This window comes from Natrix helvetica (assembly GCF_964273705.1).
Source record: "Natrix helvetica genome assembly, chromosome: 6".
Lineage (NCBI taxonomy): Eukaryota > Metazoa > Chordata > Lepidosauria > Squamata > Natricidae > Natrix > Natrix helvetica.
The window spans coordinates 248,941-388,092 of NC_138553.1; the positions used below are offsets into that span (position 1 = coordinate 248,941).

The following is a 139,152-nucleotide window of genomic DNA, read 5'->3' on the forward strand; positions in this document are numbered from 1 at the left end:
GTCCTGCCTCCTCCGCCGCGATGCTTCGATTTGAACACGCTCCGTTCCCTCGCTGGCCGCCTCCCGGCGTGGCGATTGGTTGGCCGGGCGCCCGTAGGGTGGGGCGCCGGATCGCGCCCGCCGATTGGCTTTCCCGCGAAAGGGGGCGGGCCCACTGGGTGTGCTGCGCGTGCGCCGGGGGGCGGGCCCGGCTAAATACCCAGCTGCCGCCCCGCCCCCTTCCTCCCTCCGCTCCTCGGACGCCGCCGCCTCACCTCCCGCTTCCTCCCGCGGAGACCTCCAGCGTGACCCCCGGCGCCATGGCTTCCTCCGCCGGACCCGCCGCCGCCTCCTCGGCAGCCGGCTCCGCCCAGGCGCCAGCCCTCCAGCGCGGCATCGTCAAGATGGTAAAGGCGGCTCCTGAGCGCGTGCAGAGCGCCGGCGGGGAAAGCAGCAGGAAGCTCTCTCGCCGGACGCTTCGCTCTCGGTGCTGCCGGGGGGACGTGGCCGCGGCTGGCCAGGGAGGAGGGGGCTCCCCCTGGCAAAGGCTGCGCGGCAGGCAGGGGTCGTGAGTGTGGGCGGGAGGGGAGAGCGCGGAGGAGGGGGACGGAGACCCTGCACTGCGCCCCCCGGAGCCCCTTCCCCGCCCAGGGACCGTTCCCCCATGGAGCGTCTCTGCTTCGGCGCTTCACGTCCTGCTGGAGCAGGGGCCGCCGCCCGGCTGGCTGCTCCGGGGTCTCCGGGACAGGTTTCAGCCAGGTGGGCTGGCCGTGGGCTGGGGCGTTGGCTAGTCAGCTGGTGCCAGGATTGTCAAGTGGCAAGTAGCAGGGCTGGTAGCCGACGGGTGCTCTTGCAAGGTGGTGGGGGTGGTGGGGCAGGTGGCCTCGAACCCATGGCAGAAGGGAGGTTGTGCCAGATGGCTCCGCCTGAAGGTGGAAGGCTCTGACCCGAAGCAGCCTTTTGCAGAGCCGGCTCCTTTCTGAAAGGCAGCTTTCCTGGAGGGCTGGGGGCAGCAGTGACTTTTGGGAGAGATCTCTCTGGGAGCTTCCTGTGTGAGTGGGGCCTGTGCGGTGGGGGTCTTGGCTGCCCCTCCTAATGCCTGCCTGCCTGCCTTCCTTCCTCGCCAGGTCCTTTCGGGCTGCGCCATCATCGTCCGGGGACAGCCCCGGGGAGGCCCGCCTCCTGAGAGACAGATCAATCTCAGCAACATCCGTGCCGGGACTCTGGCACGCCGAGCAGCTGCTGGGCAACCCGATGGCAAGGACACCCCTGATGAGGTAGGGTCCCCACCCCTGGACTTCAGATGCCAGCACCTATGTTTCTGTGTCTCCCCCCCTCCCCAGCTAGTCCTTGGTAGCTTCCAGTGTGGGTCTCCATCAGCCATGGTCACAGGGTGTTTCTCCCCACTTGGAACTGAGGGGCTCAGAAAGCATGCCAGGTCCTCCCCTGGGTGGGTGCCGTTCAGGGGTTGCTGGCCCTGTGGCTGCCACCACCACCACCACAGCCACTTTGGCTGGCCGGCCGGCCTCTGTGCCTTGGGCTCCTTTTGCCCAGGTGCCAGAGAGGTTTATTCTCTGCCGCTGGGTGAGTTTTCCCTTCAAAAACATCTGGAACACCGGGGTTGAGGTTAGAATGGGCCAGGGGGTGGATCCACTTATGGGCTTTTGTAGTAGGGATGATCTAGGAATGCTGGTCCTGAGAAGGGTAGAAAATCAGTCTTGTTAGGGAATGAGCGTGGTCTTCTCGGTTTCCTGGACTGAGCAGAAGCCCTGGAGGGGGAATCTGGAGATTTATGTGATGGGCCAGCGAGTGCCCAGAACAACCCGTGGGTGCTGGGAATGTGCCTCCCCCCCAGAGGACAGGCGCTTGGACCATCTGCTGCCTCTAGGAACCTCCAGGCTTCCCCCCATAGTCCCCTAACAGCCGGGCAGTCCCCTCACAAACAGAGGCCTGGGTTGGGTGTGGAGCCCCTTCCCGCATTACACTGGGGGTGGGACCCAGGCCCTGTGAAGGGGACAGGTCTCTGAGAGGGTGAACCTTGCCACCCTCACCCAGCCAGCCTCGCCTGCTCTTATGCTCTCGGGTTGGGGCTGAGGGGGGCTTTCTGAGGAGGAGGCCCTTGCATGGGCAGTGAGGCCAGAGGAGGGGGATCTGGGAGTGGGAGATCGCCCACTGGGGGTGGGGGGACTGGGAGGGAGTGTCTGCTTTTCCTGGACCACCCTGGCTAACGTCTTGCTTTGCCAGCCGTGGGCGTTTCCAGCTCGTGAGTTTCTGAGGAAGAAGCTGATTGGCAAAGACGTTTGCTTCTCCGTGGAGTACAAGACCTCTCCCCGGCGGGAGTATGGCATGGTCTACCTGGGCAAAGGTGAGAGGCCTCCTCTGCTTGGGCTAGCCCTTCTGTGGCTTTCAGCCCCATGGATTGGACTGCTTGTCAGGGTTTGGGGTGGCTCCTGGAGACTGGGCAGGTCTAGCCACTAATCCTGGAGCAGCAGTTATTGAGTCTGTGGTCAGCATTCGGGGGGGGGGGGGGGGCTCTCCCACATGACCCCTAGGAAACCATTGGGTGAGGTCATCCTCCAGTCGGGGGCCGTCCCGGTCTGATGGCGGCCCTGCCTTGGGCTGAGCCAGGGGCTGGAGGTTCTTGCGGCCTGCACAGGGGAAAGCCACCTAAAGCAGCTCCTCTCTATGGGTAAACCCCACAGCAACCGGTGGCCCCGGCCCCAGCATTTGCTCTGGGCAGGAAGGGGCAGCTCTGCCCAGGGGTAGTTTGGCCTGCCACTCCCGCTATCCTGGCTCCTGCTAAGAAGAAGGGGGGCACCTGGGGGCCCTTGGCCAGCCTCTCCTCAAGCGGATGGGTGTGTGGTTGGCCTGTTCTGTGGGAGGGAGGCAGCCCGGAGGCTCCAGTGAGCATCCAGGAGGCTGCTCTGGCCTCACCCGCGCTGGATCCCTCCTGTGGTTGCTGTGTTTAGGGCCCAATGTGCAGGGTGGGCTGTTTCTCGTGGAGCCCATCGGGCACCGTCTTCTCCCAGCCAGTCCTGCCTACTTGTTCTGGGTATCCTCGCAGACCCTATCAGGACATTGGGGGCCTCCTCTAGGTCACGAATACGATGTTCCCCTCCTCCTCCTCTGTCCCGAGGAACACGGATGCCTCTTTTTTTATTTCTGAAAGGGCTTTTAAAAGTTATTAATTTTAGTTTGTTTGATTTCTGGTTAAGCCTTGTGCTTCCCCCAGAGCCCTAGATCAGTCCACTGATGCAGCCCATCCTTCAAGCGCAAGGCGTGGAGAGTCTGGGGGCAGCCAAGCTGAGCTCCACATGAATCAGCCTGAGATGTGCTGGGGAGGCTGAAAGGGAGGGGGCACCGCCTGCCAAGCTCTAGTGGCTGATGGGGTGGGGGTGAGTGGGGGGGCGGGAGGGAGGGCTGTGGCTTCAGCCTCTCCGGAGGGCTCAGCAAAGGAAGCTCTCCCACCCACCCACCTACCCACCCAGCCACCCACTGCCTGCAGCAAGCGGGGCCCGAGGTGACTCGGGCACCGGTTTCCCTTAGGCAAGGTATCCTCTGTGCCACCTGGTGATGGGTGGTGGGCTAGCTTTGGTGGTGCTGGTGGGACCCTCTGACGTGACTTGCCCCCTGCTCCCCTCCGTTTCCTTACGGCCGCTCTCTTGATTGCAGACACAGCTGGGGAGAACATTGCGGAGTCCCTGGTGGCCGAGGGGCTGGCCTGTCGCCGGGAAGGGGTCCGAGCCAATAAGTGAGTCTGCGCAAGGTCTCCGGTGCTGTGGGGCAGGGCCTTGCTCCTTCGCCTGCCCAGTAAAGGAAGGACCTGGCCCTGGGTGGGGGTGTAAGGAGGCCTCTAGGGTGGCTGCCCCACACAGGCTCCCCTAAGAGAAGGGGCCTCCCGTCAGGCTGGGTGCCGGGAGTGCCGGAGCCAGCCGAGGGGTGCCGGGTGAATCAGAGCTCTGGGCAAATGGACTGCCAGTGCTGCCTACCCTCCTCCGTTGGGTGACTGATCTCCAAAAGGGTCAGAGGAAGAACCCAAAGCCTGGAAGGCCAGGAGGCAGGCTGGAGTAGGAGCAGCTGTGCTTCTACAAGGGAATGACAGACCTCTGCACATGCACAGGAGTCAGTGGCACAATTGGATGGGGGACAACAGACTTAAACTCAACCCCTCCAAGACCGAGTGGCTGTGGCTACCGGCACCTCGGTTCAGCCAGTTGATTCCATCGCTGGCCATAGGGGGCGAACAATTGCTCCCTGTGGAACTTTGGGCGTCCTCCTTGATGCCCGGCTGTCAATGGATGACCATGTGGCAGCCGTGGCGAGGGGGACGTTCCACCAGGTTCGCCTGGTGCGCCAATTGCGCCCCCTACTGGACCGGGATGCCCTACGCACGGTCACTCATGCGCTGGTGACGTCCCGCCTGGATTACTGCAACGCTCTCTACATGGGGCTGCCCTTGGGACGCGCCCAGAGACTGCAGTTAGTTCAGAACGCAGCCGCGCGGGTAGTCATGGGGAGTACGAGGTACTCCCACGTAACACCTCTCCTGCGTGAGCTGCACTGGCTGCCTGTGGTTTTTCGGGTGCGTTTCAAGGTGCTGATTACCATCTTTAAAGCGCTCCATGGCACGGGACCTAGTTACTTGCGGGATCGCATCCTCCCACATACATCCCTGCGGCCAATTCGCTCACACAGGGAGGGACTTCTCCTGGTGCCGTCCACTAGGCAATGCCAACGGGCGACACCAAGGAGTAGGGCCTTCTCTGTGATGGGCCCAACCCTCTGGAATGACCTCCCCCCCGACATTAGAACCACTTCTGACCTCCCCTCCTTCCGACAGAAACTGAAGACACACCTGTTCCGATTAGCAGGCCTGGCATAATTACAATCTGTCCTTCCTGGCAAATGTATTATTATCTGGCTATCTTAGGGGTTTTTTAATTTGTTGTGTCTGTTTTAGGATTTAAAACTTATATTTATATTAGCTTTGTACAGTTCTTTTAATTGCATTTTAACCTCCTCCAAACTGTACATATTTCACTTTTTTATTGTATTTTGTGATATTCTCTATGGACTGTACACCGCCCCGAGTCTCTTCTGGGAGAGGGGGCGGTCTAGAAGCACCAAATATAAATAAATAAATAAATAAATAAATAAACAGCTGGCTTGCTGCTTCTGCACCCCCCCCCCCCCCGTTGAGGGAGTCGGGGTCCCTGGTGGGCTGGCAGGCTACAGGGCTTTGGGGGTGCTGGGGTGGCGGGAGCAGCCGCTGCTTTTGAGGAGGAGAGCCACAATCCAGGGAGGGTCTTCCCAGTGGCTGGAAGGGAATGGGGCTTCTGGTGGGGAAGGTCTCCACCCCAAGGAGGCGGCTGGTGAGCCTCTGAGCTTCCCGGGTGCAAATCCCGCCAGGAGCTCCCAGGATGCTCCAGACTGTCTCCGGGGTCCCTCCCGACATCTGATCTAGGCATAAAGTCTGCCTGGCCCTTCAGTCACGAGGACCCTTCCTAGCTTCATGTGTGTCTTTGTGTGTGGAAGACAAGGTGGAACCCCAGGCCTCGTTCCACAGCATCTCCCTCCCCTTGGGACTGCAGGCCCCAAAGCCCCTGGGGCAGGAGAAGCAGAAGAGGTGGGGGGCACCAGGGACTTCAGCGTAGCTGCTGCGTATAGGAAGGGAGGACCGCCAGGCCAGTGCACCCGTACCAGACTCCAGGGAGGCTCCTTGGGAACGTGGGGAGGGGAGGGGGCGGGGGCTGCCCGGGCCACCCTGGGTGTTATCTTCTGCTCCTCCCTCACGGAGGACTCTCCTCCTCCTCCTCCTAGTCCTGAGCAGAGCAGACTGGCTGAGCTGGAGGAGCAGGCCAAGACCGCCAAGAAGGGGATGTGGAGCGAAGGGACAGGCTCACACACGCTCCGAGACCTCAAGTACACCATCGAGAACCCCCGGCACTTTGTGGACTCCATGCACCAGAAGCCAGTGAACGGTGAGTCCTCTTTTGCAGGTGGGGTGGGTGGGTGGGGCTGGCATAGGGGGGGAGGGGTGTTCCTCTTGGGGGCAGGGAGGGGCCAGACCAGGCGCTGAGTGGTCTTTCTCTGCAGCCATCATCGAACATGTCCGAGATGGGAGCGTTGTCCGGGCCCTGCTCCTGCCAGAATACTACCTGGTCACTGTCATGTTGTCCGGGATCAAGGTCAGCCACTCCCAGGGGTCGATGGAAGAAGAGAGAGTCGCGCCCCCCTCGAGTCCAGCCTCTGGGGGGGGGGTCTGACAGGAGGAGGGCTCCCTCTCCCCCCCCTTCCCCAGTCAGGAGAGAAGAGAGCTGGTCCTCCTGTAAAATCCTCCCCGTTGCTGGCCACTAGCACATCTGGAAGGAATCCCAGCCCAGAGCTTCCTGTGGGCCCCTTCTGAGCCTCCCTCCAGACCCTTTCCCATCCCACCCCGCCCCCGATTGGTCCCGGAGCCCCGAGAGAGCGGCCTCCTCCTCTGCACTCTGGCTTGCCAGGTTCTGTGTCCTGCAAGGAGAGCATCCGAGCAGGTGTTAAACGTGTGTGCCCATCTCACCAGAGGTGAAGCTAGGCGGCTTACAGACATTCAATTGAAATGTGCTATAACACACAGCACAATAAATAAGGATGTTAAATTTTACAATTCCATTAAGCCAAGCAGGATGGAGAGGCAGGGAGCCAAGCGCGCCCAAGGAGGAGGTGAGGCTACTCCTCCATAGGGTGGCACTGCCATTGGGGTGCCAGGCTGGTTGGCACAGCCAGACCTCCAAGGCCTGTCAGAAGGCCAAAAGGGCAGGGGGCCATAGCAGGGAAGGTGGGGTTCCTTGGCCCTTTCGGCTGGAACCGGATGGGCAGGCCAACCCTGTTCTGCCCCGGTGGACCTTCGGATGCTCTCCAAGGATGCTCTCCCCCTGTTGAGAGCCTGGGAGCAAGCCGAGCGTGACGGGGGCCTGGGCTGGATGAGTGCAGGGACTCCCGATCCGGGAAAGGTCCCGCTTGTGCAAAGACCCTCCCGGCCCCCCCGATTGTGCCCCGGGTCTGTCTGGGGCAGTGCCACTCCTGTCCAGGAAAGGGTAACCAACCCACCCTGAGGCCCCTTGCAACCCACTCAGTCCTCCTAAGGTTCAGCCGCAGTCTGTTCTCCCAATCCAGGCCCCCTTCCCGGGCTCTGGGGGAGGGTGGGGAGAGACAGCATCGCGGGGGACGGGGCGGGGGGGGGGCAGAGTGGAAATGTCAGCTTGAGGCTCAGGGCTCCCTGATGGCCACTCATCCCGTCAGGGCTTCATGTGGATGTTGAAAAGGAGCCCGGAGAACCACAAAAGAGCAGCTGAGGGGTGGGCTTCTCATTCCCCGCCCACACTGGTTGGTCCTACCGGAGAACCTCTGGCCAAAGCGGTGCAGGAGTGCCCAGCCCCGATCCCCACAGCTGATCTGAGAGGGCCCGTGGCCGATGGTATCAGGGGCCGCTGAGAGGCTGATGCCTCACAGGCAGCTCCCCTCTGGACTGAACTGCCCCCCAAGACTTGCTCCAGCTTGCTATAGGCAGCTGCTGCTGCTGCCGCCTTCCTTCTGGGTGTGGAGGACCCCCGTGGACTGGAGCTCTCCCTGGGGTGGAGATGGGGGATGGACTCCTTATCCCCACTTGGGCTCCCAGTAGCCTTCTGTGCGTGTGCGTGTGCGTGCGCGTGTGATCAGCCTTGTGGCATAGGCTGTTGTGGGTGCCCTGCCCTGACTGGCTCTCTTCTTCCAGTGCCCCACGTTCAAGCGGGAAGCCGACGGCACGGAGACCCCCGAGCCCTTTGCAGCAGAAGCCAAGTTTTTCACAGAGTCGCGGCTGCTGCAGAGAGACGTCCAGATCGTCCTTGAGAGCTGCCACAACCAGAACGTCCTGGGCACCATCCTGCATCCGGCAAGTGGGGGGTGGGCGGGCGTGGGGGGCGGGCGTGTGCCCCAAGACCTTCAGGGGGGAGAGGAAGGGGCAAAGACCTGCAGCCACAGGGGTGAACCTTGAGGGGCTCAAAGATGCCGTGCTGAGGAAAGGGACCGGCGTGAGGAGGGAATGGCTCGGGTGGCCTACAGGCAGGTGCAGAGCGGGGTAAAAGAAGAAGACTGGCTCGGCAGCGCTGCTCCCACGGCTGGAGGGTCGGGCACAGCGCAGGTGCCATGTTGGGAGAAAGCAGGGTGTCCTCAAAGGGCACCACTTGACGGATGGCATCTGGAGTTCCCTTGGGTCCTTGGGATAAGAACGGGAGGGGGGGTGGCTCTGATGGGCAGCCCCTCTGCCATGAAGGGTTGCAGAGGGACCGGCTAGGCCTCGACTCCCGCCCGGAAGCCCACTCAGCTACAGGCTGCCTTTGGGCCCGGAACCAGCCAGAGCAGGTCCACCCCTGGTCCCCACCTCAGCCTGCCCTCCTCATTGCCCCTTTCCCTCCCTTGGACCGGCCCGGCCCTATTCTGTGGGGGGGTGGGGGTGGCCAGAGAGGGGCTTCCTCCTTGAAGAGGGGTGAGGGAGGCTGTCCCAGCTGGAGCTGCCTGGGGAATGGGGGAGAGCCGGTGGTTGCCGGGGGTCTCTGACGGCTGTCTTCTCTCCCACCCAGAACGGAAACATCACGGAGCTGCTGCTGAAGGAAGGCTTTGCACGCTGCGTTGACTGGTCCATGGCCGTCTACACCCGAGGGGCAGAGAAGCTGCGAGCCGCAGAACGGTAATGCAGGCCGTCCTGCCTGGGGTCCTTCCGGATGGGTGGCTGCGCTCAGCTCCTCCTCCTCCTCGGAGGCCTCTGAGCAGGCTGGAGATTGGGAGGCAGGGAGGGTCCGCAGGGTCCCCCCCTCCCCCTGAGGCTGCCTGCCCAGGCACATGGGTGGAGACCAGGCCCTGCCTTAAGCTGCCGTTTGCCTGAGGCGGCTTCCCTTCCACATCCCTTCCGCCTCCCCGGCTCTTCCAGCGGGAAGCTGTTAAGTGCATAGAACCTGCCGCTGTGGTTATGCGCTTTGGTTGGGGTCTCTCATGGATGGACGCAAAATTGTTTCGGTTGGAAACGCTTTTGAGTCTGGTGCTACACCTTCAGCCAGTGGTAGCGGAGGCTTTGCACCTTGGGGGTGACCGTGTGGCGCCTCGTCTGGACTCCAGGCGCTGCTGGGGGATTCAGACAGCACCTCCAGGGGGGACATGGGGAGGACGGGTACTTTGGCTCAGGGATTCTTTGGCCTCTTGTCAGCCCTGCGGAGGATGCGTAACTGGCACCCCCTGGGGAGGGTGAAGGGGTGAGTGTGTGATGCGCTGCTGCGGGTGATGCCCAGGGGGCTTCCAGGGGGGGGACGTTCGGCCGTGTGCCAAATGTGGATAGAGCCCGCCTGCATAAATGCTCCGCTCTTCCTCTGCCAGTCGGGGTCGCTGGGTGGGCCCTGGGGCCGGGCAGCGGCTCCTCACTCAGGCCTCCTGCCCTCTCGGCCCAGGTACGCCAAGGAACATAGGCTGAGGATCTGGAGGGACTACGTGGCTCCCACAGCCAACCTGGACCAGAAGGAGAAGCAATTTCAGGCCAAGGTGGGTGAGGCCTTCCTGACGGGCTCTGCAGTCGCCTGGGCTGCCTGGGGCCCTCCTCTGGCAGGCTGGGCTGGGACGCAGGGGGCTTGGGGAGGGGGGGGCTTTTGGGACGGTCCAGTAGCAGGGCCGATCAGGTCCGTAGCTTCCTGCCTGCTGGAAACAGGCAGAGGCAGCAAGCAGGAGGTCAGGTGCTCCCTGCCCTCGCCCCTGAGGCTGCCCGGCCCCCCTGCTTCATCAGGTGGCCTTGGGTGCCCTCCCTGGGAGCCTAGGCTGCCTGAGGAAGCAGCAGGGCAGGCAACCCAGGAGGACGGCCTCAGGCAGGAGAATTGCTGCTTCTGTGGGAAGCCTCCCCTGGCTTGCAGGTCCCTGTTAGAAGATAAACGCATGGGCAGCTTGGCTTGTGCAGAAGATCTGGTACTGTGGAGCTTGGAAACGGCCACCAGGTGGCGCTATTGGTGTGTCTGTAAGGGCATAAGAGGCAGTGACGTGCGGTCAGTAGAGGCAGGGGAGGCAGGGCCTCACCTCTCTTCATGGAATAATAGTATATAATATTATATACTATATATAATATTATATACATCCGTCCGGCCGCGCCCGGGAGACGCGGAGGGAGCAATGTTGTCGGCGCCTCCGGATGACGAACCAGTCGCTTGCTTTCGTCATCGGGAGGCCGACAACATTTCTGCCTCCACGTCTCCCGGGCGCCGAAGCAGTCCGGCGAGCGAGCGAGCGAGGCAGCGAGATCTTCGGTCACTCGTCCACCGGACTGCTTCCGCATCTCCCGGGCGCGGATGGACGAAGGTAGCCAGAATGGCGCCGAAGCAGTCCGGCGAGCGAGCGAGCGAGCGAGGCAGCGAGATCTTCGGTCACTCGTCCACCGGACTGTCTTGGCGCCATTCTGGCTACCTTCGTCCATCCGCGCCCGGGAGATGCGGAAGCAACCGGGGAGGAAGCCAAGGGAGGGAATGGAGGCCTTGGGGAAGGGGGAGGGGGGTGCTACCCTACCAAGCATTGGAAGGACCCTGATGAATCAAGAGGTAAAAGTGGGGGAGGGCAGTTTGGGTCACAGTGAATTTGGCTGGCCGACTTCCTGCCTGGGTTACCGTGAAGGGGGCCAGGAGCCCCCCCCTCCCCGAAAGAGAGCCGGTCCCTCCTCTGGCCTAAGGCCTTCACTTTGCGTGCGGCTTTCAAAGAAGGCTGCATTCTCCTTCTACCCCTCCCCCCACCTCCCATAACCTTTCTGGAAAAGTGGGGGAGCCCCATGGCTGCCGGCAGCCGTGGGGATGGTGGGGCGGCTTCCACCTTTGCTTGCCTTGTGTGCTCCTCGGTTGGGCCAATTATGTCTGGAGGGTTGCCAGGGGGTCCCTGGGGACTTTTGGAAGTAGAGCAGAGATCTTCAGCCCAAAAAGGTCGAAAGTGAGAGTTAAATATATTCCATGGGGGGGGGGGGAGCGTATCTTTAGTCGGGCCCACGGTGTCGCCCAGAGTCACAAACAGATGATGAACCGTATACGGATTGATTGATTGATTCAATAGAGGAATAAGTGGAATCTTTTTGGCTTCTGTAGGGAGACAGGGGTGGGTTGTGGCGTTTTCTAATGGTTGCGTCCACCTGGGGGGCCTCCTGCCAGTCAGCTGCAACCCAAAAGCCCAGCAATGGGCATTTAGGCCAAACAATGGCAGGGCACGGGGACTCTTCGGCTCTGAGGCATCTTGGGGTGGTGAGGGAGGGGGCTGTAGCCAGAGCTCCTGGGAGTGGCTGGCGATGGGACTGCCGAGCACGGCTGCTCCTTTTGCCTGATGGGGGGCTCTCAAGGGAAGGGGGCGCTCTGGGCTCCAGCTTTCTCAGCTGCGGTGAGGCTGACCCCCCCTCCCCCTATCGGGTCTCTTCTTGGCAGTGCTGGTTAAGTGCTGGCGGGAGGGGGGGGGGCTTTGGTGCCCCAGGATGCCCTTGCTCAGTCCCTGCTCCCTTCCTCTCCCAGGTGGTGCAGGTGCTCAACGCAGACGCCATGGTGGTGAAGCTGAATTCTGGGGACTACAAGACCATCCACCTCTCCAGTATCCGGCCTCCCAGACTGGAAGGGGAAGGCCCTCAGGTAGGGCAAGGCTTTCGGGGAGGCGGAGGGGGCATCGGCTGATTCAGAAGGACCCTGTCAAAGATCCTAATACCGGTCTTGCCGCACAGAGACCAGCCTGGCATGTGCAGCTCAATGGGGGATTCTGTCTCTATTGGGGTCTCCCTATAGGCCCCCTTTCTGGCATTCCTGCTCTTGGCTGAAAGCGGAGGCTCCTCTCCCTCTGTCCGAGTAGGAGGGGGATGCTGTTGGGTGGCTGTTTGGGGCCAGGCAGGCCTTAGAGGTGAGAGGGAGCAAGGACGCCAGAGAAAGGGCGCATTTCTGGGCCTGCTCCTTTTCTTGCCTATAGCGCTGGCATCGTGAGCTGCTCTGAAGTCCCAGGCAGCCTCCTGACTGGCAAAGGGACGACAGGAGCCATTGGTCGGAGTCTGGAGACCTGGCTTGTCACTGGTTCAGTTATAGAAAGGCTGGATGTGGCGGTGCTTTCCTGGACCGCTTCCCCCGTCTTGGCAGGGTCGTGGGGAAGAGCCTCGATGGCCGGCACCTGGGAAGGGAGCAGACGGCCGAAGGAGGTCCTTATAGGCGGCTTCAGGAGAGCTGTGCGTGTGATCTCCTTGGGGGGCGGGGGGGGATTAAGCCTAGTCAGTTGGAGGGACTCAAGCCCAGACCCCTCCAGGAATTGCCCCGTTTCACAGAGAGCCCTGGGGGTATCCAGTGGCCTCTTGGCTCCGCGAGTGGCACAGCCTTGGCAGCCTCCGATTCTCTTCCAGCTGTTGGGCAATTAAGCCCCCTGTGGGGCTCCCTCCTTAAGGTTCACGGAGTCTCCTGGACGATTGGGACTCCCCCAGGGCTGTGCTGACCCAGCTGAGGAGGCTCCCGGATCTGCTCTGTTGCCTGGGGAGGCTGGCAGGCTTTATGAAGATGGGCAGCCAGTCCCTCAAGGCGGAGAGCAGCAGGAGGGGGGAGGCTGGGCTGAGGGTGAAGTGGAGGTGGCTGCCTGGGTGGGAAGGCCCCAGGGAATGATGGTAGGAAGGACTGAGGAGGGTTTTTTTATTTAAAATATTTATCTAGCGGCCTCTCTTCTAACCAACTCCAGTTGTCTCCCAGTCAAAAGTTAGAACAGCAGAAAAACGGCAGCACCTGGTGCCAGATCAGCTCTCATAGGTTACTATCTAACCATCTCCCAGTGCTGGGGGAAAGGCAGAGCCCCACAGGAGGCAAGGAGGTTGGGGACCTACCAAACTTAAGGCGGGGTGGTGGCAGGGCTTCTACGGAAAAGGCCCAGGCGCCCATCAGGTGGTTCTTTTTGGGGGACCAGCAGCATGCCCATGGGTTGGCTGTGGGGCACGCAGGGCTTTAAAAGTGAGCACCTGGAATCTCTCCCCCCCCCCCAAAAAAAAAAGAAACTGGAGGCAGAACCTCTCTCTGGCCTGGCATCCTCCTAGCTCACCTGTGCCTGGCCTTGGCTGGGGGAGTGGGGTAGGGGTGCCTGCAGCAAAAGCTTTTCTTACCTGGTGAGAAGGAAATTGAAGATGGTTGTAGACAGATGCAGGTGGACTTGGGAGGTGGGGGGTGGGCATGTATCCAGTGGGGTCTATTTGCCCCAAAATTTTGCTCCTTTTGTAAGGCAAGAGAAGGAATTGTATTTAGGTCCAAAGGTTCTGCTGATGTTTCTCGGCACAATGAAACTGTGTTTAAAAAATGGTTGATATTTTGATGCCTGGAAGCAAAGACTGGAAACTGAGAGACCCCTCCCCTCTCTCCCTCCCTCCCTCCCCCTCCCTGGCTGTATTCTTGGTTATGCTTTCCCTTTTTTGATTTGGGAAATTGGGATCCGGAGGCGTCTTTCTGTTATAACTGCCGTTGGCCCATTTGCACCTGAGAGGATGCAAATTGTGGAGGAAGGGTTCTGCCCAGCTGGGGGCACCAGCCCTAATCTCCCCTCCTGCTCTCCAGGAGGCTCTCTCTCTCTCGCTCCTCTCCAGGAGTTCTGCTTGGCCTCCGTGGCCGATCTTTCCACCTTTGCGGGCGGGGGTGTGTGTGGAGAGAGCTGGGCTGTGACCTCTGCTTTGCTCGGAAGCCCCTTAGGGTGAGAGGCCAGCAAAGGGCGTGTTTAGCCTCTGGGACTTTCTCGCTTCTTCACTTCATTTATTTAAGCCGCAAAGAAGATCATCGCGGGGGAAGGCTCACTTTCCCAAAGGCAGCAATCAAAATAAGGGAGGGGTGGCAGAGGATGATGGGAGGAGGCCTGGATTCCCCCCAGTGCTGCAGCTGCCTCCGGGAAGGGGCCAAGAGGCAGCTGGGGCAAGAGAAAGGGGGCAGCCCAGCCCCCTTCAGAGGATGGTTGCTTCCAAGGTTTCGCGCTCCCCCTTCCGCCCCCCCCCCCCCGCTTGGCTCATCACGGGCCCTGGTGCCTCGGATTGGCCTGGCGTCTGGGAGCCTTTGTGGTGTTGCCCCCAGGATCTGGCCTCCGCTCCCGTCTTTCTCCATCAGCTCCCAGCTCCGGAGATACTGCCGCTGCCGCTGCGGCCATGTACTTGTGCCCCAAGCAAGGCGCAAAGCTACAACCGCGTTGTAAACAAGGCCACGGGAACAGCGACACACGTTCGTTTCCTGTAGTAGAGCAGGGAACATGAAAATTTAAAGCTGAGCATCTCGGTTTAATGATCCAAAGAAATTGTTCCTGTTACCTTGTTTGAGCACGAGGAGAGCACTTCAGGTCATTCCTCCGCCTCTCTCAGAAAGGCAACTTCCCAGCCAGCGCTCCCGCTTCGGAACAGCCCGGCCTGCTGGGCCGCCTGCTGGCAGCTGGGGCTTCCCCCCGCCCCCGGTGTGTCTGAGGCAGAGCCTGAAACGGCTGCCCCCCCTCCCCCCCTGCCAATGACATCTCTGGAGAGGTGGGGCCATTGGGGGTGGGTGGGCTTTCTCCTGGGGCGAGCCAGGGTCAGAAGAGCCGACATCTGCTCAGTCTGCTTCTGGCTGGGCTTCTCTCGGCAGCCGATCTTGTGACTTCCTGGGCCGTGGAACCTCCGGGATTCGGTTCGTTCCTCTGCAAGATGCGATGGGTGTTAAGAACTTTCAGAGTCAAACCCTCCTGCCGGTCCCTTTGTTCAGCTCCGCCCATCGTGCCCCTCGTCCTTATGGCCCAAGGGGTTCCCTGCAGGATGGAAGGAGGCGGCCATCATCTGCTCCCGGCTGCAGGGCAGGGTGGCGAATGGAGGCTTGTGGCTCCCCGGCTGAGAGGGAGGGGCTGCCCCCTCCCCACTGACACACCCAGGCCTAGTCTGGCACCTTTCTGCCAGCCTGGCTCGGTGTGTACTTGCATGCATTTTTTCCTGGGCAGGCACAAATATGCAGTAAGAGCTACAATTTCTGAAGGGAGCAATTATTTTCCTGAAAGGTCCTAGCAAAGACTCCCAAACAGCCGCTCCTCCCTGCCCCCCCCACCCCCCGCCAATGATCCAGGCAAGGGGGACTCCTTTCTCAGTGGAGTGGGACTGTTGGAGCCCAAGGGTCTGAGGCCAGCTGGTTGAGACTCTGCAGCAGAGCCATGGCAGGTGAAGGCCTCCCTCTAGGGCAGTGGTTCTCAAATAGTGGGGCGCGAGGCTCCGTAAAGGGGGGCGCGAAGGCTCCCTTTCCATCTGGGTGCAACGGCGGCGACGAAGGCAACGGCGGCGGTGAAGGCGGCGGACTGGAGTTTCCCGCCAAGGTTGCCTGTCTGACCAGCCCCCGCTGGCTCCTGGCTGAGGGAGGAGCTGCGTTCCGAAGGCTTCAGGGACCGTCCGAGGCTTCCCTGATGCCTTCGGAGCGCTTAAAACGACCGCGCCGCTGGAGCAACCCTGGCGCCTCGGGGACGAGCCCCATTGAGCCGGACCCAGACAGATCTCGATAGCCTGCAAGAAGAGGTAGAGGCAGCGTGGCTCCTGCCTGCTCAGCCTCTGTGCCCAGTTTGGCTTCTGCCTGGCCCGACCCTCACTTTTCCTCTGGCCGAAGGCACATCCTCTCTTCCAGGAGGGCCATGCCTGGGTGGTTGCCTCTCGCTCAGAGGAAGGTTTTGCTTCTGGGAAACAGAAATACGAGGCAGCTTTTTCACTGGGGTCTTGATTTTTAAAAAGTGATTGAGGACACCAAAAAGCTTTGATGTGTGTGGGTTATATCACTGATGTGTAGTATGTTAGAATTTAAAACCGAGAAATGTTAAAAATATTTATTTATAAAATACTCCGCCATCCCCCTGAAAGAGTACGGTAAACCATACTTTGAGAATCACCGCTCTAGATAAACCTTGAATTTCATTCTGTAGGGCCCTTGTTACCAATTTAAAAATAAGATATTTACTGCATTTCTCATCATTTTCTCACAGAATTGCGATGAATTACTTATGGATAAATGTTTATTGTATAAAATAAGAGGTGTTTAATAAGGATACAGTGTTATGCAGAGGTGTACTTATAACAATTTTATATAGACAAATGATACTATTTACAGTCGCGCGGGGGGCGCGAAATGTTTTCTTCTTCCTAGGGGGGGCATGACAGAAAATAATTGAGAAGCACTGCTCTAGGGCCAGCTCCGGCAGCCATTTTGAGTTGGGCGGGGGGGGGGGGGGATTGGCCAGCAAGGATCCCTCCGGCTGACCCCCACCTCTTCCTTGAGGGCTGATGCACAGACACACAATGTGACTGAAAAGTGCTGGCTTGATGGGCTCTTTCTGGTGATGCCACTTGAGGGTGGGGGTACGCAGGCCCCCCTCCTTAGCTAGACTGACTCCTCTAGAAAGGAGGACGCGGCTGACAAGGCCTAGTTATGCCGGATTTCTGGATGGTTTGCGAGAGAGGTGAGGAGCCTGCGATTTGTCTCTTCCTCCTCCTCCTCCTCTCTGGCAGCCCCTTTTCAGTGGGTCCTTGGATGCCACGTTTTGTGGCCAGTGCTGAGCTGAGCCTTGCCTTCTGGAGGCCCCGCAGGCTCAGCTGAGACGGAGGTTCCTCCGTTGTCCCTTTGCAAAAAATGGGGACTTGTTCCTTCGGGCGAGGGGAGGGCTGGGGCTGATGGTCTTCCTGCTGCCTTGCTAAGGAGCCCGTCCTTGCCGCCTCCCTGGCCCCAGGGCCCTCCTGGCGTTCCAGAGAGAGGACGAAAGAGGCTCCGTTCCGGATGGAGAAAGGGCACCGTGGCTTAGCGAGGCCTTTCTGGATTGTTTCCCCTGTTAAATAACCGGGAGAGCCGAGGAGGTGTTCCATTTCGCCTTGGTTGTGGCAAGCTGCCTAGGGCGCTAGGTAAGATGGAGAGCCCCGGCAGGGTTTTTTTTTAAAATCGACAGAACGTGCAAGCAAGAGAGGCTGCTGCTTACGGCTGGGAACTGGAGTGTCAAATTTGGAAATATTAAGGAAGAAAATATAGTGGGCTGTACGGCCTAGGAGGCAGAGGAAGTAAAGCAGAAGGAAGCTTTGTAGTTCAGGCCAGTCCGGTGGCTCTTGGTTGCCAGCACAGTCTCCCAACAGCCCGATGGCCTCTGCTGCCTCCTGCCTGGGCCTCTTCAGGTGGATTCCTTGGAAATCGGATTGACAGCCTCGTCGGCTGAAGGAGGCGTAAGAGCTGAGCTCTCACGGGGGAAGACGTGGCCAGAGGCCCCAAACTTGCTCACCTGTGGGTTGCATCCAAGCCAAGTCCAGGTGGGAGAGCAGGAAGCCTGTCTGTGGAACAAGCTGTGGAAATTGGGCTGAGAAAGGAGGGCGAAGCCAGGAAAGAAAGTCTCAGGATTGATGACAGTCGTTAAGCTCCAGTGGGCTCTCAGCGGTGAGGATCTGGTCCCAACCGGCTCCCTCAGGACTCTCGGTGGTGCATCTACAGCTGGGCCCACTTCGCTGGCTGGCTGCCTAACCCCACCCTTCCCTTCCCTCTTTCCTGGCACACGGGAGAGCTCCCCACAGAGAGCTGGCTCTCCCAAACCTGTGTCTGAAGAAGGAGGGTTTGTGCCTCGAGTGAGAAGTCCGGGTTCATCCATTCAAGGATCCACTGGTTGATCTTCTTGGCTGTCTACGACCTGGGCTCTTCACCACCACCAAGTTCAGAACTTCTTCATCAACTCCATCAACACTTCTTCAGAGCGCAACATTTACTTCCATAGCGACTTCCATAACAAGGCTTGCAAAACTCTGGTCTTTGTAGGCGAAGACACATCCATGGCGCTTGGAGGTCTTTTCCAAGGCCTTGGTGGCTGCTCTGTGAAGCATTTCTTGGCTGCCGGTTATTTTTAAGGATTAATCCTAGAAGGCAGAGACCCTTGGATGATCTGTGCTGTCCGCTCTAAGGCTGATTGCTGTGCTGTTGTCATTACTTTGGTCTTCCTTTTATTTTAATCCCATTTTTCTCATTGTGCCCCTTGAGTTTTATTTCTGGAACTGGCAGATCCTTTGCCTGTCTGGCCATCAGGGTGGCAGGACTCTCCTCCTCCAGTGCTCACCTTCTTTTAATCCTGCTTCCCTTAGTGTTTATATTCTGCATATGGGTTGAATAAACAAGGAGGGGAGACCGCGTTATTGTGTCTCACTGCTTTATCAACCTGGAGTCAGGCTGTTTCATCCCTATTCTTTTTAGTTGGTTAATTTTTGTATTCTTACAATGTCGTCTTATGTTTGTGTTATCCACCCAGAGTTATTACTGTTCTGACCTAGGCTTCCTGAGAAAGCATAAATCACAATCTTAGTCCCAAAAACCCTCTTTTATTTAGTGGATATGAGTTATGGCCATTCACAGCCCATAATGTTTCACAAACAGTCTGTAAAGAGTCCGACAGATGTCTGCTTGAGTTGCCGCAGCCTTTCAGGGTAATGTTGATAAGCACCCACCAATTAGTTGCCAATTAGTTTTGCAAGGCCAAATGTAGCACAGAGTCAAACAGGACTTCTCAGAGCTTGAACCGACTAGATGAACTAATTGCTTCCTGCAAAGGCTCCCCTCCCTTTGCTCCTCTTTTATGTCTTATGGGAGGGGCCAATCATCTCCAAGCTTTACTCCCGAGTCGCCCCTTTTTGTCTTTACGTGCCTTCTGGCAGTTCTGCGCATGCACACACTGGGCACAGGCTCACCCTGTTCTTCTGCCTCACTGATGTCAGGCTCCGGAGGCAGCTGATAACTGGCATGCGGCACTGGTCCCCTCTCTGCCTCCGACACAGAGCCCTCATCCAAGCCTTCTCCAGACTCCAGGACTGGCCCAGGTTCCTCCCCAAACTCCTCACTGTCCGACTCTGCTGCCAGCTTTGTTGGGGGGGGGGGGCTTCAAGATACCCTTGACAGAAAAGCTGGGCAGCTACATTTCTCTCTACTGCTGCTGGGGAAGGGCCCCTTGCCCCTGCTGCCTTGGCGGGTACTATGAGTGGTTGGAGGCAGCGGCCTCTCTTCTGCGACGGGGAGGGCAGAAGCAGCCTTTGCTGAGCCCTCTAACAACCCTGGATGGCCACTCCGGGACCACCACCACCACCTTCTGCACTCTGTCTGTCTTCCTTCAGTTGCTCTGGATTGCTGGAGGCCTCCTTCGTCTGCCAGGCCTCTCAAAGCTGCCACCATTTAGGCTTGGGAACTCTGTGAGGACTTGTGGGTTACTTGGACGTTTACAGAGCAGAGGAGAAGATGCGCTGGCCGAAGGGGACTGCCAAGGGCTGGTGGGCTCAGGTCCATCTTGCTCCCAATTGGGCCCTCCCGGAGTACGGTTTTCATGCTGGCCGTTCTGTGTGTCCATTCCATTGTCCTGCACCCGGTCCTTGCCCAGATAGACTGCTAATGAGTTTGTCAAATGCCTTGCTGAAATTAAGGTACATCCCCAGCATTCCCCCCTCCCCCATCCACTATGGGAATTGCCTGATCCAGAGGTGAGATAAAGTGAGTGTGGGGCAGACTGGATGGTGGCCAAAGCCTGCTGAGCCATTGCTGCCCTGTTTCCAAGGTGCCCACCACCCGTCAGCCTCTTCAATTCCTGCTTGGAATCTTTCCGGTATCCTCTTTTCCTCTCCTGTGATGAAGGAAGGTGGAGCGCTTCTTCCTGGAGTCTGGCATTTTGCCTGGGCTTCTGCAGTTCCCATCGGTGAAACCCGCAGGCTCAGCTGGCTTCTTTGGGACCCTGGGATGCTGGTCACCCAGGCTTGGACAGGAAGGCAAATCCCACATAAGTAGGTCTTGCATAGCGTCCCCTTCTGTCCGCTTCGGAATATCAAGTGTGCCGTTGTGGGAAGCTGAGGCAGGAGCTGAGTGACACCCCTTCTCTTGATCACAGGTGGCCATTTTGCCTATAGATGGTGGTCCACTTTATCAAATGCCTTGCTTGAAGCAGTAACTACAGTATGTCCACAGCATTCCGCTGGTCTACTAATTTAATCATTTTGTCAAAGAATGAAAAAAGATTTTGTTTTTAACAAGCCCGTGTTGGCTTCTAGTTATAACTTTATTTGTTTCTAGATATTTGCAGATTTTTAAATTTTTTTTTCCAAAGTATCTTCCCAAGTATTGATGTTATGTTGATTAGTCTGTAGTTTCCTGGGTCTTTTTCTTTCCCCTTTTTTGAAGTTGGAAACCACATCAGTTCTTTTCCAATCCTCTGGTACTCCAGGATTTTTGAAAGACGGTACAATGGTTCTGAGATGACATCTGTCAGCTCCTTCAGAATTCTGGGATGTAATCCATCAAGTCCTGGTGATTTATATTCGTCAAGTTTAGGCATGTGTTCTCTTGCCATTTCTGTGCCTATTTTAATTTTTATTAGTAGTCTGCCATTGATGGTCATGTTTTTGGTAGGTTTGTTTGTTTTTTGCGTGAAAATTGATGCAAAAATGATTTCAGAAGTTCTGCTTTCTCTCTGTGGCCTATTACTTCCTTGCCATCTTCTCTCTCTAGTGGACCTACTGTTTCCTTGACATTTGTCTGGTTATTTATATGTTGAAACAAACTCTTTTTTTACTACCTTGACTTTGGTTGCAAGTCTTTGTTCATTCTGGGCCTTTGCTTCCCTAACTTCATCTTTACAGATTCGAGTTGTCTGCTGACAATTCTGCCTTAGTTATGTATCCCTATTTCCATTTTTTGTACTTATCCTTTTTTGTCTTTCAGCTGATCAGAGAGGTCTTTGTGTAACCATGCGGATTTCTTCTTGGATTACTTGTTTTTCTTTTCAGTGGGCTTTTATGATCATATTTTTCAGTTTCCCATTCTTCTTGAGTTGTTTTCCCCTTTAGGATTTTCATCCAGGGAATTTTTCTTAGGCTCTCTCTCAGAGTTTGTTAAAATCAGCTCTTTTAACCAGTTTAAGACACTGGTTAGATAATTTCCTACTGCTTGTGTCTGCATTGAATTCCAATATGACTGGTCGCTCTCGCCCAAGGTTCTGGTGACTTCAACTCCCTCTATCCCTTCTCTATTAGTAAGGCTGGATTCTAGATCTCTATTATTCTCTTCTTCTCTATTATACCTCTATCGTTCATTTAAAGCTCCTGTACTTTACATAACTAAGCCCCCTTATAGTTGTCTCCACCAAGGTGGGCATTGCAGCCTGGTCTTCGCTCCGTTGGACGAATGGTCATAAGTTGAGGACTACAGTATCTGTACATCTCTTGTTTCTGGTTGCTGCCCTGTCTGCTGATTCTCGGCCAACAGCTTTAATCGGCTGTGTCTCTATCCCCTCTTCTCCTCAGCTGCAGGATGGCCACTCCCAGGAGCTTCTTCCCTCCTGTTCTTCCCTCCAAAGGCCGGCCAGAAAGAAACCTTCAGAGTCACCCAGGGTCCCGAAGCTGCCCCCCACTCCCCGGCTGATAACGCAATCCAAGGATCATTTAAGGCCTATTAATAGATGATGTGCCATGCCATATATTTATTGAAGACATTAGGCCAGCGTTGGCTGCCTTCATTGGAAAAGGACGCAGAGCCCTGGGATAATCCTTTCTCTTAACTGGGTCAGTCAATGAGGGGCTGGTCAGGTTTCATGGTTGAATCTCTCCCCGTATAAAAAGCCACGTGCCTCGCTTGCCACCTAGAGTCGGCTGTTGGGGAGCCAAATTGGTGTTCGGCATGCTGAGGTCAGGGCTGGGGCCCCCAGCGATCCACAGGTGGGCAAGTGCAGAGGGAGAAAATGCCACCCCGACTTCGTGTCCCCAGCAGCACATCACCCCATACAGACCCACCTGGATAGTGGGAAGCAGGGCCTGGAGGAAGGCACGGAAGGAGTGGGGTCTGTGGGGGGGGGGGGCAAGGGCAAGGAAGAGAGTGCTGCTATCCGGAGAGGCCATTGCCAAAGTCGTAGACTTTCTCGGGAGCATCAGGCCAGCCCGGAGGAGAGCAGAGCTTCATGGGTTTCACGAGAAAGGGAAGAAAACGCAAGGCGGCCTTGCAGCAGGAGAGTCTCATCCCAGCTGGGAAAAGTGAGGAGAGTCACTCGACTTGGGTCCGCTTTGCAGCCCCAGGACCTGGCAGGTTGCAGACGTCAGCGGAGCAACGGCTTCTCGATTGTAGAAGGAAATTGTGCGGAAGAATGTCAGGGTATCCATCCAAGAGCAGAAGCTTGAAGGAATATAGGTCACTCAATCCCAGACTGGCTGAAGCAGAAGGAATTTGCCACCAGATCCCTTTCTCCAGAGGCCTCCAGCGGAACTCAGCTTTCATATCTGTCTCGGGACTGAGAGGGCGTGGGGAAGCTCACACGGGGACCAGGTCAGCATTGACCTGCGGATTGTCTTGAAGGGATCCCCTCACCTTCTCCGGATCCCTTGCCCGAAAGGCTGGGGTGGTTCTGGAAGGACCGTCCTGGGGAGAAGAACCCAGTTGGTTGCCACACATCAGGGCTGGATTGCTGGGAGACCCGGCAGGAGCGGCTGCCCCCTCTGGCCCTTTGTGGTGCTTCCCCCGGCCTCCTCTGGACTGGGAAAGGGGCCTTGCAGGGCGCCTGTGGAGGCAGCACCCCTCATTTGGGCGGCCTTCCTGCCAGAGGGAAAACTGCTGCACTCCCTCCAGGCATCGACATGGAAAAAAGCCTCCTTGGAACTATAATCCGAGATGTATATTTTTGCAATTCTCTTACTTTATTAAAAATCCATTTTACAGCAGCTTCAGAACCAATAAAATAATCAGTTTGTATTCTGAGGACTTTAATCCCTTTCCTCCAGGAAGCTAGAACTGCAGAGAGGGGCCACAAGAGGAGAGCCTGACCAGGGAGTCTGATTGTGGTGCGCCTCCTCCCCTCCTGATGCCCCCCCCCCACCCCCCCACCCCCCACCCACCCCCGTTTCTCTGGGCTTCAGAGGTATTTGGACCCTTTTGGCCCAGCTGGCCCTTCTTGCCGGCTTCATGTCTTTGCTTCAGGATTATCTAGACCCAGGATTGGGGTGGGGTGGGGGGTGTAGCAGGGTGTATGCCCCCCCCCTGGAAGTCTTGGCCCATCCGGTGAGGTCAGGGAGAGTCTGGGTCTCTCTGGGTCCAGTCAATTAGGCAATGTCAGCCGGGACCTCCTGGGGGTGGCTCCTGCCCCATGGAATAAGGAGGGTCCTGCCCCTCACGTCCTCCTGCCTCTGGTGGGCTGCGGGAGACCTGGTGGCTCTGCCAGGCCTGGTCTCGGAGGGGCCCTTGGTGCTGGAGGGCCACTTCCGATCAGCTGCCTCCTTTAATTTGCATACCTTAAGTCTCCCAGAGTCATTACGGAGCTGGAGGGTCTCATAATTGAACAAATAATATATAAAAGCCCCCAGAGATGACAAACTGCTCCCAAAGGAGGGAAGCCTCTCTGAAAATAACTGGCTGTTTCCGGAAAACAAGCCAAGCCCCCAAACCCGCATCCAGAAGAGGGGGCAGCTACTGGCAGTCCCCAAGTTACGAGGGCAATTGGGGTGGGAGTTTCTGTTGCTGAGGGAGCGGCCATCACCCACAACGTCGCATGACTGCATCGCTCAGCAGTGACAATCCTGGCAGTCCCGTTGCCGTCTTTTAGGTGTGTCCCCCGTGGGTCATAAGCATGAACGCAACATGGGGAAAGTGTTGAAACTGCAACCCGGCCCATGGGTGGGCTGGTGCTGCAGGGGCCAGGCTGCCCAGGGGAGTGGGCAGGGGCTGTGGGCGGGCACTCCAGCGTACCAGGTCCCCATGCTGCCTGGGGGCTCCTTGGGAGCCTCCCCGTTGGCTTTGCTTGTGGGAAACCGGCTGGGGAGGTTGCAGACGCTGCAGCTGTGGCCATTGTGAGCCCATTGCCAAGCGTCCGGATCGTGGTCACAGGACCTCGGTGGTCGCAGTGATGGCCGCAGCCCCGCAGTCACGTGGCTGCCTGGTTGAGGGACTTTGTAAACGTGAAAGTCCTCTCCCTGCCTTGTGCGGTGATTGGTCCTGGTCCTCAGGACAGTGCAAAAAGCAGCTTGGTGATGGAGCCTCCCATTTGTAACCCTTGCGGCACCTCACTTGTCACGTGAGTGCAATTAGCACGCTTGAGACAGGCAGAGGTAATGCAAGGAGCGGAATAAAAGTGCAATTGGCTGGCAGGCGCTGGAAGTCCTTGGTGCTGGTGATTTTCCATTTGCCGATTGGGGAGTTTCCAGCCAATTGAGGTTACTAAGTGAGGACTGCCCGTGCAGCGTGTCCTTTTTAGGCACAGGGAGCTGACGTGTGGCTCCCTCTGAGCATCCTTGAGTGAGTCTGGCTTCCCTGACACCTTCCTCAGCTTCAGGCTCCCTGGGGTGCTCCACAGATCTCTGGATCCCCCAGGCTGGGTCCTCTGTCCTGGTCTCTCCTGGAGGAGAGGGTTGCCCGAAGGTTGCTCATTTTTGCCAGCCCCAAATTAGATGGGATTTGCCGCCTTCTCAGCCGAGACCTTTCACTCGGAGGCTTCCGTGGGCTGCTCTCTTCCGCAGATCAACCTGGAATTTAAATTGGGGGGGGGAGGAGGCTTGGAGGGGGTGGGGAAGAGAAGGTGGCTGTGTAGGCGCAGGGGACGTGTGTGTGTCTCTGTGTGTGTGTGTGTGTGTGTGTGAGTGAATGAATCGACAGCCATGATGTGGCCTGAAACCCCTGGGTGGGTGCAAGCTCAGCCTCCTCCCCCCCGGAGGGTCCACTTAAAAGGCCCTGTTTTCCCAAGGGAGGCCTTTTGGAGCATCTCTAAAGGGTCCAGAGGCAGAAATGCTCTGACAGCGCAACCGTGTCCTTGTTCTGAGCCTGGATGCCCAGCCTGCTCCGTGCCCGCACAGGTGCCCCGTTTGTCCTGTGTGAGGGTCACACCGCAGGAGCAGCCTGCCAGGACACCTCCCGGTGTGGGTGTGGGTGTGAAGCTGCTGCTGAGGCGGACATGGGGGCAAAGGAGACAAACTGGCTTTCCAGCAGGTTCTGCTTCCACTCTGGCCGGGTTGTCCTTGTGTTGCTTGGGAGGATCTGCTCCAGTTGTGTGGCTGCCTGAATGCAAGACACACACACACACACACACACACACTGTGCAGGGTGGCTGCCCAGAATGGGCTGAGTCTCATTAGCAGCGCAGTAGAGTGGTTTGAGCTGTAAGTGACACACGGTGGTGTCTGCCCCGTTCTGAGGTCGGCCTTCAGCAGGTCATCTCCGTCCATTGATCCGTCCCTCTCGGTTTGTCCATCGGTCACGCTGGGCGGGCAGTTCAGCCGCTGCCTGTCTGCCCTAATTCCATCAACCCGGCCTCTCGGTCAAGTGGGTCAGAATCACAAGAGGGGCAGCCCGGGGCCTGACAGTAGGTAATAGATGGGGGGTGGGGGCGGGGGTGGGGGCGTCCTGGAAGTCGGTCCGGCCTGCAGGGTGGATGGAAGCTTTCCTGCTGGTTGGGTTGGGTTGGGTTTATTATTTTTGCCAGTACAGCTGACGGTCTGGGGAGGGGGGGAATGGTGCTGGGCTCCAACTAGGCTGCTGCAGCGCTGCAGGGGTTCTGCTGCAGGGGTTGCCCGTCGTGGCCTGGCTTCCGGTGGTGGCTAATTGGAGGGACCCTCCAGGCTCATGCTGGAGCTTCTCTGCTGGGCGAGGAGAGGCGGCAGCAGACTCCTTGCACTGTCCTTAGTGGGCTCCTCTGCTGCAAGGGGACAGGACCCCCTCTTCTGGGTGGCAGGCTGGCATCTCTGCCTTCTGGAGGGGGTGTCCGTGGCGCAGAGGGGCTCTGGACGGGCTCTCCTGGTTGAGGCCTGGAGAGGGGGCTGCTGTCCTCTTCATCGTTCTGCTGCTCCAGGGCAGCAGCTGCTTTGCAGCGCCCCCCCCCCCCGAAGGACGGTTACTTCTGGCTGCTCCCCCCCCCACTCTGCCTCCCAGCAAGGCTGCCCCCACGTCCTTCCGGGGCCGCTGAGACCACGGGTGGGGTGTTTGTGTGTGTGTGTCAGGCTGGCAAGAGGGGGAGCCTCCTAGTAGGAAGGGGAGCAAGGAAGAAATGACCCGGCTCTCTTCCCCCCCCCTCCTCCTCCCCGAGTTGTGGGGCTCCATCTTTTGAGGGTGTCAAGCAAAGTCGGTCAGCCGCCTGTCTGGGGGGATCTGAGGAGGGGGGGGGGTTCGCTGGCAAGGTCAGAGCTCATGGGGTGGAGGCAGGTCTTGGGCTGAGGGGGGGTGTCACAGGCGGTGCTCTGCTCTTCAAGGAGAAAGCTCTGGCAGATCACGGCTGCCTCCTCCTCCTCCTCCTCCATTCACTTTGCCTGAATCTCAAGTGAGCATGGGGGATGGGGGGGGGGCTTGTGAGGCTGGGCAGGAGAAAGAGATCATAGGGGAAGCATCCCCTCAGCATCACTGAGTGATGCAGGCGTAAAGTGAGGCACAGAGTGGTGGGGGCAATTGGTCGGTCGAAGCCCTTTTACCTTCCATGCCTTGCCAGGGTTGCCCCACAGCAGGACCCCTGACTGCTCTGCAATGGGGGGCAGAAGATCTGCAGTGGGGGGGCCGCCACGGCCTCACCTGCTGCTCCTCACTTTTAGGAAGAATGTGCCCTCCCTTTGCCCAGGAAGCTCTTGTCCATCTGGGACTTAAGGTCCCACGGCAGCGGTGCCCATCCTGGTGCCCTCCGTGGTGCCCCTGTACCCAGCAGTGTCTGGGGGGGGGATTTGTGGGGACTCATTGCTGCCTTAAATCGGCCTGAAATTCCTCTTGGTTCACCCCAGAATCAAACGTCGCCCTTCCTCAAGGTTTCATGGAGGTTTCCGAATTGGGCTGGGAGAATTTCCGGTCTGTGCTTGCCGCTGCTTGGCTTAGCTTGATTGGTTAAAAGGCCTTGGCTGAAAAGGAGGGGATAATTGATGGCGCAGGAGTTTTAACTGGGTTTATTTGTGTGCTGATTGATGCGGAAGGCAGGAAGAGCTTCCGGTCATGGTTTCCCTCAGCCGAGCCCTCCTGAACGGAGGGAGGCCAAAATTAGGACTCTGCCCAGGACTTGGGGCCAAAGAGCCTGGGCAAACTCCCTGTGGAAAATGCCCCTCACACACACACACACACACAGAGTGGCATTGGAGGCCTGCGTGGCTTGCTGTGTGATCCTGCCAAGGCTGAAGGGGGCGGATTGCACTGCCCAGGGGATTGGGAAGGGCCATTGATTGGACGAGCTGCCTCCTGGTCCGGTGAGGTCCTCCGGATGTCACGAGGGGGTCCCGGGGCAGGGCTGTAAAGCCAGCAGGGGCATGAAAGGGCCAAGAGGCTGATAGAGCTCCACCCCACCCCCTGGCTTCATGGGGGCGGGGCAGGCTTGGGGCTCTTGGGGAGCCTTCGAGGGGGAGAGGCTGGAGGAAGGGGGCAGGGAAGAGGGTGGTCCAGGGGTCGGTGGTCCTGTTGTTTTCCAGCCTTTGGGGCTGCAGCCTCTGCTCTGCCTGGCCGGGGGGGGGGGCGGAGGCGGCTGCTTGCTAGTCTGGCCCGCCCCCCTCTTGGTCTGGGGGTCAGCCTGGACAGCGGTTGGCAGGCCCAGGGGATGCGCTGGAGGGGAAGGCCCCAGGCCCTGCAGCAGCGCATAACTCGGAGTGGCTGGCAAAGCTGGATTGATGGCTTCCCTTGACAGGCGCTCAGAGGCCCAGCATGAATCCTTCCAGCGGCAGGCAGCTCGAGTGGAGGAAGAGGGCTGCTGCCTCCCTCCTGTTCCTGGCTGGGTCGGAGGGGGTCATGGCCGCTGTCACCCCCACCCCTGCGTCCCTCTCCCCTCTTCCAGGCCAGGAGGAGCCCCAGGAGCTGTGGGTCTCTGTCCCCCAAAGAGAATGGTGGTGGGGGAGGAGGAGGTGTCCCCTGCAGCCCCTGGCCCCTTCCCCCACTCACCTGCCTTGGATCAGGGCGGAAGCCTTTGGGCCTCCCAGGAGGGAGGGCCCTTCTGCTGCCCACGGAGGAGGGGGGGATTGTGGGCCCCCCCACTGCTGCTGCTGCTGCTGCTGCAACTCAGCTGAGTTTCCCCACCGGCAGGTTCTGCTCCCTGCGGGAAGCTCATGTTCCACCCATCCACCCCTCCCCCTCGGATCCAGGCCCCAGACGCCCCCCCCCCCAGGAGTTGCAGAAGAGATCCAAGAGCCCCCCCCCCCCCCCCCCCGTGGCTGATGGGCTTGGGATGCTCCTCCTCCTTGGACTGGCTGCTTCAGGGCAGGGGCCCTTTGATCTGGCCCCTGCGGCAACTTCCTCCGGGAGTCCCCCTCCTCCCTGTGGCTTCAAAAGAGAAAGGGGGAGGGGCTGACCAACCTAGGGGAGGCATGCGGGGAGAACATCCCATCCCCACCCCCCACCCCGTATTCCACAGCTCCGTGGGATTTGGGGAGAAGAGGCTCTTCCTCCCCCCATTCAGCTGGCAGAGTGGGGAGACCAGTGGCCGTGGCCCCGAGTGAGGGCACCCAGGGCATTGCAGCAGCCCCCGTCCCCTGAGGGTTGATCCCCCAGTCACCCACACGGCCGGCTTCCCACCATTAACGGATTCCCCCCCCCCACACACACACACTTTTCTCTTTTCAGTTGCAGGGATTTTACCTCACCAGGCCTCTTGAGGCATGGAGGGTTGGGCTCTTTGTGGGCCCCCCCCCGTCCCCCCTGTTTCCATCCATCCCAATGGATCTGGTCTCCTCAGCTGGAGAAGGGCATCTAAAGGTGCCCTTCTCTCTTGGGGAACCAGGGATACCCCCTCCCCCCCCCCAGGGGCCTGGCCCCGACCCTGCCAGCCTCTTGGTATGCCCCAGGGGGTCGGGAGGGAGGCTGGGTGACCCACTGAAGGCGTTTCTTGTTCCCTCTGGGTAGGCATCCCCCTTTCCCCCTTTTGTTCACCTGGGATATAATTATTTTTCATCTCTTGTTAGCCACCCAGGATCATATTTCCAAGATGGATGGCCGTATAAATCTGCTTAATAAATAAATAAAATACATTAATGAATGAATCAATGAAATAGAGCAAGATTTGTTCAGAAATTAATCTGGGGTGAGCCCAATATTTATTTTAATTATGTGTTTGCTGGATTTATACCCAGCCTTTCCCAAGGTGGCTCCTTTGGGATTTACATCCTGTCAGATTCCACAACTCCCTCCTGGTGCACAACTTGCTGTGTGTGTGTGTGTGTGTGTGGAGTGTGGAGAAGTGTTCTTTTCTACGTTTTGTCACTTTAGCAGAGCCAATCCCCTTGGTTAATTGTAATTGAAGAGCAGTGTGGGATAAAGCGGGAACAAGATGCAAATTAATTGATTTTATTTGGTGTGACTTGGCTGGGAGATTAATTGAGTGGCTTTATCGTCTGTGAAATTATTTATCAATTTGCATGCAGAGATATGAATTGGTGCGTGAGTCTCCATCCACACAGACTTAAGGGACAGCTTCTTCCTTACCTGCCCGGCCCCATCGATCACTCTCTGCGGGTAGCCCCTCTCCCCAAAGGAAGCCCTCCCTCTGGGGGGCAGGAGGCCTTGCGGGAGGGCAGCCGGATGCTGTGGAAGGGGCCCCCTGAGAACTCTGCTACTTCCTCCCCCTCGCTTCCTTGCAGTGCACTTTTGCTAAGACAGCTGCCCACAAGCCTTTGGGCTCTGGATGCTTCTGCAGCAAAGTGGGAAGGGGCCCCTCAGCAGGACCCTCTCACTCTCCAGTGGAGGAGGAGGAGCTGCTGCCACCGACCCAGGAGCAGCCCCCCCCCCCACTACGACGGTGGGGTGGGCGGTGACCGGAGAGGGAGCCGCAGAGGGCCCAGCTGAGCCACCCGAACGAAGGCTCCGTCCCTCTGCCCCTGTCCGAGAGACCCCCGGGCTCCCTTCCCTCTGCCCGAAGACCTTTCAGTGGGCTTCCCTGAGTGTTTGGTTGGTTGCAAGAGGGTCCTTCAAAGCCCCCCCCCTCCCTCCCTCCCTCCCTCCCGGGCAACACCGCTGGTTGGTGTGCCTTCCTCCAAAGAGGCTTCCGGTGCCCTTCGGTCGTCCGCTTAACCCTGCCAAGGGCTTCCTCGTCCCCTGGACGTCTCATCGCCTCCTGGGTGGTTTTCCCTCCTGGTGGTTTTCACTACACCTGCTCCTCACTTAGTGACCATTTACAATTACAACAGTGATGAAAAATTAACCTTGTGACCCATCCTCCCAGTCATAATAATCTTTGCAGCTCTGCAAAGCAGAGAAGAGCTGGAATAAGATCCTAGGTGTGTAGTTGGCTTTCAGTTAGCAACTCCTTTGCTTAGCAACTGAGTTGCTGTCGCTAAACGAGGATGGCCCATAATCCCCAGCCATCGTGAGGAAAGGTGACCTGCTGTCTCAATCCTCTCATTTAAAAAAACACATTTTTATGGCATAGAATTGTTGCTGCCTAGAAGAAAATCCAGGCTTTGGGGGCTGCAGAGGGTTGTGGGGAGGATGGGTTTTTTTTTTCCCCCAGAATTGCCCCCTCCCCTAGGTTGCTTCTGGGGATGGGACTTTGGGAAATACACTGTGCCCCACCTTTGCTCCCCTGGGACTCTGCCCGGGGTCCTCCTTGGGGTTCCCTCTCTCGGGCCTGGGAGCTCAGAGACGGCCAGATGGGTGAAAGGCCATGCCGGCCCCACTGAACACCCCCCCCCCCCGCTTCTCATTCCCCAGGACAAGAACCGGAAGCTCCGTCCCCTCTATGACATCCCCTACATGTTCGAGGCCAGGGAGTTCCTGCGCAAGAAGCTGGTCGGGAAGAAGGTGAGTACAGACGTCAGTTGGGCTTGTCCGGAAATCTCCCTCCTTACGCTGCGGGAAAGACCCCTCCTCCCTCCCGAGCTGGAGCAAGGTGAAGCCACCTGTACTCAAGGCCTGGGCTCTGTTGCTTGGAGGGGGGGCGGGGGCGGGGAGGAATGGCCTTCCTTGGGGCCCCTCCCTTCCAAGCGTCCTGCAGAAGCCGCTTAGTGCTGAGAACCTGGGCAGGTTGGAGGGCAGCCCTTCTGGGGCAACGGCTGTTCCCTGCCTTCTGCCCCCTACCCCAGGTGCTCCCGACTGCCCTACTGGGAGCCCACAGAGCAGCTCCCCAACCAGCTCTGGGGCCCTGCTGCCTCATCTTCCTTGGGTGGGGCTGGGTGGGTGGAGAAGGGCCGTACCCTGGACCGGGGCATGATCCATCGCTGGCGCCCAGGTGCCAGTGCTCCGCCCACAGAAGCGTTTGGTTCAATTGCACCGTTGTGCGTTTTTAGGCCCGTTTCAAAGTGATTCCTTTGAGCCAGCCGCTGGCTTTGCTGCTGCTGCTGCGCCGAGCCACTGTGACGGGGCCTCTCTAAAGAGTCGGGCCCAGCTCGGCCGGCTGATGGGCGGCCTGAGTCCCAAGGATGGATGGGCCAGCCGTGCCCTCCCTTAAACCCTCCCGGTGCCTTTCGCGGCTTCTGTGCTCTGGCGTCTTTGGTGGGTGAAAAGGTGCCCCCCCCCCAGGGGAGCAGCCAAAGGCAGGCAGAGCAGGTCGAGTGAGGGTGTGGGCATGGGAGGGTGACTGAAAGGGTGGCATGTCTCAGAGTACAGACTGAGAGGCTCCAAGGGGGCCAAGAGAAGCGGTGGACGGAGGTGTCCGTGGCTGGCTGAGGGCAAAGGCCTCTTCCCCCGGGGGCCAGCTGGGCAAGGTTGAGCAGGTGGCAAGCCCCTCGCTCAAGCAACTCTGCAGATGCCTCTTCTCGAGATTGTCTGTCCAATCTCTTCTTGAAAACCCACAATTTCTTTTTAAAATATTTTTATTGTACATTTTCCTTCATTTTATATCAAAATTTCAGCTTTGCAACAGCGACATACTGGTTGTATCAGCTCTTTTTAAAATATACATACATACATACATACATACATACATACATACATACATACATACATATATAATATCCTAATAATGTCCATTTTTCTCTTATTCATACAATATTCATAGAAAAGAAAAAAGAAAGAAAAATGGAAGTTGATGTTATATGACATACTTATACCCATTGTTTCCATAGTTTTATACATTTATCATGCCATATATTTTAATCTACACTTTGGTCCATTCCGGTAGTGACGTTGTTTACGTATCCTTCTAACCCCTAACTTTATACCTGGGGTTGTTTCTGCTTTGTTAATCATCTCTCATCATTCGTTTTCTAACCTTTGCATCTATTATCTTACCAATTATAGCACCCTGGCCTTCTAAAGGAGAAGTCCTTCACTGGCCAATAGTCCTCACGGTCAGGAAATTCTTCATTCCAGGCTGCCCCCCCTCTCTCTCTTTAACGACCCCTTCCTTCTTCTCCTGCCTTCTGGGGCTTCTGGGGTCTGTGCTCTTCCATGCAGAAATCTGTCTGGGGAGGGGTTGGGGGTCTCTTGGCAAGACCGTCTACCTGGAAGGGGAGGCCTGTTGCTGGCCGCGCTGCTGCTGCTTTGAGCATGAGGGTCAGCCAAGGCTGATGGTCAGGTGAGGCCAAGGTCGTCCGGGGCTCCTCCTGGCCTCTGCTTTGGGCCCTTCGCCCTGACCCCTTGGTGCCACCGGGCGGCTGTCTGTGCCTGGGCTACGCAGTGCACCCAGTGCCGGCCCAAGGAGAGGCTGCCCTTGCCGGCCGGTGGCTCTCAGGCTCCGGGGGCTGCCGGCCAGCCGCTTGTCTCTGTCTGTGTGGGGGGGAGGGGGGGGCTGGGGGGCTCACCTCGGCCGAGGTGGCTTTCTCCCAATGCCTTTTGTCAGCGCCACGTTCTTCCCTTCAGATTAATTGGATTGAGCCCAGTGATGAAAGCGTCCTCTGTGCTAATGACCGAAAGAGGCCAGGCTGCCTCCTGATCGGAAGGGACAGGCTGAGCCGCCGGCTGCCTCTCCTTGCCGCACAGCGAGATCAAGGGTGCCCTGCAACGGGACCGAGAGAGCGCAGAGGGAGGGAGGGAGGCGGCCTCCCCAGGCTTGGCGGCTGCAGGGTGGCATGTTCCAGCCACAAGCTTGGGGGGGGGGGCTCTTTCTCTCCTTTGGCCAGGTGCCAGAATAGCCTCGCTCGGCCCTGGGCCACCACCGTCCCTCACTTTACGGCTGTCCCCGAGTCCCTACCAAGAAGACCCCCCGCCCCCCCCCCAGTCCAGTCCTGGCCCATCAGCCTTGCAGACCTTGGATTGTCTCCTGCCTTTAGGCTGGGATCCTCCCAGAGGCCCCTCTGGCAGAGGAGCCCCTTCCAGCTTTGGCCTGGGGGGAGAGCGCGGGACCCCCTCTCCATATTGCTTAGCAACTCTGGCCAGGGAGGCTGGGAGATGGGCGGCCTCTAGAGCTGGTGTGGGTATGCGGTTCTTCCCCCTCCCCCTCCCCCCATCTCCCCAAAGCAGCCCTGGCCTGCGAAGGAAGAGTCTGGGCTTCCCATTCTGGAACTCCCAAATGGGGAACCCCTGCTGTGAGACGGCCGCTTGGCTCCATGGGAAGGAGGGAGTCAAGGAAGGGGCAGCTGCTGCCTCCTGGAACAGGTTCTCCTCCCTCCTCCTCCTCCTCCTCTAGCTGCCTGGGCCTGATTTTTGTTTCCGCTGATGGGCCTCCTCTCCTTGCCTTGGACCACCTGCAAACTGACAGCTGCCAAGCCGGGGAGGGGGGGGGAGCAGGGAGGCTGTGTTTGCTGTTTGAGGGACCCCCCCCCCTTCTCCTTTCTTTCTGCAAGCCCCCCCCCCTTGTGCCTCGGTCTCCCTTACCTGCAGAGCGGCCTCCTCTCCGGCTTTTCTGCTGCTGCTGCTGGGAGAACCTTGAATCCGTGCTGGAGGGGGGGGGGGCAGGGTTGCTCAGTTGCGCCTGCCCCAACTTTGAGATTCTATTTATTCAGCAAATTTGGTTTCTACCGAGCTGCTCAGTGACTCTGGGCCACCACAGCCCAAAGAAAACAACATATGTTCAAAAAGTCTGCAACACTGCACCAGAAATCTCACCGAGATCGGGGGGGGGGGGGGGAGAAGGGAGAATAACCCCCGCCCCATCCCAAGCGAGTCCCAGCAGTTTACGGAAAGGGAGGGGAGGGGAGGGGAGTGGGAGGGCAGGGCTCTGGGGAATGTCGGTTCAGAGCATGGGCGCTGCCCTCAAGAAGCCCAGCTGCCCCAAGGCAACCTTGTTGGATTGAGGGGTGCAGAGCCTTCCCACCCACCCTGGTCCTGGCAGAGGGGCAGAGGCGAAAGGAGAGAAGGGGCCCTCATGCAGCCGGATCCTCCGCTGGGCAGGACTTTGAATTGAACCCAGAAGCCAATTTGGGGCCCTGGGACACGTGGGCCTATGTTGCCATCCATCCACCCTGCCTCGTTCTGGGGCTGTTGTAACTTTGGGCTAGTCTTCAAGGGCAGCCCCACACAGAGGGTGTTTCAAGTGTCCGATGGAGGTCATGGCTCGAGTAACTCTCTGGAAAGAGGCACACAGGGCCAGCCTGTGGAAAAGGCCCTCCAGGCCTCTCGGGAGTCCAGCAGGAGCCCAGTCTGCCCACTGGGAGGTGCAACCCAACCCAAACTGAAGAGGGGAGGCCGCCAGATTCGGGGGCCTGAATTTCCACAGCCGTTCAGTTGGGTGGGAGTGTGTAGGTTTCTCCCCATCTGGGCCCACACAGCCTCCAGGCCTGGGGTCAGAGCTGGGGCAGCAGTGGTCACTTGGCCTCGGGTCAAGAAGCAAAGCTGCTCTTCAGCGTTTTGATGACCCAAAACCATCAACAGCAGTGGGGGGGGGGGCGCACAGAAACCCCCTCCTCCCCCAGGGCGGCTAAAGCAGGACTGCCTCTGAAAGAGAGGAGCCTCCAATTCCTGCCATGGAGCCCTCCTGGACCCTCTTCATTTGGGGGGGAGGGGCTCCAAAGGGATGCCGCTCGCTTGCAGTGGGTCTGCTTTGGAGGCTGAGGGGCACTGCTGCTTGTCTCCCAGTTGAGGGCAGGAAGGTCTCGGCAACCTCGGGGGGGGGGGGGGGGGGCTTCACAGGTGGCTATTTTCAGCTTTCCTCCTAACTGCCACAATTCTGGGCAGGCCACATAGAGGGCAAAACCTCCCTCCAGGTGACCCCGGGGATGCCAGGCTCGATCCTAAACCGGCGATCCTAAACACACGGAGGGGGAGGGGATGGCCCAGTGCAGCTGCCACCAGAACAGTTTCCCCCCAGGCGATGCTGAAGAGGGCTGGGCTGGGAAGCAGGGCTGCTGGGGGGGGGGGGGGATCAGCCTGTCCTGCGTAGAATTCTCCTGGGCTGGATGGAGGCATAGGCAGCCTCGCCTGATCAGCCAGAAGTTGCTCCCCTGAGCGAAACCAAATGGCCTCTGCCTTTGCCCTGGGAAGGCATCGCTCTGGGTCTCCCCACTGCAGCCAGGCAGGAGCAGAGCCCCCCCCCCCCCCCCGGTGGGCAAGAGCCTCTTCTCCCCTCTGGATCGGTTAGGCTTTCTCAGCAGGGGCCTTCAAGTGGCAGCTTCAGGGCGGGCATAGGCCCCCTGCTGAGCCCAGCGGCTCTTTGGCTGAGGCCCCTGAGCCTCCCTGTCTTCCCTCTAGGTGAACATCACGGTGGACTACATCCGGCCGGCCAGTGGGGCCACCGACACGGTTCCCGCCTTCTCAGAGCGCACCTGTGCCACAGTCACCATTGGCGGCATGTGAGTGTCGGGGAGGGTGGGAATCGAGGGCAGCCGGTAGGAACAGGGGGGGTGGGTGGCAGCCAGGCAGAAGGTCTGAGCAGACCTGGCTTCCCCCGGGCCTTAGCTTCAGCCACCCCCAGAGCCTCAGGGCAAAGCCCGGCCACCCCCTGAGCTGCTGGCTGCACTGGGCCTCCTTCCGTCCAAACTCCCTGGAGGTGGCTCTCCCCGCCTTCCTCAACTGGTGCGCACTTCCCCTTCCTCTTGCCCCACCCACCGCCTGCGACCCAAGGGCTGGTCAAGGGAGGGCGGGGTATCCGGCTGGTGGGCCGCGCGTTGGCTTCAGCCGAAGGAGGAGGGAGGGACTCTGCTTCCTTCCCGGCTGCCTGGCGCTTTGTACCCTCCCTTGGCAGCCTTGTCGTCGCCTGCCTCCTGCTCATCCCCCCCCCTTTTTTTTTTTGGGAAAAGTTTTTTTTAATTTTTTAAACAAGGACAAACATAAACATAGGCAACATTCTGTCGTTTCATATAGCGTGTGTCGTTTGGTTACAAAATTTTGTGCGTCCTTTCCATAGTCACCACTTAGGATTATATATCAAATCACAAATTGTTCAATAGATAAACATAAGTACATTTTGCTATATATCAGTTCTTCAACTATAATTATCATTCCTCCTGCTCATCCTTGACGTTCCCCCCCGTCCCCCGCCCCCCCCCCGTCTCAGCCCGGCTTCTAACTGGCACCTCCCTTGCTTGGGGGGCCAGAGGAGCTTTTCCCACAGAGCCCAGGATAGGCCCAGCTGAGACAGGGCAAAGGCACCAATGGCCACTGGCCAGAAACTGGGCCCTACCTGCCTCGACTGTGGGTGGCTGAGAGAGGCATAATCCAAAGCCCCCACCCCACCCGGCATGCTGGCTTTGGGCCTGGTTCCCCCCCTCCCCCATTAGGTTTGCCTGAAAAAGGAGGGGAGGGGCTGGTGGGGGACCCTTGGTGGAGCAACCCCTCCTGGCGCTGGTGGGGCCCCTGGCGCCCTGCTCCGTCCCGCAGCCCTGGGGGAGGGGGAGGGGAGCTGGGTCTTTGGAGGCCCTTTGGGGCCCTGCCCTTCCGGTGAAGGGGCAAAGGGGCGACAGGCCTTGGCTTCTCTCTTGGGCTGCGGCCTTGCCCCCCGCCTCTCCCAGCTGACTGCTGATCTCCCTCTCTTGCAGCAACATTGCCGAAGCGCTGGTCAGCAAGGGGCTGGCCACCGTCATCCGCTACCGCCAGGATGATGACCAGCGCTCCTCCCACTATGACGAGCTGCTGGCCGCTGAGGCCCGGTGAGCTGTAGGGCTCGGGGGGGGGGGGCAGGCTGCCACTTTCACCAGGTGCTCATGTCAGAGGGCGGGGGGGGGGCTTCCTTGTGGTCAGGGGCCCAGGCTTACCCAGGACAAGCACGGAGGGGGGAGGAAAGTGGCCAGTGGGGCAGGGTTGGGGGTCAAGGGAAAGGGGAAAAAGGCCCCCCCAGCAGCTTCTTCCCACCCCTCTGCTGGAAATCGGGACTGTCTAGGTGTCTTTAAAGCTTCGATGGTGCCCCCCCCCCAACCTTTGGGAAGAAAGAAGCCAGAAGATGAGCCCCTCCCCTCCCCTGACCCAGGAGCCTCCCTCAGGGCAGCCATTCTTGGGGGCTCCACGGTCCTTGTGCCCCCTCGGCTTGGGAGAGGCCTGAACGGAAGCCTTGCTGGTCTTTCAGCCCCCAAGAGAGCAGAGCAAAGACAGGCCCTTGACGGGGGGGAGGGATCCATTTCTGGGGGGCAGGAGGGGCTGAAGACAGGCAGGCAGCCTTTGCAGGAGCTGGGGGCCCCCAGGGCCTTGGGGAGGGGGCTGCTGGGAGCACGGGGGGGATTGGGGGCCTCCAGAGGGGGTCCTCCCCGTTTCAATGGCAGCCGAAAGCAAGCGGCAAAAGAGAGGCTGACACCTGCCTTACTGGATAGCACCATCCTTGGGTGTCTCCGGCCTTCTCAGAAGCTTCAGCAATGTGCCTAGAGGGGGGGGAGAGTTGCAGGGTTGGGCCAAGCTCTGGGTCCTGGAAACAGGTGGGCTCCTCTTGAACTTGGTGGGTAGGTGGTCTCACAGGGGTCTTCTGCCCCCTGCCCACCCCGCCTGCTCTTGGCAGGACTCTGTCCCTGCCCCCTTCTATAGTTCCTGTCAGGCAGGGGGCCTTCAGCCTGCCCCCCCCCTGAGGTCAGAGCCTTCAGAGGCCCCCCAGCTGATCCTTACTGCCCCTCACAAAACCTGCACCCTTTTGTGCCCCCAGAGGGTGGCGACCCTGGCACCATGGCTCCGTAGGCCCCCAGAGCCCTTCCCCCCACTCAGAGGGAGCAGAGGGGCTGGGAGGTAGGGAGCAGGGCGGTTCCTGGCCGTGGCTGACCCTCCCTTGCCCCCAACAGGGCGGTCAAGAACGGCAAAGGCCTGCATAGCAAGAAGGAGGTGCCAATCCACCGAGTGGCCGACATCTCTGGGGTAAGCAGCCCTCTCTGGGGCCCAGCTGGTTGGTGTGGGATCCGGGCGTGCTCTGGGTCTCCTCTTTTCCCTCCACTGCCTCATCCTGGGAATGGAAGGACTGGCAAGCTTGTGCCAGTTGCCCCCTCGGTGCCCGTGGCTCGGCCCCTTGCCAGAGGGGAGCAACCGACGGCTTGCTGGCCTGGCTGAGTGGCTCAGTGGGGGCAGCAGCCTCTGGGCTCCCTCGTCCCAGGGGCACCTCCCTCCTGCTCTTGGCAGGGCTCTGGCAGTGTGCCTGGGGTGTTGACGGCCGCTTTGCCAGCGCGTGTGGCAGGCCGGTGGTCTCAGGGAGCGGGAGGAGCTCAGCCAGCTCTGGCAGAAGTGGTTTCCCCCCTTTCCCTGCTGGCCCTGGGTGGCTGAAGCAGCTGCCTGGCCAGGCTCCCTTTCCTGCTCTCCCCCAGCACTCCCTCCCTCCCTCCCTGCCTCCCTCCCTGCCTCCCTGCCTCCCTCCCCCATCTCGCTAAGGGAATCTGGTTGGCCACACAGCCCGGCTGCCCTGGGCGTCAAAGGAGGGCAGCTCCCCCTTCCCTGCTTGCCAAGGCCAGAGCGGGTCGAGAGAATGGACCTTCTTGTCGGAGGCCTCAGCCAGAAGGGATGCAGTCGCACAAGGCCTGCTCCCGAGTGGGATCGGCCCCTGACTGGGCCTGGGACTGGCCTGGCAGGTAAGCGGCCGATGCCGAGGTCCTGCTGACCAACCTCCCTCAAGGGAGCCTGGTCTCGGCTGCCACAGGGCCTCTCCCAAGCCCCCCCCCTTCCAGGATGCACGGTTGACAAAACAGCCCCCCCCTCCCCGACCTTCCTTGCCTTGGAGCCCCCCCCCCCGCCCCCATGTGCCAGCTAAGCCATTGGGAGCCACCTCTGCCGGCAGGTGATCTAATTCTGGCCATTAGGGGGGCATCTGATGAGAAGCCCCTGACCTGTCCCTGCAGCTGAGACCCTCCGAGGCTGAGAGGCTGATGGATTCTGTGGGAAAGCGGCTCTCCTGACGCCCCCAACCCACCCACCCACAGGGAGCGCCTTGCCTGCCCTGTGTAGCCCCGACCCCTGTGTAGGGGTGTGATCTTACTCATAGTCTTAAATTGACCATTCAAACCCTAACCCTAACCCTCCCCCCCCCTCACAGCTTTAGAGTGGCACCCCCCACCTCTTGCCCAGACCCCCCACCGTTATGCATAACTGGCAGCCATTCGGTCGATGCGTCATTTCCTTTCTCTTGGCAGATCATTAAGACACGTGTGTGTGTGTGTGTGTGTGTGTGTGTGTGTGTGTGTGTGTAAAAAAGAAGAGCAAACCTTTGTGTCCCACCTGGGCTGGGCTTCCCCACAGAGACGGGGCTGGGTAGGAAGGAAGGGCTGCTCCTGCCCCACAGTCACAGAGCTGGCTGCCAACAGAGGGCTTGTGCCCTGCCCCCCCCCCCTCTGCCAGGCTGCCTCTCTGTGGGTGTGAGAGGGGTTTGTCTGTGGGAAGGTGGCCTCGGGAGAGCCCTGATGTCCAGAGCCCCAAATGGGCACCCAGCCAGAGGCCGGATGGGCTTTCCCCCGGAGAGAAAGGTCTGGCCGTCCCGAGGGGCCTTCAATTGGGACAGCCTTGGCCAGAAGCACAGCTGGGCTGCCGCCCCCTCTCCCCGCCCTGAGGGGCCGGAGGGCCAGGCAAAGGCTGGCCTGCAAAGCTTCCTGCTGCAGGGGGACGGGATCCCTTTCTGACCTCCCTGGCGCAAGCTGCAGGCTGGCCATCCAGGTCAGGCAGGCTTGGCAGGGAAGCTCCGTCCGGCTTCTCCTCAGCCACAGAGTGCCCGGATGCTCCCCTTGGATTGGGGGTGGGGGGCAGAGGCCATGGCCACTAAGCGTGACGACAGGCAGAGTCCCGAGGACAGCCTGCTTCATAGCACTTGCCAGAAGAGGGTCTGGCCTCCTTCAGCTGCGCCAACCTGGCTCACGGATCGGGCAGGCCAGGCAAGAGCAAAGGGGCCAAGTCGAGTGGGTGGCTCCCTGCCCAGCCCCTCCTGGGCCTGGCCGGCATCTTCTGCCAGCTTGGGGCCTGGCCTGTAGCTCTGGGCTGCGCTGGTGGCAGGACAGCTGCTCAGCCATGAAGTGAGCAGGAGCCCAGTTCCCTTGTACTTCAGGCAGCTCTCCTTGGACTCCCTCTGGGCGTGGCAGGGGCCCAGAGCAGGAAGAGGGACCTGGCCGGTGGCAGCAGAGACCCTCCTCCTTTGCTCTCTCGGGCTAGGTGGGAAGCAGAGCCGCTTCCCACCAGGGCAGCCGTGCCAGGGAGCAGCTACTGGCCCCCCCAGAACCCTGGAGTGGGGGGAGCCTCTCCCAAGGCCATTGCCGGGAGGGAAGAAGGGGCACAGCCCCACACCTCTTGCTCTAGGAGGAGGGGGAGCCCATCATCAGCACTCCGAGGGTCAGGCGGTCCCCCTTCACCGGCCTCTCCCCCCCCCCCTCAGGACACCCAGAAGGCCAAGCAGTTCCTGCCCTTCCTGCAGCGGGCCGGCCGCTCGGAAGCCGTGGTGGAATACGTCTTCAGTGGCTCCCGCCTCAAGCTCTACCTGCCCAAGGAGACCTGCCTGATCACCTTCTTGCTGGCAGGTGAGTAAGAGGGGCGGGGTGTTTCAGGGCAGTGGGGTAGCCACAGTGGGGAAGTGCCGAAGAGCAGCCGGGCAGGAGCAGCTGGAGGGCGTCAGGCAAAACTCCCTCAAGGGGGATGTGAATTCTGCTTCAGGGCTCAGGACGATGGGCTGCCGGGTGGGGCCCTCCAAGGGCTCGGGGCACACGCCTGCTCCCCCCAGGAGGGTCCATTGGTTGGGACGTGGGGAAGGGGTGCATGGTGTTCCTGCCCGGCCACCTCCAGCACCAGCCCAGGTCCAGAGAGGATCTCCAAGGAAGACGGGGGTTCTCCTCTCAAAATAGTTGTTGGGGTTTCCTGCCGTTCTGCCTCCTTGGCTTGGAGCCCATGAATGGCCTGTGCCAGACACGGGTCCTCCACTCCCGGCACTGTGATGGGCCGGTGGGAGAAGCCGGCTCTGGCACTTTACCAGGAGGACCAAGGCCTCCCCCCTCAGGGGGCTCTGCACTCAATGGCCGTCAGTTATCGGGAAGGCAAGGAAGGAAGGAGAAAGAGCAGCTCCCGTCGGAGGAAAGTGGGCTCACTCCAGGGAAGGCGGCCTGGGGATGGGCCTGGCCCTGCGGGTTGGACCGGTTGAGAGGCAGCCACACTGCCCGCTTCCTTGGCAGCCTCGCTGAGACCCCTGGAAGGGCCTCTCCCTGCCCGCTCTTGCCCCAGAGAGACTTAAGGTGGGGCTGTTTGGAGCCCACGTCCTGGGACGGGGGTTGCTGCTTCCCCTCCCCCGTGTGGTTTTTTCCCTTCCCGGCCAGAGTTGTTTCTCGGCTGCTCCTGTGCCCTCGAATGCAACCCACTCCCTGCCTGGCAGCATGAACCCCCCGTGCCCCCCAGTGCAGCTCCCTTTGCAAGGCTGGGCGTGGGGGCCCTCAGAGTGGGGACCAGAGGGATGGGGAGTGGGCTTCCTCTCCTCCGGACCCCCAGGTGAGGTGGGGCAGCTCTAAGCGGCCGGATGGCACCAGGAAGGAATTCTGGGCAAAGTGCAGGCATGGCAGGATGGCAGCCTCCATTCCTTGGTTCCCAAGGTCTGCTGGCATCTCCCTGGGGAGGGGGCGGAGTCTGCGTCCAGGACCTTTGGGGAGGGGCCGTTGGGCAGCCCCAGCAACCGGTCAGAAAGCATGAAGCGTTCTCTCTCTCGCTCTGGCCCACGGGGGTCCCTCCACCAGCTGCCATTTTATGCTGCGATGGCTGTCCAGAATCCCCTCCCAGATCTTGGGGCTGCTTCCCTGGATAACCCACCCACTCCCTCCCTCCCTCCCTCCCTCCCTCCCTCCCTGCCTGCCTGCCTTCCTGGGGCTGATGGCTGGGCAAGACCAGGTCGCAGGCAGAAGAGGTGGGTCAGCGCCCGGCCCCAGGCCCCCTTCCACCTGGTTGAAGAACTCAGGATCTGAGCCCCCAGTGGAGGTGAGGAGGGGCATCCAGTTGATTGGAGGGGAGCTCCTGCCAGTCCTCCACACTGGCACACCTGCTACCTCCCCTCCCTTCTGCAGGGCTGCTGGGGCTCAGGGTCTCTGTGGGGGCTCTTGTCCAGGGTGGGGCTGCTCCTGGTCCTTGGATCTGGCCCACCAGCCTCTCCCACACTGGCCCCTCCCCATGCAGGAGCTTTGCCCATGGCTTCCCTCCCCCTCCCCCGGCATAGGGGTGATGCCATCTCCTCCTCTCCTGGTGCCCCCCCCTTCCTCTTGGCAAAGGCAGGGGCCAGATGGAGGCAACGGAGGAGGCGCCTGGGCTGTGCGCAGAGTCGGGGAGCCCACGGGCTCCTTCGTGCCGCCTGTGCGTGTTACGGAGATACCTCGACTTGCATTCTTATTTATAATTAACTAATCCTAAAGTCATCTGCACAAGACAAGAAAATGGGACTGATATTTAAAAATGTTAATGTGCTAAAACTCCCACTCCCCTGGGGGGGGGGAGATGCCACACGGGGGGCAGGTGCCAAACGTGGAGGAAAGGCTCACGTGGGGCCAGGCTGAGTGCAGGAGCCCCGGGGGGTCCGCAGGGGGTCCCGGGATGGGATGGGGAGGCTGCTGGCTCCATGTAATGGGGCTCCTGGCCTACCCAGCCTTTAATTTAATGACACAATTAGAGCGAATGGGGAGAGGTATGAATTGGCTTTAGCTCTGTAATTGGATTCTGCTATTATGGGATTCTGGAGAGGACTGCACCCCCCCCTCCCCGACTTCATCCCGCACCCTTCCCTTCCTGGGGATGGGCTGGGGGCCAGTCATGCTTGGAAGGGAATGGTAGTGCCTGCCCCTGCGAGGCGGCAGAGGTCAGGGCACCAGGGGAGGGGAGGGGGGGCGGTCTTCCCTTGGCCTCCCCCTCGGGGCCCCCAACTCGGCTTCTGCCTCGCCGGCTCAGCTTGCACCCAGGCAGAGCCACCCCAGGGTCCAGCAGCCCACGTCCAGGCTCTGCCCGCAGAGAGACCAGCCAGGCTCCTGGTAGGCCAAGCCTCTCCTGCCTGTTGGGCAGCTGGCTTGGTGGGACAGGGGAGAGCAGGTTGGACTGTTGGGCTTTGTTCGCTGACCCTCCGTTCTGGCGTGTGCCTGCTGGGCACCCTCTGCCCTGGTGGGCTGACTTTGCTTTGGCCCCTCCTTGGCCGCAGACCGGACAGCCGTTGGCCTGAAATGGCCCAGGATTTCCTGCTGGAGCAGCGGCTTGGACTAGAAGACCTTCCAGCTCTTATTCTGATCTTCTGCTCTTGCCCGGCTTTGTCAGTTCCGGCGGGTATCCGGGGGCCCTGATGGAGGCAGGCTGCCTCCTAAGCCCATGGTGGAAGTAGCCTTGGTGCCCCCCCACGCCTCCCCCCCCCCAGGGCTCATTGACTCTCCAAAGTGGTGGTTTAGCAGGGATCAGTGGTTAAATATAACTATCCGTCATCAGGGCAGCGAGGTAGCTGCTGCCACCGCCGTGGCTTTTGTGAAGCAGAGCTAATTTTGGACACGGAGACGTTCTGGAGGGGGCACACCAACCTCGGGGAGGGGGGAGAAGGCCTCCCCAGGCCTGTGGGGAGCTGTATTTAGGTTCTGTTGCTATGGGAACCGGTTGGGGAGAGGGCTGCTCTGCTTCAGGGACCCCAGCCTCCCTCTTTCCTTGGGCTTTTAATCTGCCCCCCCCTTTCCTCAGGGAGGGGAGGCAGGGCGCAGCCTCCCACCCCTGCTTTGGGATGCCGCTGGTTGCTCTGTGGGTTGGCCTGGGGTGCTTTCGTGGGCCCGGCTCCCCTTTTTGATCCAGCATCCCCAGCTGGAAGGAGCCCGCCTCTCTCTCTCTCTCTCTCTCTCTCTCTCTCTCTCTCTCTCTCTCTCTCTCTCTCTCTCTCTCTCTCTCTCTCCCTGGGGTGGGAGGGGGGTTAGCTGAATTGGCGGCTCCAAAGGCTGCTCCAGGCTGTGTAAACTGAAGCCTTGCGCCCCGGGGGAGGGAATCTCTCCTGCCCAGGCTGGACTCCTTCGGACACCACGGGTCCTCCTCCCTCGGAGAGGCTGCAGGTGGGGGGGGGGCTGTAAGGGTGTGGGAAAGGCTCCGCTGTGAAGTCAGGGAGGGCCTCCCTTCACCCGCGGGTGGAAATACTAAAGAAAGCATCAGCAATCACCACGGCCCTTAGGCTTACGTGCTTCCCAGCCCTCTCTAAGCATTTTACCCCCCAACCATCTGGCTCCTCATTTGACCCACCTGGGAAGGACGGAAGGCTGAGTTAACACGGAGCCTGGTGAGATTTGAACTGTTCAATTGTAGGCAGCCGGCAGGCAGCAGAACCAGCCTGCAGTACTGCGCTCTAACCACTGTGCCATCACGGCTCAGGTGGGACGTTGGGAAGAATTTCCTTCTGGTAAGAGTTGTTGAGCAATGCAACCACCTCCTCCCCCTGCTGGGAGCCTGAAGGTTTGTTAGATAACAGGAGTGGGTAGGGGGTTGGACTCGATGCCCTCTAAGATCCCACCCAAGTCATAAGTGGAGGAAGAGAAGAGGAGCCGGCTGCCCCGTCCCTCCCACCTCTCAGGCTGCTCTGCAGGGGCTTCCGAAGGGGACGCCGGTTAATGATGGATGCCCAGCTGATGGCTGGTGCCCAGAGGCGCCCCTATTTCTCAGCTGGCTCTCCCCGCATTATGATGGGGGCATAACATTTGCAGGCAGCGTACGGGAGCCCCTCCCCCCTTTCCCAGTGGGCCCTGGCCCTTGTGCTGCAGAGGGGGCTCTGGAATAGCTTTTGCCAGGAGAGCCCCCCTCCCCCCCGCCCTTGCACAGAGGGAAACCCAACCTAAGGCCTTGGAGCCACAAAGAGGGGATGGCGAGGGGGCCCCCTACTGGATCTAAACCGGGGCTGGGCTTTGTAGGTGCCTGGAGTTGGTGGATGGGTGGGGGTGGGAGCCCTGAATTCAGCCCCTAACTCAGCTGGGCAGCCTGGGAGAAGCGGGCAGGTGCCACATGACCAGTGCAGAAGGGCCACTTTTGCTGTTGCTGGAGCGGGGTGGGGCCTGCTCACCTGAGAACGCTTTGCCCACCTTTTGGGGTGCCTTGGTGCTGGGGCTCTGGGGGGCCTTCTGGAGAGAAGGGCAGAAGGAGGGTTTCGTTCGGTGAGGCCAGGAAGGATCCTGTGTGGCTCGGGGTGTCCCAAGGGACGGCTGAGCCCTGTCTGTCCTTCCCGCCTCCACACGCCCCCCCCCCCCCCGGTCATCTCTGGGGCTGTGTGGGGGGAGGATCAAGGGCAGCTTCCCTCTCGAGGAGGGTCGGAGGGGAATGGGGTGGTCCCCGGAAGCTGCTTCATGCTGCTGCTGCTGCTGCTGCCGGTGCCCTGCGCTTGGGGTCTCCGGGGGGTTTGGCCCCAGGGTCTCCCTCCCCTGGCCCAGGCATTCAGGGCAGCTGTTTGCTCACCTGGGAGTGAAGGGGGAGAGAACGGCTTGCAGGGGCCAAGAGAACACGGAGAGCCAGAAAGGGGGCCTGGCTAGGCAAGGGGGCTGGGGAGGAGATCATCTTGGGGCGATGTGGGTGAGGCAGGTGGGAAAAGGGGAGTCCGCCCCGTGACGCAGCTGCAACAAAGGCCCCTGCAGTTGGGAGCTCTGCCCTCTCCAGCAGTCGTGCTGCTTCCTCCGACTTGCTTCGCTCCGTGTTTGGAGCTCCGGGTCTGGTCCACCTCTAGGAATTTGGAGGAAGTAGAGAAGGCTCCCAGGAGGACACCGTTAAGTCCTCGGATTACGACCTGTCCTTTAATGGCCCCAGGCTGAGGAGGGAGTGCTTTATGGCCTGTGAAGCGCTTTCAGACGCTATAAAATGTCATGTCGTCGTCCCCCCCCCCTTGCCCTTGTCCCCCGTCCCCCACAGTCGCTTGGCAAGCGGCGTAAGCCATGGGTTGCGGTCTCTCGTGACTGCGATTCCCCACTGCTTGGCTCCATTCAGGAGAAGGGAATCACTTAACAACGGCCATAAAACAGTCAAGAGGTCAGGTCCAGTCACTCTAGACCACCCACAAAATCCTGGTGCCAATTGTGGTTGTCAGTGGAGGGTCGCCTGCAGGCAGGCAGGGCAGCAGCAGCAGCAGCAGGGGCCCCCCATGAAGGAGGGAGCTGGGGGGCTTAAGGGGGAAGAGTGGGGCGGAGAGGAGTCCCTGTCATCGCCCCCCCCTCCCGAGGACAAGAGGCAGGCGGATGGAGAAGCTGCAGGGAGGCCGAGTCGCTTGGAGGGAGACCCTGCAGGACCAGAGCAGCTTCACCTGACCCTCTGGGCTGTGGGGCAGACTCCCTCCGGAGAGTCCATCTAAGCTCGTCTTTTGCTTCTCTTCGTGCCCCAAAGATGCTCCATTTTTAGACTTTGATGCTCACAACTAGGGCCGGGGGCTTCCGTGGGTGATGCTGCTGCCCCTCTTAGGGGCGAGAGAGCCTCCCAGGGCCCAACATGCCCTTCCCCCCACCGTCTGACTGTAGGTACCCTCCTTCCCGGGCAAATGGGCCCTCAGCCCGAGGGGGATGCCGTCTGGCCCGTCTTGAGCCCCTTCTGGGGAGGAGGGGGGGGAGTGATACGCGGCAGACAAAGGCGAGCCTGCAGATCTAGCCAGGTTTGCGGTGCAGGTGTGTGCCCTGGGCCTCCCTTTTGGCGCCTCCATTGCTGGGATGGCAGCCTTGGGTCCCGGAGCATCTCCCTGGGTGAGCTGCCATCTGCTTGGGATGCAGCCGCCTGCGGTTTGCCCCAGACCCCCTTCCTTCCTTCCTTCCTTCCTTCCTTCCTTCCTTCCTTCCTTCCTTCCTTCCTTCCTTCCGTTCGGTTCCTCTCCAGGGCTCTGCTGCAGGGCTGGGATTTCTCACGCTCTCCTTCGTTCTGGGGAGAATCGCACATCTGCCTCTCGGGGGCCCCACCCCCAGCATCCCTCACCGCCTTCTAGGACCGAGGTGTGTAGAATGCTCCAAATTGGCTGCACCAAATGAGCAGCAGGACTCTTCAGGCAAGATCCCTTTTTGCTAATGATCCTGGATCATCTGCAATTCCCCCCCACCTCCCACTTTCGGCCTGCCTGTCAGCCGTGGAGGGGAGTGGGGGGCTTCCACGCTCCCTGCCAAGGCTGATCCCTTCGGTTGCCGCCTGCTGCCCTGGCCCTGGGCTGCTTGGCCCACCCGCCTGCCTTCGCTTTCTGTGCTCCTCTCTACTTCCCTCCCTCCCTCCCCGACCCTCCCCAGCCCCCCTCAGAAGCTGGGAGTGAGCGAGTGAGCGCGTCCTCTTTTCACCCAGCGCTGCCCTGTGTTCTTGGTTCTCTGTAGAAGAAAAGGGGCAGGGGGCCTCCCTCCCCACCCCTCTTCTGGCATGGCTGCCCACATCCATGCCCCTCCCCGGGCTCAGTCTGCTGACCCAGAGATTTTGTGTGCCCCCTCCCCCAGCAAGTAGGGAGGCTCGGGGGGGGGGGGAGGACGACATTGGGATCCTTTTCTCGCTCTTCCTGCCTTCTGCATCCCAGCGAGCCGCCCCCCCCCCCGAAAAATCTTGAGGCAGGGGGCAGCGTGCCTGCTGGACCTGGGGGGGATTAGTTTGCCCCACCCCACAGGATCAGTGAGATGGAGCTGCAGAGGATGAAGCTGCGTGCCCCTCCTGGGCTGCTCAACGCTCCCTGGGGCAGAGGGGGGGTGTAGGGAGGGGGCCGTTCCTGTGGCCAGCAGTTTCCTTTCCCGCTGCCGCATCAGCACTTCCTCCTGGCAGGGAGCAGCCAGAGCGAGCGGGCCGTGCGTGCGTGTGGTGCCTGGTGCCAGCTCGCAGGATGCTGAAGAGCCTCGTAGGCAAAAGGCAGCTCTCTCCAGGGGGGAGAATCTGTGGCAGGGCCGGATGCCGTGTTTCTGCCGCACCAAGCGCTTTCCTCTTTCGCTCCAGTTTCTCCTCTGGCCCAGAGAGTGTGGCGGAAGAGGAGCCAGGCTGCCATGGCCGGGACCTTCCCCCTCCCCTCCTCAGAGCCCCCTCTCCCCTGTTCCTTGGGCTCTGGCTGGCTGGCTGCCGAACAGCCCAATGCCATCCTTGGCCGTCCTGGAGGCAGCCTGGGTGACTTCGACCACATCCTGAAAAATGCCCTAAAGTCAGTGGAAATTCCCCCCAAATAAGGTGATAGAAGCTCAGTCGCAAATAACTGCGAGAAGAGGGGGAAATGGAACATAGTGGAGGAAACCAACTGAACATTGCGGACGAGACCAAGCTGGGGGGAATAGCTGACCCTTCAGAAGTCGGGCTCGAGATCCAGAAGGACGCAGGGCACCATCCAGGACAGTGCATTTCAGTGGCAAGAGAAGAACACAGGCTAGAAAAACGAAGCACACGGGTACGGAATAGGTGGCACCTGGCTCAACAGCAGAGTAACCTTGGAGACAGAAGGACCTTGGAGTCCCAGTAGACAGTTGCGTTGAATAGGAGCCAGCCCGTGTGCTGCAGCTGCCAAATAAGCCCACACAGTCCTAGGCAGCCGTAACACGGACAGAATCAATCAGCATCACCTGAAGGGTTAATACCACTTTATAAGGCCTTGGTAAGGCCACGCTTGGAATATTTGCATTCAGATTTGGTCGCCACGGTGTAAAAAAGATGATGAGACTCTAGAAAGAGTGCAGAGAAGAGCAACAAAAGTGATTAGGGGACTGGAAGATAAAACATAGGAAGAACAGTTGCAGGAATTGGGTGTGTCTAGTTTAATGAAGAGAAGGACTAGGGGAGACATGATAGCAGAGTTCCCCTATCTCAGGGGCTGCCGCAAAGAAGAGGGCCTCAACCTATTCTCCAAGGCACCTGAGGGCAGGAGAAGAAGCAATGGGTGGAAACTAACCAAGGAGAGAAGCAACCTGGAACGAAGACATTTTCTGACAGTCAGGACAATCAACCAATGGAATGGAAGTTGCCTCCAGAAGCTCCAACCATGGAGCTTTTTAGAGGCTGGACTGGACAGCCACTTGTGCAGAATGGTGCGGGGACTCCTGCTTGAGTAGGGGTTGGACTAGAAGACCTCCAAGGTCCCTTCCAGCTTTGTTATTCTGTTAACTGGAAGCTGGGTGAGAATAGGTCAAGGTAAACCCACAGACTCCGGTCTATGGAGGTTCTCAGCCATCCAGGTCACGGTTGTCCCAGTTGCTTCAAGAGGCAACTGGACTTTCTGGGATGTTGTTTTTTTGAAAAAGTTTCAAAAAGCTCTGACAGAACTGAAGAAGCTTCTTGGATGTGAAGTGAAACAGTTTCAGTTGCCTCTTGAAAAAAGCCCCTTTGGGCAGACTCAGGCTTTTATCCTCCTTCCCAGCCACTTTGTGTAGCCATCGGAAGTCCTTCCGTTGTCGTCTTTGCAGTGGAGTAGCAGCGTGTTGCCTCCTCTTTGTACACCTGGGGGCTTCTGTGGGGCACTTGACCAGAAGTGGGGGAGGGGGGGGGTGGCTCCCACTCCAAGCTGCTGCCCATCTATGCCGCCAGGTCCCTCTCGGCCACATCCCAGCCAGTGTCTTTATTTTGAGGCCTTTTTCAAAGTTTGGCCCCATTTTGGACGGGGTTATCCGGCCCTCTCGGGGCTCCCGTTTGGTGGAAGAGGATAAAATGGGTCCCCATAGAAAGGACAGGCAAGGAGAGGAACCTGGAGTTTGGGGCTGAAGTTGGCGGGAGGGGCCTCTTCAGACAGCTTCAGATCCCCCCCCCTTTGGGGTTCAGTCCCCCTCTGCTGCCTCCTCCCCAAAGGAAGAAGCTGTCAAGGGGGTTGGGGGGTGGTGGGGGGGGGTGAAGAGAGTCTGGGTGGGCAGAAGGCCTCTTTTCTTCGAATGAGAATCCCGGGGCAAGTGACTTTGTCATCCCTAGGAAGTGCCCTAGGAAGCAGCTGGTGATCTGGCTGAACCCTCCTCTCTTCCACAAGGGAAGAAAAGACGACCTCAAGGCGGTTCTGAAAGATTGTAACCGGCCGGCCGGCGGCGGCGGTGGTGGTGGTGGTGGTGGTGGTGGATATTAAGCAAGGTTTGGGCGAAGAGCCTGTTTTCCTAGACTAAGTTTATGTGGTTTACCTTTCCTAATAGATTGTGGGGATGCTTCTCGTGTGAAAGGTCCTGACTTCAGCCAAGCGTGTGACCCAGTGTCCCGGGGCATCTGTGCCAGCTCTTTAACTCTTCTCTGCCCAGCCTGAGGAGGTTCAGGAGAGTCAAACTGCCTTGCTAAAGCCTGGGGGCGGATGGAGTGGTGTGGGGCTCCTCTACTTCTCAAGGCGTCAATTAATAACTTCATTAAGAGTCATTAAGAGGCAGAGGGAATTCTGATTAGATTTTAGATGACACGGAACTGACAGGCGTCTTTGCTCCCTCGGAGAAGGCGACCGTCACAGCCTTTTAAAAACCGCCTTTCACCGAGTCTAGCCAGCCGGCGTCCTGGGCCTCTTCCTCCCAGTCAGGAGATGGGCTGATTTTCCAGTTACCTGGGATTTTCCTCTTAGCCACGTCCGGGCTCAGTGGAGCCAGAGCTCCTTGCCAGATGACAGGCGCCATGAGCTGCATGTTGAGTTCTTCAATTGCAAGACTGCTTCCCAGAATCGTATCAATACACATCATAATTTGAAACAAAAATGAAGTTATACCAAGGGGAAATCACAGGGGTTTTAAAACTCTTCACGTTTCTTAAGTTGCCAATGTAGGAAATCCTGTGTTCACCGCTTTCCAAGCGTTCTCGGAGGGCCCAGCGCATCCAAAAGAATATTTTCTTTTCAAGGAATGGGAAGTGCGTGTCACTTTTAAAACGAAACCTCCTAGACCCATTGATTTTCCAACATTGGATAGTCCAGTTTTCCTTCTCGAAATCCAATATGGAACTGGCCCACCCTGCACTTTTCAGTCACGTGCAAAACTGACCGGTCGGCTCCTGTTCAGACACAGCCCCTCCCCCCCGCAAAGGAGCTGGAGCTGCAGGTGCCCTTGGGGGCTGCCAGGTGGTTTTGAATCTAGTGAATCTCCCCTTCAGCCCTGGCTGCCGCCTCCTCCTCCTCCTCCTCCTCCTCCTCCTCCTCCTCCGGATGCCTGGCATGGCTTCCTTCCTTCAGGGTTTGAGCCGGCCTCTGCTCCAGCCCTCCAGGGCAACTGCTCCAGGGCAATTGTGGTGTGACCTCCCTTTACAAGGAAGTCTGCTCTCTGGTCACCCAGGGCCGAGGGAGAAGCAGGAGGCACTCACCTCCCCACCCCCACCCACCCCGTGGGGCTTCTGCATCAATGGCGGGAGGATGGGAGCCGAACAAGGAGAGCCAGGAGACGGAAAGAAGGCGGTGTGTCCTGGTGTGTCCTCTGTGATAGCCATGGTGGTGGGCATGTGGCATGGGAAGACTACAGGTTACTCAAGGACATGGAAAGGCTGGGGGTCTTGTGGTAGTGCAGTAAATCAAACCCAAGCAGGTGGACTAGCTGGGCCCAGAGCGCTGCCCCCCCCCCCGGGACTTTTCTGTGCCCTTGTGAGAAAATGGATTCTCTGCCCATCTCCTTCCCTTCCCTCTTGGCCATCTGGTTCCCCCTGGCCTCTCTCTCATAGTTAGCCGCTGGTCGCCCTCGCTGCCCTTCTCTGCCCTAGGAGTCTCTGTCCTCCTTAGTCAAGGGGGGGGGAAGAGTTCCTGCCCTCCATGAAATGGAGTAAACAGTCGCTTTCAAGGATTTAGAAACACCCGTTGCTGCAACCAACTGCCTTCACCTTTGGTGGGTGATCAGTTACTGAGTCGGGATTTCTTTCTATGCACACTAGTGATAAATTTATTATTATTTTTATGTAAAGACCTTTGCATTTTTCTCGCTTGCATTTAGTTCAGTGGTTTTCATCTGACTGTGGAAGCCAGAACTTTTGGCCCTGGTTCTGTGCCCCTCGCTGGCCACTTCTCACCGTGTCGTCTTCTGTGCCCTCCCTTACCCACTGCGTGCTCAGAGGGGATTCTTCAGTGTGGTGGGAGGGCTGAGTGGGCGACCTCCAGTGGGCCAGGATGGCCACAGGCCAGGCCGTCCTCCAGTGGGCCTCAGAGCGACCCTCTCTGGCTGGCCGCCTCTGCCCTTGGGGAGCGCAATGGGCGTGGGGGAGTTGCCACAGCAGCTGGAGGAGCAAAGGAGTCGGGGCTGCTTCTTGTGTTCCTGCAGAATACCGGGGGGGGGGGGGGATTCTCTAGCCTCTAAGCAACTGGGCCCCACGGCCGTGGCCTTTGTGTGACCCATCTGGGGTAAACGCCTCCTGATGTCAGGGGGGGCTGCAAACGGGACGGTTGTGAGTGACCGAGGTCTCGCTCTCCCTCTTAGGCATTGAATGTCCCCGTGGAGCCCGGAACCTGCCAGGCCTGGTCCAGGAAGGGGAGCCCTTCAGCGAAGAAGCTATGCTGTTCACGAAAGAGCTGGTACTGCAACGAGAGGTAGGACAGGCGGCCTTCCTGCGTCTCGGCTTTGCCTCCTGCCCACCTGGCACTTTTCCTGCTCGGTCTTGATGCGTTTGTGAGGCCGGGTGTGTGTGCCTGGCCCAGTGGGGGCCTCCTCCCCTCTGTGATGGAGGTCTTCCCAGCTCTTTCTGCCTCTAGCCTTGGACTGCAGGGGTTTCTGCCCTTGGCTGCCGTCTGCAGAAGGACTGGGCGCAGGTGCCGGGCGTGTGGCATCCCCTGGCTAGTCAGCTGGGGCCTTCATTCTTCCACCATCACGCCCCGTCCCACAAGTGGCCTGCATTGACATTGCAGGAGGCCGGAGGGGCGGCTCGGATCCTGCTGAGGCTCCCTGCTTTGGACAGCAGGTCCAGAGGGGCAGGTCGCTGCCGCTGCCCTGCCTATGGGCCCCAGGGAGCTCCATGAGAGGCCGGGGCTGGGGCTGGGCAGGCACAGCCAAAGACGTCCTCGCAGGCTGCCAGCTGGCCCATGGCTCTTTGGATTGACCCCTTAGGGCCAGTGCCCAGGAGTAGGAAGCAGACATCTGGGGGGGGGGGGTGTCAGTCCTGCGAGAGGGTCCCCTGCGGCTGACCAGAGCACTAACAGCCCAGCAATCCCAAAGGGTGATTGAGTAGGGAGGGGTCTTGCATGCTTTTCAGGCCCACCCAGTCTGGACCCCAAGAACCGGTTTTCTGGTTTAGAAAGGGCAGGGAAGGGGGAGGCCGTCCAGGGGCTGAGTTGCACAGAGTTACACGTGACATTGTGTGTGTGTGGGGGGGGGTTGTATGGACCCGGCCTCTCTCCCTAGAGCTACCCGTGAGAGGATGCAGCCCCCCTGTCACTCCCCCTTCCCTTCTGCACAGCACAGAAAGGAGGGAACCGCCAGGCAGGGACCCTCGCCTAAAGGGAAGGGGGAGAAAGTAGGGCAAGCGGGGCCCTTGCTTGCCCCTCCCCATTTCTTTGGCCCTCCCACTTCATAGGTGGCCTCTTCTCCCAAAGGCCTGGCCCGCTTTGCCCCCCTGCCTCCTGCCCCAGATGCTTCCCGGGCCCTCCCTCGCCCACCCCCCTCGACCCCATCCAGGAGCCACTTCCATATTGACCCCTTGGTTTCTGTCTCCTTTTGGGGGGCTTCCCAAATTCTGCCTGGAGGATCTCCCTATTTGGCTGCCCCCTCCCCATTTCCTTCCCTTTGGGGTTAATTCCCCTCGGGCGTGGCCAGAGGCCCCTCGCGGAGATCCCCCCCCCCTGCCTTCTTCTGCTCTCAGTCTGAGCATTTTGGCAGACAGGGCAAAAAGAGGGTCGTCCCCCACAAACGCTCCTTCCTGTGTCTTTTCCTCTTGGCCCACTTTTTTCTTCCTTCTGTGGCCTTCGGTTCTCCCTGCGTCCTGAGGGGCCGGACTGTCCGTGTCCGCCTGACCTGCTCCGTTTCCTCTGCTGGCAGGTCAAGGCGCCCCCCCTCTTTTTTCTATCCTTTTCTTCTCCCCGCCCCCCACCTGTTGCTCCCCCTGCCCCCCCCCAGACAGCCTCCAATTCCCCCGCCCCCCCATTCTCTCCCCCTTTGCTGAGTTGGACCAGCCGTTTTCCCATTCCTCTGCTCTCTCTCTCTCTTCCTTCTGGGCCGACTGGCTGGCCTGGCGGTTTCCCTGGAAGGTGATGGCAGGAGGGGGCTCAGCTGCTGAAGTGATGGGTTGGCCGTTGGAAACCCTGGTTTACTCCCAGCATCCTGGGTTCTCGTTCGCTGCCCAGCGTCCTCGTTGGCCGAGGGGAGCCATATAAGGAATTGAAAGAAGGTCCGTGTGTGAACAGGGGGGCCTTTGTAAAATGAGTTTGAGGGGGGTCCTTGCCTGCTCTAGTAAGAGGGAGAGGGGCAGTCAGGTCTAGTGGGTAAGGCACCAGGCCACCAATCGGGTGATCGTGAGTTCAGGTTCCGCCGTAGCCATGAGGGCCAGCCGAGTAGCCCCTCCCTCTCCGCCTAGAGGGGGGATGTGGTGGTGGAAATGAGGAGGAGGGAGGGAGGGAGGACGGAGGGTGTTGGCCACATCTTGAGTTATTTGTAAAAAGAATGAAGGCTGGTTAGAAATACATGAAATAAAGCGAAACGCGCCCCCCCCCCCCACTTTCCATTCCTCCTTCAGCCTCCGACAGGCCCCGTCCTCCTCCATCCCCTTGAGCTCCCAATCCGCGGGGGCCCTTTTCTCTCCCTCCCCCCGGGAGCCTTTCACTGAGGAAGGAGACCCCACCAGCCCCCCCCTCCCCCTGCCCCCCATGGCTTTCCCCAGCAAGAGGCGATGATGATGACGATGACAATCTTACCGGCAAGTCTAATTCGGCTCTTAACCTTCAACCGATTCAGAAACCGCGGGTGGGAAACTGAAGCGGAGGATACGTCGGCCTTTTCTCTTTAGCAGCTTGTCCCATTCGAAGTCATTTAAGACTCCTTTATGCTACCAAGGAGGGACTCTCCCTGGAGGGCATCCTCAGGGTGTCCCATGGCATCACTGCTCCTTTCGGTTCCTCCCTCCCTCTGCTGGCTGGGGCCTGTGGGGCAGCGGGGAGCTGGCTCCTCTGTTTCAGGGATTGTCCAGGCCTCCCGAGGCAGGGGAGGAGAGCGCCAGCCAAAGGGGGCCTGAGTGGGACCCCTCAAGAGCCCACCGGCCCCTCCCCCAGGCCAGGGAGGATGGGCTGCAAGAAGGAAGAGGACCCAGGCGCTCTGCTTGGAGCTCCTCTCCTCTTACCTTGAGTGGAGTGGGGGGGGGGAGGTGGCACCCAGCATCTCAGCTGGGTTGGGACCCAGAGGGCAAGCTCAGCTGTCTCCAGAGGCCAGGACCCAGTCTGGGCAGGGAGTGGCGGTGCAGGGCAGGCAGGGTTTCTGTGCGGCCACTCCTGCCCCCCTGGCGAGGGCTCTCTGGCCTGACCCCTGCCACCGACCTTGGCCTCCAGGGGGCGTGTCCCACCTGAGGCTCCCCCCACACCCCACACCCCGGCTGCCTGCTTGCCTTGTCCGCCTTCCTTTCCTCCGGCTGCTCCCAAAAGGCAGGGCAGGTCCTTCTGTCTGGGGCGGAGGGAGGATAGGCGGCCCTGGGGGCCAGAAGCAGGCAGCCCCTCTACGGGCTTCCTCCAGGGCTGGCGGAAGGAGAAGAGGGTCCTGCTGACCCTCTGCTCTGGACTCTCCCTGGGTAGCCGAACCTTGGCCCAGTGCCCCACACAGTCCCCATGCTAGGCTCAGTTTAGAGGCCTCTGGCTGAGGGCCCTCCATGGGCTGGCACTGGGGGGGTGGGGGCAAGAGCTGTTGGGGGGGGGCTCTCTGGCATAGCTGCTCACTGAGCTTAGGGAAGGGGGCTCCAACCTCCTTTCAGCCAGGGGGAGCCCCTCCCTCCCCCGTGATTGTCTGCTGACCCTGGGAGCAAGGGAAGGCAAGGAAGGGGCAGCTCCCTGGCTGTAGACCACTCAGGCCCTTGTGGGCAGAGGAAAGATTCCTTGCAAGGACAGCCATGGACCCAGGGGCTCCCGCATTCCCTCCTGCCCTTGGCTGGCCCAGGCTTAGTGCTGGATGCTGGGGGCAAGGCCTCCGTCTCCAAGGCGCACGGAAGACCCCGGGCCTCCTCTTGAACCTGGCCGAGGCTTGTGCCTCTCCTCTGCGTGGGGACCTGGACCTTCCCCAGGGGGATGGCACCAGCTCCAGGCCAAAGTGGATGTGGGCCAGCCTCTGGCCCACATCCGTTCCCCACAAGCCCAGAGCCACCACCTTCTTCTGGCTTCAAGGGATGCCACAAATAGAGCCGGTGGCTCCATTGGTGGCAGGCAAGGTGGCTATTTTTAGAAGGAACCTATTGGAGGTTGGGCAAATCATCGGGGAGGGGGGATCATTGTTATGTTTGCAGCCGAAGGATAATCCGGGGGGGGGGAAACGGCTGGGCGCCCAGAGCCACTGGCCTTGAGGAGGCTGCCCAGAGGCCTTTGGGGGGTTTGCAGAGCCAACAGGCACCCGGATAGAGGGGACCCCACCCCCCCGAACTTTCAGAACCCTTTGGTAAAACTGCAGGCCCTTGAAGACCCCCAGCAGGGCAGCCAGTTCAGAGGCCGAAAGCGGCTGGGTAGGGGGCTGGCTTGCCTGTGCAATTTTGGGGCCAGGCAAAACCAGGGAATCAAAGGGTTGAAAGGGGCACTGGGGGTCTCCCAGTCCAGCTCCCCACCCATGTGTGTGTGGCAGGATTCCCCACTGCTTCACAGATAAGTGGGCATTCCCATTCCTCTTGACCCCCCCCCCCAGAGGGACCCCAAGAGGCAGCTGTGCCCACTGCTCCCCCAGGGAAGAAAGAGCCCAGCCTCTTTCGCAGGCTCCCTCCACCCAAGTCCGTCATGAAAGGAAATTGAGGGGGGTTTCAGTTGGACGGGGGGGCGGGGGGGGGGCTAGTGGAAAAGACAGGTGTTTTCCTCAGGGGAAAGGAGGGGCGAACGCCCTGGGGGATGGGGACGATTCTGACCTCTCTCAGCTGGGCGGTTTTCTTCCAGACTTTCATTACCCAAAGTATGTAACGGCATCAGTTTGAGGGAGGGAGGTCTCCCATAGTTAGGATAATGAAAGCCGCCCGGCCGAGAGAGTGCTAAGGGCCCCCGCCCTTCATTCCTCCTCCCCGGAGTTACCCAGGGGTTCTCCTTTCCCCATCCAGACTCAGGACAGAGGGGACTGCAGGGATGAAAATCCAGGGGCATGGAGGGACTCCGGAGGGCCCATCCAAGCAGGGTGAGGGGTTTCCCAGGAGAAGCCAGTGATGGGCCTTCCTATTTTGGGTAGCCCCTTCCCAAGCCTTGGGCTGGCAGGGACGCCTGGGGAAAAGGGGCCGGGGGCCAGAGGCAGGTGGCAGCCCCGGAGAGGGTTGCCAGGGACCAGCAGGGAGAGATGCTGCCTTGGGACCTTGCCCGGACCCCTCCTGGCTGGGAGAAAAGGCAGCAGCAGGGCTTCTTCCGCTTCTTTATGAAGTCAAAACACCAGTGGGGGCATTTGGGTTCATTGACAGCCTGCCTTTCCTGTAGGAGCCGACAAAGACCCCGCTTCGTCCTTCAGGGTTTTTTTTTGGGGGGGGGGTTAAATCCCTGGCTTGGGAGAGGGCAGAGTGGGGAGGTTCACACCTCTGGAGGAGGCTCCCAGGGGCTTCGGAACTAAGCTAGGCTGCTTTGAGAGCTGGTGGTGCAGCCCCTGCATTCTGAGGCTGTCCCCTCCCTTAAGAGCGCCCGCCCCCCCTTTTGCCCTCCACAGTCTGCCTGCCTGCCCTGCAAGTGGCTTCCGCCTCGGCCTGCTTGCTTGAGCCCACCTGGGATTAAAGAGAGGCCTGGGGGAGGGGAGGGGAGGGGCGGGCTGAGAAAGCAAAGGACTGCCAGTTAGACCCAGGGTCTGGGGCAGGGGAGGCACATGGAGGGGGGCGCCTGCTGGGGAAGGAGGCTCCCGAGAGGCGGAGAGGGTAGGATGTGCCAAGGAGGGTAGAAGGGTCGTGGGTAGCATGGCACCACCTGTTATGACGGATGCAAGGAAAATGGCCGTCTCTAAGCGAGTGTCTCTGCCCACTCGTTCCAGGAGAGAGAGAGAGAGAGAGAGTTGCCCCCCCCCCCCAGGAGAGAAGTGGGAAAGGGTCCTTTAGATGAAGCCGGAGCAGAAGGGGAGGATGAAGACAGAAGGGGAGAGATAGGAAGGAAGATGGGCTGACAAGAGGACTGAGTCACCGGCAGGAAAGGGATGCCTGCAGGCACTTGGTCATAAGCAGAAGGCCTGAGGACAGAGCTGATGTGGCCGGGGGAGAGGGGGGGCTTGAGAAAGGAGGGGGCGGTAGGACGGAGGGGGCCCCTTTTCCTGCCTTCCATTGCTTCCTGGTCTGCTGGTCCCCAGAGGGAGGGGCGGGAGGAGCCCGTGGGGGAAGCCGTCAAGGGGTTTGTTTGCGTCAAACCGCCCCTTGTGGATTCCCACACCCTCCCAGGCCTCGGTTAACAGGCCATGGCGCCCACGTCCCTACACCAGGCGACCAAGAGGGCCCCTGAACCTCACCCAGCATGGGCTCTGCAGCCCTGAGCCTTCCTGAGGAGGGGGCTCAGCGGCAGTCCCGGTCCCAGGCCAAAGGGAGCTCGGCCACCAAAAGCCGACCCTGGCTGCCCCCTGCAAGAGAGCTGCGCTGGTTGGGTGGCCACCTGCGGCTCCCACGTGGGGGGACGGTGTGGGCCAGTGGCTCTAGCAGAGGCTGCCCAGCTGACCCCTTGCCCCCCCTCCCTCGCTTGGCCTGGGGAGCCTGTGGCCGCCACTACCCTTAGTCCTGTGGAGTGGGGAAGAGGAGGGGGCTTCCTGCGAGGGCCCTCAGGGAAGGTCCCAGGGCGGCCTGGCCCTTTCGTTGGCTGGCTTTAGCTGATGCAGCTGCCAACCTTCAGAGGAGCGGGGGGAGCTGTTTTGAGGTCACTTTTGTCCAGTAGGTCCTCTCAGCGCATTCAAGGCCAATTTTGGGGAAGGGAATATGGATTTCAAGCAGTTGCCTGCCAGGGTCTGTCTGGGCGGGACTGGCTGTTTGTCTCTCCGCCTGCCTACCAGTGCCCGGAGGCCGGAGGCATTGGTCCTGCCCAGCAGGGATCCTCCGGTCCTCTGTCAGAGGTAAATCCTGAAGTGATGTCTCAGTGATGGGGATGTTAAAAAAATACAGCCCCCTGAATGCCATAAAATATGGAGATTAAAAACAGTAGATCAAAGTTTAAAGGTATCTGTGTCAGTTGGGCTGGGAGGGGGGGGGGGAAGCTGTCCAATCCCCCTCGCTTTTGCCAAAGTGGTGCAGTGGGAGAGGGGACCAAGGCAGGCTGCCCCCCTTGCCTCTCCTTTTCGGGGCTAAGGGCCAGACTGGTCCTTTGGGGGATGCTGCAGCATGGCTGGCCAGACCAAGGAACCCCCCCCCCCCCCGGTCAACTGAGGCTTGAGGGGGGGGGGCAGGGAAGCATAAGCAGCAGAAAGGGAAGGGATTCTGGGGCTCCCCACGACCCCCTTTCCTGCCCAGGGGCCTGGGAATTTGTGCCCTTTTGCTCTGAGCTGCCGTGGCCCTCCCGGGTGGGGGGATTGGCCGGGGGCCCCTGCAGGACTCTCCCAGGGGAATCGACACCCCCTGCCAAGGTGCCCCTTTAGTTAAAGTAATCTAATTGCAGTGGCTTAATTGCCTGTTTGAATCTGCTAACTGCTCATCTGGAGCACGACTCCTTTTCTCCTTTTAATGGTTTAGTGGTGCTGGTTATAATTATTATTAATGCTTTTGATGTTTGTTGCGATATTGTGTTTTGGTGGGGCGATGAGCCAAGCCAGCCAGGAAGAGCAGAGCCTGTGCCCGAGGGGAGGTTAGGGGCGGATGGGGCCCTACTCCCCCCCCATCCACAACAGCCTTCGCCCACCCGTGCCCTTCTCCCCAATGCCTCCACACAACCTCCTGGGACCACAGTGCCTCTTGTGTGTGTGTGTGTGTGTGTGTGTGTGTGTGTGTGTGTTTCCTTGGGCTGCTTCCCCTGTCCAGACTCCGCCCCCCTTGACTCTCTGGCCTGAGAGGGCCCCCTCCTCTCTCTGCCTTCTGTGCCGCCTGGATGCCCGGCAGCGGCAGCAGCAGCAGCAGCGGTGGCAGCCACCGAGTCGGATGCCGTGGCAGCTGGCCCCCCTCCCCTCCCCGGGCCCCAGCAGTCAGCTGCAGAGTCAGCTTTCAGGGGAGGGAAAGCGCTGGCTCGGCCACTTCCCTTCCGGCCCTTTGTAGGGGCTGGCAGGAGATCCTCTCCGCTCTGTCCTCCTCTCTGCCTCCTGCCTCTCTCTTCAGCCCCCTCACCCCCAGCCCCCTCCGAGGGTAACGGTCACCTGGTGTGGGGCAGAGGGGGGGGGAGCAGAGCAAGGGCTGGAGACCCAACCCCAAGTCGCTAAGCAGGGGGAGGAAGGGGAGGGGGTCCCAAAGAGGTGCCGCAGACCCCACTGACAGATCCTCTCTGGTCCTTTGGGGAGGGGCCGTGAGGCCGAACGGAGAGCAGCCAGCCCTGGCTTGGCCCAAGCAGGGGGGGGGCATTTCTCCCCAGCCCTGCAGAGCCCGTGGGCCATGCCAGGGGGGAGAGGCCGCTGCAGATGTGGGGCCCCCAGAGAGTTGGGCCTTCTGGGGACTCTCTCTCCTGGGCCAGCCATCTGGCCACAACGAGAACTGCACCCCAAGATCTGTGGGAAACAGCCCTATCCCCCCCCCTTCCTGACCAACCAGCTCAGCTGGAGGCCTCTTCCTCTCTGCACCTCAAGATCTGTGGGAAACAGCCCTATCCCCCCCTTCCTGACCAGCCAGCTCAGCTGGAGGCCTCTTCCTCTCTGCACCCCAAGATCTGTGGGAAACTAGCCCTATCCCCCCCTCCTTCCTGACCAGCCAGCTCAGCTGGAGGCCTCTTCCTCTCTGCACCCCAAGATCTGTGGGAAACAGCCCTATCCCCCCCTCCTTCCTGACCAGCCAGCTTAGCTGGAGGCCTCTTCCTCTCTGCACCTCAAGATCTGTGGGAAACAGCCCTATCCCCCCCTTCCTGACCAGCCAGCTCAGCTGGAGGCCTCTTCCTCTCTGCACCCCAAGATCTGTGGGAAACTAGCCCTATCCCCCCCTCCTTCCTGACCAGCCAGCTTAGCTGGAGGCCTCTTCCTCTCTGCACCTCAAGATCTGTGGGAAACAGCCCTATCCCCCCCTCCTTCCTGACCAGCCAGCTTAGCTGGAGGCTTCTTCCTCTCGACTTGGCACCTGTGGCACTGCCCTGTGGGCACAAGGCCTCCAAAGACCTCCTCCCCTTGGGGGGCTGTCCTGATCAAAGGCCGGAGATAGCTCCTATGGGGGAGGCCCCCCCCAAGAGACCAGGAGATCAGCTATGAGGGGCTGTGCCCCCATGGCCAGAGCCCTCTTTCCAGGAAGTCCCAAGGATGTGTGTGTGACTACCTTGTCTCTGGATGCGAGGCATGGAGAGAGGCTGCTTCTTCTCGGGAGGGGTGGGGGCTTCCTTACCCTAATGGATCCTCCCCCCCCCCCCCCCCCCGCCACTGCACTTGCAATAGCTAAGAAGTAGCCAATTTGAGACTTAAGTCTGTGGGGCTTCCTTGACCTTTGCCTTGACCTGTACTGGAGGAGGGGGTCCCTCCCTCTCGCTTGCCCTGTCCTGGGGGGGGGGGGGCTCTGCCTTTCAGCCTAGCCAGGCAGTTTTGGGGTCCCAAAATTTCGGGGCTGGAGCTGCTCTCACTCTTCCCCCACCCTTGACATTGGAGGCGACTCTTTAGAGAGACGGCATTCTTAAAAACCTCAACAATATTTATTAAAATACAAATGCCCAGTTGTCTCAAGAGTTAAAGTCAGGCCCTTCTGCCTCTGGGGCCAGCCCTCCCTCCCTCCCTCCCTCCCTCTGCCTGCCTTCCCCTCTCCCACGATGGATGGCCCCGATCCCCGCCTCCCCCCCCCAAAGGCCCAAGAGAGCCAGGCCCAGGACAATGGGGGGTTTCATAGCCCTGGAGGCTGAGCTCTCGCCCCTCCCCACCAGAGGATGTGATGGGAGTGGGGCGGGCGAATTGCCCACCCTGTGGGGGAGCAGACAGAGAGGGCTTGTGCCCTCCGAAGGAGGGGAGGGGCAGAGCAGCAGCAGCTGGAGGGGGGAGGGGGAGTGGCCCAGGGGGGAAAGGACGGGGGCCGGGATCATACAGTGGGTGGCCACCCACCGGACAGGCCTCCCTGGCATCTCTGTGGGGAGGGGGCGTCCTCCTGCCCCCCTGCCAGCCAGAAAGGGCTGCTGCACCAGGCCTTGCACCCCGAGAGGGTTAACCCAGAGGACAGGACCGCAGGAATGCGGCGCAGAGCTTGGAGAGAGAGAGACAGAGAAGCCGCGGCCGGTCTGGGCCCCCAGCAGCCCCTCGTCCTTCCTTCCTTCCAACCTATTCTAGAGGGAGAGCAAGCGGGCGGCTCAGAAACACCCCCCCCCCAATACCTCCCCCCCCATCCTCACTGAGAGAGGACAGAGCAATGAATCTCGCTGGTTTAATTTTTTTTTTTTCAATTTGATACAAGTATTGAATTCCCTTCCGGTAACTGTATTTAAAAAACGAAATAAATAAAAATGACCTTTTTATTGCATTTGTAACATTTGGCACAGTACAAACCCTCAGTGCACCTCCCCCCTCCCCCCCCCTTTTTTTCTCTTTTTGAATTAAGATAACTGTAAATATGGAGACGGCTTTTTTCCAAGGCTTTAAGGAAAGAGCGTCTCTATAGAAACGGGTTTGTTTTTACTGCATTCTAAGTAACATCTTCTAAAAAGGACAACTCCCCCCCCCTGCCTCCCCCCTCCCCCCCCCGCCCGCTGTTCCTTGGTTTTGAAATTTTCTGTTTTATCTTCTCCGCCACTGTCTTTGGGAGCCAGGCTGTTTATGTTTTTGCTTTAAATAGGTCTGATGCCGAAACTCCCCAGGGGGATCTATGCCTCTGTCCCTGGGGAAGGGAGAGGGGGGGGGACGACTCGGAGTTACGCTTCCTTCTCAGTACAGCTAACAAGTTAGAAAATAGGATTTTCTTTACATTTTAATAGAATCTGCTGCTTCTTCCAGCCCAAGACTTAATATAGAAGCATATACAGGAGGGGGGGGGGGACGGACAGGGGAGGGACTGCCCTCCTCCCTCTGGGTAGGAAAGTTGGTTTTGTCTGTTGTGCATCCTATTGCATTTATTTAATAATGGCGGGGGGGGGGGGAGGAAAGGAGTCAGATCTGCGTTTCCTGCACTTTCTCCTTGGGGTGGGTCTGTATTATATACGGCTCGGCAATGGTCGTGACCGTGGGGTGCAGGGAGTTCCCCAAACAGTTTTCTGTCCAGTGGGCCCCCTGGGAGGGTTTGTAAGTGTTGTAGTGGTCATGAATAGCTGGCAGCGCAACTGCCCCCTCACCTGACAGGCCGGACGTGGTCGAAGGGGTGGTGGTGGTGGCGGTGGTGGGCGCTGCCCCCGCCGAGGCCGGAATGTCTTCGTCCACCTGTATGATTTCCACGGTCCTGGCGGCCCCCACCGTACTCCTCTGCTGGTGACGCTTGCGGAGTTTGTAAAAGGCGACCAGCATGGCCGCCGCCAGAAGGGTCACGGCCACAAAGCAGCCGATGATGATCTTGGTGGTCTTCATCACCTCGTCCAGGCTGGTCTGCATCTTGTCGTTGCCGTCCAGGGTGGCGTCCTGCCTGGGCGTCTTGGTCGTCTGGACAAGCACGGTGGTGGTGGTGGTGTAGGCCGGCTGGTAGCCCGTGGAGGCGGTCGGCACCGGCTTGGTGAACTTGGGGAAGAGGTTCTCGGGCGACGTCTCCGTGGTCTCCACCGTGACAGTGGTGAAGAAGCTGTAGTTGGATGTGTTGAGCTCAGCCGTGCTCACGTTGAGGTAGGCCGAGGCGTTGGAGTGCCCTGCCACGTTGGTCACCATGCACGTGTACGTCCCCGTGTCCGTGAGGAGGACCTGGGAGAAGTTCAAGGTGCCGTCGTTGAGGACGGAGATTCGGGGGTGGTTGGAGGCGTGGCTCAGCACCGTCCCATTGGGCAGCAGCCACCGCACGGAGGACATGGCGGGGGTCCGGCACTTGAGCTCGGCCACCCTCCCCTCAGAGATGTTGAGGTCCCGAGGGGCGTCCAGGATGAAGGGGGCCGAGCACTGGAAGGCCGTCTGGTCCACTTCCACCAGGAACTTTCCCCGCATGTGCGTGGGGGCATGGCAGCGCCCGCAGCAAGAGGAGTTGGTGGGTATATACTCCCGGAGCCACCAAGACAGCCACAAGATGTCGCAGTCGCAGTTCCAGGGGTTGTGGTGCAAGTGCAGCTCCACCAGGTACCTCAGAGGGGCGAAGAGGTCATGGGGCAGAGAGGTGAGGTTGTTGTGGGCCAGGTTGAGCTCCACCAGCGCCGTGAGGTCATCAAAGGCATTGCGCTCAATGGCGCCGATCTGGGCGCTCATAATCCACAGCTTTTTGAGCGACTTCAGTCCGTGGAAGGCCCCGGGCTTAATGGCCAGGAAGGTGTTGCCGGACATCTCCAGCTCCTCCAGCCCCACCAGAGGGGAGAGGTTGGGCATCTCCCGGATGGCGCACATGCCCAGGTTCAGGTACTTGAGGTTGTAGAGCCCCTCGAAGGCCCCCTCGGAGATGTACTTGAGCTTCTTGAGCTCGCCCAGGTCCAGGCGCATGAGGGAGGGGACGCGGTTGAAGGCGTAGGACGAAATGCTCTCGATGGGGTTGTTGCGCAGCCAGAGCTCCCGCAGCTTGGAGAGGTACTCGAAGGCCCCGCTGGGCACCACCGTCAGCCAGTTGTCGAAGAGCTCCAGGGTGTTTAGGCTGGCCAGCCCGTTGAAGGCCCCCACCTCGATCTGCCGGATGGCGTTGCGCCCCAGCTGGAGCACCTCCAGGTGGTGCAGGTGGCGGAAGGTGTCTGCCTGGATCACCTTGATGCCGTTCTCCATCAGGTTCAGGTAGCGGGTGCCGGAGGGGATGCCGGGCGGCACTTCGGCCAGCCCCCGCCGCGTGCAGACCACCTTGCTCAGCTGGTTACTGCAGGAGCAGACGGAGGGGCAGCTCTGCGGCCCGGGCCTGGCCGCCACAGCGCACGCCACCAGCCACGCTTGCGCCACGAGGTAGGCTAGGCAGGCGAGCGGGGCGGCGTTCCGGGCGGGCTGCAGAGGAGCCTGCCGCAGGAGCTTCATGGTGCGGCGCCAGCATTCTTCACCATAGCGGGGGACTCGGAGCCGACGGCGGGGCGAGCCGCCCTCCCGCCTTAGCCCGGCTGGACCAGGGAGCCGCCGCCGCTGCTGCTGCCGCCGCCGTTCTCCATCGGGGGGGAGGGACAGGGCGCAGCGGCCGGCGGGCGGGGGCTGGCCGGCCGGAGGCGGCGGCGGCGGCGGCGGGTCGCCCGAGGCCCGAGTCAGGCCTCCCGAGGGGCTGGCGGGGCGGGCGGCCGCCGCGGCACTCCGCGCTGGGCGCCCGGGCGAGCAGCGCCGACGCTGTGCGAGCGCGTCCTTGGGCGGCGGGACAAGGGCTGGCGGTGGCGGCGGCGGTGGGGGCGCTGCGGGGGACGCAGCTCCATGGCCGGCGCGGCGGCGGCTCCGGCTCCCTCTCGCCCGCGCCTCGCTGCCTGGCCGGCGGGGCGCAGCGCCTAGGGCGGGGGGGCCGGGGCGGCCAGGGACGGCGAGCGGGAGTCCCGGGCGAGGCGGCGGGCGGCCCTCCGGAGCCCGTCGGCGGGGAGCTGCGGCACCTGCAACCCGCCGCGCCTGCAGCTTTCAGCGGAGCCCGGCGACTGCTGCGGGAGGCGGAGGCGGAGGCGGGCGAGCGGGGGCGGCGGCAGCAGCAGCAGCAGCGGCAAAGCCCCGGACCATCCTAAGCCGGCGTCGCGCCTGGCAGCGGCCCCCTTCGCAGCTCCCGGGATTGGCGCAGGTAGCAGCCGCCCGGGCGGCTCTCGCATCCTTTTGTCCTTCACTCCGCCGCCGCCGCCACCACCGCGGCTGCTGCTGCTGACGCAGGGGCTTCTCGGCAGGCAGGGCGGCAGCGTCAAGCGGGCGGGCGGGCGGCTTCGCTCGGCGCAGGCAACGCCGCCCCTCGCCTCGCCGCCTCCCTCCGGGGCTTAGCGGGGAAGGCGGCCAGCCGCACAGCCCCCCATGGAGCGGAGCGCCAGCGCCAGCGGCTGAGAAACGGGCCGGCTGACCGTCCCGACGCGGCCAAAGGGCCGACTGCAGAGGGGGGTTTCAGGCCCTTCGGGGAGCCCCGGCCGGACACCCCTTTTTGTCCCTCCCCACCGCAGCCCTTCTGGGCCTCTCTCGGGCACGGGTGGCGGGGCGGGAGCCGCTGCCCTCCTGGCTCCGTTTTTCCTAGCGGCTGCCAGGCGATGTTGCCGTCCCGGACAGGAATCGGGGCTCCCTCGGGGACAGAGGCTGCCTGGGCCTTGGGAGAGTGTCTGACGAGGATGGGGCCTGCCGCAAGCTCAGGGGACCGGCCCCCTTGCCCAGGCCTGCTGTGGGAGAGAGGCGTGGCTGCTTTCTCGGGGGGGGGTTGTGGTTGGGGGCGCTGCAGGAGGCGCCCTGGCTCCCAGCGCAAGGCCTGGCTCAGAGTCCTGGGCCCTTCTGAGGGTCTGTGTCTCGCCCAAGTGGGGTTATGGAGGAGCCCTCGGAGCCCCCTTGCAGGTGGGAAGGCTGGTTTTCTGCACTTCAGCGACCCCCAGCTGCCTTGAGGCTGTTGGAGACAGCAAAAGGCACTTGGGACTAACGGGCAGAGTGAGAGTCGGCTGGGCTGGGCTGTGTGTGTGCAACTTCTGTGGCATCCAGACAGCCTCCACTGAATGGGCTCCCAAGCATGTGCAAAGAGCTTTTCCCTTGGGGTCCATGATTCCTCCTGAGGCCAGGGGTCTCAATTTAAGGGAGAAGGGGACCCATCATCTCAATTCCAAGCAGTTTCTCTGTTTCCTCCATAGAATTGTGTGGTCATTTATTGAAATTAGGCTCTCTCTCTTTTCTCCCATAAAATAATAGGAATTTTGAGATCACAAGTCCGTCAAAGGAAGAAGCTTGGAACAGAAAGGCAGCTGTGGGTTACACTAGAGAACAGTCACAAAACCTTTAAAAATCAACACATTAGACGTTGGGAGCTCAGAACTCGACCCCGCCTGATAGAAGGAAAAAGAGGAAGGGTGCTCGGGGTCTCCGGCCGCTCTAAAACCCGGATTCAGCGCTAGGAAAATGCCAATTTCACCCATCGTCTCACCCGTCCAGCCTCTGGGGGAATGCCGTTTTCCTGGCCTTGCACAAATGGGGGGAGGGGGTTGGAGGCCCACAGAACGGGGTCCCTGGGGAGCAGAGCCGGAGAGCCAGCAGGTCTTAAGAGCCCCCGGGGGTGGGGGAAGACGGCTCAGGGCCCAGAGCGGGCCAGGCAGTTGTGTGGAGCGGGGGCTGGTCTCCCCTCTGCCAGGCGTGCCCATCTCCTCCCCGGGGATTCCTGCATCGCCTGGAGGGCCACCCAGAGGGTTCTGCCAGCACGTCTCCTGCCCAGCGAGGCTCAGCCCTTCCTTTGGCCGGCCAGCCTGGCCTGCTTTTGCTCTTGCCGCCTGAGTGAGCCAGAGGCACCCAAGTGTGGCTAATCCGGGCTGGTTTCTGAAATTCAAACTTGGCTGCTTTCTTCCTGGCGGTGGGAGGGCTGCCGCCTTCCTGCTCAACCTTGGCAGGGATCCCGGGGCTCCTCCTGTGGTGGCAGCCCTTCTTGGGGGCTGTGCGGTGTCCCTGCTTCCTCTGCTGCTTGGCTGGCACCGCCATTTTGCCCTTGGCAGGGCCTAAGGCTTGCAAGCCTGGGCTCCCGGGAGGGGCAGCTGAGAAGCCCAGCTGGAGACCTTGCCGGTGGGCCTGGCACCGGGACCCTCCTGCTTTTGCCCGGCCTCTGCCCATCCCTCTTCCCCTTTAAAGCCAACGGCTGCAGGGCTCCCATCTGTGCATCATGGCACCTCCACCTGCCTGGAGCAGAGCTGGTGGGCGCCCGATAGAGTCTCACCCGAGGCCTGATGGTCTCAGCGGTTCAGTGGTTCTCCTGCTGAGAACTTTATTGGGACAAGAGTTTTGCTGAATTCTTTTTCCGGGATGCGGCTGTCCACTAAGGAGTCACTTTGGCAGAGAGCTTTTGGGAAGGCGGCCCTTCCTCTTTTCCTCTGAAAAGCTTCTGGTGGCAACCGCCAGCTAAGCACGGGGGGAAAATGCTGCTAGCATTTAAGGCCCCTGTGAAAAATACAATAAAAGCAATATATATATATCAATTTCATTCCAGCAAATGTCAAGACCCAACAACTGCCCAGAGGCCCCCCCTGGAAGGCCCCCTTCTGTGGGGATCTTGTCCAGCTTCATAGGAAGGCTTGGCCAGGCTGCAGTGGGAAGCTGGGGGGGAGGGGGGCTGCCCAGGGCCACAGCTGGTGCTCCCCACTGCGCCTGGAGTGCTGCCCTTGCAAAACCTTGGGGTGCTTTGGGGGTCTCCAGGTGAGCAGAGGAAAGCGGGGCCGGGACTCTGGGCCCTGTGGAGGCCCTGGTCTGCCAATGAGCCGGTGGCCGAGGGGCACTGGCCTCTCCAGAAGAAGCAACCGTGAGCGCAGTCATCTATGCCCTGCAGCCTCCGCTTCCTCCTCATTGAAAGGCAGCTAAGAAACACCCGAGGTTGCCCTTCACTTATTGGAAGCTGGCAAATGTGTGGGTCGCTGTAGAAATCCCTGCCCATGGAGGTGCCATAGGTCAGCAGCCCCTTCCCTTGAGAGGGTCCTTCTCCTCCAAGCCCCTCGGCCGCATTTCCTCCTCCAGGACACTCCTCACAGGCTGCTGGGGGATCAGCCTGGCCCTTCTTCCTTTTTTTTTTATTTAAACAATTTTTATTTGTTTTGGAACAAGGACAAACATAAAAATAATAATAAAACAACCATCTTTCTTTACAAATTGTAGAAAGTGTGTCAGTTGGTTACAGTATTTCCATGCATCTCTTCCATAGTCACCACCTGCTTTTCATATCAAATCACATATTTTAAATTCACCTATATTCATGTATATCACAATTATTATATCTCAACCTTAATTTGACTATAATTGTTTCTACATCCTTTTATATATAATATTCAAAATCTAGAATAGGATTATATGATAACATTCCATTAAATCATCCTAAAATCATCCAATCGCAATACATCTTTATAACATATTCTAGATAAAGTTTTTAAACCTCTCATAATCTCCATGTGGTGTTTATATAAAATTTCATATTATCAAACTAATATATCTATATGTATTGTTATCATTATTAATCATTATTTAACTATAGCTATTGTCACTTCATCTTATACATACCACTAGTAAACTAAATTTAGCTTAGTATTTATTATACATTTTCATTGCATCAACTTGAATCTTTCCAGTAATAGTACGGTCTTATATCTCTTGCCATTTGTAGCATTAATGTTCTAGTTACTTTCTTAATAAATCTTGTATAAACTTCTCTTAGCAACATGTTGTTCCTTTTGTATCTCATAAAAGCTCGAAACCCAGCATCTGCTCTTTCCATCAGCTTATCTTTGGTTATTGCTGGTGCTTCTGTCAATATTTCTCTCCTTACCTCCGTCAATTTTTCTCTCTTTTCTTCTTCTGTGCTTTGAAGTCTGGGGTAGAGTTCCAATCCATCTTTCCATATTCCGTTCTTGCCATTCCCAACCATGCTCACTTTGTTGTCAGTATACACAGTTTTCTTATCTATTTGCTCATTTTTTTCTCCCATCTTTTGAACTCTGTCCTCCACTTACTTCATTTGGCCCTTCTTCCTTTTGAGGGGGGCAGAGCAGAAGGGCCGGGGAAATGCATCCACCTGCCCCTCTGCCTCTGAGGGGGGCTCGCTTCCTCTGAGCCCGCTTGGGCACTGCTCCCGTCTGCCCCACAGCCGCCAGCTCTGCCGGCATCTCCTGCTCCTCCTGTGCTTCCCTGAGCCTGAGGGGCAACCTCCAGGCTTTCCTCGTCTGATGGGCCGAGCAGGAGACGGCAGAGAGAGGCTGCTGCCAATTGGGTGGCATCTGTGATGGGTGGCCGAGGAGGACCAGCCAGCCTAGGCCCCTCGCCCCATTTGGCCGAAAGCCCCGGATGCCCCCACCCACCCAATTGGCCGCTCCAGGAAGATTGGGGGGGGGGGGTCTGCAGCCCTGGGGCCTCCAGGAAAGTCAGGTGGGCAAGGAAGGGTGAAGGGGGGTTCCCCTTCGTCTTCTCTAATGGGGGGGGCACTGGGTAGGCTGGCCCAAAGGCAGATGGAGCCGCCCTGAGGCCTGAAAGTTGGGAGGGGAGGGAGAGGGGTCAGGCCGCCTTGTCCCTCAAGCAACAATGCCCCGCCTTTTGTCCCCTCCAGCCGCTTGGTCTTGGGGGACCCACCGCACCTCTGAGAGAAGCAGACGGAGGCCCCACAGAGGCCCCAGCCCTCCTCCTGGCTTAACGGGACCAAGGGTGGGGCAGTTTTCTAGCATCTGGGGATGCGTGGGGGGGGCTCTATATAGCCTGATCCCTGCCCCCCCTCCTTCCTTACCTGCTTTGGCTGCAGCTGGGCACCTGAGCTGGCACTCCTTCCCCAGAGCTGAGCTGGGCAACAGGAGGAGCAGGCGGCCTCCCAGAGAGCCCTGGGCTGGCTCCCAAGGCCTTGGTGGAGAGGGGGGGGGGCTCCCCTTGTCTGCAAACCTCATCCAGCTCCTGGATATTTAGAGGTCAGCTTTATTGCCTAATGGGGCTTGAAACAGCTGGAATGAATACAGGTCAGGTTTGCGGTCATCAGGAGGGCCGGGTTTTATGGCCCAGTGGCAAGCCAGGCCGGTGCCCTCTGGCCCGGATGGAGGCTGGCTGCCCTTGGGTTGGGCTGGAGGCAGGGAGGGAGAGGGCAGTCAGCCGAAAGCTCTCCTCCGTCCTGCTCAGGGGGCTTTCAGGCGCTTCTGCAAGGGGGCTCCTGCCCCTCCCCGGGGCAACGGCTCTTGCATTGCCTGGCTCAGCCAGACCCTGGAGCAGCAGAGGCCGGGCCCAAAAGCCGCCGCCCAGGAAGCGGGCAGCCAGGCTCCATACTGCAGGCTTGCCCTGGGAGAGGCTGCTGCGCAGGTGGGCTCAGCCGGATGGATGGAGGGCAGCCCCTCTGCTGCCCCGCGGCCCTTGCTCGCCCTCCATCCGGGCGTTCTGAGCAAAGTCACCAGCTGCTGCTGTCTGGCCCAAGACTGGGCTGGGGGTGGGCAGCTCTTTTCTCAGGGGGAGGCTGGGGCTAGGAAGCCTGGGCTTGGGGACTGGTAGGGGCTCCCCACCCGATGGAGGGCATCTCTGTGGGGCCGATGGCACCCCTGGGGGGACGACAGTGCCCTCGTTGCCTCTGCTGCCCCACAACTGCCGGTCGCTTTGTCCCCTCTGCAGGTGGACGTGGAGGTGGAGAGCATGGACAAGGCCGGGAACTTCATTGGCTGGCTGCACATTGAGGGGGTCAACCTCTCGGTGGCCCTGGTGGAGCAGGCCCTCTCCAAAGTGCACTTCACAGCCGAGCGCAGCAACTACTACAAGCCCCTGATGGTGGCCGAGGCCGCTGCCAAGCAGAAGAAGGAGAAGGTAGCAGTCAGGCACCCGGGGGGGGGGGGGAGGGGGGAGGGGAGGGGTCTGAGCTGGGGTTGCTGGACAGAGCTCGCTTCCAGGGGTCCCCTTCCAAGCTCTGCTACCTGAAAGGGGGTTGGGGGTCCTAGCCTCACCCACTGCTGCCCAGAAGCACGGGGGGGGGGGCGGAGCAGCACCCGCCTTTGCCCTCCTGCACCCAGCAGATCTTAGGGACTGGATCCTTTGCCCACTCAGGCAGCCTCCCAGGGAACCCTCCAGGAAGGGTCCAAGCAGCAGCCTTACCAAGGGGGAGGGAGCCCTGCCTTCCCCTTTGTGCCTTCATCTTGGCCAGGGAAAGCTGGCTGCCAGCTTATCTGACTCTTCCTTGCAAGCCCCTGGTCAGTTTCTTGCCTCCCCACCCCCGGGCCCTGGGTCCGTCTGGACACTCCCTCCCGGCCCCCCTGCTCCACCTGCTGCTGTGGCTGCCCCTGGCAGGCACCTCTCTTGCCCCTCCGTGCCACCTCTTCCCCCAACTGGCCCAGAGGAGCTCAGGTGGGCAGGTGCAGGAAAGGTCCATTTGAAGGTTGCATCTCTCCCTCTGCCCCCACTTTTCAAGAGGGGCCCCTTGGAGGCCTTGAAGGTCACCAGGGCAAGGAAAAGAGGGGGGGTGTCAGACCTGACCCCTCTCTGGCTCCTGGGCAGAAGATGGGCAGGGGGAGCTGCTTTCAGGAGCTGCAGGCCTCCGGGAAAGATGGCAGAGACAGGAGATGGCGAGAGCCTGTTTGCCACTTTAGGGGACTTACCTGCTTCCAGCCAATTAGGCAGCTGATGGCATTAAGAGAATCAAACAGGAGAAGTCAGTATTAAAAGCAATCGAATCATAAAATCCATAACTTCATTTCCATTGGAACATAAAGGATGGCTAAAATTAAATAAGCAACTGGTGGGGCCCCTCCCAGTTCACCCCACAAGGCCTTCGGGAAGAGCTGTGTCTGGGTTCGCCTGGTGTGCCAGCTGTGCCTCTTCTTGGACCCGGGGGGGGGGGCGGGGCGGCAGGAGGGTCTTCAGACAGTCCCTGTGCCCTCTGAGTCGAATTCCCTGCCACGGGTACCATGTGGGGCTGTGCTGGGAGAGCATCAGGAAGCTGCAGCAGCTGCTGAGGGCAGTGATGGGTGCGGGGCAGAAGGCTGTTAATGGGGAGCCTCGGGGGGTTGCTGGAGGCCCCCCATCGGCCACCAAGAGTTAAATCGTTGGTGATGGGCAACCAGTGGAATAAATAATCAGGGTTCAAATGTTTGGGGGGGGGAGCAGGGCCCCCAGTTGTGCTGCTCCCTGCCTGGAAGACTCGGCTGCGCAGTTTGGGTTAGCATGGAAGGCGGGCTGCTGTGCTAAGCCCTGCCACATCTCTCTTCCCCAGGTGTGGTCACAGTATGAAGAGCCCCCTGTGGAAGACGTCGTGCCCATAGCCGAGGAGAAGGAGCGCACGGCCAACTATAAGCCGGTCTTCGTGACCGAGGTCACCGACGACCTCCACTTCTACGTGCAGGATGTGGAGACGGGTGAGGAGCAGCTGGGGGGGGGGTGGGGCTGCTTAGGGGGACAGAGGCAGCTGAGGGCTCTGGGTGGGGAAGATGGTCCCGGGGGGGGGGATGGAGGGGAGGCCAGGGCACAAGTGGGGGTCCCCCCCAGAAGCAGAGCTGACCACAGTGCCCGGGGGATGACCAGGCTAGGATTGGGGGCAAGGGGGCTGGCCGGCCTGACTCACGGTTCCTCGCCTTCTTCTCTCCCCTCCCCTCCCCCCGGCAGGGACCCAGCTGGAGAAGTTGATGGAGAGCATGCGGGGCGAGATTGCTGCCTGCCCCCCCGTGGAGGGGGCCTACACCCCCCGTCGTGGGGACTTCTGCATTGCCAAATTTGTGGATGGAGAATGGTATGCCTTGGTCACCTAAAGACCCTCTTCCCCAGCCAGAGCGAACCTTTCCTGCCAGGCTGACTGGCACCAGGCACCCCTTTTCTCACCAGGAGCCTTGGACCCATTGCAGGACCTATGCCCTCTGGTGCCCTCCGGGCAGACCGCTCCCAGACCGTCGCAAGAGGGAGGGGACGGGCTTGGGCTTTTCGAGGGGGACCCGTGTATGTCCAGAAGGGGAATCCGGTCCCTGAGGCCAGGGGCTGCTGGGAGAGGCGCTGGGGACGAAGGGCCCAGAGGCTGGAGGGCCGGGGCAAGGGAAGCAGAGGAGCAGGCAGAGTTTGGCCTAGCAGGAAGGGTCAGAGGCCCTTCCCTGCCCTCCCTGGGCAGAGCTCATGCCCAGCTGTGACTTCTCCCCCACCTTCCCAAGGTACCGGGCGCGGGTGGAGAAGGTGGAGTCCCTGGCCAAAGTGCACGTCTTCTACATCGACTACGGCAATGTGAGTTGGAAGGGTCGGGGTGTGTGCAGGGTATTATCCCCCTCCCCTTTGATACCGGGAATGAACCGGCTGCAGCGGCTCCAAGCACCAGAAGCAGCTGCCCAGGACAGGGGAGGCTCTGGGGCCGGAGAAATGGGGGGAGGGTGGGGAGGTTGCCAAGATTCAGGTGGTGCCACCTTTGGCTGCTATCCTGGCTGCTTGGAACAGTTGCGACCATTGTTGGGGGGGAGGGGTCAATGGGCCGCTGCAGCCATTAATCCCCTGCTTTCCTTCCCCCCCCCCCCCCCCCAGAAGGAGACCCTGCCTTCCACCCGCCTGGCCACCCTGCCACAGGCCTTTGGCACTCGGGTCCTGCCCGCCCAGGCCACTGAGTACAAGTTTGCCTTCATCCAGGTGCCTCAAGATGTAAGTTTACAGGGAAGGACCCCCCCCCCCGTAGCCCCCCAGGAACGGTAGCTGAGCAGCAGAGAAAAGGGGGCGTTGATGGTTGGCAGCTGAACCCCGTTTGAACCTTTTAAATTTGATTTATGCTTTTCTTTTTTTTTCTTTTTTTTTAAGCTAACTAATTTATTTTTTATTAAGAGTTTTGTACAAACAAATTTTCCCCCTTTTCACCCCCCCTCCACACAATATAAATCTCATACAAATGCTATACCCCCCCAACTCCCCCCCCCCGCAAAAGATTTATGCTTTTCATTGCTTTTGCATTTATGGTTATGGATGCCGTTACTGTGGGGAGCTGCGTTGTCCTGGGAGTGGGACCATATTGTGTGTTCTTTACATTTGGGGCTCTGAGAGCTCACTGGAAGCCAGCCTGTCCGTGGGGGGGGGGCTTAGGTCCGCAGGGGGGGCTCCCTCCGGCAGAGCCCCTTCCCCCTTCAGGCAGGCAAGGGGGGGGGCTGCGCTCCCACCAAAGCAAGGCTGCTCTGTGCCCCGTCTCTGGCCTGGCGCTCCCCATCCCCGCTTGACCGACAGCGTCCGTCCCTTGCAGGAGGAGGCCCGGGCGGATGCGGTGGACAGCGCCGTACGGGACATCCAGAACACGCAGTGCCTGCTGAACGTGGAGTACGTGGGGCCCAGCTGCACCCACGTCACGCTGCAGTTTGCCGACTCCAAGGCGGACGTAGGGCTGGGGCTGGTCAAGACGGGGCTGGTCATGGTGGAGCCCCGCAAGGAGAAGCAATTCCAGAAAGTGGTGAGCCCTGCGGGACGGAGGGACCTGGGGGGGGGGAGGGACCTGGGGGGACTCTGGGGCCAGTGGGCTCTGACTCCGCCTCTCTCTTGCAGATCACTGAATACGTGAATGCGCAGGAGGCTGCCAAGAGTGCCCGGGTAAGTGAGCCGGAGGTCTTCCCCCCACGGGAGGGGTGGGGGAAACGAGCCCTGACCTGGAAACACCCCACACAGACCCCGCCTGAGTGGGCAGGGGCTTTCTCCCCGGGGGGCTCATTCCCCTGGCTTGTCTCCTTGTAGCTGAACCTGTGGCGTTATGGAGATTTCCGGGCTGACGATGCAGATGAATTTGGCTACGGTCGCTGAGACCCTCCACCTCCCTCCCCCCGCCACAGCCTCTGCCTGCAGCTAGAGCCTGGCGCCTGCAGGGGCACAGGGAGGCACTCAGACCTCCAGGGAGCAGGCCCTGCAAAGCAGGGGGGGAGGAGCGCTCCCCAAACCTCCCCCAGAAGCTGCACCTGGCCTCTTGATGAGCAAGCAGGAGAAATGATTTAAGTCGAGCTTTGGAAGCAAATAAAAGTAGTGAGAAGCTGGGCCAGGCGCTGTCTTTTTGGCTTGTGTGTGTGGGGGGGGGGCACTGGTCTTTTGCTTCCCTACCCACAGACACACAGCCCGATTGGGGTTGTGCAAGGTGGGGCTGGACAGTCTGGGGCTGGAGGTCCCTTTGCACCTGTTGTGGGGACCCTGCCAGTTAGATTATTTCTATTTTATTTATTTATTTATATTTCACATTTCTGAACCACTTCTGAGGTGCATTCCCTGACGCCGATCAAGGTGAGCAGTGGCTCTAGGGCCTTGGGGGATGGTGCTTTCTGGGACTCCCAGCCCCCGGCCCAAGGCAAAGTGCAAGCGAGGCCCGGAGGCGACAGGCAAGGTGATTCGCTGGGCTGTGTGGCGAAGGCAACCTATATGGGGCTGGGATGGACAGGTCGAGCGTTGATCGGGCCGGGCGAGTGAGCGGCGGCAGGGTGAGCGGGTGGCAACCAGGCGCGGGGCGGGGCCAGCCAGAGGTCGCTACCAGTTCCACGAATTAGGTCAAATTTTCCTTACCGGTGGGAACCGGCTGAATAGCAGCTCTGCTTCAGTAGAAGCCCTTTGCCCTTCCTCTTGAGGGGGCGCCATCCACGGGAGGGCCAGATGTTGATTGAGGACGGGGCCCCCCGGCTGCTCTAGGGCTCTTTGAGCTGGAGAAGAGCTCTACAGAGATGCTGCTCCCCAAAACTATTCGAAGGAGCAAAGAGGAATCCAGGCGTGTTTCTGTTGGACAAGCTGCCATCACGAAGATTCTGGGCAGCCCCGTTTCTCATGGGCCCCACATGAAGGAGGGAGAAAACCACTTTCTTCTGCGTAGGTGGATCGGTTCCCATCCACTCCTTGCTGGGTGGAGGCCGGCCGATGCCCCTTCCTCCCTGGACGGGCAACTGATTCGCAGACAGGCTGGCGCTGCCTCCGTCCCGGTGCCGCGTCTCAGGCGTTGGCAGAGCTGATTAGAAGCGATCCCAGCGAATGAACAGGTGGGGCCCTTGTACATCAGGGGCCACACAGACAGACGGAGCGCTTACCTCTTTCACTCACCCAGCAGGCCTGGGGCGCACAATCTTGGCACAAGTTGTAGGTGGCAATTGTGGCAAGGTCACCTCCCAGGGCTGGCATTTGGGGTGACGGGGGGACATTTCTCTGCTTAGCCAGACCCCAACATGGCACCAAAAGGTCACGTTGCGATCAGCTTTCCTCTCACCCTGGCCTCTGGGGAAAGAGTCGCACAGCCGCGAGAGCCTGGCATTTTGAGTCTCCACAGGGTTCCTGGGCCCTGGTAGTGGGGCGGTTGTCCTGGCCACCCTGTGACTGGAGGGAGGGAGGGAGGGGCTGCTCATCCAGCCTCCGTCCACCACGGGCAGAAAGGAAGGCATTTCGCCACAAGTGGACTCGGACCTCTGCAAGTCTCAGTGGTGCCAAAGCCCTGGGATGGCCCTCAGCCCCCCTCCCCACCCCCAGGAAGGTAAGGTTGAGGCACAGCTGGGCAGAGTGTTGACCACAAGAGCCGCCGAAGATTCAATTCCAGAATTGGCTTGAATTGTGGTTGGTGCAAGAGGGAGATTTGGGATTCGGCCCCTCCTGCAGAAAGGATGAATTGCCAAATTGACTTGCAGTGCTGGGCTTGGAAGAGGAGGAATTTCTCATCCCAAAAGGGCTTCAGGTGGAGAGGAGGCCAGAGGCCTTTCAGCCCAGGACACAGGGCATCTGCACTTTCAAAGCCGGGAGGGGGGGGGATGTCCCATGGGGTGGGGAGGACTTTGGGCAAGGGGAAGGTGGCCTGGCTGCTGTCCATGGTGCTGATCCAGCAGAACGAACCACTGCTTCCTGTTGCTGGGGGGGGGGGCGCTGTGGCCGAGCAGGCCCCACAGGGGATGTGGGGAGGGGGGGGGAGGAAAGGAGCTCCGAGATTTTGTGCTGGGTTGTGCAAGCCGGCCTCTCTCCGCCAGACACTGGTGCCTTGTGTGACTTTGCAGGACTGGTGCACACGCATGTGTCACGCAGAGAGAGGAAGCTCCATGGAGACCCTGTGGGCACCCCTTCCAAGGGCTTGCAAATACTATTCCAATTACAGGGATTTGATTGTACTAATTATTGAAACATGTCAGCCACTGCGGTGTCCTGGAATTAATTATGTTCAGAATAAATGAAACCCAGAGGTTGATCAGGAACAAGCAGCCTGCCAGCGCCCACGGCCTTCCCCCCTCCCTGAGAGAATGCCTGTGACGGCCACTTGGGGAAAAAACCCTCCTTGCAGAATGACCCAGAGGGGGGCCGGCCAGCTCTGCATGGAAACAGCTGTCCCCAAACCTCCCCCCTGCTTGCTAGGTTTGTGGGCTTTTCCAAATCCCCTCTGAGACCCCCCTTTTCCGTGGGGAAGGCCTGTACAGATTCTGCCCTGTTCTGAGGGAAGGCCTGGAGCTAAGACTCCGGAGAGCCCCTGGCCTCTGTGCCCCAAACTCCTCATCCTGAGACTCTGAGGTGCAGCCATGCCAAGGGAGGGGAGCCTCCTCTTTCCTGGACCAAGAACCGTCCCGTCCCCCCTGGGGGGGCCACTGTTCTTGGACTCGGAGTGCCCTCTGAAGCCAGCTGGAAGCAACGTGTCCTTGCGTGGAAACTTAGAAGAATCCTCTATGTTTTGCGGCATCTGCACCCCTTCCTGGTCCATCGGGCTCTGCTCACAGTCACCTCCAGAGTGGATTACTCCAACACTTTGCATGTACATGGGGCTTCCCTTGAAGAGTGTCTGGAAATTCCAGCGGGGGCAGAACATGGCTGCCTTTACACGTGCCTCTAGGATGGCAGGGGCCACACCTGCTCCAGGCACTTCATTGGCTGCCAGTTACTTCCAGGTGCAATTCTAGGTGCTGGACCTCACCTGAGCAGGTTATCCGAAAGGCCCCCTCTTCCCAATCCCATCCACCCATCCCATCATGTCCACAAGGACAGAGTGCGGCAGGTCCCGCCTAATGAGACGCAGGCAAGATGTCTTCCCTCCCGTGCCCACAACTCTCTGGGACACTGGGACCTCCCCCGCACACCAGGTGAGTTTAGCCCCGTCCCTGTTAACCTTTCAGAAGAAGAGGAACGTGGTTCCCTGAGGAACCTGCGGGGGGGGGCTGTGTTGTGTATAGGTGGGTGTGCTCCCACAGACTCATTTTTATTATGCATCTTGTTTGCAGTTATTCTTTATAAAGTATTTTAACAGTTGTGACTCCGGTTTAACTATTGATTGTCTGCCTCCCAGTTTTAATTCGATTTTAACTATATTTATGATTACTTGTAAGGTTTTTAATTTGGTACCTGTACACCGCCCCGAGTCCCTTCGGGGAGAGGGGGCGGTCTAGAAATCAAATAAAATAAATAAATATAAATAAATCGAGCTATATATACAAATTAAGAAATAAATCCAGAAGGCATCCTGAGTGAAGCCAGTTGCAAACCACGAATGTGCTGTTGTCAAGAAAAAGATGTTACAAACCTGACTTAATCACGGCTTAAGTGTGGGCAGATGTGACCTTGGAAAGGAAGCGGGAACTGCCTGCTTGCTGAAGGAGAAAAAATGGGGCTGTCAGGCAAGGCAGGACGAAGCTGTCAGCTCAGCCGGAAAAGGCTCAGGAGGTGCTAAGCGATGGCAGGCGCCCTGGGAGGCCAGGCCAAGCCAGCCTCTCCCTTCCGCTCCTTCTCTTCATCCCGCTGCAACTGCCCTCACCCACAGGCAAATGCCACGCACGACCCCATCGGATCCTTTTTGGTGCCAATTAAATGCATATTGTGTTTTGCATAACTCCATATGGGACACCTCTTGCCCCTTCAGGCCTTTTGCCACTGGTGCTGTAATACATCATTTTTCACTCTCCTCTCCTCCGGCCACAGAATCCCAGAGCTTGAAGGGACCTAAGAGGCTCTCGAGCTCCTGCATTCTGTGGGATTCCCCACACTGTGTAGCCCACAGAAGTCAACCCCTCCCCCCCCCAATCTCTGTTGGAAAACCTCCAGTGAAGGGGAGGAATCTCCCAGCAAGGGCCACCTGTTCCATTGATCGACAGTTGTGTCTGTCAAGAGCAAGTTCCTAAAATCTAACCTTCCACAGGTTCTATTCCTTCTGTTCTGGAACAAGGAAGAAGGAGTCTCTATTGTTTCTGCTCCTTTGACCCTTTGCAACTGGATCAGGAGACTGAGCTCACTTTAACTCTTCCCACCTCCCCATAGATATAGGTTAACCTTACACAGGAAAAGACCCGAATACAACAAAACCAGCATACTTACACCCGTGAAAATCTACGAAAACACACACACAAACACAAACACACACACACACATATATATATATAATGTTGATACACACACACACACACACACAAACATACATACATACATACATACACACACATTTAATGTTGATATAAGCAACCCATTTTTCATTAAACAGTGTGTTGTCTGGGTACAAATATTTTGTGCCAACAATCAAAATTTACAATCATACTCTTTATTTAATCTATTCTTAGCTTAATTTCCAATGCCTTAAATGTCTGATACTATAAGCAATCGGATTTTGAAAAGCCTCCTCCTCTTATTGCCATGAAAAGGGGGCTTTGGTGAGAGGGTATTGGCCCCGCCCCACCACCCTTGCCCTAAACCAGGAACGCTTCCTTCAGTGGGACTCGATCAGGGTGCATCCTGCTTGCACGCACAGCGCCAGCAGCCAGGCTGACTGGAAAGTCCTGAAGGGGTTGGGTATCCCCCCCTCCCTGTGGCTGCCCCTCACCCAGTCTGTGGCCTCCGGGAATCCTTGCCCCCAAGAGGTCTCCTGCTATGCTATGCAGCAACCCCTCCAGCTCCTAAACCCGGAGCCTCCCTCCATCACCTCCTCCGCTGCCTGGCCGTTCACATTGCTTCATTCACAGGGACGAGGCTAATATGCTAACCACCCAGAATGTGTACACCATATCCTCTGACTAAGGAACTTTAGAAGCTGTGGAGGCTCCATCACTGGAGGCTTTCAAGAAGAGACTGGACAACCGTTTGTCTGGAATGGTCTCCTGCTTGAACAGGGGGTTGGACTAGAAGACCTCCAAGGTCCCTTCCAACTCTTATTCTGTTAATCTGGAAGGTGGACCTTGGGAAGCTGTTTCTTGTGGGAAGAGTCAGCATCTCCCGAGGATTGTCCCCAGAATCTCTTCCCTGATTTCCAACCTACTGAATAGCACTTTGCAGAGATCACACAGAAGCACCTGCATCCTCCCCTCCCCCTCTCATACTCTAGGGTGAGGGCCAGAGGTCTCTTGGGAGAGAAGGGTGTGCCAGAAGGAGGGAGCAGCAACAACAACAACAGAGAAGGTTTCTTTTGCAGGCTGCTTCACGGAGGTCCACTCCATCTACCCACTCATCTAAGGCAAGCAGAAGACCCAGAGCCGTGGGTCAGCAGGCCTTGAAGGGCTTCACTGGTCATGACCAGGACCTTGAGTTATGCCCAGCAGTCTCAGGGGAACGAGGGCAGTTCACAGAGCAAATGCGTTATATAGACACAAGAAGAAACACCCAGCCGGTTCCGGTTGCGGTACACGACGGGCCAGCTTTGCTCGCCCCGCCCACTCCTGGTGGGCTCCCCTTTGATTGGGGGGGCACAGGACGCCTTGGAGGGGCTCCTGCCGAGGGGGAGGCGTAGCGGGGGATCCCCTGTGTCGGCGGCGGCCAGGGGGGGCCCGCATCGCCCTAGGCACCAGGAGGCAAGAGGGGAGGCTCCTCAGCATCTTCGCGTTGAGGCAGCCGGATGAAACCCAAGATTCGAAGGATGCAGTTGCTGTGCGGTGAGATGGAGATTCCCCCCGTTCCCTTTGATGACTGAATGAAAATAAAAAGATTGTCAGCTCTTTGGAAAGGTTTACAACTTGTGGCTGGGAAGTGTGATTGGAGGGAGGGGGATTCCCCCCCCCCTTGGACAAGCGGCTTGAAACTGTTTTGCTCCCTGCCCCCAGAAGAGGGGGGGGAGCCCTGAAATGGAATCATCCTCGTAGCAAATAGCAGATTTCCTTTACTGCAACTGTGAAATGAGGTGATGATCTGTTCTATTTTGAAAACTTTGAAAACTTTTGCCTTTGGATCCCGGAGCTGGCAGGGCAAGATGGCACACTTCCGTTGTCTTCATGTACTTTGAAATTTGACTCCACCCACAGAAGTTGCTGGCATCTTGTCTTTGTCTCCGTGGCACTCAGAGAAGTCTCGTGTTACATTTTATCCTGGACTTGGAACAAAGGACTTTACTGCTTTATTGCCTAGGTCCCTATTTGTCTGGGCTCCCTGCCTCGTGATCTCTCTCGGCTACCCACCTCCCCAGTTGCTTCTTCTCTGTACTGACATCTTTATCTCTGAGCTTTGATTACCACAATGCCACCCAAAAGACCACCACTGGGGAAGCCGGGATTTGCGGGCTCTGCCCCAACATCCTCAACGTCCAGCCCCAGCGGACAACAGACACTAATTTCTTTGTTTCAGCCAAAGCCCTCTGAGGTGGACTTTCAACAGATGTTTGAACAACTCTTAAAGGGGCAGGAGGAATTAAAAAATCAACTGAAAGAAATGAATGAGCAGCTCAGAGAGAATAAAGACCATGTGATCCAAAACTCACAGAGACTGGAACTTTTGGAGGAGGGGACGGCTGAGATGAGGAGAGAGGTTGAAGGGGGTGCAGAAAGGAAATCAAGAACTTGAGAACCACCAGATAAAAACGGAATTTGAACGAATGTTTTTTTCCTTAGGTTTCAAAATGTAATTGAGGCTGATGATGAAAATTTGAGGGATATTATGGCAAATTTATTGGCTGAATTTATTAAAAAAGACAGACAACAGATGGGGTGGAACATGGACCTGGTTTATAGAGTAAACTCAACATATGCTAGAACACACAATGTTCCAAGGGAGGTACACATCAAATTTCTTAGAAAGACCACAAGAGACGAGATTCTGAGTGCACAAAGGGGGCAAACACTAAAATGCAAGGATAGATAAATAGCCATTCTGAAACAGATCCCAAAGAAAGTTAGAGATAAAAGAAAAAAATATTCGCTCTTAGCGAATAAATTATACCAGAAAGGGGTGTGGTTTAGATGGCTGCTGCCAGAAGGTATGCTAATATTCTGGGAGGACACGAGAGTTAGAATCAATACAACCACTGAGGCTGAGGCCTTCATGGAAAAAAATAAAGTCCGCCTAGATAAACCTTATGATACTACACTGGACATACAGGACACGGGAGGTGCCAGAGCCCTGCCGGGGGGGGGGGGGGGGGAGAAGAGGCAACATTGAGAAAACTCAGATCACAAAAATGAACTTGAAAATCTGTGTGATATAAAACGATTGAAACTAGTTTAAGATAAAAGTTTATATGCTGACAAAATAGTATTAAGTAATAACAAACTAATGTATTAGTAAATGAAAGTTATGAGAAGGGGGGAGGGCCATTTCCTGCATAATGTAACTGTCAAAATTTGTACTTCATCCATTACCCCTTTCCTTGAATATTTTTTTAAAAACCAATAAAATTTTGGTTTTTTTTTTAAAAAGAAGAAGAAACACCCAGCCGTACAAACTATATATTATAAACAAACAGCAAAGATAATGATAAATGGAGATTTGAGCGAACCTATTGAAATAAAGGAATGAGACAAGGCTGCCCATTATCACCATTACTTTTTGCTTTAACATTAGAAGTTTTAAATAAAAGTGTCAGAGAAGGAAAAGAAATAAAAGGAATGAAAATTAAAAAAGAAGAATACAAGCTACAAGCATTCGCAGATGACTCGGACTTCATCCTAGAGGACCCACTAGAAACAGCACCTAAATTGATAGAAAGAATAGAAGAATATGGGAAAGTAGCAGGACTAAAAATAAATAAAGAAAAAACGAAGATCTTGACAAAGAATTGTTGTGACCCAGCAGGATCCTTTGCAGCTGTTGAGCAACTCAGATAGCGACGACTCCTATGAGTCGGCTATGGAGGAGGTGGAGGACCCTGGGCAGGGTTCAGACGCAGAGCAGGGACGAGAGAGGCTGGTTGGCCACCAGGAGGCACCTGAGGCATGGAGCAGTGGGGAAGACCGGAGGGAGTTTGTCTCTGATGCCAGATTAAGACTGGCGGAGAAACGAAGGCAACAGCTGCTCCAGAAACAAGCTCATAAAAAAGATAATGAAGCTCAGGTGGTTGGGGCATGGCCACTCCCAAGAGCTTACATAAACAGAGATTTTGAGAGGAGAATTCTTGCAGGACACAAATGTTTAAAGTAATCTGCAGTACGTCTGGTCTGAACTGTTTTGGATTCCTGTTTGTAACATGCTGGAGAAACTGTTATCTTTATCTGTCAGAGTCTTGGTTGCTACCAAGGTTCTTATCTGTGGGTTCGTGTTTGGGCTTTCAGCCACCAAGATTGTAGTCCTGTTATTAAAGTGTGGCATCCAGCTAAGCCTGTGTCGGCATTCATTACTGGACGGAGGGGGGTCAGAACAGTTTGTGTCCTGCCCCAAACAAACAAAGCTTCATTAAGCCACAATGGAACAATTACGTGCTCAGTTGGCTCAGCAGTTGGCTTTGCTAGCTGATCCACTGCCACTCTAGCCCTCAATGTCTCTTTTGTGTATATACAGTAAGTACCTTTATTTTGAAATGACTTAAGCACAAGTTCTTTTAATTTTTTCAAAAAGGAAGGGTTCTATCTTTTTCTTTTCCTTCCCTTGCCAAGATATTTCATCAAGGCACTTGCCAAAACAATCGGTGCCCTTGACTCCTCATCAGTCTCCACAAGTAAGCTGCAAAGCCTCCAGTTACAGAGTCAGTAAAATCAAAGGAAAGAGAACAAAGGATACATTGTTTCAAAAAAGGGGGGAAAAACCAAGTTCTGGCTTCCGAGTAGCAGATTCGACTTTCTCCTATTTGTTTGAAAAGCACCTCAGACTTCCTGAGGCTCTCCGTGCACCTCAGGTAAATGCGCAAGGCATGCCTGACATCCAGCCGGTGCCAAAGGCGCTCCCTATCATGAGACGGGTCCAGACAAAAATCCGGTAATACCACCTCCTGCGACCTGTGGAAAAGAGAGTTAACCTTGGGAACAAAAGTCGGATCCAGTCGCAGGACGACCCGATTATTGTGAAATGTACAAAGATCCGTCCTGGAGGACAATGCCCCCAGTTCGGAGATGTGACCTCTTAATTAAAGGGGCCTGGGAAAGTGGAAGGAGCCCCTCTCCCCGAATAATCATGGAGAGGGCTGCCACCTGTCTCCTGAGGGTGCCATGTGAGAGCCCCCTATCCAATCCATCTTGGAGGAACTCCAAGACGTGTGGTACCGAAGCCTCACGAGGATTCACTCCCGAGACCCGGCACCACTCTGCAAAGACCCGTCAGGTGGAATCATAAATCCTAGTGGTGGAACCCTTGCATGAATCCTCAATTGTGAAGATCACCCTCTGTGAAAGCTGGGCGGCCCTTAGGTGCTCCCGCTCAATCTCCACACAGCTAGCTGCAGCCACTGTGGCTCGGGATGCACCAGGTTCCCCTGTCTGAGGTCCACATCCTTCCCTGGGATCCTCCATGGGTGTAACACTGACAGGCACATTAGGTCCACAAACCACACCTGGCATGATCAGTAGGGCGCCACTAAGATGAGCTCCGCCCTCTCTGATATCACTTTCCAAACTACCCCAGGGAGAAGGGGAAGGGGAGGGAAGGCGTAGAGCAGGCCCTCCCGCCATCCAAAGCGCGTCAACTCCCTCCGTCCCCCGAGCCGGGAACCGAGAGAAGAACCAATCCACCTGAGCATTCTGCAGTGTGGCAAACAGGTCCACCTCCGGATCGCCGAACCTGGAGCAGATGGCCTGGAACAGTTTCGGAGAAAGGCTCCACTCCCCATGATCGACCGTGGCCCGACTGAGCCAGTTGGCTTGATGGTTGTTCACTCCTGTGATGTGCTCCGCCCTGAGCGATCAAACATGCCTCTCCACCCAGGCGCCGAGTGCCATCGCCTTGGTTCGAGGAGCCCTGGAGTGTGTGCCACCCTGTCGGTTGATGTGGGCCTTCACCGCCACATTGTCAGTCAGCACCAAGACGTCTTGATCCCGAACATGGTCCTTGAAGTGCTGCAATGCCGAGTGAATCACTCGCTGTTCCAGCCAATTTATATTGTGTTGGAGGTCCAACCAGGTCCAACACCCCTGTGCCATCCAGGACTCCAAGAGAGCTCCCCACCCATACAAGCTGGCGTCCATTGTCAGGATGAGGCGCTCCGGCTCCCTGAACTCGCAGCCGTCGTGTAGCGCTGGGAAGAGCCACCACCTCAATGACAGCTGCACCTGTGGTGTCACTGGAACCTTTTCCTCGGAATTGCTGGAGTTTGACCTCTGATGCGGCAGGAGATGCCATTGGAGCGGCCTCGCATGTAGACGAGCCCAATGGACCATGTCTATGCAAGAAATTAATTTCCCCAGAAAGCTGAAGAGCACTACTACAGGAACAAAACGTTGACTTCTAACTTGTCTAATTAAGGCTATCAAACTAACTTTACGGTTGTGGGACAAGAACACCTTCCCCAGCTTAGAGTCTATGGTGGTCCCCAGGTGAGGAGTCCTGGTGGCGGGAATGAGGGAACTCTTATCTAGGTTAACCGAAAAACCTAACTGCTGTAGCGTGGATACCACCAACGAAATATCCTCCCTCGCCCGCTCAAACAACGCTCCTTGGACTAAGACGTCATCAAGATAGCATTGGACCCTGACAGAGCTCTCACGGAGGTAAGCCGCCACTGTGGCTAGGACCTTAGTGAAGGTCTGAGGCACCGACGCCAAGCCAAATGGTAGGGCCCTATACTGATAGTGGCTACCTAAATAGGAGAACCTGAGATACTTATGATGGCCAGGGAAGATGGGGATATGGAGGTAAGCCTCCGTCAGGTCAATGGAGACCATGAAGTCATCGCGCCTGACCCCTGTCAAGATGGATTTAAGCGATGCCATCTTGAATCTTGTACAGACTAAGTGAAAATTTAGCAGTTTAAGATCCAGAATCGCCCTCCATCCCCCCGAACTCTTTGGAACGACAAAGAGGTTGGAATAGAAACCTGACCCCACTTGGTCCGGTGGAACCGGTTCCACCGCCCTAATTTCTAGGAGGTGTCGGATCGCCTGCCTCATGAGAGAGTGTTTATTTTTACTCTTGGCGACCGAAAACATCCGAAGGTGGTTCGGCGGAATGGAGAGAAACTCTAGGCGCAGGCCAAATCTGATGGTATTCAGAACTGAGGCGTCAGTGGTAATCTCAGCCCAGGCATCGGCAAACAGAAGCAGTCTGCCGCCTATGGGTGGGGTCGCTATTGACCTATCTGCCCCGGCGGTAGGGACGGCCACCTCCCCCCCGAAAGGGCCTCTTCCCCTGGGGTGTGAACCTAGGCCTATCCCTGGTGTAGTGCCTATCCGACTGCCTATCTGATCTTGGAAAATACCTACTGTGCTGCGCCTCCTGATCTGACTGATGATAGGACTGTTTCCGAAAGTAAGGTGCAGATTTTTGCTCCGACTTCTTTGCGGGAGTAAGCATGACCTTCTTTTTATTCTTGTCCTCAATGAGGATTGGGACCAACGGAGTACCAAAAAGGGATCTCCTGGAATAAGGCGATGATGCCAGGTGCCACTTTGCCTTGTTCACCGCTTGCCACCCCATCAACCACAAGAGATGTCGGGAGGTCACTGAAGGCACCATTGCACGTGAAGCATTTGTTCTTAGACATTCTTGCTATTCTCGTTGGGGCTAAGTGCCACCTGTAAAACATCTTATACAAATTCTCTTTATATGCAGTTAACATTGCCATTTTATAGTTTTGAGTCCACAGTTTTTGCCATTTCTCTAGGTCAATCCCATGCCCAAAGTTTTTCCCCCAAGCTAACATAGTTTCTTTAACTTGTTCTTCCTGTAGCTTCATCTCTAATAGGTAGCTATAAAGTTTTTAAATTACTTTTTCATCAGCACCTGTTAAAATTTTATCAAATTCAGTCATTTTATCATAAAAACCCTCCATTTTTTGATCTTCATTGTATCTAGAATGTATTTGCACATATGAATACCAATTAATTTCAAGTCCTTCCTGTTTCAAGTCTTGAATGGATTCAAGTTCACACTCTGCATTTAATAGTTCAGCATATCAAACTGTTTGTTCCTTTTTGTATATTATTGAATATGAAAAAGCTTCAATGGTTGATATCCAGACTGGAATTTTTAAATAATGTAACCTCTTAACCTTCTCCCAGTTTAATAACAAAGACTCTCTTATATATTGTCTTCTACAGTAACCATGTGCTTTAGTTCCCTTATACCATAAAAATGCATGCCATCCCAACAGCAAGTCGTGACCCTCTAAATTCAAAAGCCTAACATTTCTTAATATTATCCATTCCTTAATCCACATCAGACTTATTCCCTGATAATATAGCTCCCAGTCGGGTAAGCCCAACCCTCCTCTTGATTTAGCATCTTGCAGCGCTTTGCGTTTTATTCTTGCTTTTTTCTCCTGCCATATAAATTTCAGCACCATTTTATTTAGATCTTCAAAATAGTCTTTCCCCAACCTAATTGGGATAGTCTGGAACAAGTATAGGATTCTAGGTAGAATGTTCATTTTAATTGTTGAGATTCTCCCAACCATTGATAATTGTAAATTTTCCCATTTCATCAAGTCCGTTGCAATTTGTTGCTTCAATCTAAGATAGTTATCCTCTTTGAGAGTACTACATCTAGCTGTTTAAAAAATCCCCAAGTATTTGACCTTGTTCGTAACTTGCATCTCCAAGATTTCCGCAAATTCTTCTTTTTGTTTTGATGGTATGTTCTTTGTCAAGATCTTGTCCTCAACGAGGATTGGGTCCAACGGGGTACCAAAAAGGGATCCCCTGGAATAAGGCGATGATTCTAGGTGCCACTTTGCCTTGTTCTCCGCTTGCCACCCCCTCAGCCACAGGAGATGTTGGGAGGTCACCAAGGCCACCATTGCCCGTGAAGCATACTTCATGGCATGCAGAGTGGCATCTGCGGAGAATTGTGCAACAGCAACCAGCTTGTTAAGATATTGATGAGTACGCACCTCCTCGGGCGGAATCCTTTCCTGCATCTATTCTAGCCAAAGGATAGCCATGCGGCTGAAGAACGACGCGGAGGCAGCTGCCTTGATGGCCCACGCAGAAGACTGGAATGTTTTACGAAGTGTCAGCTCCGCCTTCTTATCCTTGGCCTTCAAGTAATCAGCCACATTGCCGGACACCACCGTTATCATGGAAGCCAATGCCACCACTGGAGGGTCCACTGTGGGCACCTGCAACGCCTCAGAGAAACTAGGTTCCATATTAAAGAACCTCCTATCACTGCTGCTGGGGTTCGGAAATGTTCCTGGCTTTTCCCACTGCTTTTTAACTACCTCTAGGAACAACTTAGGGGCAGGGATGTCTTCCTTCGCCGGAGGAGGCTCTGAGTAAACTCGATCCTCCGGCTTTTTCTCTGGTCCACCCTCCTTGGCACCCGACTTGGTGCCCTCCGTCTCACCCAGTTGCGCTGTGGGCCTGGCCTTGCGCAACAGTGACTTGAACAAATCCAGAGGAAACAGGCCAGAGAACGCTGGTGCCTCAGTTTTTGAGGGATCCTCATCATCAGATATGTCTACCTCTCTCTGAAGCTGATCCCCCGCCATGGAACCTTCGCTAGCCAGAGAAGGAGAAATAGGCTGGTGCACCTCCAAGGGGGAAGGCCTCGGCCTGGCCTGAGCAGTGGCACCCCGCCCCCACCCCCAGGGACCTTTGCCACCATTGTAGGTCGCACAGACCCCCTTCTGTAACCCAGCAGAAATTCCATGTGAAATTGCACAGGAGATAAACCTCTGAATGCTTGCTGGAAGCTGCTCCATATCTCTAACAAAGGAATCCTCCTCCTCCTCCTCCTCTTGTGCACAGCCTTCAGACTGTGGAGCCAATGATGGCCTGATGGGGCAATCCCCCCCCCTGTCCCCCCTGCACTGAAAGGGATCCCTTAGATAGGGGCCCTGTTCCACCATGGAGAGTGGGGGGGGGGAGGTGAAATGTCCCTGAGATACACTGGGGAATCCCCCCTGTGGGGAGACCTAGACCTGGATCTAATGGGTGATCTAGACCTCAAGGGAGAGCTAGGCCTACCCCTCTGTTCAGCCCTGGACACCGGCTTTTCCAGGGCCCTGGGCCTCCTTTCCTCATCCTTCTGCAAGGCCTTGGAGGGTTTTCCAGCTGCTGCCGTTTTTCGCAGTCTCACAGAGGCTGTGGGTCTCACTTGGGCCCCACTGGAGGTCCCCCTCCCCAGGGGACAATTGGGGAGGGGGGAAATCCGGTCTCTCCTCTGCATCTGCCATGGCACCAGGTCAGGGCTCCACCAGGCTCAGCCCACCAGAAACAGCAGCCACCCAAAAACAGCTTCCCCCAATCACTCACGGCCTCCACACGACGAAATCAGCCTCTGGTACACCTTTCTGGCCCCTTTTGCAAGCCACGCGGCTGCCAGCAACACCACGTGGCGCCTCACACAGGCCTCGCTGTCCTGCGCTGCTCTGGGCCTCCTGGCGTCGATCTGGGCCTGCAGGGCCTTGGCGCTGCCGTAGAAAGGATGCCCACCCAGGAAGGCAGGGATGAAAACGAGGCGTCATAGTAGCCTCTGCCCCAGCCCATGCAGCCCGCAGGAATGGAGGCCCCAAAATGGCCACTGTAATGGCGTCCTGCCTCTAAAGCCCCAAGAAGCCACTTTCTTTTTATTAAAATTTAATACATTTTACAATTATCACCCCCCCCCCCGCAGCCTTCCCTCCCTCCCCCCCCCGACCCCCCCAGAGCAAAATACAGGGTATAAACATTTAACAACCATACGCTAACATAGGCTAACTAATTTTAACATATTACTATTCTTGTGCTTTAACTCCCCCTTTATTAAGCTAACTTTGAATAAATTGTAACATTCTTTATGCCTTCATTCATAAGCTAACTGAATTTTTTTAGCCCGGTATTTGTTTTGAATATAGTTAATCCATCTTCTCCAGTCCAGCTTGTACTTCTCATCTGAGTGGTCCTTTCAGATACGCTGAAATTTTGGCCATCTCTGCTAAGTTTACTACTTTCAACGTCCATTCTTGGATAGTGGGCAACTCTTCCTTCTTCCAGTATTGCGCCACCAACAATCTTGCTGCCGTCGTTAGGTTGAAGATCAGATTAGTCTCTATGACAGTAGTCTGAAACTATGCCTAACAAAAACAACTGGGGTGTGAACTTTATCTTCTTTTTCAAAATATTTTGAATAACCCACCATATTTTTATCCAAAATGCTTTAACTTTTTTACAAGTCCACCAAATATGGTAGTACGTGGCACCAACACAGTCACATCTCCAACATTTAGATTGTAGATTCGGATACATACAGGCTACCCTTTTTGGATCTAAATGCCATCTGTACAACATCTTGTAGAAATTCTCTCTCAAGTTCTGAGCTTGTGTAAACTTTACATTTCTTACCCAAATCTCTTCCCATGTTTCCATCATTATTGGTTCTTCAAAATTTTCTGCCCATTTTATCATACAATCTTTAACTAATTCTGTTTCTGAGTCTATTTCTATCAATACATTATACAACCTTTTTATGTGCATTTGACCCTGGTCCCTGATTTGTTTTATCAAGTTATCCTCATTTTGGATAATAACGGATTTCTGGTCTTTTTTCCATCTAGCCTGTAACTGACCATACTGAAACCAGGTTTGAATTACCCTTTCATCTCTTAATGCATTCAAAGATTTCAACTACAGTGCACCTCTATCCATACTAAGGAGTTCTACATATGTAGTTACATCTTGTTTTTGTTCTATACTTATGTTCTCTATAGCGTGTCTAGGCACCCCCCACATAGGTATCTTGTAGTTTAGCCTATCTTGATATTTTTCCCAAACACGCAGTAAGGCATTCCTTAAAATATGACTTTTAAAGATCTTGTCGGCCTTCTTGTCGTATATTAAATAAGCATGCCAGCCATATACCAAATCATAACCCTCAATATTCAATATTCTATTCTCTGTTAAGTTGATCCAATCACTGACTGTTGCTAAAACTGCTGCTTCATAGTATAATTTTAAATTGGGGGTTTTTAAGCCTCCTCTTTCACGTATGTCTTGCATTATTTTAAGTTTTATTCTCGGTTTCTTTCCTGCCCAAACAAAATTGTTAATACTTTTCTGCCATTCCTCCAAATTTGCGTCTTTTTAAAGTATTGGTATCATTTGGAAGAAGAATAGAAACTTGGGCAAAACATTCATTTTAACTGCAGCTATCCTTCCCAACAAAGACAATTGTATTTTTTTTCCAATTATTCATTTCTCTCTGTATTTTATGCCATAATGGTTCATAATTGTACTTATATAATTTCCCATTTGAAGTTGCAATATAAATTCCTAAATATTTAACCTTTTTTACTATCTCACATCCTGTTACTCTTTCTAATTTTTTTTTTTTTGGTTCATAGTCATATTATTAGCTATCATCTTTTCTTCCCTAGATTTACTTTGAACCCAGATACTTGACCATATTGGTTAATTATATTCATTAGACCTATAACTGATTCCCCCGGCTGGGTTAAAGTTACAACCAAGTCATCCGCAAATGCTCTTACTCTATATTCGTAGTACCTAGTCTTAATTCCTTGTAGTTTGTCAGACCCACGTATTCTGTTCAATAACAATTCCAGGGTTAAGATAAACAATAATGGAGACAAGGGACACCCCTGTCTTGTTCCTTTTTCAATTTTAAAAGATTCTGTTAAGCCTCCATTGACTATAATTTGTGCTGTCTGTTTCTGGTATATTGCTTTGATAGGTTGCAAGAAATGCTCTCCAAACTGCATCTTTTGTAGTATTTTAATTAAAAATTGCCAATTCACTTGGTCGAATGCTTTCTTCGCATCTAAGAATAAAAGCACTGCCGGGACTTGATTATACTTTCCCAAATATTCCGTTATATTAATGATTTGTCTTACATTACTTTTCATTTGCCTTCCCTGTATAAAACCATACTGATCATTGTGAATCGTTTGTTGCGCAATTGGCATTAACCTGTTTACCAATATTTTAGCAAAAAATTTATAATCTGTATTAAGTAATGAAATAGGCCTGTAGTTTTTTGGCTGGGTAGGATCCTGTTCTTCTTTTGGAATCAAGGAAATAAAAGCTGTTTTCCAAGATGGTGGGACCCTGCCTTCCATTTGAATTTTATTAAATAGTTCCCTAAGAGGTTCCATCATTTCTAGTTGTAACTTTTTATAATAAACTGCTGTCAAGCCATCTGTGCCAGGCGCTTTGCCGATTTTTAACTGCTTAATTGCCAGGAAGATTTCCTCTGTAGTTACAAGTTGATTCAATCTTCCCCTTTGCTCATCTGTAAGTATAGGAATTTTCTTTCTCCAAATATCGGTCTATGTCTGACCCTTGTATTTTGTCACCAGCATACAATCTGGTGTAAAATTCTAAAAAAGTCTTTTTAATCATATCCTGTTGAAAAACTTCTTTCCCTTTATATTCTACTTTCTCTATACTACGGGATCTTTGTTTTTTCCTTAACATATATGCTAACCATTGACCTGGTTTATTGGCATTACAAAAAGTGTTATGTTTAGCATATAGAAAATTAGTGGCTACCTGGTCCGATTTTAACATATTGAACTGCCCTCGCAATAAAGTAATTATCTCTTTTGTCTTCTTATCATCTGGTTTAGACATTAACTCCTGCACTTTTTAAAAAATCTCTTCTTGTAATTCCCTTTGATTTTCCCTTTGTCTGCGCCTATGAACATTATTCAGATTTATTAAAACGCCTCTCATATATGCTTTACTTGCATCCCAAACCATTTCCATAAATATTCCCTTATGCATATTAAAAGCAAAATATTCTTTCAATAGTTTTTTACATTCCGTAACATTTTTCTCATATCTAAATAGATTTTCATTTAATCTCCAAGACCTCCTGGGTTGGTCTCCATATTCAAGTTCCATCCAGACTGGGTTGTGATCTGTTAAAGTTCTCAGGCATATCTTAGTCTTCTTTACCTTGGGAAAAAAATCATTCGTAATTAGTATAAAATCAATTCTGGAAAGGGATTGGTCCCTATCAGAAAAAAAAGTGAAATCCCGTTCTTTAAATTCCGTTCTCTCCAGATATCTCTCAGTTCATCCATCATATCAAAAAAGGATTTAGGTAATCTTGTTCGTGTTTGGGTATTTTGCAAAAGCCTCTTCTTGTCTTGAACAGGATCCAGTACTCCATTCCAATCGCCCAGTAAAACGCAGGATCTGTAACCCCATTGTGTTAGCTTGGTGTGAAGCAACTTATAAAAATTTTCTTGTTGTTGATTGGGAGCATATATTCCTGTTAAGAGTATTTTCTTTCCTTCTATTAATAGTTCAATTGCAATATATCTACCTTGAGGATCTGCTTCAATTAATTCAGTCTTTAAGTCTTTTCTTAAATATATGACTATACCATTTTTCTTCTCCGGAGCAGATGCTACAAAATGCGATCCCAGTCTTGCGTTCATCAAATATTTCTGATCCTGTGTTCTAATGTGTGTTTCTTGTAAGCAAATTACATCATAATCATAATTACATCATAATCATAATTACATCATAATCATAATTACATCATGCGTTTCAAGGTTCTGATTACGATCTTTAAAGCGCTCCATGGCACAGGACCTAGCTACCTGCGGGATCGCATCCTGCCCCATACATCCCTACGACCAATTCGCTCGCACAGAGAGGGACTTCTCCAGGTGCCGTCCACCAAACAGTGTCGGGGGGCGACGCCTAGGAGCAGAGCCTTCTCTGTGACGGGCCCAGCCCTGTGGAATGACCTCCCCCCTGATATCAGGACTACCTCTGACCTCCGCTCCTTCCGTGTAAAGCTCAAGACCCACCTCTTCCAATTAGCTGGCCTGGCTCAACCATAATTTTACCTATTGCTCCTGACAGGTTTTTTAAATCTTGTAATTTAATTAAGGGTGTTTTAAATTGTCAATTTTAAATTCTATTTTATATATTTGATACCTCCTCCATGTATATGTATATGTGTACATACGTGTATGTGTTTATTTTTATCTGTATATGTATTGTTTACTTGTATATTTTATGTGTTTTTATTGTACGCCGCCCCGAGTCCTTCGGGAGAGGGTGCGGCTAACAAATAAAAATTTATTATTATTATTATTATTATTATTATTATTATTATTATTATTATTATTATTATTATTATTATTATTATTATTATTATTATTATTATTATTTTATTTTTTAAATTGTTTCAAGTAGTGAAATATTTTTTTCCTTTTTTGTGGTGAATTTAAGCCATTGACATTCCATGTTAGAAATTTAGTTGTCATCTTTAGCACATTGAAGCTTTTTAAGAGCTGCCTGGAAATCTTGCTGGGATTTCACCTTCGGTTTTGCTCCTCCCACTGCTTCTGTGCTCGTGTTTATATTATCTTGGACTATCATCTGGGCTTGTTGAGACTTTAATTCTTGTTCTTTATGTTTAGTAGCCGCACGGGTTTGTCTCTGTTCCATAATTTCTTCTGTTTTCTGCAGCAAACTCACAACCCCAATTTGTGCCTGATTATCTTGCTGCCTGGGGTCCTCTGACTCTTTTCTTTCTTTGGGACCTGTGGATGGAGGGCATCCTGCCTTTAATACCATGCTATAAAAATCTTTTGTCTTCCAGACAGAGTTGAGATGATGTCTTTCTCCCAGGTAGTTCACCACCAATCTGGCTGGGGTCTCCCATCTGTATTGAATCTGGCACTTTCTAAGTTCGTCCACTAGAAATGCATAATCCTTTCTAGATCTCAATATTTGGGGGGGGGGGATTTCCTTCAGTACTATCACATCTTGACCTGCCACTTGCAGTTTGTTTTTATAGGTTGCTTGCAATATTTCATTCCTAATTTTCCTGGTGACAAAATAGATTGCGATATCTCTTGGCAGTTGTCTTTGTCTGGCAATCCATGAATTAACGCGGTAAATTTTGTCAATTTGCCAGATGCATTCAGCCTTTGGCTCCCCGGTTAATTGAGCAAGAGCGTCTGCAAAAATGTCTCTTAAATCTTCTTGACTATGTTTCTTCAACCCCCTTATCCTCAGGGCAAATTCCATTGTTCTATATTGCATCATTGTAAGCTCCGCCTCCAACTTATCAATTTTAATTTGTGCCTCCACAAGTTTGTTGTCCAACTTTGTATTAGCCTCATTAATTTCTTCCACCTTCTCATCGAGAGATGCTATGTAGCCAAATAATCCTTTAAGTGCCTCAACTATATCCTCCTTTATCTCTTGGTTACATGTTTGGATTAAATCCTTAATTCCAGATATTTCATCAGAGACATCTTTAAAGGCACTTGTAATTTTCCCCTCCAAGACAACTGCCTGTTCTTTTAATGCATTTTGTAAGTTATTTTGTAAAGCCTCCAGTGTCAGGGTTTGTGATTGTGTTTCCACCGGAGGTAGTAAAGATTGCAATTTTGAGGATTGTGCTGGTGAACTGCCTGCACTTTTTGAAGCATTGAATTTTGCCTGCTTAGAGGCCATTTCAAAATATTCAAATCAAGCTTTTAAACAACCAATTTGTTCAGTCCAAAAAGTCCACCTATTCTTTGAAGTCTTCCAGCAGCACTAACAGGCACTTAGCAAGTGCTAATCAGCTTTCCGCTTCACTTTCATTTTCAACACACCCTTTATTATTCCAACGCCATTTTTTAAAAAAGAAGTTCCTTTTAAGTTTGCAGAAGAGATATAATCTACGGGGTTAAGGCTTGTACTTGCAATTTGTTGACCTCCTGGTTTGCTCTGCCTGCTTCTTATTCAGATGTAGAATAAACTTTGAAATTGCAGGTGTGGACGCTGCCTTTTGTTTCTGCAAAGGCAGAAGCGTCCCGTGATGAGGAGATTGTCGGGTTTCCTGGGGAGTTCACACCCTTCACGCCACAGAATTGCTTCTGGGGACGCTGGGTGCCTCTACCCTCTGCCAGACAGCTCACCTCCCCCCCTTTTCCTGAGGGGGAGGTTTTCAAACTGCTGGACAGCTGATTTATGCTATCCTAGCTGCTTGTTACTCAAACACGGGCTGGCGTTCCCGAGGGAGCATCCTCCAAGGCCAGCGGTGCCACCGGAAGCCACTTTTAAATCCCTTACCGGCAGCCAGGAACGAGCTACACCAAGGGGAGGCTTCCAGGTATCAGATGGAGGCAAGGGGAAGAAGGCAGGGAGGAGGAATTTGCAGGATGGCACTGGATTGTTTTTGGAAGAATCAGGAACCAAAGCAACCTGTCTTTCTTCGGCCAGACAGAGTTGAAACTGGGAACCAGAAGCAAGGAGCACAGAGGCTTCAAATTAACTCTCTCTCGGGGCCAATTGGACATCACAATACCCAATCCTGGCTAATCGGTGGGGATCCTTGGAGGGGAAGCTGCCGCAGAGGGCAGCTGCCAGGACAGACCTGGCAGGCCTTCCTTCCTTCCGGGTCCTGATAAATGACACTATTTAACCAAAGGGGCCCCGGGGTCCCAAACCCAGAAGGCCCATGCAGAAGGCCCTCCTGGTCGATGGTCTCCAAAGCTGCTGAGAGACCAAGAACCAGGACGGCTGCATCACTCAGCAAACAGGGGAATCCAGTAACCAGATTGTGCAGTTATTAGAATTCTATTTATTTACTAAATAACGTTCAATGATTTACAAAATGGTTCGCTTTTTATGGTTTACAGATAATAATGGACAATAAAATACAATGTGAGTGATCTTTTTTACAAGCAGTCTCGGGTCATAAAATAGCTTTTTTTCAAATATTTCATAAATGTACAGATCTTATGATAGATTAATGTAAGTTAAAATAAGGTTCACTTTTTCTTAGATGACTGTTTTGCACCCTAAATTCTCTTTACAGCCCTGCTTCTTCCAGCAATCTGCGCTCACACCCTCAATTTATGGTTATTTAAACAGCCGGGTTTTCTCCGCTTCTGGAGTCTCCCTCACCTTCCCAAGATGCTTTGCAGAACTGCTTTGGTCTCTCTTTTCCCATCACTATAAAAATTATGTTTATGTTTCAAATAGTAAATTTATGCAATTGTTCCTACCAAAACATCACATTAGCTCTTTCAAAACAGCAGCTCCTCTGCAGCCCCACCTGCTGTCCCCAATTCGGGTCTGAGCCTGTTGCCGAAGCCAATGATGGACGCCAGACACAAGGTGCAGGTTTTCTGATTGCTTTTTATTGGAATTCTCCAAGGAAAAAGGATTCCTGGTCAAAAGGCCAAGAAAAACCAAGAACAAAGGATTAAGAAAGCTTTATGCATTTTCACTAAAGGAGAAGGCGGGACAAGGTGAAATAATAAGAAATATTCTCTAATAAACATTTTAGCAATAGTTCTACAATTGGTTCTATTGGTCTATAGCTGTCCCATTCCTTAGCCTGGGCCAATGAATGCTCCAGGAGTTCTCTAATAGACATTTCATTTGCTGCAGACCATCTCCATTGCTAACTTTTGGCTGAGGTCTGCAAGTTGTCTAATTCTTGTTACTTTTATCTAACTACCCATAATTCCTACAAGCTTTACACATGCATATTTCCTGTTGATAAGCATTCTTTGTTCTTGCCAGACAGACACACCCAATTACAGTCTTCCTGCTTTACTTTCAAGTGTGTGCTTCAGCAGCCAGCCCATCACACCCGTGTAGCAATGATGAGGACGTCCTGATTGGACGGAACGCCCTGGGTCAATTCAGACCCAATTATGGGTTTCCCTTATTTGGGGGTGGGGGGGGGGTCTGCCTTCCCTGCCCAACTGAGTCTCCAATCCCATTAGCCAAGGCAGCTTAAGAAGCAGCAAGGAAGAAGCAGCTTCCAGGGCTGGGGGATGTGGGGAGAGACACCCCCCCCTCCACGACCTCAGAGACAAGGCCCCTGCCTTTCCTGGAAGGCACCTGGAAGGTTGCCAGTCGGGGACTGTGGGGGAACCCCAGAGAGCAGAAGTCAGGCTGTCTGCTGGGGGAGGAGGAAGCTGCAGGGGGGCTGTGGGGGAAGGGAAGTGCCTGTGCTGCAGAACTGGTTCTGAAGATGCCGGGTGGGACGAAGGAGACTGGAGCCGGAGAATCCGCTTAGCCTCCCTCCTGCAGCTTCATGCTGCTGTTCACACCGACCCAAAGTGGGTGCCTCTTTGAAGGCTGGGCACAAGGGGGAGCAGTGTTGGCCCTCTGCACACTGCCTGGCACTGCCCATAAAGGAATGGCGTTCATGGAATAAGATGCATTTTGCTTTTTTCTTTAAAAAAATCCCCACTCTCTTTATAGGTCCTACTGGCTGCCCACATGTGGCCTTAGGGACCACCTTGGAGCAGGTCCAGAACAAGCCAGGGGTCTACTCCCACCCAAGGGAGCTCTGGCTCCGAATGGAAACTTCATGGCTGGGGGCAAAAGAAGAGAGCAGCTCCAGGGGAGGCAGTGGCTGAATGAGCGAGCGAGCGGGGGGGGGGGGAGAGAAGCCAGTGGGTCCTCTCGTGCAGAGAGATCCACTGAGGATCAAGGGCCAAGACAGGCCCCAGGAGGAAGAGTGGCTGGGCTGAGAGGAGGGGGAAGAGCGAGAAAGCCCTTGGGGAGGGGGGAGAGCTGAAGGGGGGAGAGAGGGGGGGGGACAAAGCCAGAAGGCCCCAGGGCTCTGAGCGGGCCTTCCTGGAAGAAGCGGAGGGAGGGGGACTTGCTCCCAGCTGAAGAGGGAAAGGGCAGGATGGCCTCCACTGCTAACCCACTGCTGGGGGGGTTCCACCTGGGGGGGGGCACTGCTGGCGTGGACTGCAGGGGTTAAGGCTGGACGTTCATGGCTGGGCGGCATTTGTGATGTTCTGGCTGTTGGCTGTTTATTTGTGCCCCGTAAAAGCCCTGATGTGAAAGGGACATCTAGATTGAGATAAATATTTTTAAAAGGGGAAATTATACACACAGAAACATCCCTGAGGCCCTTTGGGGCCTGCTGACATCTGGCTGGTTTGGGCCGGCCACTAATTGTGGTGTCGCAGGTAAAGTGATGTTGATAGTGATTTAATTTTGCATTGATATTACGGGGCTGGTGCTATTTCTTTTTTATACTGTGGCCAGGTTCATCTGGAGGTATGAGGGTCGCTGCTGCTTCAGACTGACCCTGCCTGCTTTATTATTCATAGATTCATGTTGAATTGTGGACAGTTTAATTTGGTTGCAAACTGCCGTGAAGCTCCATGGACTTTGCAACTGAGCCACAGAACACAAAGCACGGAGTGCACAAAGGATGCACAGACGTTATTATGCACCACCACCACCCCCGAAGCATCACGGGCTGGTTAGGTCAACTGTGCAGGGCTGTTGACCTAACAGTTGCCCTGTTAGAGCTGCCGACCAAGAGCCCAGGACCCATCAGCTGGACGGACAGGCAAGAGGTCCAGTCAGTGTGTCCCCCCTTGTCTTTGGCCTCATCCAGCTGAGCCCTTCGGCTCCTGGCCTCTGAACTCCCTTCCATGGGGCTGGCCTGCTCAGGCTGGGAGAGCAGAAAAGGTGACAGGACTGCCTAGTGGGAGGCGCTCAGAGGGAAGAGAGTCCCATGCCAGCAACCTGGTGCGTAAGGCCTGCAGAGGGTGACAGGTTGATGGATATGGGGAGCGAAGCAGAGAAACGCCACCTGCTGCAGACCTGCCAGCCCCACAAGGGCAGAGGGCCAGGCTGTGTCGGACGCCGAGATCCCTGCTTTCTGCAGAGACGGGCACCCAGGTGGGCCCAGGGAGGGAGCAGTGGGGCCTGGCCTTCAGAAAGCCAGTGAGCTGGTCCCCTGTCTCCATTATTGTTTATTTTAACTTTGGAATTATTGCTGAATAGAATACGTGACTCAGATGACGTACAGGGAATTAAGATTAGGCACCATGAATACAGAGTACGAGCATTCGCGGATGACTTGGTCGTAACTCTAACCCAACCGGGGAAATCAGCTATAGGTTTAATGAACATAATTAATCAATATGGTCAAGTATCCGGGTTTAAAATAAATTTATAAACTTGAGAGAGAATTTTTATAAGATGTTTTATACATGGCATTTAGATCCCAAAAAGTTAGCTTGTGTGTATCCGAATTTACAATCTAAATGTTGGAGATGTGATTGTGTTGACGCTACGTATTACCATATATGGTGGACTTGCAAAAAAGTCAAAGCATTTTGGATAAAAATATGGTGGATTATCCAAAATATTCTATAAAAATATTCTTCTCCATCTAAGTACATTAACATCTCCTTCCTCCCACTAAGACCCCGACTCATCATCTATCAACTTTTTATCAACTTTTTATCAGCACCCTGATCCCACTGGGCTTTTAACTAACTATTTATTCGAGGTCAGACCTGCTCCGCCTGCGGGAGGCCCCTCTCTCGCAGGTATGGCCCTTGGCCCTCTCAAGGGCCTGCCTTGATGACGGGTTTGCGAACCCCGAGAGGTGGAAGAAACGGAGGCTGAGGGGCTTTTTATCTAGATGTTTTTTATTGTTATTAAGGGGTTCCAGGGAGGGGGGGGGGATAACCAGGCCGGGAGAGGAGCCAGTGCCAGACGAACAGGTGAGTCCGGGAAGGAAGTGAGCGGAGTGGGGGGGGGAGAAGGAACAAGTTATTCCGATAGAGGGTTGTTTGATTACAACGGTCGCGGGGAGGGGGGGATGCGAGGACAAGAGAAGATCACAAGGTCGGTTGGGAGACCGTGGCTGCTGGCTACGCCCGGTCGTTTGTACCAACCCCCGCAACCTAGGTGGCCAGGAACTACAGAGCCGGGGCCTGCGGCTGATGCTTTGCAATGCAAGGTCCATAACCAACAAGGCCCCCCTCATTAATGAGTTGATCTCTGAGGGGGAGCTGGACCTTGCAGGGATAACGGAGACCTGGTTGGGCCACGAGGGCGGCTTACCCCTCGTGGAAATGTGCCCACCAGGTTTCCGTGCATTCCATCAGCCTCGGGCCCTGGGTAAGGGTGGTGGGGTGGCGGTAGTTATACGGGAAGGTCTAGAGCCGAGGGAGTTTACTGTTCCTCAGATATCCGGGTGTGAGTCCCTTGGTGTGAAATGGGGCCCAGGGAGGCAGTTGGGCTTGCTGATTGTATACTTGGCTCCTCGCTATACATCAGCGGCCCTGCCCGAGCTCCTCGAGCTGATCTCGGAGACGGCGGTTGAGATCCCCAAGCTTGTGGTTATGGGGGATTTCAACCTGCCGTCGACGGGAGCAGCATCTGAGGTGGCTCGGGAGTTCATGGCTTCCATGACAGCCATGGGCCTGACCCAATTAATTCAGAGCCCCACACACGAAGGCGGCCACACACTGGACATTGTTTTTGTATCTGAGCAGTGGACGAGTGATCTGGGTATAGGGGACTTAGTTGTTACACCCCTGTCATGGTCAGATCACTCATGTCTCCGGCTGGACTTCCCTGGCGCTACCCCCCACCGCGAGGAGGCGGGACCAGACGGTCCAAGCTGGTACCGCCCCAAGCACCTGATGGAGCCGGATAGGTTCCAGACGGAGCTTGGGCCATTACCTGTAGCCCTGACCCGCGCTCGGTCGGAGGACCTAGCGGCCGCCTGGAATAGGGCGGTGGCTGGGGCCTTGGACCGGGTTGCGCCTTTGCGACCTCTCCTGCGGCAGCGACCCACCCGGGCTCCTTGGTATACCGAGGAGCTGAGGGTGATGAAGCGCCATAGGAGACGTCTAGAGAGCAGGTGGAGGTCCTCACGCTCCGAATCTGATCGAACACAGGTAAGAGCCTATTTACGGACCTACCTTGTGGCATTAAGGGCGGCCAAACGTAGATATTGCGCTGCTCTTATTGCGTCCGCGGATAACCGCCCTGCCGCCCTGTTTAGGGTGACCAGCTCCCTCTTATCACAGAGGACGCAGGGGGCGCCCTTGCAGGGCAGAGCAGAGGAGTTTGGGGAATATCTGCAGGACAAAGTCACTCAGATCCGGAGCGGATGGGCCCCCCTCAGTGGACCGGACGGGCCGCCAACAGCGAGTCTTGTGAGACCATCCTGGGAGGAGTTTGATTCTGTTGCCCCCGAGGATTTGGACAGGTTGCGTGGACGGCTGCAACCCACCACATGTTTAATGGACCCGTGTCCCTCCTGGTTGGTACTGGCATCTTGGGAGGTGACCCGAGGCTGGCTTCTGGGCCTGGTGAATGCCTCATTGGGTGAGGGATCCTTGCCAACCGCCTTGAAGGAGGCGGTGGTGAGGCCCTTACTTAAGAGGCCTTCACTTGACCCAACGGAGCTAGCTAATTATCGTCCAGTCTCCAACCTTCCCTTTCTAGCGAAGGTTGTCGAGAATGTGGTGGCGCAGCAGTTTCTATGACACCTTGACGAATCCGATTATCTAGACTTACGCCAGTCCGGCTTCCGACCCGGGCACAGCACGGAGACAGCCTTGGTCGCGTTGGTCGATGATCTCTGGAGGGCCAGAGATAGAGGTTGTTCCTCTATCCTGGTCCTATTAGACCTCTCGGCGGCTTTTGATACCATCGACCATGGTATCCTATTGCGCCGGTTGGAGGGGATAGGAGTCGGAGGTACCGTTCTGCGGTGGTTCGGCTCCTACCTCTCCGACCGGAAGCAATGTGTGTTGACAGGGGGACAGAGGTCGACCCCGAGGCCACTCGCTTGTGGAGTGCCACAGGGGTCGGTCCTCTCGCCTCTCCTGTTCAACACATATGTGAAGCCGCTGGGTGAGATCATCCGTGGTTTTGGGGTTGAGTACCACCTCTACGCTGACGATACTCAGCTGTATATTTCAACCCCAAACCACCCCAACGAGGCTGTCGAAGTGATGTCCTGGTGTTTGGAAGCCGTCGGGGTCTGGATGGGGGACAACAGACTTAAACTCAACCCCTCCAAGACTGAGTGGCTGTGGCTACCGGCACCTCGGTTCAGTCAGCTGATTCCATCGCTGGCCATAGGGGGCGAACAATTGCCCCCTGTGGAACGGGCGCGCAATTTGGGCGTCCTCCTTGATGCCCGGCTGTCAATGGATGACCATGTGGCAGCCGTGGCAAGGGGGGCGTTCCACCAGGTTCGCCTGGTGCGCCAATTGCGCCCCCTACTGGATCGGGATGCCCTACGCACGGTCACTCATGCGCTGGTGACATCCCGCCTGGATTACTGCAACGCTCTCTACATGGGGCTGCCCTTGGGACGCGCCCGGAGACTGCAGTTAGTTCAGAACGCAGCCGCGCGGGCTGTGATGGGGAGTACGAGGTACTCCCACGTAACACCTCTCCTGCGCGAGCTGCACTGGCTACCTGTGGTTTTTCGGGTGCGTTTCAAGTTGCTGATTACCATCTTTAAAGCGCTCCATGGCACGGGACCTAGTTACTTGCGGGATCGCATCCTCGCACATACATCCCTGCGGCCAATTTGCTCACACAGAGAGGGACTTCTCCTGGTGCCGTCCACTAGGCAATGCCAACGGGCGACACCAAGGAGTAGGGCCTTCTCTGTGATGGGATGACCTTCTCTCCCTCTGGAATGACCTCCCCCCCGACATCAGAACCACTACTGACCTCCGCTCCTTCCGGCAAAAATTGAAGACTCACCTGTTCCGATTAGCAGGCCTGGCATAATTACAACTGTTCCTCCTGGCAAATGCACTATTAACTGGTTATTTTAGGGGTATTGTTTTTAATTTATTGTGTGTGTTTTAGGGGTTTAAAATTTATATTTATATTTATATATACTGGCTCTGTACAGTTCTTTTAATTCCAACTGTACATATTCAACTTTTTATTGTATTTTGATATATTTTGCATGGACTGTACACCGCCCCGAGTCCCTTTTGGGAGAGGGGGCGGTCTAGAAGCACGGTAAAATAAATAAATAAATAAATAAATAAATAAATAAAAAGAGGATAAAGTTCACTCCCCAGCTATTCTTGTTAGGTATAATTACAGATTGTACAGCTATAGAGACTAATTTGATTTTGAACTTAATAACGGCAGCAAGATTGCTGGTGGCGCAGTACTGGAAGAAGGAAGAGTTGCCTATTATTCAAGAATGGACTCTAAAAGTAGTAAACTTAGCAGAAATGCCCAAAATCTCAGCATATTTGAAGGATTATTCAGATGAGAAATACAAGATGGAATGGAAAAGATGGATTGAATATATTCAAAATAAATATTGGACTAAGAAATTCCAATTAGCTTATGAATGAACAAGGAATGTTACAATTTATCTAAAGTTAGTTTAATAAAAGGGGAGTTAAAGTACAAGAGGAGGTAGGATACTATAGTTAGTTAGCCTATGTTAGTGTATGATTGTTAAATGTTTATACCCTGGATTTTGCTCTGGGAGGTTGGGGGGAGGGAGGGTTGGAGGAGGGGGAGGGTTGGGGTGGAGGGAGGGGAGGGGAAGGGGAAATATTTGTAAGAATTATTAAATTCTTTAATAAAAAAAAAAGAAAGCCAGTGAGCTGGCCAGGGACCTGGTCTGTGGCCCCAAAGGCAGACCCCAGCGGTGCCGGGCATTGTCATCATCAGGGGCCTCCCATTAGGGGCCACCAGAGGGAGGGAGCCCCATGCCCTGCCCTCTCTGCTGACCCCTCCTTGCCCAGGGCCTCTGCCCTGCTTCTGGCAGCCTCCTTTCCTTGGGGCCTGGCTGCTGCCCCCTGCAGAGAGGGGAGAGGGAACGACTGCCATCATCACAAAACAGCATGTTGACTCTCTGGGAGCTGAAAACCACCTCTGGGAACTCTGCAGGGGGGAGTGGCTTCTTCATGAAAGGGGCTCCTCCCAGCTGGCCTCCAGCCTCCAGCCTCCCTCCTGCGCTAGAAGGCGAACGGGGCCGTTGAGGAGAGCCACACGGGGTCATGAGCCGGAGTTGGGAGCCATGCGCTGGGCAGGATCTCAGGACAGAGAGGGAAAGCTCATCTGCAGGTCACTGGATTAGCAGCCGGGATCCTCTCCCACTGGCTTCACAGCCCACCCCTCAGAATCTTCTCAAAGCCAATCTCCACAGAAAGTCCACCTCCTGGCCGCCTGGTGCCTCTCCCCCCCCACTTGGCTCACAAAGCCAGACAGCCCTAATGGGGAGGGGGCACAGCCAGGATGAGGGAAGAAGGGAGCTGCTCTCTTTTGCAAAATGCCCCCCTCTCCTCTTGCCCCTCCAGAAAAGGGAATGGAGAAGACACAATAACAGGGAAACCCCCATGAGCTATTCTCCTGCCCCCTCCTCTCCCCACGTCTCATAGAGAGGGTCCTTCTCCAGCTGTAAGGGAAGCCCTGTGTTTGGTGGGCATAGTTTTGGCAGAGCCCCAGCATCCTTAGGGGTCCCACACGAACTTCTTTAGGCAGCAGCCCAAAAGTGGGTTGCAAAACTTTTTACTACCCATTATGTGGGCATGGCCAATTATGTGGGTGTGGCTTGGTGGTCATGTGACTGTGTTGGTGTGGTCAACTTGATGTCACTCACCAGGAGATGTAATGGATTGGGTAAAATGTAGTGAAGCTCACTTAACAACGCTCTTGCTTAGGAACCAAAATTTTGAGTTCAATTGTAGTCATAAGTCAAAGACTATCTCTGCCTTCCTTTGTATGGCAGCCTTTTTCTAGTAAACTCCTTCTCCTTTCTGGCAATTTTCCTCTCTGTTAGAGGCACCAAAATAATCCAGACAATGTAAGGTTTCCTGCTGCAGCAGGGAGTTGGACTAGATGACCTCTGAGTAGCCTTCTAGCTGTAAATCGCTGTGCTGCTTTTCTTTCTTTCTTTCTTTTTCTTCCCTCTGTGGGAAGCAACCCCCCCCCCCCACACAAATAAAATATTACTCATAAGGCTCCCAGGAAAGGAAAAATCAAGCTGCTAACAAAGAAACCTGCCTGAGGCTCATTCCACATTCCTGCCAGTTAGCGACAATGAGATAATGAGCCTATAGAAAGTTTCCATTCACAGGGAATCATCCAAACACAAAGCCCATATTGCACAAACCCCAAAACTTCAAAAACATAGAACCATATAAGAATCCTTCCTTTTACCCAGTTTGTTGCTCATCTGACCCACAAACAAACTGATCAATGTCACTTTGCAAACCTCCTTCCGAGCAGCTTTTCAATTTAAAGGAGTCTCCAAAGTTTGCAGCTTTAAGACTTGTGGACTTCAACTCCCAGAATCCACAGCCAGACATGCTCAGTTCCGATTTAAAGCAACAACATTTGTTTTTCTCCTTGGCTGAATCTCCCGGCTGAAATGTGAGTTTCCTTCCTTCTTTCTTTCCTTTTATTTCTCTTTCTTTCTCCCTTCCCTTCCCTTCCCTTCCCTCCCTCCCTCCCTCCTTTTTTCCCCTTGCCTGAACCGCCAGGGAAATATTTTTTTGGGAAAAAAAAGGTTCTGACGAAGCTTCTGATGGAAGAATGGGTTCCAGGGGGTGGCTAGGCCATTATTACTACTGGTCCTATCCGGCATGCCAGATTTTCGCTAACTCTTCTAGTGTACCGGACCTGACTGGGAGGAACCCACCTCTGCAGCAGCCGGAGATCTACCCCCTCCCCACCACCACAGTTTTCCCGGGAGGGACTGTTCCTATTTCTGTGCAAGTCGGTGGGGCTCCTGATAATTACAGGGGCCATCAGCGAAGGCAGGTCTAGAACAGTGGGGGCCACTGGGGCTTCTTTCTTGAGCCGCTTTCGAGGTCCCTCTGCCTAGGAATGGGAGGTGTGGAGGCTACTTGCATTCATGGTGGGGGGGGGACTTAGGGGTTTAGGGTTCTCGGGGTTGCATTTTTGCAGGATTGGAGACAAGCTGCGGGATTTAATTCATTCGTCTTTTTTCCTGCAGGGCTCCAGAAAGCGGGGGCTGAATGTCCGTGGGGGGAGGAGGCAGCAGCTCAAGGCCTGACTGAGAAGTAGCAGCCTCTCTTCCCTGGTGACCCCAGTCACAGGTGCGACGGGCAACTCTCCAGAAGCGCAGTGGGTCCTGCTCTGCCTGGAGGAGGCAGCCGGACTGGGTGGGAGGCCCCAAGCAGGAGGCAGCAGCTGTGCTCGGGGCCAGCACTCCAGAGCCCGCGGGGGCATGTCCTCCACCAGCTAGCCTCAGGCGGGATCAGCCCAGAGGGATGGGCTCAGTGGTGGGATTCAAATTTTTTACTACCAGTTCTGTGGGCATGGCTTGGTGGGCGCGACAGGGGAGGTTACTGTAAAATCTCCATTCTCTTCTGATGTGACGTGGCACGCTGGGACTCCGGAGGGAGAGGATAGATGGGGGCAGGGACAGCCAGAGGTGGTATTTGTCGGTTCTCCAAACTACTCAAAGTTTTCACTACCGGTTCTCCAGAACCAGTCAGAACCTGCTGAATCCCACCTCTGGATGGGCTGCTGCAGCCACCCCACTGCCTGCCCCCTCCAGCCTCCCCTCCCCTCCTACTGCTGCCCCGCCCACCCTGCCCTAAGGAAGGGAAAGCCTGTGGGAGGGGCCCGCAGCCAGCAGCGTCTTTAGGGGACTCGGCAGGTCTCCCACCCTGGAGGGAGGCAGGCGGCAGCTATCAAAGCAGGACGGACCCAGAGGACCCACGCCCAAGTTTTAACATCCAGGGAGAATGGATGCTGGGCAGTGCGAGAGCCACGTTTCCACCTGGGAATCAGGCAAAAAAGAGATGCACCTGCCCTGATGCCACTTTCTCCTTGGCCTGCAGAGGGTCCCTGTTCTACTCTGCCCCCCCCGCCCCCCCCCCCCCCAGGCAAGGCCTGGTTTTCACTGGAAGATATTCTTGGCTTGGGGTTTTTTAGCTTCAGCCCCCAACTCCCCCCCCCCCAAAGTTAAAGAGGAAGAGGCAATGTGCCCACCGGCAAAAGTATTGCGGGTCCGCAATTGTTTCATAGGAGCCACATTATTCTTCAATGGGATAAAGCATTAAAAGGCTTGCAAACCCTTTGGGGGGTGGGGGGAAGATGCAACTATTTGTGTTGAAAATAAGGCCCCAGCCTCCTCTTCAAAAAGGGAGCTCAATACACTTGGAATAAGCTGCTATCAAAGAAACAAGTCAAGATATGTTTTTTTTAAAAAAAAACCCAAAAAGAGAACATCTGTAGCTCAGGGGTTGAACTGTGGGGCCTTGGCCTCTCTGAGCTGGCTTGTTTCCTGGAAAGCCTTTTCATGCCCCACCTAAGGAACAACTTTAGAAGGGAGGTGGGGTCGTGGAAAGGATGGGTGGGAGGAAGACGGTGGAATCCTTGGTGCTTTCTACTTAATGGTGTTATTGGAGGTGTCTCATTACCCAGCTAGGTAACATTATCAGTGCTACCATATCAGAAAACCTAAACACTGGAGTGTGGGGGACAGAAGAGGAAGGACCCCTCAGCTCAACCCAGAAGCTCCACCACCATAGTTGCAAGGGGGGCTGACCAACCTAGACGCGGCTGCATGTGCTCCCCCCCCCCCCCCAATGCAGGGCACGGCATTCTGGACGTTTCCCAGATTTGATAGAAAAATCAATGAAAAGCCACAGCCCCCTTTTTTCTCCTTCATGCAAAGCACCTAATTTGAATTTCCTCCCCAGGCTTGGCCTAGATTACCACCAGGGCTCTGCACTCCCTTGTACCCACCGGTCAGAGCCTCTGCCCACGTGGGCGTTTGTCCACTCCAAGTTCCCTCACGGGCCACATGTTTGCAGCCTAAAGTATTAACTTAGTGTATCAGGTGTTTCCCTGTGTGTTTCTAAAGACTCTTTTTCTTCTTTCATGGACAGCATAGAAAGGGATGCAGAACAGTAAACACCCACACTAATGTAATCTTCTGGAATGCAAATACAACGTATTAGTATTAACACCAAATCTATAAAACCAAGGCTGGGACTTAAAATGAACACACACACTCTCACACCCGACAAACACACACACACACAGACACACACACTTCATTTGTTTAATGCAATGAAATAGCAACTTAATGTGGATAACAATACACAGAAGAGTGAATCATCTTCCAGGCTGTCACAAGCAAATATGTAGTTCACCCTTTTGGACAAATTCTGATGAGATGTTCTATCCGATGGCTGAATTATTGTTGAGGGTTTCACGTCAGACAGGTGAATATCTGAAAATAAGCAGATTAATGTCCTATATATGGGCATAGCGAATCATTTTAAGGAATTTGCTTCTACTTCCCTTCCAGAACATGGTCAAATTTTAAATCATGCTGGCATTTGAATATTTGAGATATTCAAAACCCGAGGGGAACACTGATGAAGGACACATAAACACACACACACGCACGCACGCACGGGCCCTGGCGTGGAGTTCCTGGCCTGGTCAAAGCCTAAAGCTAACCGATATCCTAGGAGTTGCCATAGTTACTCACCTTTTGCGTAGTGCAGCCTTTTCTTGATAAATTTATTAGAGAAAAATTAGACTTATCCAGCCGGCTGAAGGATCAACTGGAGGCGGGAGCGTCACAAGGCCGTTTTGGTTTTTGTTATTCTTGCAAGGGGGGGCAGCATGTGGGACACCCCCAGGCCTTGGGAGCTCTTTTCCAGGAGCTCCTTCTGGAAGGCTTTCATCCCTGGGATACTTCTGTAAGGCGGTGTTTGTGCACCAGGGAAGAGGAGGCAGCACTTGGGCCTTTCAAATACTCCTAAACGTTATTCGGAGACTAAAGAAAAGAATCAACAACATCTTCAAAGGATGAAAATTAACAAGGGAGGAAGAAAACAACAACAACAACGCTGCCCTTCCTGGATCTCCTCCCCAGCAGAGGAAACAAGAGCATATTAGAAGCACAAAATCTATGGAAAAACCACCCACACTAACCAAGTGCTCCATTACCAAAGTAACAACCAGCCTCCCACAAGAGGAGCTGTGTAAAAGCCCTCATTCAGACGAGCACAAACGCACTGGAGCAACTCAGAACAGCAGAAAAAGGAAGCAGACCGCCTACACAACATCTTGGCTATTCACACAACTCTGTCAGAAAGCGCCTGGCCACTCAGCCCAGCCCAGCACAACCAACAAAAACTATGCAAAGGACAACACTGCCATATATCAAACACATCTCGGAACAACCGACAGACTGTTACACACCACACACGGCATCACCGTCACCACAGACCAACTAAAGTCCTCCAAAACAGCTTACATAAGCCAAAAGGACCCAGAAGATCCAGAAGAAAAAAAGGGCCGTAACGGCCACTGTGTGGGACAGGCAGGCGAAGACCGGCCGAGCGCATCCATGGACCCAACTGGCATCCAGAGGAGACGTGGAAGCTTCTTAATCTCCTGGACAGACTCGAGCACAGTTGTCCTAGACTGAGCTAAATCCAAAAATGCTAGAGAACTCCTGGAAACTTGGCACTCCGATAATCAGCCATCAATAGGCTCACAGAGGTGAGCCATATCTACACAACATTCAAGAGAGAAAAAAAGCTAAGAAGGAAAAAAAAAAGACAACACATCCCCTCCGGCAGCCAATGCCCAGGTGAGCAGGGATTAACATCAGGCAAGTAAACTAGCAGGAAACACCCTGATCAAGGAAACACCAAGAAAGAAACCATCCCACCAGGGCTGACACTGCTTGTAAGGAAGGATCAAACCAGGGCTGGGGATTAGCCGTTCGGACTGGTTCGGGCAAATTGGCTGTTATTATTTTTGCGCAGTTCGGAGAACCAGTAAAATCAACCACCAGCTAGCCCCGCCCTATATATTATCTTCCTTCACCATGCAGTCCAGACCGTCCAGCTAATCTCTGTGCCTCACCTGCTCTGCTCTCCAAAGGTAAGCATGCCACCGCTCGCCCTTTGCCTCGGGTCGGGGCCCAGGACATGCCATTCCCAGCTCCAGCCTTGCCCCACAGCCGCTGCCCACTCGCCACCTGCCTCAGATGGGTCGGGGAATGCGTCATTCCCCGCCTCCAGCCTTGCCCAGGAGCCACCACTCACTCGATGCCCGCGTTGGCCGGGTCAGGGAATGACCATTCTCAAGATCCAGCCTTGCCCTGGGCTTCCACCCACATGCTGCCCCCGCCCGGCCTCAAACTACCGGATGGTTTTTACCTAAAGCGCTGCAGTGGAGATCTTGTAGCCGTCCCTTGCTGAAGCTCGGTCACTGGCAGAGACGCTCCATGTGGTCTCTGGGTCAGCAGCTGCTTCTCTCCGCTTCTGCTCTGGCCGGGAGAGGCAGAGAGAGGCAGAGAGAGAGAGAGAGAACACACACACACACACACACACACACACACACACACACACACAGTGTCTCTTGGGCAGTTCAGCAGCCGTGAACCGCCACTTTCCTCGAAGTCCCATCCGGGAAACCTGCAGCAGAGAGACACAGCATTCCACATGGAGAGAAGTAGCCGCTACCTCGGAGAGCAGAGATGGAGCGGAGCAGACCCCGAAAGGCTGCTCGGCCGACCCTTGCCATGTGGCAGAAGCCGCGCACTCATTTTCCAGCGAACCGTTTGTTAAGTGGGTTGAATCCCACAACTGAATCAACCCCCACCCTCATTTGCACTGATAATGTTCCCTAGTTGGGTGATAAAACGTCCGCAAGCAGACGGCCAAGCTCAGAGAGCAGCAAGGACTCTGCAACAAAGAAGTGGCGATGAGAGGTGCTGGCCAGGCAGGCAGCTGCTTTGGCCCCCTCTCCCTCCACTCTCCTTTCCCCTCCATCTCTGGGGAGTCCCTTGTGCGAAGAAGCCTCTCCCCAGCCAGCCCTCCTCTGCTCACCCACCGAGGTTCCAGGGCTGAAGAGGGTGGCTGGCTTAGTCAACCATCCATGGACCAAGCAGGCCTCCCTTCTGAGGGCTTCAGGCCAACCTGCCCAGGCCTTCAGCGGCAGAGAGGAGAGCCAAGCCTGGTTCGGGGGGAGGGGGGGGAGCATCCTTCCAGGAGGGGTTCAGAGCCAGCTGAGGTGGGGAGCCCTGCACAAGGAGCGAGCGGGGAGTCTCTGGGCTGGGCAGCCTCTAAACGGGCGGTTGGGTTGAAATCTCCAGGAAGGAAGCTTTGCCCTTCTTTGCAACAAGCTATCGTGCAGGGAGGAGAAGGAGGAGGCCCCAATTCCTGACTGGAGGTTGGGTGGCCTGTTGACAGCAGCATCCAGCAGGGGGTCTGGCCGGATCCCATTGGAGGAGGAGAGTTCTGAAGTGGAGGCTCAAGAGATTTAAATCCTCCACTCCACATGGGAAAGGTCCACTTTCCAGGGGGGGGCCTCTATGGGTCACAAAAGGACCCACGCTTTCTACACTCCAGCTCCATGGACTGTGGGTGCCCTCTGCCTCCAACGTTTGCCACGGGGCCGGCAGTGGGAAGTATACAGTGAAGAGTTGGCAGCCGATAAGAGCTGCAATCTGCCAAATCGTAACACCCCAAAATACGCCAGAAGCTCTAAGAGGCCTCTTTAACATTGGGACAAAAAAGTCCCACCCAAGAGAGTGCAAAGCTCAGCTCAGAAACCTCCCCAGTTTCTTCCTTCCGGAGAGTCGAAGGTTGGGGGTTTTCTGGCTCAAGCAGGAGACCCCAGACCATTTCAGATACAGCAGAGGGCTTAAAAGCCTCCTCCAGGGACAGAGCCTCCACGACTTCCTAAGGCAAGCCATTAGAAACTTCAGCGTACTGAAACGATTCTCAGGGCACCCCAGTTTCCCCTTTGGCAGGGACCAGGTCTCCCACAGGCAGCCGAGGGGTCCTTCTGAAGGGCCTGAAGCTCCCCCCCCCGTGCTCATCCGTCTTCAGTGTTGAGAATCGGCGCAAGAGGACAGAGTTGCCCCCCCTCTCCTGCACTCTGAAAGTCGGTCAGAACGGAAGTGCTGGTTAGGGGCAGAATCTGAGACAACCTGGGAGAAATGAGGTCACCTGCATAGAATCCCAGGGAAAACCGGAGCAGGTGGGGTGGGGGTAATGAGAGGGGCTGAGAAGCCCACCACCCAAGTGCTGGCAGCCACTCTAAAGTCGAAGGAGGAAGAAAGAGGCCTGGCGGAGTCTGGCAACGGGCCAGGCTGTGGGGAAGGAAAACATGCCATGCAAAATGATCACTGACAAGCTGAGGAAATGCGGAAAAGGAGATTTGCAGAGACGGCAGCCGAGGAAGAGCTCAGATGACACGAGGCCAAGAAAATGCAGAACAATTTTGATGGAAATAAAAACATATTTTGGAATCCGGTGAAGAGGAAAACGCAAGGAGCCTCTGGCTGAATGAACGGGATTCAGAATAAAAACCTTGAAATCATTTCAGGGGAAATTAAAATGAGAGAACGCTGGGAGGAGGGCTGGGGTTTCAGAGATTTGTATAGAAATTAGAGTAATATTCTGAACCGTTGAATTGAAATGAATGCTATAAATATTTCATCCAAGAAAACAGGGATGGGAAAAAGTCACACATGACAAAAGAAGACTGAAAAAGGGGGAGGCTGCAGGGAAGGAAGGAAGGGAAGGAAGGAAGGGAAGGAAGGAGGGAGGGAGGGAGGACGGACGGACTGGAGGAGGGAGAAAGTTGCTGGGGAGGGGGAGGGGGATCCAGAGAGCCCAGGAGGGGGCTACCAGCAGAAAACCGGGAAATCTTTCCTGGGCTTCTATTCTTGAGCTGGTTACTGAGAATGGCATGCGCACCTCACATAACTTTTACGGTAGATTTGTTAATCCAGGTAGTCCTCGATTTACAACCACAATTCATCCCAAAATTTCTGTTGCTAAGTGAGGTTTGACCTATCTTATGACCTTCTTCTCATTGATGTTAAATGAATCACTGCAGCTGTTAAGTTAGGAACACGGTTGCTAAGTGAACCCGGCTTCCTCCATGGACTCTGCTGGTCAGAAGGTCGCAAAAGGGGATCATGTGACCCTGGGACACTGCAACCATCATAAATATGAATCCATTGCCAAGCGTCTGAATTTTGAGCGTGTGACCACGGGGATGCTGCAATGGTCGTAAGTGTGAGGAATGGTCATAAGTCTCTTTTTTGCAGGGCTACTGTAGCTTTGAATGGTCGCAAAATGGATGGTTGCAATTGGAGGGCTGCTGCCCATGTCAAGAGTCCAATTGGAGAATTATGGGATGTTGGATGTGAATGCGGAACTGACCAGGAAGACTCCTCCTGCCCTGGGAGAGGAACCGGTCCCAAGGGAGATGGGAGGAGGTCAGGTCTGCACAGGGAGCCCAGAAGGAGGCCGAGCGGTTCTCCCCGGATGGGAACGGAGTCCCGGGACAGCTTTCGGGGAGATCGGGCTGGAGGTCATGACTCAGCCTCACCTTGGAGGGCAGACAATGCCAAGTCCTTGGCCAGCAAACGGCAAATAGATGCAACGGGTGTTGGAAAATAAATGTGGCAAAGACTTGCCTCTGACAGGGAAAACAGAGTAAATGGTTGCAAGTTATGCACATACGATATGGAACAATTAGAGCCAGTAAATAAATTTGTGTAACATAGTGAAAAGTTTATTAAAGATGGGGAAATAGAGACATTCCAAATGCTTGGGGGAAAGCAGCAGTCAGTGAATTAATGTAGAAAGAGGCACAAAAAATAGGCCTGACAGAATCTCCTTCCTTCCTTCCTTCCTTCCTTCCTTCCTTCCTTCCTTCCTTCCTTCCTTCCTTCCTTCCTTCCTTCCTTGGCAGGCATGTTTAAGAGAAACTGGAAAGGGGGGGGAGCACTGGAGAAGATGCGGGAAGAAAAGCAAGGAGAAGATCAAGAATGAGGGGATGGAGACTCTTCAGAGCAGAGCTCTCCAAACCTTTCAACTTTAAGACTTCAACTCCCAGAATTCCCCAGAATAGCTGGCTGGGGAATTCTGGGAGTCAAAGTCCACAAGTCTTAAAGTTGCCAAGATGGCGAGCCCTGCTTAAGAGACCCGAGAAGGGCTTGGGTCCAAGCAGCCAGTCCTCTGGGGAGAAGGAAGGAGGCCGCATCCCAAGACAACGGGGTGAAATTTGGCCTCGGACAGAGGGGATTCTCCAAAGCAGAAGCTGAAAGGCCCTTCAGAGCCTGGGAAGAGGGAGCGAGACGTCCGGGGAACTTTCCCCATCTCTTCCTGGCTTGAACCCATCTTACATTGATACTCCATGGCTCTCATCATGGCCCTTTTTAGAGGTTTCTTTCTTTCTTTCTTTCTTTCTTTCTTTCCTCCTCCTCCTCCTCCTCCTCCTCCTCCTCCTCCTCCTCCTCCTCCTCCTCCTCCTCCTCCTCCTCTGGTTGTTTGAATTCCTGTCTCTGTTTTCCACTCTTGTAAAATCACTGATGCATTTTATTGTTGCTGTTGCTTGTTATACAGTTCACAATCAAAACATGCTAAAAAAAAAAGAAAGAAAGTTCAAAAGGCGATTTATGAAGTGGTGAGTGGGTGTCCTGGAAACAAGTACAGCAAAGCGGGGGAGGGGGAGAGACTCTATTGTTTGGCATTTCGGCTTTTCTATCTTACTGTTTCTTACCTGGAAACTGAGCAGAGTGGAGGGGGGGAGGGAGTGATCAGAAAGCAGCCCCCCCCAACACTCCCCAAATGTCCTTGGCAGTGTCACAGGGTCCAGCCCTGTAGAGGGAGGAGGAGGGGGAGACAGTCAAGGATTGGACAAAGTCCTGCCCCCCCCCGCCTCATCCCAGTGGCTGCTGTCCCACCTCCAGGAGCAGCTGGGGTTGCCCCTCCCATCCCAAGAATGGGTGAGTGAAGGGTGGCAGGCAGGAGCTCCATTGGGTTTGCTGCTCTGGGTTGCCAGCTGCCCCTACCCTCCTTCCAGGGAGGACCAGGGTGGCCTACCCTCTTCCTGCCTGCCTGCCAGCCTTGCCAGGCCATGGGGGTGGGGGGAATGAGATGAGCCTTGGAGGCGGGCAGACCCTTCTGGGGACACGTGATTGGCTGGTGAAGAAGAGCCCTCAGCTCTTGGGGAAGGGAATGCAACCCTCTCACCGCAGCCAAGGAGACCCCTCCTCTGCAAAGTTCCAGGTATGGGAGCATTGCCTCCGTGGGAGCAAAAGACCATCCCCTCCCCAAGGTCAGGGGGGCCTTGGCAGAGCTGTCCCCCCACGGAGAGCTCCAGCAGAAGCCGCAGAAAAGAGCTATGAAACCCACAGGGGCCCCTGGCCCTTCTGGCAGGAGAGGGGCATGGGGGAAGGGAAGGCTGATCCCTTGCCTCGACCTCTGGCCCAAGGCCACTGCCCAGCCGCCAGGGTGCTGCCCTTCATGGTGCAGATCCCCTTAGGGGAAGAGGGCAGCCACCCATTGCCCTTCCCTGCAGAGGGTGGGATCACTCACTGGGCACAACGGGCTCACTTTCCCAGTTCTCCAAGGAAGGGAGCCCACAGGCCGTCTCCCAATGGGGAGGCAGTGCTCTTCTGAAAGTGGGCTAAACCAGGCCCAGGAATGGCTCTCTTGACAGCCGTGGGTGTGGAGGAGGAGGAGGAGGAGCACCAGGCCACGTGGGAGGAGCCTGTGGCCATCAGCCAGACTCTACCTGGGCCCAGGGCAAGCCGCCTTTTGCAAGAGTGCCAGAAGCAGCTTCAGAAAGAAACCCCTCCCCCGACAGCTTCTATGGGGAAAGGGGTGCCTGGGGGGCCCCTTCTGCCTTGCCCTTGCAGGGGACCTGTCTGGCTGACTAATGGGCACGCAGGGCCTGTGGGGGAGGGGCAGGGGGTAATAAGCACTTCTGCTAATAGGGAGGGCGAAGGGAGCTGTGGGGAAGGCATCAGGGGCCTGCCCCACTAAGAACCACAGAGAAGAGCAGCAGCAGCAGCAGCAACCTGTAAGCCCCACCCCCAATGTGGTCAGGCAGCCGGTGGGATCCGATTCCTGTCCAGCTTAGGTCCCCCTCCTGGGCAGTGCCGCATTGGCACAATCCCAAATGCTCATAGGACCAGAGCACGGGGGCAATGCCAGCAGCCTTCCCAGCCGTAGGAGGAGCCAGGAAGAAGCGGGCAAGGGCCTCTACAAGGGACGGGCTGAGTAACCTGCACACACCCCCAGCTGTTGAGGGAGGAAGGAGACCAAGGGGTCTGCCCCAGATGTGCTGCAACCTCTGGCAAATCTGATGGGCTCCTCCATAGCTGGCCGAAGCAGCTGGAGATGCTCCTGTATGGAGGGAAGGACAGAAGTGACCCCCAGACCCAAATAAAAGGGCTCAGTCCCCCAGAAAGGCTTCCAGAAGATCCCTCAGGCCACTCTCTCCATCCTGCCCCTTCCCCAGACTCACCATAACTACCTGACCCCTGCAGTGCAAGGAAACTGCCAGCTGCCCCCCCCCCCCCGGCCCCAAAGCCAAAGGCCACTTGAGGCAGGAAGGGGGCACCAGCAGCAGAAAGGGAGGGGGGAGGGGGGAAGGCAGCCAAGGGGGAAGGGAGGGGCTTCTGCGCTGTGGGAGCTGGGCCCTCCAGATGGACGGGAGGCGCAGGACATTTGCCTCGGGTGCCCAGTCTCTCTGCAGAGATCTGCAGGGCATCCAAACAACATTTCTCGCAGGCTGTGCTGGGCATTTCCAAGTGAAAAGGCGCCCAGGAAGCTCCGCCACACGGCTGCACACTCTGGTCCTGCCTCCCACCACACATGTGCCCTCCCATTGCCCCACCAGGGGAGAAACGAGGCCCCACAAGAGTCCTGGGTGGGTGGGGGCCTCTCCGAGACTCCGGCCACTGGCAGGCAGGTGTCTCCAGAGACAAGACCCGGCAAAAGGCAGCTTCTTCTGGAGCTGACCCATTTTTCTGCACAATGCTGGCTAAATTATAAATGTGTTATACACCAACCCAAATGGCTGGCTCTGAGGTGCAACACACACACACACACACACAAACACCTAAGCGTTGTGTATTCTGTGAATGCGACCACTGGAGTCCTCTCACCCATGGAGTAAAGGTGTTGTAGGGACACCCCTGTGGCAGGAGGGGGGGGGCAGCTCTTCCGCTCGAAGTCTCCTTTTCCCGCCTGCTGGCAGACAGTGCCTTCTCTTGCCTGCCCAGAGAAGCTGCCTTCAGCCCTGACACACACAGCCCCAGTTGGGGGGGGGCGGGGGGGTCACAAGCTGTGAGGCTCATCAGATGCTGCTCCTCAGAGGGGGGCCAATCCCAATAAAATGTGACACACACACACACACACACGCCAACACGGAGGAATCCCCAAGCCCAATATGGATGGAAGGCTCATCTGGCTACAGGGAGGGTCAGCCCACTTTCCCTTGGGGAGCAGAGACCCTCAGCAGGAGCCCCCCACCCCCCTTGAGCTCTCCCGTCTCACTCCCAGCTGGTATTTTCACAACCGAGCAGGGGAGGTCTGCTTGGAAGCAGGTAGATGGTTTTAATTAATCCATCAATCAATTAATCCATTGATAGTGCTGGCTACTCACCAGCCACTTCACAGAGTGAAGAGAGGAAGCAGATCTGAAGGCCTTGTGTGTGTGTGTGTGTGTGTGTGTGTGTGTAAACATGTGCGTAAATGTGATTGCACAGCACACCAATCCCATCATCCTCGGCCTCATCCATCCCCATAATCAGCTGCTGCACACAACCCATCAGCGCAGCTGAAAGGGGGCCGTTTGTGCGGAGTGTGTTGTGGGAACTGGGCCCTTCCCTCTGTGTGTGTTGTGACCCTGGCTGTCACATTGTGCTGTTACGCAACCCAGCCCTTGTGCCTGGCTCTTCTGGGTTGAGGGCTCCATGTGCTGCATGAACCCGGCCCAAGGACAGCCGCCCGCCCGGCCAGCCAGCCAGCCAGCCAGCCAGTGTGCATCGCCCTCGGCCAGAGCAGCACGGCCTTTTCCTGCCGCTCGCTGGGCTGGGGGCTGCTGCGGCAGCTCGGGGTGTGCATGAAAATTCAGGCAGGACGCAGGCCATCTCCCTTGGTTTATTCTAAAAGCCACGTTTTACACATTGCTTTGAAAAGGGTTTTGTTACCAAATGACTTCTTAAGTGAGGAGGGATGAGCTCCCAAGCCCTCCCCCCACCACTGCCCATTTCTGCTTCTGATCATGTGGCTTCTACACTCCACCCTCTCCGGCTCGCCTGGCCCTGGCCCTCCCACTGGCAGCCCCTCCCTGGCATCTCTGGTGGGGAGGGTGCCTTCCTTCCTCCCCATGGACTTTGTTCTTTGCTCCCAAGAAGCTCCACTTTCTTTCTGAAGGCGGCCTGGCCCTTCCAAGACCATTTGGGGCAGGATCCGGACCCATCTATGGGCCCCTGGGGGATCTTCCCTCTTCTCAATTGCCCACTTCCACTGGTGCTGCTGTGCCCAATTCACCGACCCGCTTGTCTAGCACGGATCCCTGGTTGGGGCCACAGCTGCTGATCGTCCTGCCCTTCTTGGGTGCTTTGAGGGGTGGGGGAATGAAGCCCCTCCTCTCCCACCCACTGTGGACTCCTGGCCTTGCTCCCTCTGGAGACCCACTCCCCATTTCTGCCAGGGTCCTCTGGTCAGCCCCCAGGTTCGCCTCCTCCATTGCTGGGTGGGGGCTGCAAAGGCCCTCTACCCTCCAGGGCCCAGTCACCTGCCCACCCTCCTGAGGGACTCTCTTTCCTGGATCTGAGCCCACCCCCCCTTCTTCCATCAGCCGCCCTTTGAACCTAGGGAACCTCCTCCGAAGGCTGAGATCTTTGGGAACTTATTCCTTCCAGATGTTTAAAGACAGATCGGCTAAATGTTGGAAACGTAAGCAAGCATCTGGTTCATGCCATCATATGTGGTGGACATGCCCTATAGCAAGAAAATATTGGAGGAAAATAATACATATATGGCTGGAAAAAATGATAAACAACATAGATTTGAAGCCAGAGATATTTTTGTTGGGTATCCTACCTGAAACATATGATAAAAAGACCACGTGTTTGATCCTGCATATTTTAACTGCAGCTAGAATTGTACTGTGTTTCCCTGAAAATAAGACAGGGTCTTATCTTCTTTTGACCCCCGAAATATGCACTTGACCTTATTTTCAGGGAGGTCATATTATTTTTGAGGTGCAGAAGACAGCAAGCATGCTCACCTCATGGCTGCTGCTGCGTTGCAATATTTTGAGGGAAGGCTTATTTTTGGGAGAGGTATTATTTTCAGGGAAACAAGGTATTTGCACAACAATAGAAAGATGATGAGATCCCGTCTGAGGGGAATTGCGATTAAGAAAATTTTAGACTATGCAGAAATGGATAGATTAACACTTGCTATTCAGGATATAGAAGAAAGGGAATACTTTTTGATGTGGGGCACATTTTATCAATGGCTAAATAATAGAAGACAGAAAGGAGGAGATACAATTGGAGGAAATAAAGAGGAGAGTTGTTAAAGATGTTTAATACGTTTAATAGTAGCTATTATATTATGTTATTATATTATCAATATGATAGCGAGGAATTGTAGCAACAAAAATATGATCACTTAAGCATAACTGTGCCCAGTACACATACTGGTTCATCAAAATTAATGTTATATAAATAAAACAAATAAAGCATGATGGGAAAAAAGATGCTCCTCCTTTTCCTGCCCTGGGGGAGGGGGGGGATTCTGGGCTCTCTCTGGCTTCCAAACTCAGCCCTATAGGTTTGGGAGTCCCAGGGTGAGATGGGCGCAGAGGCAAAGGGAGCCCCTTCAGGAGGAACTCCAGAGTCCTGCGCCAGGATTTGAACGGAGGGCCTGCATTGGAGGCCTCAATCTGAGTGGAAAGCAGCAGTGACAAAGGAACCCCCCCCCCCCCCGCACTCAATCGCAGCAGCCCCCAAGCGAGAGAGCCTTCACTAACAAAATAGATCCCGTCAGCCTCCTTTTCATGGCCCTTCTTGCCTGGAGATCTTCTGATTGCCGGGAGGGGGGAGGGGGAGGGAGACATGGGGCCAGCATGTGACTTCCCTGGCTGGCATTTGCAGGCACCGAATCCCTCCGAATCCCACACGGAGCCCTTGGAATTCAGTGCAGGGAGAATAAGAGAAGCAATATTACGTTTGCATCCGTCACGGTGATGCTTAACTTTTATTTTTTCTGCCAGGAAATGTGTCTGGAAGATTTTCAAAATAATATTTCTAAATTAGACTTCAAAACAGAGCTCTTCATATAAAGACATATTACTCTTATATAGATTTTATAGATTTGTAACAATGTATTGGAATATTGGTATATATATGAATTGAATATTTAGAATATCTTGTTTAAAATGAAGAAATAATAATTGTAGTTGATTATATGAGATACAATGATAAAGATGTATTTATATATATTTGATAGATATTTTATGATTTTACAATATAATTGAAAGTATACAAATATACGTCGGTGAATTGTTTTTTTTATACTGCAAGGAATATTAAAATAAGATAGATACCATAAAGATATGTTATTACTTAATAGATTTACAATGATGTAACAGATAGTTAGCATATATATGAATTTAATCTTTAGAATACATGTTCAAAAGGAAGAAATTATAAGAGTAAATGGAATATATGATTTACAATGATAATCAATGTATTAGCGTATAGTGGGTTGATTACTGATTTTATATGCAATTGAAAGCGGTGATGCACAAATGTTTGTGACCAAACAACATGCTAAATAGACACGTAACTGATCATATATATTTTTAATGTATGTTTTTGTTTGTTTTGAAATTAAAAAAATTCTTTAAAAAAAAAACAGAGCTCTTCAGAGGCTGCAATTTCAACTGTTTGTTGCAACCTTTGGGGAAATTGTAATTCTCTCCTCCTTGCAGCTTCCCCCCCTCCCCCCCCCAAAAAAAAATACTGCCCCCACCGCAGATTTTGACAAAGCAGCTGGCCCTGCCTCTGCCAATTAGCCCAGAGCCCCAGGAGCAAAGGGGGCGTCACCTTCGCTGGAGTGCCAGCAGACAGAGGTCACTGTGGAAGAGAATGGGGGGCCCCTCCCACAAATCCACAGGCCGGGACCCAACCCAAAGAAGAGCAACAAACGTCTTGCTTGCAATCAAGCAGAGACAGACCAACCATCAGTCACTGCCCCAAAGTTGGGCTCAGGGGGAGCCATTTTGCACCCCATGAAATCCAACAGCAGCCCCTTACTTGATGGCCACTTGGCCAGAGCCACCCCTGCGAAACAGGTGAGGCCACCAGTTCAGCCACTGTCCTGCTCCTACTTAGGTAGAATTCTCCAGCTGCTCCTACCAGCATCGCTTGGCAGGCAACCAACCACCTCCATGCCATGTGCAAAGCCTGATGATGCAGTCCTGACATTTGGAGTTTGAATGAGAAGCTTTAAAATCCGTCCAAGCATTTTAGCCTTCTTGGCACTTCCCTGCCCGCCTCCAGTTCTGGGCATGGGGCCAGGATTCCCAGAAATCGGGCCCAAAGATGTGATGTGGCTGGGAGTCACTACAGAGACCCGGAAGCCAGCTAGGGAATATTGGCGCTTTATTCTTAGCCTTCAGAGAGGGCCAGAAGCTCACTCTTCCCAGAACTAAGGCTGGGGGGGGGGGGGGAGAGGCAGGGTTGCCTCGTTCTCCTGCACAGCAGATGCTCAGATGCTGAAGGCCCAACACCCCCCCCCCTCCCGCCTCTCTCGGGCCAACTGCTGGGGGAGCCTGCACTCAAGCAACCCAGCAGAGGAGCTGCCTTCCCTCTGCAAACCAGGGAGGGGAATACACCTCCCACCCTTCCATGACTCCCTCCCCCCTCCAGATGAAGGGATGGGGGTGGCTGGTGGCTCTTCAGAGCCCAGGATCCTTTGGTGGCCCAAGAACGGACCCTTCCAGAGTTGCTTTATCTGCTGTTCTTTACCTACAGACAGCATCTTGACAGATTAAAGCAACTATCCGCATTCCTCCAGCTATCTTCGTCTTGTCCTCAACAGATCGTACAACTAGGAATCCAACAGAAACCTTTGAGCTGAGTGGGGAATTAAGAGTAGGAGAGCGGGTAAGAAAGAGGAGAAGGGAGGAGGAGAAGGGAAAGAGAGGGGAAGAAGAAGAGGAAAGAAGAGGGTAGAGAAGGGAGGTTGAGAAGATGGAAGAAGTAAGGTTGTTGCAAAATAAGATGGAGGCCTGGGGTGGCAAGAAAGTGAGCCAAACGGTATTTTATATATGTTTGTAAAAATGAGTATAGAGTTTAATGACGAACAGACAAATATTAAATAGCAATTATAAGAATGTATATTTATGAATGAATTTGAAAGGGAAAAATAAAATAAAAACTTTTTTTAAAAAAAGAAGCCTTTGAGCTGAGGTAGCCTGGAGTACGAGGACCTGGGCTGTGAGACGGGCAGCCGCATAACCTCTTCCTACTGGCAGTGACCATGGCAAGAGAGTTGGACGTGACCTCAAAGGTCATCCAGTTCCAGCCCTTCTTGGGGAAGGGGGAGCAGCTTAATGGGGCAGATTGCTCCACCAGCTCACAGGCTCCTCACAAAGTCTTGCCTAGAACCCCCTCCTCCTCCCTCCTCTGAAGTTGCTTCAATTTGGGACTTGACTGAAGATGTCCAGAAATGGACTCAGGACTCCAAACGGGGTCTGGTCAGAGTAGAGGGGAATTATGGCTTTCTGGGACTTTATGCTCCCAGCATTTAACCCAAGATAGTGCTGGCCCTCACCCTTCAGGGCAGCCGCTGCCCAGCCTGCTGCCTCCAGCCTGCACTCAAGGAGGACAGGCAAGAACCTCGGCCTCTACCTGAGCCCCCCTGCGTTTGTTCCCAGTGGCCATCTTTGGGCAGCGGGGGGGGGGCATTGCAATAGCTGCACTAGACAGCCTCGAGAGTTGCTGGGGGGAGGCGGGTCTTTGAAGAGGGCTGTCAATCCCGTCTTCCGCCCAGGGGTCTTTTCTGAAGGCTAAACCCGCCTAGAGCCCTCCTGGCACCTGCACAGGCTCCCTTTCCAAATCCCCGACCTTCCCCCTTGGCCTTGAAAGGACCGTTCCAGCCCTTCTTGGAAGCCCACCGACCGACCGACCTGAATTCCATCCTGAAGCCCGGAGCCCAGAAGCAACGGGGAGGGTCAGACGCCTCTAATCACCACTCCGTTGGCCCGGCGACGGCCGCCAGGGTTGCCTCATGAATGCCGGGCTCTCCCCGCGGGCACTGCAGGCCGCCCCCCGTTTCGTTGGGAAGGACGTTCGACTCCATTGACCACCGCTCTCGCCCCCCCCCCCCACCCCGTTCCCAGACCCTCCGCTGCCGCCCCTCGGCCCCCTTTGCCCGGAGCATGAATGCGTGGCCCGGCCTCTCTCCTTCCGCATCCCCCGACCCAGAAGAGCCCCTCGGCCAGAAGGGGCCGCGATGGGGGGAAAGCGCCTCCTGCCGGCTTCCAGGGGGCTCGGGGAAAAGCAGCTGGCCGGGGCGAGCGGCGGGGCGAAGGCGGCCTCTCGGCTTCAGCCCCTCGGGCCGCTCCAGTCCCCTGCGGTGCGGCGGGGCCGACCCGGGCCCCAAGGCTGGCGGGTCCGGTCGAGGCGGGGGCTTCGGCTTCCCGGCAGCGCCCGACTTACCAGGCGCGCCCAACGGCAGCTCCCGCCCGCAGCCCGGACCAGCCCCCGGCCCCAGCTACAGGCAGCGTCGCGCCCCTTCGGCCGGCGACCTTTCCTCGTGGTCTCCGACCCGCCGCTTCCTCCTGCTCGGCGGCCGCTCCCGGAACCTGCCCTGCCTCGCCCGCGAAGCCTCTTCGGCCAGCTGGCACGCCCCGCCTCGCCCAGTCCCCGCGGCAAATCCGACAAACCTTTCCAATTGGGTGGGCAAGGGAAGGGGCGGGGCCAGTCGACGCCCTCTTTCCCCCGCCCCGCCCCGTCTGTCCCGCGTCTGGCACGTGTCCCGATGAAAGCCCACAAGGAAGTCAGTGAGCGAGACTCTCCAATGATTCCGTTACGTCCAAGACTCAAATGTGCCTCTTATTCAAGGCTTCCATGAATGCTCGGAGGGGGCTTCCAGTCACTCCAGTTAGCCAGTTTAATGGACTGGCGGCTTTGCTAGTCCCTTTCCTACGTCCGGCCGTCCCGTTGGGCTACTCTCCCCCTCGCTGGCGGCCGTCGGGATCCTCGGCCTGGAAAGGTCCCCCCTTCCTCTCTAGAGCTCGGCCGGGTCTGCGGCAGCATCCACACGGCCCACTTCACCTCCACTAGGCAGCGAGAATAGAAGAGGAGATTGGAAGGAGACCTTAAAAGATCTTCTAGTCCAACCCTCTCTCCTCCTCCTCCTCCTCCTCCTCCTCTGCTGTGAATGTGTCTTTGAGTCACTCTTGGCTCCTGGGCAGTTCATGAATTAGTCCCTGCAGTTTTCTTGGCAAGATTTCGGAAGGGTTCCTGCCCTTTTCTCCTTCTCCCTAGGCTGATCAATAGGGACTGGCCCAGTACTCCCCAGCTGGCTTCCTCCTTATACCTAAGGTGGGACTAGAACTCCCATTCTCTGCCCTTCCCAGGATACCCCCCTCTCCCCCTCCTATCCCAGACCTTCTCTTGAAAACCTCCAATGGTGCAGCATCCCCCGCCCTCCCCCCCCCCCCGAAGCAGGCTGCTCCACTGCCTCAAGCTTCCCATTGGCAGGAGATGCCTCCTGGTTGCAGATTTTGCACTCTCTCTGTTGCACTGCAATACTGCACTCTGACCACTGTGCCACCAGGACTCCAAAGGCTGGGGGATTCTCTGCTGGTCTTTCCTCAGCTGCCCTCCATCTCTGCTCCAGCGGCTGGACCTTGGAAGGCGTGGGGGTGGGGGTGGCTTGTCTGGGCAGGGAGGGTGGCCATGGCTCTGATGGAATTTGGCAAAGAGCTGACTTGCCCACAACGGGGGGGGGGGGGAGTTGTGTAGCCTCCGTTTTCCTTCTTAGCTCTGTTTTCCCCATTGTGATGGCATCCAGAAGTGGGCAGAGTATCCGCAGTGCGCCATAGAGCAGAGTTGTCCCTTCCTGTGATTTTGACATGGCATGGTTGGCATTGACTGTTTCGGAAGTTGCAGCTCCATCCTCCCCCCCAGTACAGATCCACCCCAAGTACAGAGCACGTCCAGATCCTCCCCCTCCCCCCCCCCCCGGAAGAAATGCTGAGCCAGGTTCTGCCAGACGCACAGCATAGAACTTTATTAATTAGTTTTGACATTTAACCACATTTGGTTGGCCCTGATGCACAAAGCCAAACCTTGAGCTTCTCTTCTGAGCAACTGCACACCCATCCTCCACTCACCCAGCTTGGGTTGTCTGAAAATCCGCTGGGAGCCCCTCCCGTCCCCCCATCCAAGTCATTGATGAAAATGTAAAATGTAAAGAAGGGCCAAGACAGAGACCCCCGGGGGACCCTCCACCTGCCTCTCCCCATGTACTGCGAATGCATTGACAAGCCCCCGTGAGGCACAGCTGTTCCATCACCTGTGAAGCCATCTTGCAGCGGGACCACCCACCCAGGCTGCTTTCACCAAGGAGCCCCCTGCGTCGGGTGCCTAGACGATGCTCAGAGCATTCCCTTGGCTTGCTAATTTACTGGCTGTCAAACTAACAACATTGGTCCAGCGTGACTCATTTTTTAAAAATCCATGCTGGCTTCCACTAACTGCTGCCTTCTTCTTTCTAAACCCATTGCATGAGGATATTTTCAAGGATCTTCGAGGTACCTTTCTAAGGCTTCTCCAAATGCAACAATTAGAAGGCACCTCGGAGGTCATCTAGTCCAACTCCTTGCTCAAGCAGGAGACCTTATAGCGTTCCAGACAAATGGCTGTCCAGTCTCTTCATAAAACCTCCAGGGATGGAGCACCCACATCTTCGGGAGGGAAGCCGCTCAACTGATTGATTCTTCCAACTGTTAGGAAAGTTCTCCCTAGTTCTAGGTCAGGGTCTTAAACATAGCTGGGGTTCCTTTTGGGGCAATTTGGAGGGGTTGTGTGAACACCATCACTCTGTGGAATTTTACAAGCCAGAGAATCACTGACTTACTGAGTTGGAAGAGACTCCGGAGGTCTTCTTCCTCCTGTCTTTTGAAAGCCCTGCTGCCCACGCATCCTTCACCTCTCAGCTGGAGACCAGAAGACTTTCCCCTGGAAGCTGCTTCTCAAATCAGCACCTTTCACTCGGAGGCTTCCGTGAGCTGCTCTCTTCCGCAGATCAACCTGGAATTTAAATTGGGGGGGGGGGAGGAGGCTTGGATGGGGAGGGGAAGAGAAGGTGGCTGTGTAGGTGCAGGGGACGTGTGTGTGTGTGTGTGTGTAACAGATTGCCGGCACCTTTCCAATCCAGAGCCATGATGTGTTAAGACCCCGTTGTGTTGCCTGAGGCCTCCTGAGGTGGCCTGAAACCCCTGGGTGGGTGCAAGCTCAGCCTCCTCCCCCCCGGAGGGTCCACTTAAAAGGCCCTGTTTTCCCAAGGGAGGCCTTTTGGAGCATCTCTAAAGGGTCCAGAGGCGGAAATGCTCTGACACCGCAGCCGTGTCCTTGTTCTGAGCCTGGATGCCCAGCCTGCTCCGTGCCCGCACAGGTGCCCCGTTTGTCCTGTGTGAGGGTCACACCGCAGGAGCAGCCTGCCAGGACACCTCCCGGTGTGGGTGTGGGTGTGAAGCTGCTGCTGAGGCGGACATGGGGGCAAAGGAGACAAACTGGCTTTCCAGCAGGTTCTGCTTCCACTCTGGCCGGGTTGTCCTTGTGTTGCTTGGGAGGATCTGCTCCAGTTGTGTGGCTGCCTGAATGCAAGACACGCGCACACACACACACACACACTGTGCAGGGTGGCTGCCCAGAATGGGCTGAGTCTCATTAGCAGCGCAGTTGAGTGGTTTGAGCTGTAAGTGACACACGGTGGTGTCTGCCCCGTTCTGAGGTCGGCCTTCAGCAGGTCATCTCCGTCCATTGATCCGTCCCTCTCGGTTTGTCCATCGGTCACGCTGGGCGGGCAGTTCAGCCGCTGCCTGTCTGCCCTAATTCCATCAACCCGGCCTCTCGGTCAAGTGGGTCAGAATCACAAGAGGGGCAGCCCAGGGCCTGCCCTTCCCCAGCATCAGCTCCATTGAAAGCCTCATTTCACCCACTCTCTGCAGACCAGGAAGTGCCGCTCACGGGGGGGGGGCGGGGGGGGGGGCTTTTCACAAGAGGGGTCGGTCAGTCAGCAGAGCCGCTAACGGCTCCCTTAGATGAAGGCGGCTGCCCTGCTGTTTCCTCTGATTGCATCTGAGCTGCCAGGAACCAGCACGGGGGTGGGGGGGGGGTAGATAGTTGGAGGAAACGGCCGTCTCTGCCCAGAGCTATTGTGAAAATGGCAAAATGAGTCCTGGAGGTTCTGACTGGGGCAAGATCTGTCAATCACATGTCAGGAATCGCTGGGAAAGGGAGCACAAACGAACGGCCAAAATCTCAGAGCTTTCATATCGATCTGTCGTAAAAGGGACCCTGAAGAGCCAGAGCAAACGGAGGAACCGCCAGCCGAGGTGATCTGGGCCCCCTGGGAAGAGTTTAGGATGCAGGGGCGTGTCTCTGTCTTGAAGGGCCCTGGAAATAAAGGCAGTAAAGAAAGATTTTCCCCAGCTTGAAGACTCCCTTGGTTCCCCAAGGGAGACGGGAGACTTAAGGCAAGCAGAAGGAAAGATTCCTGCTCAGTGAAGCTTCGGCATGACAGCCCAGCCTGCCTTGTTAGGAAGTTCCCCATATTCCCCTGAACTCTTGTGGAGAAAATAAGCTGCCTTGGGGCTGGGGAGAGGCCCCTCCCTGGGTGGAAAGGAGCCCCCCTCCCCCCCTGGGACAGAGAGCCCGGAGGAGCCAATTAGTGTCGGTTGCAATCCCCTGGCTGAGCCATTCAGGATGCAGGGAGCTGGCAGGGGCACGGCTCTTGGGAGGAACTGCATTGCATGGGGGTGTGTGTGTGTGTGTGTGTGTGTGTGTCTGTGTCTGTGTGTTCTCTCTGATCTCAGCCCCGCCCCTCTGGATTGGGCCCCACCCACCTGGCTGACCTGGCAGGGGGACTCCACTGGCTGCTCAGAAAGCCAGGCCCAGATCTCTTCCCCCCCCCCCACCGGGTTATTTTGTGTGTGTGTGTGTGTGTGTGTGTGTGTGTTGATTTAGCTCATATCTCAACCTAGCGGCAACATTAAAAACAAGAAACCATGACACAACATGGCAACCAAACCGAGGGCCCTAAATAAGACAATCCAGTTAATTCATTTCTCCTTCTTAACTTCCTTTGGATGCCTTCAGTGTGAAAAGGTTTCTCTTGTCCAGCTGGGTCTGACGAGAGATTCAATTGCCGAGCCCCCTCTGCAATTGGGATCTTGAGGGGGGGGAGAAAGGGGGAGCCTCCCCAAGGACGTCAGCAGCAGAGAAGCCAGCCTGGCCAGAGGGGGGACTTGGGGGCCCTTGGGGGAATCCAAGGCTGCCTGAGCCCCCCTGCCTGTCTGCCCCAGGACCTCTCCCTCTTCCCTTCTTGGCCCTAGAAGGCGGGTGGAAGACGTCGCGTGCCGAAGGGGGATATGGCAGCAGAGGCCACTCCAGGCTGACCGCCTTCACTGCTTTTTTCTGACTTTATATCCAGTACGTCGGATTGTGTGAAAAGAGCAACATGGGCTGGACTCCCCCAGCAATGCAACCCCCCCAATTTAACTAAGGAAACGACCTCCTCTCAGGGATGGACCCCACCCCCTGGGCCATCACAGGCCGTGGGGGGGGTGTGGACAGCAGGCCTTCACCTAGACAGGCTCTGCCGGCCGAAGGACGGACCTCCTCGTGGGAGGAGCAGGTGGCAACAGGCCCCCACAGAGCGCTATACAGGTAGTCCTCCCTTAGCATCTGCTTTGTTCAGCGACCATTCGCAGCTATGATGGTGATGAAAAGTACTTTTGCAACCAATCCTCACATTTATGACCTTTGCGGGTCTGTAAAACAAAGAAAAGCTGAAGTTAAATCATAAGCACAACACTTTCACTTAGTGACTGCTTAGCAATCAAAGAATTATGGCCGCTACATTCCCCAGGAGAAGGGGTCCCTGGCTAGCTGACCCAGGAGGCTGCCATTGGAGTGGACCTGGATCCAGAACTGGCCCCTGGCTCTGGGTGGCCAATCCAGTTTCAATTTAGGCCAGTCAACTTTCTGTCTCCCTTTCATTCTGTCTCAGGATGACAATGGCACATGCCCAGGGATGGGCAGCCAAGCGCCAGGTGTCCGGATGGTGCCAGCTTCACCCTGCTGCCAAGCCCAGCTCACCAGGGGCTTTTTCCCGGCTGCTACATCTCGTTCTCAGCGGCTGAGCCAGCTGGAGAGATGGGTGGGCATCTGGAGGGGTGGAAAAGAGGAAGAGGAAGGATGGGGCTGCTTGTGGGGGGGGCGGGGGGAGGGAGGAGTTGTCAATTCAGGTGTCTCTCAGATGAAGCAATTAACAGACAGAACAATTAGTGCTAAACTCAGCTTGTTTGCAGACAACAAACACAGGGAGATGAAGGCGAACAATGAACAATATTGCTGCAATTAAGGTTTTCTTCCACTTAACAGCTATAAAATTAGACTCTTGTGGAGAAGAAAGGCGGGTCCTCCCCACTTGCCGGGATCCATCCTGCTGGGCTGCAGCTCCCCCAAACTCAACCTGCCCTGGGGGAGGGGGGTCACTCGCTCTCCGGACTCCTCCAGGGAAGCTGCACCATTTCCCAGAACTGACCGTGCGTCGGCACAAAGCTCACCTTGGGTTTTATCCATGCACCCCCACCAATATTGCTGCCCACCACATTTAAAACAATATTGAATCTAGGTTCCATGTATTTAAAGCAGCAATTAGTGAAAAACTGCACATTTAAAGAAAAGAGGTGAGTCTAGAGATGGGATTTGGCTACCGCTGGGCCTGTGGACCTCCATCTCACTGACCAATACTCAGGAATGGTCCCGAGGGCCCTGGAAGGAATGGCCAGGACCTTCCCATGCGCCGTCCTCAGCCCCGGCTGTTGGGTCTCTTGAGAAACAGCCCAGAGGACGCGATGGGAAACCGACAGGCTCGGCCATCGGGCCAGACCCAACAGGGTGAAAGTCAGCAATGAGTCAGAGGAAGAAGAACAGCCAGAGCCCCAGAAGGCATGGTTGGGCGCCTGAGAAGGATCCAGGAGACCAAGTGGATCCCCAGCTGAACGTCAGCCGGCAGGGGGAGGCAGCAGGAAGAAGCCAAATGGAATTAGTGGAAGCATCGCAGCCGGATTTGTGGAAGGTGGGTGGGTGGGGCAATAGTCCCATTGACCTTCAGGACAGTCCGGTCTCTCTTCTCCCATTTGGTCACTAGACTCGAGAGAGAGAGAGAGAGAGACGGAGCGAAAGCTTCCAGGATGATCAGGAGCTTCAACACCAACCCTGCGAGGAAGTCTTAAAGAAGGCTGGAATTGCCCAAGAGAAGGCAGAGGGGAGGGGTCTGCAAACATCTAGGGCCAAGGGGCGCAGATCCTTCTCCCTGGTGGAAATTGAGAGAGGAAGAAGCGGTCAGTCCGCCTGAAAAAAGGAAAGGGAGACTGGCTGCAGCCTCAGAGGGCAAGAGTTTTGTTAATCAACAGCAGCCTCTGCCTGGAATCTCCCAAGGATTTCAAACTGGCTGATTTCACAGAGTCAGAGATTTGGTGATCTCTGAGCAAGGGGTTGAGCCCCGCAATCTCTACCCCCTCCCCTCTAGCTCCCGTCCCCAAAGGAGGCTTCCTGGCCTGAAGGAGGGCAGGCTGGCCTTGCTTCCCAGGGCCCCCTGGCTCAGAGCAGGCGGGGCCTTGGGCCGGAATGGACCATCAGCTGGAACCGGGAAGCCACAACTCTCCTTGGGGTCCATGCGACGAGCCGGCCCTCGGAGGGAGGGGCAAAGGGGCATGGAAAAGGTTTCAGGTTTGCTCTGGTTCTGGCCTGAAGCAAGAGTCTGTTTTCTGTTCTGAAACCCAGACAAACGTCACGGAAGCCCTTCAAGGGCGCAACGGCTCCGGCTCAAGCTCAAAGCACTAGTTTTAAACTCAGAAATGCTTGGACCCGGCCAGCTTCTCCAGATTGGCTAGCAGCCCACCAGACCCCTATCCTGCCTTGCAGCTTTCCACTTCTGGAAGAAATCTTGGCTTTCTCATCCTTGGGCCTTCCTTTTTCTTGTCAGCAGACGCCAAGAGACTGCAGCAGTGGCACACTCTTGGTTCTTGTCCTCTGGGTTGGCTGCTTCTCTTTAATACATTAACAGAGTTGGAAGGGACCTTGTAGGTCATCTAGTCCAACCCCCCACTAAGCAGGAGACCCTACACCATTTCTGACAGAGGACAGTCCAGTCTCTTCTTGAAAGCCTCCAGGGATGAAGCTCCCACAATCTCTGAAGGCAACTTCTCTTCCATGGGTTGATTGCTCTCACTGTCAGAAAATTTCTCCTTAGTTCCAGGTTGAATCTCTTCTTGCTCAGTTTCCATCCGTTACTCCTTCTCTGGCCTTCGGGTACCTTGGAAAATAGCTTGCCCCGCTCCTCTCTGTGGCAGCCCCTCAAATATTGGAAGACTGCTATCCTGTCTCTCCTGGTCCTTCTCCTCCCTAGACTAGCCAGGCCCTAGCCAGGGCCGGGGGGGGGGGGGGCTGCACCTGCTATCTTTTGTTCTTTGCTCCCAAGAGAAGAGAATCCCTGGATCTCAGGGGGGAATTGTGGGTCCTTGGTGCTCTCTGAGCTTGGCTGTTTGCAGACATTTCATGACACAGCTAGGGAAAATTATCCAGTGCCTTAAATGTTTTAGCTCTTTGCTTTTTATTCCTACGTTATTCCTCATGTTTTTATTTGCCAACACCCAGAATGCTGGCATTGGGGCAGGGAAGGAAGGAAGGAAGGAAGGAAGGAAGGAAGGAAGGAAGGAAGGAAGGAAGGAAGGAAGGAAGGAAGGAAGATTTGATCCTGCACATGGCAATGTTTTTTTTCTTCTTGCCCCTTCGCAGCCACGGCCTGGTAAAGATGGAGGGGGGGGTGATGCCTGGGAGTGGAGGCACCTCTGATTCCCCACCTGCTGGTCTTCACTAAGGGAACTGGCGGCTGCTTTTGCTGCTCCAGTTTGCTTCTTTCCCCTCCTCCCCAGCCCATAATGTGCTGCCTGCCGCTGGGTAACAGCAGAGAGGCTGGCATCATCTGGGTGAGCCTGGAGCTGCTGGCTAAGGTGGAGCAAAGGGCAGCCAGGGATGGCTCCAGGCGTGGGGGCCCTTCTGGAACCGACTGAGCCGTCGCCCCCTCTCCAGAGGGTCTGCGCCAAAGTAGGGCTCTCTCCATAAGGGGGACTGTCAAAGAGGCCTGAGGGGTATGGAGAAGGGGCACTGCCACAGCAGCTGCAGACCACGGTTTCTCCCCCCCCCCTCAGTGGGGTAATGACAAGGAGGCAGCCGAGCAAGGATTCTTCAGCTGGGCTTCCTTCCCCAGGTGAGAGAAAGGGGGGCCTTGAGGGATTCCTCCTGGCTTTCAAGATGTTGCAACATTAGTTACAAAATCACGTAATTTAGCAAGCATCCAACTGGAAAAACCAGCAGCAGAAGAAAACCTTGAATTAAAAAAGCATAAGGTGAAAAAATTTCAGCATCTCCGACCAGCTCACAAGCCGGCAGCTGCGTCTGCAGCACCTGAAAAATATTGTTTGCTTGCTTTTTTATTATTTATTAAATTTATTGGCTGCCCACCTTGCCCCAGGGTACCTCTGGCTGGCTAAGTGCCTGAGGCATGTTACCACTCAGTGTGGTAACCTGGTTAACCTCCTAACTAACTAGGTTAACAAAGGAAAATATTTGTAGCTCAGCGTTGAAATGAGGTTTCCTTGGTGTTTTCTGAGCTTGGTGGTTTCCTTGCAGATGTTTCTTGCTCAGCACTGATGATGTTACTTAGTTGGGTAATGAAACGTCTGCGAGAAAACAATCAAGCTCAGAGAGCATAAGGGACCCCTCATAACTAGGCTAACCTCGTAAGGCCAAGTGGCTGTGGAGTTTGAAATAATGTGGGTCCAGATTTTCCATTGTTGGTTCTCTGGGGAATTGTGCAGCCCTAAAGAGACTTGATGCACAATTTGGGGGGGGGGGGTCTCGTGGGTGCTGCTGAAAGATCAGGTGGGCGGCTGTGGCTTGGAAAGCCTTTGTGTGGGCTTATCTCGTGCATTAATTGCATCAGACAGCATTGCCCGAGCCTCGGTCCCCTCGGTCCCCTCGCAACTGCATTCTCTAATAATGCCTTCCAAATGGCAGTCATTGTAATTGCTCTCAAGGGCTACTCATCACTTGCAATTGGTCAAGCAGGCCATGCTGCAATTCAGGAGTGTTCCCCCATGTGCCCCCGTGATGCTCACTTCCTAAGCTGCCCTTTCAGCTGTAGTTCCAGAGACCACCTAGCCGTATATACACCCTGACAGGGTTTTACACCACTCCCAGAGTCTGTGTATTATCCCCAAAAACCTAGGGCAGTGATGGCGAACCTTTTTCTAAAGGCATGCCAAAATTGTGCCCTGCCTACCTGCGCATGCGTGCATGATCCTCACCCACGCATACAGGCACAATCCCTGCACACATGGGAGGGGGGAATTTTCAGCCTCCACAGGCTCCGGAGGCTTTCCTGAAGACTGGAGAGGGTGAAAACGGCCTCCGCCCGCCCTCCAAAAGGCCAAAAATCAGCTGGCTGGTGCATGCATGCGCACTAGAGCAGACAGCTCGTGTGCCAGCAAATATGGCTCCATGTGCCATCTGTGGCATGCATGCCATAGGTTCGCCATCATGGACCTACAGTCCTCGTTTTACTGACCTCTGAAGGATAAATGGCTAAGTCAACCTTGAGCTGGTCAGGATCAAAGTCATGGCAATGGGCAGAATTAGCCTAACCACAGCTCTTCCTTCCCTCCCTCCCTCCCTTCCCACTTAGCAAGAGCATTTAGATTTATATTACACTCCACAGTGCTTCGAAGCCCTCTCTAAGCAGTTTACCGAGTCAGCCTCTTGCCCCCAACCATCTGGGTCCTCTTTTTACAGACCTCGGAAGGATGGAAGGCTGAGTCAATCTTGAGCTGGTCAGGATCGAACTTCTGACTGTGGGCAGAGTCAGCCTGCAATCCTGCATTCTAACCACTACACCACCATGTCCTTCCTTCCTTCCTTCCTTCCTTCCTTCCTTCCTTCCTTCCTTCCTTCCTTCCTTCCTTCGCACATCATTTAGATCAGGGGTCTCCAAACTTGGCAACTTTCAGACTTGTGGACATCAACTCCTAGAAGCTGCATTCACACACCATGTTGTGTCTGCTCAGCATTAACCTCTCTTAAGGGGGTGTGGAAGTAGTGCAGGAGCTACAAAAAAGGCACCCCAAATTAAGAAAGGGCTACGAGGAGCAGCTGCTCCCCCCCCCGCAGGGATATCAACTGATGAAATGTGTCTCCCTCATAGGAAGGGCTGCTGACCACATGGGGGGGGGGGAGGATGACTGATTCTGGATCAGAACTCCTGGGAGCTGCATTTCCCATTCACACATGAGCAGAATTCTTGGGGTGGATGGTGCAGCTCCTCCTTTTTCCTCCAGCCTCCACTTTCATCTGGCCTGGGGTCTCCCTTCACCATGTAGGGATGTTCTTCTCCAGCGGCTCTTCAAGAGGTGAAGCCACATGACCTTGATGAAGGGATCAGAGGACACCCCCCCCCATGGGGAAAATCAGCCTGGCTCCCCCAAGTCCCCTGGAGAGCAGAAATCAGTCTCCTCGGATAGGAAGCCTCGCCTGGTCTCTAGTCAATCCCTTAGGACTGGGCTCCCATGGCTGACCAAGGGAAGGCAGTCTGGCTGTTCTGCTCCAGCAGGAAGTGGTCAGCCTGGGTGGACTCAGCTGTGGAGATGCAGGCGGACAGGGAGGGGGGAGGGGAGGGGGGAAGAGGCAGTTCCCCCCCCCTCGCCTAAAGCCAAGCTCTTTTCCAGAGCCCTGGGGCCAGCCAGACCCTGGAACAGCAGGGATGGACATCCACATCCCAAGGTCTGGAACGCTGGTGGCAAACACTTTGGGCCTCCTAAAGTCCTCCTGGGGTCCTTGGAAGAGCCACCAGCAGGGCAGCTCAGCCTCTGCCAGCCCCCACCCACCCACCCACCCACTCCGGTAGACGTAGCCTCTCAAGGCTCACCTTTCCTGTGGGCCTCCTGTAGCCTTTCGCCTCCCTGCCGGCTGAAACCCAAAAGGCTGCGCAGCCCCCACAGTGCTGCTTGGAGGTCATGGGAGGGGGGCAGCTGCCTATCCCAGAAGAGAAGGATGGAGAAGGGTGACGTCGGTGGAGAAGGGGGAAGGGGCAGCCGAGCAGCCCAGCAGTTACGGGACAGGGCTAGCAGCTTCCAGTCCCGTCCCCCCCCCAATCTGTCTCCGCCGGGTGCTCCCCTTCCTCCGGACTCAGCACTCCTGCCCCGCTGCTACTCGACGGGCCAGGGCGACTCTACTGGCCCATGGCTGCCGGCTGCCTCTCCGGGGCTGACTGGGCGGGTTGCTATTTTTAGCTGCTCCGTGTTTCCAGGGGAAACCTGGTGACGCAGTGACGTCAATGCAGGTCAGGAGCGGACGGGGTGGAAGAGCCGTCGCCGCCGCCGCCCGGCGTCCAGGCGGGGACACCTCTCTGCAGAGACGGCTTCGGCCAGCGGATGAGTGGGGTCGGGCTCCAGCGGGCAGCCCTAAGCCGGCCCAGCCTTCCCGGATGGACGGGAGACATCGCCTTGCGCATCTGCCGGGAAGGGCGCAGAGGAGAGAGATGGGCAGGGTGGCCGTCGCGGGCGCTCCCGTTGGATCCGTCGCCCCGAAGGTAGGTCCCGCGGGCCTCGGGCGGGACTGTCGCTCTGCCCGGAGCGGCCTAGGCTGCTCGCATTTCCGTCGGGATCCTGTGGGGGACAGCGAATTTAGAGAGCGCGGGAGCGGCGCGAGCGGGGCTGGCGAAACGCGCTATTCCAGAGGTTCAAGAGGACTGGATGAGCAGCTCCGGGGGGGGGGGGGAGGAATTCTCCGGCCGCCGCTCCACGCTTTTCTCCGCTTGTGGTTCTGTCCGGCTCAGGGAGTCTCCCGTCTCCCCCCACCCCAATGTCCACAGTCCAGCCCTCCTGGCGCTCCCCCAGAAAGCCTGTCAACCCCTCCTTCACCGATGCTCGCAGAAATGGTCGCCCCCTCCCCGCCTCCTTCCCGGGACTGGGCAGACCGGAGCTGCCGGCCATGTCAGGCCAGCAGCAAACGGCGAGCCTCTTTCCGCCGCCGCCGCCGCTTTGCTCCCGCAGTCAGGGAAGGGCCCGGCCGCCCGGTCAGTTTCAGTACCGCGGGCGAGGACAGCTCCACGGCGGCGGCAGGAGCGGCTGCGCCCCGCCCTCGGCAGGAAGGCGCTTCCCTAGCCGGGCGCGCAGGGAGACGCGGCCGCGCCGGACACGGGCCTGGCTGCCCCCTAGGTGGGGCCACGGAAAGGTGCAGCTGGAGCGACCGGAGGCCTTGGCGCCGCTCCCTCAGCCGGCAAGCAAAGCGGGAGCCGCTCGAGCGGGACTCCGGCAGAGGGAGAGACGACTTGAGGCAAAACTCGGGAAAGACGCGCCGCCAACCCGGATCCGTCAAAGCCGCGCTGAAGCTCCGGAAAGGCTCCTGGTTTAGGGCCGGGCTCTGGGAGTGCCTGGGCCACAGGTGAAGGGCGGCCTGCAATGGAGGAGCTCCTGAGTTGTGGGGGAATGCCGAGGGGTGGCCAGCGAGTCCTCCCGGAGCCCCCAGTCCAGCCTAGAGGCAATGACAGTGGGCCTTCTGCCAGTCAGCCCTCCTCAGGACTGCCAAAGGCCTGGCATTCTTGCCTGCAACCCTGTAGACTTGTTTTAGAGTGGGGTGTGTCGTCGTCGTCCCCCCATCCCGCATGACGTGGGTTTGTTTTCCTTCCCTGCAAAAAGTGCCACTCCTGAGCAGGGTGGACTGCAGCCCAGGCAGGCAGAGAAACAGAGCGGACTTCATTCCGGCATCTCCATAGATGCTGGCTGGAACCCGAATCGGGGGTTGAGTGAAATGTGATTCCCAAAGTGTCATTTCTGCCTACATGGTGGGTCCTTTCTCAGAGGCAGCCGGGCACCCCGTCCTCATCTGTGGGGAATCAAACGTTTTGCCCAGGTGTGCAGAGACATCTGCCCTCCATGCTGCCAAACGAAAGGGCAGTGGGGTGCAGGTGAGGCCTTTTGTGCCACTGCTTGTTCTCCCCCCCCCCCCGGCCCTTCAGTGAGGCTTGGAATGGACTGGCTCCTGCTGGATCTCAAGAGGTCCTTTCTTGACCTTCCCGCCTTTCAGTCAGAACTGATTGAGTCATGGTTGTCTTGCCCATCTCCTCCTCCTCCTGGGGCAGCTCTTGCAGGGCTTGGCGTTGGGAGGAGGGGAGGGCTGGCTAACCGCTCCTCTGACTTGTGGAG

At 56.1% G+C, this 139,152-nt stretch overlaps 2 protein-coding genes and 1 long non-coding RNA gene across 3 annotated transcripts; 1 reads left to right on the forward strand and 2 right to left on the reverse strand.

Annotated features, from left to right (window-relative positions):
• The first annotated feature begins 222 nt into the window (after nucleotides 1-222).
• On the forward strand, nucleotides 223-75,835 carry SND1 (staphylococcal nuclease and tudor domain containing 1). Its single transcript, XM_081957587.1, has 24 exons — nucleotides 223-386; nucleotides 1,107-1,256; nucleotides 2,224-2,344; nucleotides 3,652-3,730; nucleotides 5,800-5,960; nucleotides 6,076-6,167; nucleotides 7,733-7,891; nucleotides 8,580-8,686; nucleotides 9,438-9,528; nucleotides 11,511-11,624; nucleotides 30,606-30,695; nucleotides 35,460-35,560; nucleotides 36,746-36,856; nucleotides 37,967-38,039; nucleotides 40,525-40,666; nucleotides 52,433-52,542; nucleotides 71,489-71,677; nucleotides 73,077-73,218; nucleotides 73,466-73,589; nucleotides 73,999-74,068; nucleotides 74,360-74,473; nucleotides 75,060-75,263; nucleotides 75,356-75,400; nucleotides 75,542-75,835. Exons 1-24 carry the CDS (start codon nucleotides 300-302, stop codon nucleotides 75,605-75,607), a joined length of 2,742 nt encoding a protein of 913 aa, XP_081813713.1. The 5' UTR covers nucleotides 223-299; the 3' UTR covers nucleotides 75,608-75,835.
• On the reverse strand, nucleotides 62,574-66,891 carry LRRC4 (leucine rich repeat containing 4). Its single transcript, XM_081957588.1, is given in 2 exon segments — nucleotides 62,574-65,785; nucleotides 65,788-66,891. Coding segments are annotated over 2 exon segments (2,721 nt in total). The 5' UTR covers nucleotides 66,019-66,891; the 3' UTR covers nucleotides 62,574-63,295.
• Nucleotides 75,836-116,060: 40,225 nt separating the features above from the next.
• On the reverse strand, nucleotides 116,061-117,273 carry LOC309394804. The gene is made up of 3 exons (XR_014175796.1): nucleotides 117,156-117,273; nucleotides 116,338-116,435; nucleotides 116,061-116,197 (listed from the first exon to the last, which is right to left on the reverse strand). It is a non-coding gene; the product is annotated as an uncharacterized lncRNA (long non-coding RNA).
• Nucleotides 117,274-139,152: the final 21,879 nt, after the last annotated feature.

Excerpts from the sequence above, each read along its gene's own strand:
- SND1 (XM_081957587.1), top strand. The coding sequence starts at position 300 with ATGGCTTCCTCCGCCGGACCCGCCGCCGCCTCCTCGGCAGCCGGCTCC. Across the intron at positions 2,345-3,651 it reads CATGGTCTACCTGGGCAAAG|ACACAGCTGGGGAGAACATT; the intron begins GTGAGAGGCCTC and ends TCTTGATTGCAG. Across the intron at positions 36,857-37,966 it reads CTGCTGGCCGCTGAGGCCCG|GGCGGTCAAGAACGGCAAAG; the intron begins GTGAGCTGTAGG and ends TGCCCCCAACAG.